This window comes from Gopherus flavomarginatus, chromosome 18 (assembly GCF_025201925.1).
Source record: "Gopherus flavomarginatus isolate rGopFla2 chromosome 18, rGopFla2.mat.asm, whole genome shotgun sequence".
NCBI lineage: Eukaryota > Metazoa > Chordata > Testudines > Testudinidae > Gopherus > Gopherus flavomarginatus.
The window spans coordinates 6,565,308-6,709,486 of record NC_066634.1 but is presented as its reverse complement, the minus strand read 5'-3'; the positions used below and the strand labels follow the sequence as shown (position 1 = coordinate 6,709,486).

The following is a 144,179-nucleotide window of genomic DNA, read 5'->3' as shown; positions in this document are numbered from 1 at the left end:
ACTTTGCATGGACACAAGCCTTACCACAGGGAACCTTATGGGATGGGGCTGGCAAATGGTTTCCAAAGGTAGCAGAAAGAGAAGCCACATGGATAGGAATTTGGGGTCCAGTTCTGGGCTCTTGGCGCACACTTTTGGATTTTATGACATAAACAGACCCCAACAGGGCTATTCCAGCTCATTGGATTTTTAGCCTCCCACTCCTCCAATGTGTCCATGAAGTTGTAGACTCATATCCATGCTAGAACTTATTATAGGTTAGATGCTGAATTGGGGAAGGGAGTTGAGAGTCCAAAAATTTGATGGTGGATGGCCGTACACATCACTGTGTGGCATTTTAGTGTCTATTCATGCAAGTGTGTCCTTGATTCCATGTGTGAGTGAATATATTTTTGCACTAGAGTGTCATGCATACCTGAGTACATTTTTGCATGACTGTATCTGCCTGCTGGGCTGGGGTGGTTTTCTGGTTAGTTCATTTGTCTTTTTGTGCATACATGTGTATGTGCGATTGTGTTCATGTTTGTGTGTGGGCGTGCCACACTCTGTGCTTTTATAGGCCATGTTGTACCAGATTATGATGGTGCAAGAGTAACTGAGATACATTTGATTTAAGCCTATATGACATTAGCCTCATCCGCTGGGATATTGCTGATACAGGGCTAGCAGCTTGGCTACAAAGTCAGCAGAGAGAGAAGCCATGTGGTTAGGAATTTGGGGTCCTGTTCTGCGCTCTGTGTATAGATTGCTGTGCCTTTACAGATCCACCAGCCTTCAACACAGGGCCACTTTGCTCTGCATCTGCAATAACGTTCTCCTCTACAAAACAGCAGCAATAAAAGCACTGACCCCTCTAACACCCCAAATACTTCACTGGGGTGTCAATTCCCCAGCAGCTCCCCCATTCCATCACTACTGGTTTCGACTGAACCCCACACTCGAAAAGGACACGTTTTACAGATGGAGGACTAAACCATGCTAGGAAATTTTGCTGGTACAGCTACACAGGCAAATACTCCTAACGTTGACACAGCTTGTACTGGCATCATAGTTATTCTGCTGGCCCAGTTTAGACCAGTTACTGAAGTGACTAATTCACATCTCCCTCACAGGGATCCCAACCTGGGTTGCCACTGTGATGCTGATGTCAAGCTACAAGCCTCTGACAGGCACTGCACTTCCACAGACTTCCACATGTATAAGCTCATTACCTAGGTGGCCATGCCAACAAAAGGGTAGTGGATCTGCAACAGCCCTTGTTAACCTGAGCTGAGATTTCCCGGGCACGTCAACCAAAATACACTGTTTTAGGTAAAATATAAAACAGATTTATTAACTCCAGAAAGATTTTAAGAGATATAAGTGGGAGGCAGAAAGGTCAGAGATAGTCAGTTTAAGAAAATGAAAACTAAACATGCATTCTAAAGCCTAAAATTTTAGTCTAAGGAAGTAATAATATATATGGAGATATACCTATCACACAGAACTGGAAGGGACCCTGAAGGGTTATGAAGTCCAACTCCCTGCCTTCACTAGCAGGACTAAGTACTGATTTGGGCCCAGATCCCTAAGTGGCCCCCTCAAGGGCTGAACTCACAATGCTGGATTTAGCAGGCTACTCAAACCACTGAGCTATCCTTCCCCAATGTCTTGCTCTGGCAGATGGGTCAAGCAGGTTACAGTTCCTCAATACACAGGCTGGGGTTGCCTTCCAGACTGGGACCACCCTTTCCCAGTTCAAAGTCTTTTTCCTTCAGATGTTCTTCCAGGTGTTGAGATGAGGGGGAAGGAAGGAGAGGGGAGGCCAAGTGATGATGCCACTGTCTCTGTTTTATACTTTCTTCCAGATGACTGGAAAGATCCTTCCTGTGACATGGGTTAATCTGTCCCCATGGCTTACGTGCCTCCACCAAGGAGTATCTGGGATAATGGATTGTGTGTGTGTTGATGAGCCATTAATGCCTGTCTGGATATTGATGGCCACCGATTTGTTGTAACTGAAACCGGCTGTGGGTGTTCCCAACCTCACCACATATTTCAGTAACATATATAGTAATACTTCATAACTTTACATGCAGTGTTAGCGCATACAATCCATCAGGTTATTATTGTGCAACAGATCAAGGCTTCAAATAATACCTCACAAGGCATATGTTGTATAAAACATCATCATCATATCATAGTGGTGAATATGGGAGTGCCAGGGTGTTACTCTGAAGTACAGAGGGTCACACTTGTATTAGTCAGACAAGGCTTGTTAGGGTCTGTGAGTGTGCATTTGTGGAGTTTGTGTGAATGATTATATAAATTTGCTTGTGTGTGTTTGTGCACTGTTGTTTGGGTATAGTTCCTGGGAATCTCTGGGTTTGCAACAACAGACTGATATCATCTTCTGATCTGTAACTGTACAAAATTTGTGGATTGCCCAGTCCTGGTCAGTATCTCTCCCTTTAGGTCTTTATTCAGCAAAGGAAGTAGCCACATGTACTTCATTGCCTGGCATAGCCAGCCAGGTCAAAGAGGCATGAAACTGAACTTCTGCTTAAACTTCAATGGGGTGCTAACTCCCTAAAGCTTCCCCCCTCCTCCCCAACAACTCATTCAATCACTGGAGATTAGACTCCAATCCATGTTAGAACTAGAGGCAAATTCAGTTTAGATCCTGAAATGGGGAAAAGTCCAAAATGTGATGGCATAAGGAAAAACCCATCTTAATAGCACATTGTAGAGCCCGTCTTTCCTGTATATGTAGATTTTACATTGATGTGTGAAGACGAAAACCAAATGCCAAAGAAACTTGCAGTTTTCATTGACCTAGTTTTCTACAAAATTTATAATAAAAGATGTTACTTAAAAAGCAATACAGACAAATAGAAAAATGACAGATCCTGTATTTACAGACATGTTTATTCATGAAAGGAACATCACTTTAATATTATCTAGATTGTGGATTTCAAATTAGAGTTCAGCAATGAAATCATGCATGTGTAAGTGTGTTAAAAATATTAATGTTTTATAATCTTTGCAGAAAGCTAAGAGGGGATCTGATTCTTCTCTGTAAATACATCAAAGGGATAAACACCAGGTTGGGAGAAGAGCTCTTTTCAAACACTCCAAAGGGACCAAGGCCATGTCTATGCCACAAAATTAAGTTGACCTAACTTACATTAGCATATATTAGCCATAGTAATTACATCATTTGTGTGGGTCCACACTTCACTTCTCATGTTGACGGTGTTTGTCCTCACCAGAGGTGCTTAGAATCATAGAATATTAGGGCTGGAAGAGACCTCAGGAGGTCATCTAGTCCAACCCCCTGCTCAAAGCAGGACCAATTCCCAACTAAATCATCCCAGCCAGGGCTTTATCAAGCTGGGCCTTAAAAACTTTGAAGGATGGAGATTCCACAACCTCCCTAGGTAACCCATTCTAGTGCTTCATCCTCCTCCTAGTGAAATAGTTTTTCCTAATATCTAACATAGACCTAAACCTCCCTCACAGCAACTTGAGACCATTACTCTTTGTTCTGTCATCTGCCACCCACTGAGAACAGCCGAGCTCCATCCTCTTTGGAACCTCCCTGCAAGTAGTTGAAGGCTGCTGTCAAATCCCCCTTCATTCTTCTCTTCTTCAGACTAAATAATCCCAGTTCCCTCAGCCTTTCTTCATAAGTCATGTGCTCCAGCCCCCTAATCATTTTTGTTACCCTCCACTGGACTCTGTCCAGTTTGTCCACATCCCTTCTCTAGTGGGGGGACCAAAACTCTTGCACTGATTGCACTGTCAGTGTGGGACATTGTGAGAAGGCTCCTGAAAGCCAGTAACAGTCCGCATAAGTAATGCAGTGTCTACATCGACACTGCGTCAACCTAACTGCATCAAGCTTGACTCTACATCACTCTTGGAGGAAGGGTTATTAAGTTGGTGTAGCCGTGCAGCTGCATCAGCAGAAGTAAAATTTAAGTGTAGACACTTCCATAGTTAGGTCAACGTAAGCTGCTTTGCATTGACCTAACTCTTCAGTGTAGACCAGGCATACGGAGTCTAGGGGCCTGTCTAAAAAGGAAAATTGGCTAGCAGAACTAAAGTGGAATAATTATTATGCTGGTGTAACTCCTCACATGGACACACTATTCCTGTATAAAGGACTTCATTCTGAAATAATTATTCTGCTTCACTTTTGTTCCAGAACAGAGGATCCACTTGGGCTGTTATTCCATCATAGAGTCCCATTGAGCCATAACCATTTTATATTACCACTATAGTTATAGAATCATAGGACTGGAAAGGACCTTGAGAGGTCATCTAGTCCAGTCCCCTGCCTCAAGCCAGCACTAAGCATTATCTAGATCATCCCTGACAGGTGTTTGTCCAACTTGCAATTAAAAATCTCCAGTGATGCAGATTCCACAACTTCCCTAGGCAATGTATTCCTGTGCTTAATAACCCTGATTGTTAGAAAGTTTTTCCTAAAGTCCAACCTAAACTGTCCTTGCTGCAATTTAAGCCCATTGCTTCTTGTCCTATCCTAAGAGGTTAATAACAATTTTTCTCCCTCCTCCTTATAACAACCTTTTATGTTCTGCAAGTCAATTTCCTTACCTAGGAAGGAGGCCTGTGTTTCTACTGTGGGAGTACATACGTCTCTGTGTGTGTTTGACTGTGTGTTTGTGTAGGAGCATATGGTTGTGTGTGGTATTTGGATATAGTTTCTGGGGATCTCTGGGGTGAGGATGGCAGCATGACATCAGCTTCCTACCAGTACTGCTGCAAAATCTGTGAGTAAACCAAGCCTAAAGAGTATGTTTTTCTAACTCCCTTGGGGCCTCTAATCACCAGAGGCAGTTGCCAAATACTCTTCTTAGCCTGGACAGGAATAATAGCTCTATCCACCCATCTCAAAGGAGTGTGAAACTGGACTGCTGATTAATCCACCTCAATGGGTGTTAACTCCCTCTCCTTCAGCTTCTTCAATCACTGGGGGATGGACTCAAATCCTTGTTAGAATTTGATGCAATTTAGAGACTGGAATGGGGAAGGGGGATTAAGACTCAATGTAATGCCACAAATACAAACCCATCTCAATAACACAATTTTGAAGCAAAGACTTTATTGTCTATTGAAGCTTTCAGGTAGCAACTCTCCTTTATATTTGTTTCTCAAGATGAAAGCCAACTACCAAAAAACCCAACTGTTTTCACTGGTTTATAGTTTATGAAAAAATGATAACTGACACTATTTCTTACTTAAAAAGAAACAAACTCAACATGCTACGTGACAGATCTTGTATTTATACACAATTTGTTTATTTATGATATAAATGTAACTTCAAAATCGTTATGATTTGAAATACAAGTTCAGAAATGAAACAATCAGAATATAGGTGTGTGAGTTTCAAAAGTATTTTCAAAGTTTGAAAATATTCCTTTTACCATCTCACTACTATCCCTACAGAAATATCAATGTATTAAGTATCAGAGGGTAGCCGTGTTAGTCTGGATCTGTAAAAGCAGCAAAGAATCCTGTGGCACCTTATAGACTAACATGCATCTGAGGAAGTGGGTATTCACCCACGAAAGCTCATGCCCCAAAACGTCTGTTAGTCTATAAGGTGCCACAGGATTCTTTGCTGCTTTTATCAATGTATTATTAAACCTTGCAGAAATATGACTGATTAATTCTCAGATGAGGTTGCTCCATACATATTATTATCTCCCTATTTTCCACGTGGAAAACTGTGCCCCAGAGCAGGAAAGTAACTTGCCCAAAGTCTCACAAAAAGCCAGTGATACAACTTGAGTTATAAGTTGGAGCTGTGACCCAATTCCTATTCTAGAAGCAGCAAAGAGTTCTGTGGCATCTTATAGACTAACAGACGTTTCGGAGCATGAGCTTCCATGGGTGAATACCCACTTTGTCAGATGCATGTCCTGTTTCGTATTCTGTACACCCCAAATTTCTCCTGGAACCAGAATAGAACTCAAGATTCCTAACTTCTTTTTCAACCAATTAAGCACCACTCTACACTCAGAGCCATAACTCTGGAAGTCTAGCTCCTAGCTGCCTCTATCTAACCAGTAGAGCCTATTCCCCTCCCAGAACCAGTGAAAGAACCTAAGCCCATGCCATAGAGTCCTCTTTGCTATGACCCACACTCCATCAACAGATACAGAATAGAACCCAAGAGTCCTAGCTCCTGGCCACCTCAATCTGAGCATTAGACCCCACTTCCTTCCCAGAGCTTCGATAGAGCCTAGGAGTCCTGATACCCATTCTTATTTCCAGTCTCCTGGTACCACCCCAATTAAACATCTCCAGAAACAGAATCCAAACCTAGCTTTGTTTTCTTGGTTAGCCACTCAGCGAGTGCCTGTTTCTGTGTCAGTATGTGGTTCATGGTGTTTAGCGTGTGAGCATGTTTATTTGCTTTTCTGATTTTCTGCATGGTTCTATGTTAGTCTACGTGAATTCTCTGTGTGTATCTTTTAGACTTGGCCCTGTAGGCCTCACTTGGTCTGAATGGGCACAGCAGCCAAGAACAAGAGAAGAGATAAATGGTGTAAAAACAAGTTCAAGCAATGATTGGGTCACAAGCTATGGGTAAGATCATGTGGAAGGAGATTTAGCAGACAGGGAGGAAACTTACAAAATACAGGAGGGAACTAATCAAATATTCTCTGTTTAGATTTAGATTGGACATTAGGAAAAACTTTCTAACTTTCAGGGTCCTTAAGCACTGGAATATATTGCTTATGAAGGTTGTGGAATCTCCATCATTGAAGACTTTTAAGAACAAGCACCTGTCATGGATGGTCTAGATAATTCTTAATCATGCCATGAGTGTAGGGGACTGAACTAGATGACTTTGTGATGTCCCTTCCTGTCCTGTGATTCTAGTTTCATGGGGTGAATTTTGCTCGAGGAACAATATCAAAACAGGGCAGCCTTTTCTTATTTAGGCACTCAAGAATGCACAATTGTGTGTTTGTATCTGAGTGCTTGGATGCTGTTGGTTGGATATAGTGTGTGTGAGTGCATCTCTGTGTATTGTGTGTTTCTACAAGTGGGACTACATAATTCTATCTTTGTTTCACTGTGTATTTGTGTATGAGTGCATGACTGTGTGTTGTTGTTTGTATACAGTTCCTGGGGATCTCTGGAGTGAGGATGGCAGCTGAACATCAGCTTCTTACCTTTACTGATACAAAATTTGAGAGCAAACCAGGCCTAATGAGTGTCTCTGTTCCAGCTCCCTTGGGTCTTTAATCACCTAAGGGAGTTGCCAAATGCTCTTTTTTGCCTGCAGGGGAACAATAGCTCTCTCTCTATCCAGCCTCATGAAAGGACTGTGAAACTGAACTGCTGATTAATCCACCTCAATAGGGTGTTAACTCCCATTCAGTCAGCTCCTTCAACCACTGGGGGATGGAATTAAATCCATGTTAGAACTGGATGCAATTTAGAGACTGGTATGCAGATGAGCAGTTTAACTTCAAAATGTGATTCCACAAATGCAAATAAATCTGTATAACAGAATTCTGAAGCCAAATACTTTGCTGTCTAAGGAAGGTTTCAGGTAGAAACCCTCCTTTATATTTGTTTCTCAAGGTGAATGCCAAATACCATGTAAACAAGCAGTTTACACTGAATTACTTTACTAAAAATGATAAATGACACTATTTTTACTTAGTAACACAGACAACATCCTACATGAAAGATCCTGTATTTATAGACAGATTGTTTATTTAGGACATAAGCATAATTTGTATCAGAGGGGTAGCCGTGTTAGTCTGGATCTATAAAAGCAGCAAAGAATCCTGTGGCACCTTATAGACTAACAGACGTTTTGGAGCATGAGCTTTCGTGGGTGAATACCCACTTCGTCAGAGGCATGCATGAATCTGACGAAGTGGGTATTCACCCACGAAAGCTCATGCTCCAAAATGTTTGTAAGCATAACTTGAAAATCGTTGTGATTTTATATACAAAATCAGCAATGAAACAATCCAAATATAGGTGTGTGTGCTTAAAAAGTAATAACAATCTCACTTCTATCCCTACAGAACTATTAACTGAGTATTAAACCTTTCACAAATATGACCTATTAATTCTCAGATGAGGTTGCTCTGAACATATTATTATTTCTCTGGTTTCTAGATGCAAATCTTTGGCCCAGAGGAGGAAAGTAACTTGCCCAAGCTCACACTAGCCAGTGGCATAGCTTGAATTATAACCATGGAGCTGTGATCCAAAGTCCTATCCATTACATCCCACGTTCCTCCCAGAACTAGGAATAGAACACAAGATTCTTAACTCCTAGCCATTTCAGTCTAACCCATTAAACATCACTCCACCTCAGAGCTGGTGATAGAACTTAGGAGCCCTTGTTCTCAGCCCCCTTCCATCTAACTAGTAGAGCCTAACCCCCTCCCAAAGCCAGTGATACAATACAAGTCCTGGTGCCCAGACTTCTCTGCTCTAGACCCCACTTCCTTTCCAAAGCTGGGATAGAACCTCAGAGTCATAATGCTTGCTCTTATTTTCAGTATCCTGGTATGACCCCAAATACACAGCTCTAGGAACAGAATCCATACCAAGCTGTGTTTTCTTCTTTAGCCACAGCGAGTGCCTGTTTCTGGGTCAGTGTGTGGTTCATGGTGTTTAGTGTGTAAGCATGTTTATTTGCTTTTCTGCTTGTATGCATGGTTTGTGTTAGTGTATCTGAGTGCTGTGTGCGTGTCTTTTAGACCTATCCCATGTAGGCCTCACTTGAACTGAATGGGCTCAGCAGTAAAGGACGAGGCAAGAGAGAAGCTATGTAAAAACAAGTTTAAGAAACAATTGGTTCAACAGCTATGGCAAAAATCATGTGGAACAAGACTTAGAAGACAGAGAGGAAACTAACAAATTACAAGGAGGGGACTAACCAAATATGTTCTGTTTAGGTTTAGATTGGACAGTAGGAAAAACATCCTAATTGTCAGGGTTTTGAAGCACTGGAATAAATTACTTAGAGATGTTGTAGAATCTCTGTCATTGGAGATTTTTAAACTCAGGTTAAACAGACACTGGTCAGGGATGGTCTAGATCAGGGTTTCTCAAACTAGGAATCATGACCCCTCAGGGGGATCATGAGGTTATTACATGAGGTCATGAGCTGTCAGCATCAACCCCAAACCCTGCATCACCTCCAGCATTTATAAGTGTTAAACATAAAAAAGGTGTTTTTAATTTATAAGGGGCTGTCACACACAGAGGCTTGTTGTGTGAAAGGGGTCACACTGTACAAAATTTTGAGACCCACTGGTCTAGATAATACTTAGTCTCACCTTGAGTGGAGGGAACTGTACTAGATTATATCTTGAAGTCCCCTCCAATCCTATAGTTCAATAATTCTAGTTTCACAGGGTGAAATTTGCTCCAGGAACAGTATGCAAACAGGACAGTCTTTTCTTATTCAGACACTCAACAGTACATGTTTGTGTGTTTGTATCTGAGTGTTTGGATGCTGTTTTGGATATTGAGTGTGTCATTGCCTCTCTGTGTATTGTGTGTTTGTATATGAGAGCCTTTGTACTCTTTGGACATTAATTGTGTGAGCCTGTGTTTGTGGGCTATGTGTTTCTTTGATTGACGATATAAGCGTGTTTGTGTTACTTTGTGTTTCTACATGTAAGGGTGCATGATTCTGTGTGTGTCTTCATATTTGTGTATGAGTGCACAGTTGTGTGTGGTTGTTTAGATATAGTTTCTTGGGACCTTTGGGGTGAGGATGGCAGCCTGACATCAGCTTGATATCTGTACTGGTATAAAATCTGTGAGTAGTCTATCCTTCTCTGTGTCAGCTCCCTGGGGTCTTTAATCACCAGAGGCAGTTGACAAATCCTCTTCAGTGCCTGCAGGGGAACAATCTCTCTCTAGCCAGATCAAAGGAGTGTGAAACTGAACTGATGAATAATCCACTTCAATGGGGTGTTAACTCCCTCTCAGCCAGCTCCTTCAGTCACTGGGGGATGGACTCAAATCCATGTTAGAACTGGATGCAATTTAGAGACTGGGTTGGGTAAAAGATGTTAAGATTCCAAAATGTGATGACACAGGGACCAATCCACCTGAACAGCAAAATTATGAGCCAAAGTCTTTCCTGTGTTGGAAGGTTTCATGTAGAAATACTTTTGAATATGTATGCATGAAGATGCTATCCAAATGCCAAATAACCAGCAGTTTTCACTGACTTCTTTTTCTAAAAAATGATAAATGACAGTATTTTTACTTTAAAAGATATACAGACAACATCCCACATTATAGATCTCATATTTATAAGAGTTTGTTTATTTATGATATAAACATAAATTGGAATCCTTGTGGATTTTAAATACAAGTTCAGCAATGAAACTACCTAATAAAACTATGTGTGTGTGTGTGTGTGGGGGGGAGCATGTGTGTATGTGTTAAAAATACTAACAATATTTTAAAATATTCATCTGAACATCTCACCCTACTAACCCCACATAAATATTATCAATTATAAAACTCTGCAGAAATCTAACCTATTCATTCCTTATGAGGTTGCTCTGTGCACATTATTATCAATTTATTTTCCAGATGGAAATCTGTCGCTCAGAGAAGGAATGCAACTTGCCCAAGGTCACACAAAGAATCAGTGGCATAACTTGAATTATAACCTTGGAGTCATGATCCAAGTAGAATTCTCTGTACCACACACTCCTCCCAGAACCTGAAACAGAGCCAAGGATTCCTAACTCCCAATCCTTTTACTCTAACCCATTAAACACCACTCCTCACCCAGAACCAAGAATAAAACTCAGGAGCCCTGGCTTCTAACCCTCCTCCATCTAAAAATTAGAGCCTACTCCCCTCCCACAGCCAGTGATACAATGCAAGCACTGGCTCCCAAACCCCTCTCAGCTAACACACAAGACCCCAGACCCCATCTAGAAATAGATATAGAACCCAGAAGTCATGGCCCTCAGGGCCTGTCATTCTAACCACAAGATCCCACTTCCCTCCCAGAGCTGTGATAGAAACAGGAGTTCTAATACTTGGTCTTATTTTCAGCCTTCTAGTAGCACCCCAATTACACAGCTCTAGTAACAGAATCCAAACTGAGCTTGTTTTTGCATTTAGCCACTCAGCGAGTGCACATTTCTGGGTCAGTGTGTGGTTCATGGTGTTTAGTGTGTAAGCATGCATATTTGCTTTTCTGCTTTCGTGCATGGTTGTGTGTCAGTGTATCTGAGAGCTGTGTGTTTGTGTGTCTTTTAGACCTGGCCCATGTAGGCCTCACTTGCTCTGAGTGGACCCAGCAGTAAAGGACAAGGCAAAGGATAAGCTGTGTAAAAACAAGTTCAAACAATAATTGGTTCAGCAGCTATGGCTAAGATCACGTGGAAGGAGACCTAGAAGACAGGGAGGAGATTAACAAAATACAAGGAGGGAGCTAACCAAATATGTTCTGTACTTGTGGCACATCAACAGAGCATGATACAAACAGGAACCGGGTCTAAAATAACCTAAGCTCTCCTAAAGCGCATGAAATGTCGGAGATTGGAAGACTCATGCACAGGGTCACATTTGTATATAGAACAACCAGTATTCTTTGAATTTATGCTATACCCCTCACCCATCCCCTACACATGAGTCTGATCAGTTCTGTGCAAGTGCTAATATACACCAATAAAGAAACTTGAGTGACAAGTCTGAATTAGAGCTGAGTTCTTGGGATCCACGAGGCTAAGAGCTCGAAAGAAATTCCCACAGTACCTATACACAAAGATCCACCTATTTAATTACAGATGTGATTTTAAATTACTTTAGATCCCACAAGGACCAACTCTGGGCCCAGTTCTGGTCAATATTTTCACCAACAATTTAGATAATGGCCTAGAGAGTACATTTATATAGTTATCGGGTGATACCAAGCTGGGAGGATTCACAAGAGTTTTGGAGAATAGGGTTAAAATTCTAAATAATCTAGAAAAACTTGAGAACTCCTCTGATGTAAATAGGATGAAATTCAATATGGACACATTCAAAGTACTCCGTTTAGGAAAGAACAATCAGTTCTACACCTAGAAAATGGGAAATGACTGCCTGGGAAGGAGTACTGCGGAAAAGGATCTGGGGGTCATAGTGGATCACAAGCTGAATATGAGTCAACGGTTTAACACAGTTGCAAAAAAAGGAAACATTATTCTGGGATATATTAGCAGAAGTGTTGTAAGCAAGAACTAGAAGTAATTCTTCAACTCTACTCCACACTGATTAGGCCTCAACTGAAGTATTGTGTCCAGTCCTGGATGCCACATTTCAGGAAAGATGTGGACAAATTGGAGAAAGTCCAGAGAACAGCATTAAAGGTCTAGAAAACACCCTGTGGGGGGAAGGCTGAAAAAATTGGGTTTCTTTAGTATGGAGAAGAGGAGACTGAGAGGGGACATGAAAAGAGTTTTCAAATACATAGAAGGTTGTTACCAGGAGGAGTCAAGTTAATTGTTTTTGTTAACCTCTGAGGATAGGACACAAATTAATGGGCTTAAATTGCAGCAAGTGTTGTTTAGATTCGACATTAGGAAAAACTTCCTAACTGTCAGGGTTGTTAACCACTGGAGTAAATTGCCTAGGTAGGTAGTGGAATCTCCATCATTGGAATTTTTAAAGAACAGGTTAGACAAACACCTGTCAGGGATGGTCTAGATAATACTTAGTCCTGCCTTGAGTTCAGAGAACTAGACTAGATGACCTCGTGAGATCCCTTCATGTCATATGATTCTGTGATTCTAGTTTCATGGGGTGAATTTTGCTCCAGAAACAGTATTGAAACAGGGCAGTCCTTTCTGATTTAGACACTCAAGAGTACATGTTTGTGTGTTTGTATCTGAGTGTTTGCATGCTGTTGGTTGGATACTGAGCATGTGAATGTCTCTTTGTGTATTATGTGTTTGTTCATGACAGCTCATGTATTCTTTGGACATTGATTGTGTGAGCCTCTGTTTGTGGGTGGTGTGTTTCTTTGATTGCATATATATATGAGTTTGCATTACTTTGTGTTTCTACATGAGAGAGTGCATGATTCTATGTGTGTTTGACTGCATATGTGTGTATAAGCACACAGTGGTGTGTGACTGTTTAGATATACAGTCCAAACTAACACGGCTACCCCTCTGATGTTTAGATATAGTTCCTGGGGATCTCTGGAGTGAGGATGGCAGCCTGACATCAGCTTCCTATCTGTACAGGTACAAAATTTGTGGGCAGACTAGCCTTCTCTAACTCCCCTGGGGTTGTTAATCACCAGAGGCAGTTGCCAACAGCACTTCATTGCCTGGAGGGGGACAATAGCTCTGTCTCTATGCAGTCTTATCAACATAGTGTGAAACTGATTAATCCACTTCAATGGGGTGTTAACTCACTCAGTCAATTCCTTCAGTAGCTGGAGGATGGACTCAAAAGAATTGGATGTAATTTAGAGACTGAGGTAGGCTAAAAAGGTTAAGATTCCAAAATTTGATGCCATGGGGATGAACCCATTTGAACAGCACAATTCTGAGCCAAAGTCTTTCCTGTTTCTGAATGTGTGTGTGTGTGAAGGCTAAAGTCAAATGCCAAATAACCAGCAGTTTTCACTTACTTACTTTTCTAAATAAAGATAAATGTCACTACTTTTACTTAAAAAGAAATAGAGACAAATTTCTATTTGACAGATCATAGAATCATAAAAGCAGCAAAGAGTCCTGTGGCACCTTATAGACTAACAGACGTTTTGGAGCATGAGCTTTCGTGGGTGAATACCCATTTCGTCAGATGCATGTAGTGGAAATCTCCAGGGGCAGGTATATATATGCAGGCAAGCTAGAGATAATGAGGTAGTTCAATCATAGATTCATAGATTCTAGGGTCAGAAGGGACCAATGTGATCATCTAGTCCGACCCCTTGCACAAAGCAGGCCACAGAACCCTACCCATCCATTTCTATAACAACCCCCTAATCTATGCCTGAGTTATTGAAGTCTTCAAATTGTGGTCTGAAGACCTCAAGATGCAGAGAATCCACCAGCAAGTGACCCATGCCCCACACTGCAGGGAGGATGAGGCCCTGTTCTAGCAGTTGAGGTGTGAAAACCAAGGGAGGAGAAACTGGTTCTGTAATTGGCAAGCCATTCACAGTCTTTGTTTAATCCTGAGCTTATGGTGTCAAATTTGCAGATGAACTGAAGCTCAGCAGTTTCTCTTTGAAGTCTGGTCCTGAAGTTTTTTTGCTGCAGGATGGCCACCTTAAGATCTGCTATAGTGTGGCCAGGGAGGTTGAAATGTTCTCCTACAGGTTTTTGTATATTGCCATTCCTAATATCTGATTTGTGTCCATTTATCCTTTTCCGTAGAGACTGTCCAGTTTGGCCGATGTACATAGCTGAGGGGCATTGCTGGCATATGATGGCGTATATTACATTGGTGGACGTGCAGGTGAATGAACCGGTGATGGTGTGGCTGATCTGGTTAGGTCCTGTGATGGTGTCGCTGGTATAGATATGTGGGCATAGAATCATAGAATATCAGGGTTGGAAGGGACCTCAAGAGGTCATCTAGTCCAACACCATGCTCAAAGCAGGACCAATTCCCAACTAAATCATCCCAGCCAGGGCTTTGTCAAGCCTAATCTTAAAAACCTATAAGGAAGGAGATTCCATCACCTCCCTAGCTAACCCATTCCAGTGCTTCACCACCCTCCTAGTGAAAATTTTTTTCCTAATATCCAACCTAAACCTCCTCTACTGCAACTTGAGACTATTACTCCTTGTTCTGTCATCAGGTACCACTGAGAACAGTCTAGATCCATCCTCTTTGGAACCCTCTTTCAGGTAGTTGAAAGCAGCTAGCAAATCCCCATCATTCTTCTTTTCTTCAGACTAAACAATCCTTGTTCCCTCAGCCTCTCCTCATAAGTCATGTGCTCCAGCCCCCTAATCATTTTTGTTGCCCTAAGCTGGACTCTTTCCAATTTTCCCACATCCTTCTTGTAGTGTGGGGCCCCAAACTGGACACAGTACTCCAGATGAGGCCTCACCAATGTCGAATAGAGGGGAAAGATCATGTCCCTTGATCTGCTGGCAATGCCCCTACTTATACAGTCCAAAATGCCGTTAGCAACAAGGGCACACTGTTGACTGATATCCAGCTCATGATCCTGTATTTATAACAGGTTGTTTATTTATGACATATACATAAATTGAAAATCCTTGTGAATTTTAAATACAAGCTCAATGAGTGAAACCATCCTAATAAAAGGATGTGTGTGCATGTTAAAAATAATAAAGTTATAAAATCTTGCTCTGAACATCTCACTCCACTAAGCCTATAGAAATATTACCAATTATTAAACTTTGCAGAAATCAGTCCTGCCTATTAATTCCATATGAGTTGTCTCTATACATATTATATTTTCCAGATGGAAAATTCTGGCCCAGAGAAGGAAAGTAACTTGCTTAGGGTCATAGAAAGAATGAGTGGCAGAACTGGAATCCTGGTTCCTACTCCTATGCTCTAACTCACTAGACCCCTCTTCCCTCAGCTAGGAATAGAACCCAGGAGTCCTGATTTCCAGCCCTCAATTTTCTAACCTGCTAAGCCCCACTCCTCCACCAGAGATGGCAATAGAGCCTAGTAGTGTTGATTCCCCACACTCCCACTTTAACCCTTAGCCCCACTGTCCTCCAAGAGCCAGAGGATAGAACCCAGGAGGCCTGATGCCCATTCCTGTGTTAGGTCTCCTAGTACCAGGCTAACTAAATACCATATTTCTGTTCCAGAAGCACCTAACCACTTTCAATAACAAAGAGCTCACTCCCACACCCCTTAGACTAACAAGCACATGATCATAGGCATTGCCAGACTGGACCAGACTCTAGGTACATATAGCCCAAAATCCTGTCTATGACAGGGACCGGCCCCTGGTGCTGCAGAGAAAGATGTAGGAGCCATCTATTAGCAGATGGAGGATAATCTACCTCTGACATTAACTCTCAGTTTGGTCTCTAATAGAAAGAGATCAACTTCAGCCCTAAAGTTATTGTCTGACCTCCTGTTCTTCATTGCTCTCATAATTTCCCACCACTGGAAAATTTAAATCAATAAATAGTGATTAAAAAGAGCTTAAAAATCAATAGCCATCAAAATTATACAAATTAAAAACCAATTCTACCAAGTCTAGTCATCATCCCTCTATTTTCCACATGGAAAACTGCTCCCAGAACCACTGATAGAACCTAAGCCCAAGCCATAGAGCTCCCTCTGCTGTAACCCACACTGCACCAAGAGATACGGAACAGAAGCCAGGAGTTCTACCTCCCAGCAGGGCTGCCCTGAGGATTCAGGGGGCCAGGGGCAAAGCAATTGTGGAGACCACTTCTATTAAAAAAAGTTGCAATACTATATTCTCATGGGGGACCCTAGGGGCCTGGGGCAAATTGCCCCACTTCTCTGGACAGCCCTGTCTCCCAGGCACCTCAATCTGACCACTAGACTCCACTTCCTTCCCAGAGCTTGGATAGATCCCAGGAGTCCTAATATCCATTCTTATTTCCAGTCTCCTGGTACCACCCCAATTACACAGCTCAAGAAACAGAATCCAAAGTGAGCTTTGTTTTCTTGGTTAGCCACTCAGCGAGTGCCTTTTTCTGTGTCAGTATGTGGTTCATGGTGTTTAGTGTGTGAGCAAGTTTATTTGCATTTCTGCATGGTTCTGTGTTAGTTTATGTGAATTCTCTGTGTGTATCTTTTAGACCTGGCCCATGTAGGCCTCACTTGGTCTGAATGGGCCCAGCAGCCAAGAACAAGGGAAGAGATAAGCGATGTAAAAACAAGTTCAAGCAATGATTGGGTCACAAGCTATGGGTAAGATCACGTGGAAGGAGATTTAGCAGAGAGGGAGGAAACTTACAAAATACAGGAGGGAACTAATCAAATATTCTCTGTTTAGATTTAGGTTGGACATTAGGAAAAACTTCCTAACTTTCAGGGTCCTTAAGCACTGGAATAAATTGCTTATGGAGGTTGTGGAATCTCCATCATTGAAGATATTTTAAGAACAGGTTAGACAAAAACCTGTCAGGGATGGTCTAGGTAATACTTAGTCCCACCTTGAGTGTAGGGGACTGGACTAGATGCCCTCGTGAGGTCCCTTCCAGTCCTGTGACTTTGTGATTCTAGTTTCATGGGGTGAATTTTGCTCGAGGAATAATATCAAAATAGAGCAGCCATTTCTTATTTAGACACTCAAAAGTATGTGTTTAGATGCTATTGGTTGGATGTAGGCTGTGTGAGTGCCTCTCTTTGTATTTTGTATTTGTATATGAGAGCCTGTGTACTCTTTGGACATTGACTGTGTGAGCCTGTGTTTGTGGGCTGTGTGTTTCTCTGACTGCATATATAAGTGAGTTATGTTACTCTGTGTTTCTACAAGTGGGACTGCATGATTTTATGTTTGTTTCACTGTGTATTTTGTATGAGCCCATGGCTGTTTTTTGCATATAGTTCCTGGGGATCTCTAGGGTGAGGATGGCAGCTGAACATCAGCTTCCTACCTGTACTGGCACAAAATCTGTGAGCAAACCAGGCCTAATGAGTGTCTCTGTTCCAGCTCTCCTGGGGTCTTGAATCACCAGAGGTAGTTGTCAAATGCTCTTCTTTGCCTGGAGGGGAACAATAGCTCTGTCTCTATCCAGCCTCATCAAAGGAGTGTGAAACTGAATTGCTGATTAATCCACTTCAATGAGGTGTTAACTCCCACTCAGTCAGCTCTTTCAGTTACTGGTGGATGGAATCAAATCCACCTTAGAACTGGATGCAATTTAGAGACTGTAAAAGCAGCAAAGAATCCTGTGGCACCTTATAGACTAACAGATGTCTATAAACGTCTGTTAGTCTATAAGGTGCCACAGGATTCTTTGCTGCTTTTACAGATCCAGACTAACACAGCTACCCCTCTGATTTAGAGACTGGTATGCTGATGAGGGGTTAGACTTCAAAATGTGATTCCACAAATGCAAATAAATCTGTATAACAGAATTTGAAGCCAAATACTTTGCTGTCTAGGGAAGGTTTCAGGTATAAACCTTCCTTTATATTTGTTTCTGAAGATGAATGCCAAATACCATGTAAACAAACAGTTTACACTGAATTACTTAACTGAAAAATGATAAATGATGCTATTTTTACTTAGAAACACTGAAAACATCCTACATGAACGATCCTGCATTTATAGACAGATTGTTTATTTAGGACATAAGCGCAGGTTGAAAATCATTGTGATTTTATACATAAGATCAACAATGAAACAATCCAAATATAGGTGTATGTGCTTAAAAATTAATAACAATCTCACCTCTATCCCTACAGAACTATTAACCAATTATAAAACCTTGCAGAAATATGATCTACTAATTCTCAGATGAGGTTGCTTGGTACATATTATTATTCCTCTATTTTCTAGATGAAAATCTGTAGCACAGAGACAGATGGTGTCTTGCCCAAGGTCACACAAAGAACCAGTGGCATAGCTTGAATTATAACCATGGAGTTGTGATCTAAAGTCCTATCTGCTACACCACACACTCCTCCCAGGAGCAGGAATAGAACCCAGGATTCCTAACTCCTACTCCTCTTCTCCTAACCTATTAAACACCACTCCTCACCCATAGAGCTCAGCAGCCTCAGCTCCCAGCCCCCCCATCAAACCCATGAAGATTATTCCCCACCAATACCCCTCTGCTCTAACCCAATTTGAAAACTTCCATGGATTGGGATTTCCAAATTTTGTTTTGGAAAATTTAAAATCAGATTTCAGTTGGACCATATCTGAATATTTCATTTCAGCAAGCTCAAAATATTTCCATTTCAGCTTTAGCAACTTCAGTTTCCTGCTATATAATATAATATAATATGAAAGTCCAGATCTTTTAACCTGTATATTATAAACAGAAATATAATATAAAAAGATTAAAAAAAAGTCATAACCAAATGTTTCAATCTAAACAAATTTTTCTGATAATGTTTCATCTGAAAATTACACAGAATCAATGTATTCCTTTGGAACATTCAGATTTTGTAGAATCAACCTTTCCCTAAGGAAAACTGTTCTGTCTGAAAAATGTGGACCAGCAGCAATCATGTGCTTGCTGTACACTCCCTTTCAAATAAATGAGAACCAGATACCTTGCACCCAAGACTCTTAGAAGATCTGGCCTGTAGGGTAAGTGCCCCCCAGTATTATCAGGGTGAGGATGTTAGATTTGAACATGGGAGACTGAGCATTAGCATGAATATTCATAATCACATTCAGGTCCTATAATAGGAGAAACCACCATGAACCCACTTCATTCCAAGCCCCTGCTCCTGAAGTTGGGGGCTGTGGCAGGAGGGGAGGCTCACCTTAGAGGATGAAGGGTCTGGAGGGCTCACCCTGCTCCCACAGGTGACACCTGTGTTCCCCCAAGCCGATGCTGTGTTCACCCAGAGCACAATTCCCTCCCAGTATATTGTAGCTAAGGTGAAAGTGCACTGGGCTGGGAACCAGGAGATCTGTTCCCATGTCTGCCGTACAGTGCACATCACAGCCCTTGTTACTGATTTGTTACCTGCACACTCTACCCACCTTTACCCCTCCGTGGGCTCAAGGCATAACCCGGTTAATTTAGGCACCCCCGCACTTTCCCACTTCCTAGGGCTCAGGGACTAATTTTCTGCAGGTTTGTGGGGCCTTTTACCAGTGAAAGAGCCTTGCACAGTAACATCCTTAACCTCTATTTATTAACATCTACCGAAACAGAATACACAGGGGAAGCAGACAATGCTCACCACTCCCAATAAGGCAGATGGACTTTTCCTGGGGGCCAGTCAGTGCCAGGTCATGGGGGGCTCCAGCTGCTGCATTGAGGGCTGGCAGGGTGCTGAGGTCTGGCAGCTCTGATCTTGGGCTGTGCCCTGGAGTTAGCATCCAAAGAACTTCCTTCCTTTTGGACCCTAATTTATATAGTGAAACTTGAGTCCTGCTTAGCTGTACCTTACCCAATGGTAAACTAAAATACTACAAAATCATGTTTTTCACCAATCCCAGCCCATTACAAAACAATTCTTTACACAATCGTAACCTGCCACCTTAGTTGATTTAAATCTTGCAAGATTAGTTATGAAACTGTCAGAAACAATCAAAGAACCAGACAGAGACCATCTCGATAAACAACAGAGAAGTGGGGGACTATAATGGCAAAGCAATAGAAGTACAGATTGAACAATGACAACTGCTGAACGCTGTCAAACAAACTTTTGATTAAAGATTCTAAGACCTGGTGATGGTGGGGACGAGTAGGATAGGAGCGCCACCTTAACAGCCCAGTGTTACATTGTTTTTTAATAATTTAGAGGGAATGTGAGGATGTGACTCTGTTTCATGGCTGCTGCTGCTAATTGCTGAAAAAAGGCCTCAGATCTTACAGATTAGAGCCCTGTCCTCAGCTAGTTACGAGCCCCCAACCCTCCCCAGTTCAGTTGCACAAATCCACTTCAGGCAGAGGTGGGATGAGAACCCAGCTCTAATGTGGCAGACCCGGAGCCTTTCACACGGAATGTGCCACATACAGGTGCCATTGTTAGCCTCCCTTTAATCACAATCACAATCCCCTCCCAGAGCTGGGGGGAGAAACGAGGAGCCCTGATCTCCAATATTCTTCAGCTCTCCAGCAAATCGCTGTGTATCCTGGGGCCAACTGCGTGTCACGTCCCTCTCTTGGGGTGGCTCCGCCTAAAAGCTCTGACTTGCTCCTGGAGCTCAAGTGGTAACGTTCAGCCCTGTGGGGCTGACAGACCAAAGCTCACACCGGGCTGATGATCCCTGAAGGTGCCTGTGGCAGTTTCTTCTTAGAACTGCCCTCCAAGTGTATTTCATTCTCCCAGGGAGCAAAAGTACCTTGATCCAGGCTGAAGCCTTCGAGCCTAGAACCGGCCAGTGGTGCCGCCATGTGCAACCCACCCAAGTTTGCCGCTTGGGGCTGGGGGCAGAGCTGTTCAGAGCCCCATGTCCTCTCACTGCCCTTTGCTTTGCCTTCCCTTAGGGATGGGTTGGCTGTTGAATACGCCTTCGCCATCAGCCTGCAGAAAGCCAGTTGTGAGAACCCATCTGGTCTGGAACAGGTGCTGCCCAGGAACAAGCTGTGGGACATGCAGGCGGCCATTAACCCAGAGGGTGTCCTGTACGACCCAGACGAAGGCCCATTGTGGCTGCCCGGATGAAGCACCTGGGCAGGGCGGGGGAACACGCCGAGTGGAGCCTGCACTAGGGCGACCAGAACACCCCATGCAGAAGCTCCTGGCCTGGCTCTACAACGAGAGAAGCTGCCTGATCTTCTTCACCATCCGCTCGCCCTGCGCGGGGACGTGCCTGCTGGTGAAGAGGCCCCACAACATCCTACGGATGGTGAGCGACACCTTCCGCCCCATCAACCACAACTACAAGGCCTTCGTCTTTGGGCAGATCTACTGGCAGGACCGGGACCTGAATCCCCAAAGCCTGCTGGAGGCCTGGCACCAGCTGCCCGACGTGCCCCTGCTGTGCTGTGACACTAACGGCTGCAGGGACTGTAGAGGGAACGACCCCAAACCTGACCCCAACGTCTGCCTGGATGAGATTCAAGCCATGAGGCAGCCGCTGCACCCACCTGGCAGGGAGCAGGAGGAAGATCAGGGCACAGAGGGGAGAGCAGAGGATGTAGAGGAGAGCAGGGGGCACTTTGGGGGGATGGGGAGATGGTAGGGCAGGGGGAACCATTGGAGGGCTGGGGGGATGGCGGGGCAGAGGGCGCCTTCATAACATTGGGAGGATGGCTGGACATTGAGCTTCATCAGACTAAATAGGAAAAGTGGGTTGGGGAGATCCACAGTGGGTGTGCAGGATGGGTGGGCATAGGGAGGAATCCATTTTGTAGGAGATGGTGGGGCAGGAGGTGTGGGGGACAGTGGGGCAGGAGGAATAGGGGACGGAGGGGACGGAGGGGTGGAGGCGCCCTTGGGGGCGGGGGTAACGGCAGGGCTGAGGGTGCCACTGGAGGGTTGGGGGCATGGCGGGCGAGGGGGATGGAGAGTCAGGATGCTCCATTGGGAGGTTGGGAGGGGTTACAGGGCAGGGGACATTGTTAGGGATAGGGGCAGCAGGCACTGTTGGAGGGTTCGGGGACATGGGGGCATACACGGGGTGAAGGGGGTGGGACATTTCTTCTCTCAAGGCCTGTGATTTTGCGGAGTCCCCCCATCCTGAATGATTAACACCAATAAAGTGTTAGAGCATCCTGGGGTCTCATGTCTCTGTACATGTGTCTGTTTCCCTCCTCTGTCTCCATGCGTCTGGACTTTACACAGCGTGGGAGGCCTCCCAGCCTTCCTAGCAGTGTCCCCTTCATCTGGCCATGTCTGGCCCTCACTTTTTGCCTGGGGATCCCCCTTAGCCCAGACCCCTGGCAGAGTCACCCCGCTGGAAGCGAGGCTGGGCAGCCTTTGCCAGACACCCAGCTCGCTATGGATGAACCTGGCCATCTGCTGGTCATGTGGAGTCGAGACATGAAAAACAAAATGGGCAGACCTGAGTTTGGGGCTCCAGCGCTGGGCACGCATCCACCTGCAGTGGGACATATATGAGCCCCATCACTCCACAGGGACTTGCAGCTCCCCAGATGAGGTTCCAGTCGGTGGTTGGAGGCTCTGAGGATGGGGGACAGGAACAGGAGAGCCAGTTAGACAGAAACCTGGGCCTGCCCTGTCTTGGTGAATTGTACATGCCTGTTTGTTTCATCCAGCTTCTCTCCTTGAGCCAGATTCACCAGCTTGTTAACCAGGCCAGGATCCACTGATGTGGACTGTAAAGGTCATGGTTAGTGTCAGGTGCCTGTTGCTAAAGCCTGAGCTTTATAAGTGAATTCAGAGAAGAAACTCAAAGCAGGACCGATCCCCAAATGGCCCTCTCAAGGATTGAACTCACAGCCCTGAGTTTAGCAGGCCAATTCTCAAACCACTGAGCTACTCCTTCCCCATCTGCCCATGCTCTCCTCTGCCCTCTCATGTGAACTAAACCTCATCACCTTGGAGCAGGTTAACAAGGGACACTGCCTGTGGGCTGGCTGCCAGCATGGCCAAAGCTAGGGACTGGACCAATAACTCTTGGCTCCCAGGCTGAGCCTTGTCACAGACTCCCCGGGTGTGTGTGTGGGGGGGTCCGGGGCAGGAGGCCAACCACACACCTACGCTGGGGCTTCCACAGGCAAAGTGTGTGACAAACAGCTGACGTGTGTGTCAGGGATTCACACCATAACTGACCCAGCATCAGAGTTGTGAAGCACAAAACCTGCTTTCAAGGGGGCTTTTCACTGCATGAATCACATGAAACCAGATCATGGCAGCGCCTAGAACCCCAGTCCTGCACCAGACCCCCCTGTGCTAGGTGCTGTACAAACCCAGAAGGAAAAGACACTCAGGCCCCACATAGATCAGCAGCAGGGTTTCAATCCCTCAGATCCCCAGCTTGTTCTCTGGGCTCCAGGAGCAACTACTAGCCCCTTCCTCAAGCAGCCACCACAGAAGGACGTGAGCAAAGCTGTCAGTGGGTTACTCAAGCATTCATTTGTCAGCAGTAGCTAGTTGGCACCCAGGAATCCTGGACTCTCTCCCCACCCCTGGTTCTGAGAGAGGAGTGTGGCTTAGTGGTTAGAAATCTGAGACTCCAACTTGAATTAGTCACTCTGACAGACAAGGTGGGGCAGTAACAGATCAGAGGGACTTCTTGGAGACCATAGATCTGGTCTGTGAACAATGGTGTCTGCAAATGTCACACACACACACACTCTCTCTCTCTCTCCATCACTGGCCAAAAATTAAAACCCAGGTTTTGTTTTATTAGAAGTCACTCAGCAACATAAGATATTCACCATCCCTGCCACTGCCCAAATACAAATGTGTTGCACACAACCCTAGCTCTGGTGTCACTGCCATGGTACCTCATCCAGATAGATTCCAGCCCCTGGTTATGTTTCAATTTTTGACACTTGTTCAGGGTACTGACCAGATACTGGCTCTTCCTCTGCAGAGAGTGGGAAGAATGATCCTGGGGCTGACGCCTGGGTCTGGGTGCCAGGACACCTGGGTTCCAGCCTTACCTCTGCCCCTGTCTTTGGCAGATCCCCTCCTGTCTGGGTGCCACGGTTTGCCCCTCTCTAAATTTGGATCTATAACATCTGTGAGGTTTATAAGGGAGTTAACAACCAACACAAATCTGAAGGCAACCACAGAAATGACATCCCACCAGTGTGTGCACAGAGCCAGTGACTGACATGACAAGGAAGTGTGTCTGCACAGCAACTGTACGGTTGCCAACTTTCTAAGAGCAGAGAACTGAACTCCTTCACCCACCCCCTGCCCTGCCCCATCTCCAAGCTCCTGCCCCCACTCACTCCATCTCCTTCACTCGCTCACCCCCACCCTCGCTCACTTGTACATTTTCACCAGGCTGGGGTAGGGGGTTGGGGTGTGGGAGAGGGTTTGGGGAGCAGGCTCTGGTGTGGGGGCAGTTGGCTGAGATGTGGGAGAGGGTACGGGCTCTGGCCTGGGGGTTCGGGCTCTGGGGTGGAGGCAGTAATGAGGGGGTTGGAGTGTGGGAGGGGCTCCGGGCTGGGGTAGCCAGTCAGGGTGCAGGAGGGGGTTCAGGGAGCAGGCTCTGGGTGGCGCAGACCTCAGGCAGCTCCCAGGAAGTTGTGACATCTTACTCCAGCTCCTAGGCAGTGGCACGGCTCAGGGGCTCCACGTGCTGCTCCTGTCCACAGGCGCTGCCTCCATAGATCCAGTGGTTGTGGTTCCTGGCCAGTGGGAGCTGCAGAGCCTCCATGGCCGCCTCTGTGCCTAGAGGCTGCACCCTGCAGGGACATGTCGGCTGGTTCTGGGAACTGCACGGAGCAGGGTAAGGAGCCTGCCTGCACCTCCAAGCAGACTTTTAATGGAGCCATCAGGGTTCCTATTCGACCAGGTGTCCCGGTGAAAAACCAGACTCCTGGCCTCGGGCAACACTGGCTGGAGGCATGATTCAGTCTCAGCTCATGTAGAGGGGCCCGTGCTAGGGCCTGTAAACATCACAGCAGTGCCAGTTGTGCGGTGGGTGCTCAGCCCAGCCGCCCAAGTAACACTGGTCTACAATTTTTGAGAAGTCGTCTGCTTCAGAGATAAAATGTGCTATTTATTATGTATTTTGATGTGCTGAATTCAAATATGACAATTAAAACCACTGATTGGCTACTGTTTCTAAGATATTTAAGTTTTTACATTTTATGTCTATGTATATTGTGTAGATACTAGAGTTTTAATCATAAATTGTAAACCTGGGTCTTTTCATGTGTTTATGGTTGCTTTACATGATAATATTTCACCTGTCCTGTTTATGTAACACTTTAAAAATCAGCAAAAGGGTTATATAAATAAAATTTATTATGAAACAAAAGGCAAAAAACTATTATGTACATAGTTTAGTCCTATTCAGTGTCTACTCAGCGCTTCTTGGCTTGTCTCTTGTATTCATTAAATGGAGCATCTCTTGTCACTGTCCAGCAATAGTCTGCAAGCATTGATGGGGTCCATTTGCCCTGGTAGCCTGCCAGGAGATTCCACTGCTGTAGTCTGGAGCCCAACAGCTCTGCCTTACTCTTGGGTCGTTCCAAATCCCTGACAAGGTCATTCAGTTCACCTTGTGTTATGAGGTGTGGTTCAGAGGAGGAGGATGGGAGAAAATGTGGGTCCTGTGACATTGATGGTTCAGGACCAGAAGTTTCATCCTCTTCCTCTTCCTCGTCTGACTCAAGTGAGAATGATTCTGGTGCATCAGGAACCGGCAGTCCTTCTCCGTGGGGTACTGGGCGTATAGCTGATGGAATGTTTGGATAATGCACAGTTCACTTTTTCGTCTTTGACACACCTTTCCCAACTGGAGGCACCATGCAGAAGTAACAATTGCTGGTATGACCTGTTGGCTCTCTCCAAATCATTGGCACTGCAAAAGGCATAGATTTCCTTTTCCTGTTCAACCACTGGCGAAGATTTGTTGCACAAGTGTTGCAGCATATGTGTGGGGCCCACCTCTTGTTCTGATCTCCAATTTTGCAGCCAAAAGAAAGGTGATAGGCTTTCTTAACCATAGTAGTTATACTGCGCTTTTGTGATGCAAAAGTCACTTCACCACAAACATAGCAGAAGTTATCTGCACTGTTCACACGAGTACGAGGCATCTCTGCTCACTTTGGCTAAACAGAAATGTGTCCCTTTGCAAAATCAAACACTGACAAATAAGAGAGCATGACACTGTATGATTTCTAGAGCTGATATAGGGCAATTTGTTCAGCAGAGTGATGTAAGCTTCGTTATGATTGCATCATCCATGACTTCTAGGAATAACATGATGCAATTCATATCATGTATGATGCAATACCAGCTTCAGATTGCATCATTCATTGTTTTGCCTAAAAAGCAAGTACTGTCCAAACCCAGTCATAGATTTATTCATAGATCCAGTCAGATGTATTTTAGTAATTTCTGGTTTAAATTGAGATCCCTTCCCTTTATAACTCACTTATCCTCCACCATTCCCAAGTCAAGGGTCGTATATACTGACCCAATAGCATATCTTGAAAACTAGAGCCAATCAACAATTGTAAGCATGATTTTCTTTCTCAGTGACCCAGAATTAGTAAAGTTGGACTACATTTATTTCAGAAGCATTTTGGCTGTAGAGCAATGTAATCGATCACTGTGATCAGGCATCCCCTGTCACCAGACACATCCCCCTCCTACTCTCCCCTGTGGCATCCCCCGCTTCCCCCAGCCCAGCTCATTCCCCATCCCCCCCTTCCAGAAGAAAAGACTTTCCTGGTTTTCTCAGGTTTTTCGTTTCCAACAAGGGTTTTAGGTGAGAATTTTCCGCTCACAGTGATGGGACCTCCCCCACTCCCAGGCCTGGCCCCATGTTTCATATAACAAGTCATGAATGGCAACAGAAGGCCCCTGGGTGGCGCAAGATGTCTCAAGTCCAGAGCAGGGAGGAAACTGAGGCAGGGGTTGGGTAGAGAGGGGTGGGTAGGTCTGTGTCAGACATCTGTGCACAATGTCTGTGTGTCTGTGCTGAACCTCCCAGGGGGGACAATGAAGCGGGCCCTTTGGGGCTCCCACCTTTTGGTGGAGCTCTGCCAGAGGGGTGTTTAAGCCAGAGGAGCATCTGAGGGGTCATCCCTGGTTGCAGGGGCTGGGCAGGGTGCCGTGTGTCTAAGCCGTGAGGGCAGGTGCTAGGTAGAGGGTCTGCACCCCAAGAGTGTGCCCAGGGACCCAAAGACTGAGCCCAATCCTGGACTTTGTTCAGACTCCCAGATCCAGCAGCTGGGTCCCGTCACAGCATTCTGGTGAGTGGTCAAGAGGGGGCATTCGTCTGCCACTCGCTGCCAGGCTAAGGAAGGGGGGCGCTCACCCTGGGCTGGGAGTGGCAGGGGGAGAAGCCAGGTCTCTGCTGACACAGGCTGGCACCAGCATAAATCAACTTCACTCCATTCAGTTACTTTTTAACCTGAGGCTAGTCTGAGTTCTGGAGAGCTCTGTCCGGTTGTGGAACTGGTCCCACAAGCCAGAGGGGTTTTACTGCCTGGCGCCCCGTGCTCAGTCCCCTACAGGGGTGGAGACCCAAAGCCTAGCACTAGCAAGGTGATGTTTGCAGAGCAGTGCAATGGTACAGGCAGTAAATCCAGGGCACCTAGCTCAGCCTGCACTCTGGAGAACCCTGTCTGCTTATGGGTCCAGTTCAAAGACAGCAGAATTGGCTCTCACCCAGTGAACGCCTGGGGAACTTGCAAGGGCTTTGCTGAGTAATTCCAACCCTCCCACCCCCCAATGGTCCTGGGCAGCGACCAGCTGAAGAGACAGGCCCAAGCATGGAGAATGGAGACGAAGGGGGTGAACTATTTCTCTCCGTCACGGCCTGGGCCAGGCTGGGCCAAGCATCCTGACCCCAGGATGTGTTGTGTGTCAGAAGGGAGTTTGACCGTGTCTGAGCGGCTGGCCAGGGGCCAATCCCAGACGCCGCCCTGCCAGGGGCGCTTGGCATCTCAACCAGGACTAGCGTGGGGAGAGCCAGCCAGTCGGCATGCATGGGCCGTGGCTCTGGAAGGAGGCCCAGCTGCTGGCCCATCCCCTCTGGAACGAGGGTTTCTCCATGTGAGACTGGCCTGGCCAGGGGCAGGGAGTTTCTGAGTGGGATCATGGGGCAAAGACAGACCCCTATTCCTGGAGGAGTTCTACTCTGGGGGGCCAAACACCCCCACAAGCCAGAAGGCCATGTTGAGGAGACCGAGGCAGAGGCAGGGAAGCTGCATTGGACTAGATGATCTCCTGAGGTCCCTTCCAACCCTAATAATCTATGATTCTATGATTCTATGTCCTGAACATGGGCAGAACTTGGGCTCACCGAAGGGGGAGCTCTCTGGGATAAAGGGGAGCAAAATCCCAGCTCTCTATTCACTGCTGATCAGGTAATCTCAGCCCGGGGTCTGGCCCATTGCGGGGAGGCAGAGGACCCTTCCCAGTTCTCGCAGGCCTGTGCCACGTCGACAGGCATAATATGGAATCGTTGTCAGACAAGGCTGTGGTGGGGCTGCCAGGATGTACCCTACTTTGCATGTTTCCTGGGGGAGAGGGGGTGCACAGAAGTCTGTTCGGTCTGCCTGTCCTGGGCCATAAATCCATCCGCACTGGGGAGAGAAGGGCCTCCAGGGTTGAGCACCTTGTGTCTGAATGACGGGCTCCGGGAATGTGGGAGATCCTGGACCTCTCGGCCAGAGAAGCACAGAGACAGCCTGGGATAACAAGAGCTGGGAGGGGTCTCAAGGGCTGGTCTAGACCCCAAACACGCTGGGTTGGGGGTCAGGACACCTGGGTTCTTTCCTCAGTTCTGCCACTGACCAGCTCTGGGCCCCTGGGCCAGTCCCTTCCCCGGTCTCTTCTTGCCACCAGCCTATTTCCTGTATCAAGGCAGTCCCAGCATCTTGCCCCCTGTCTCACGCAGTCCCAGCCTGTCTGCGGAGTCACCGACGCAGTGAACTGCCAGGGCTTGCAGGGATACCAGATGTTGTCAGACATCACCGGTATGGTGCTCTTCTCTGTCCAATGCTGATAACAGGCGGCTGCGTGCATGTGCTCCCTCTGTGTGCTGCCCCGGCTCTGTGCAGATTGCTGGCACAGCTGACTCCCAATGACCACAGACTCCGATAAGGTACGAAGGCACCCGGCCAGGTTTATTGTCAAACGAAGCACAGCCTCTAGCTCCCCGGATCAGATGTCTGCAGTTCTGCTAGTACATATGTGCTCCCTGACAATGGACACAGCTCAGTAAGTGGCGGGATTCTCTACTGCCCCCAAGGCCAGACAAAGACAACCCCTCAAGGGTGCATTCTTATACACAGGTACAAACAAGTCACACATCACTCCTGACGCATTGAGGTACAACCCCTCTGCACATTGGGGTGCCGCCTCTCTCCTGGTTATCAGTGTGGAATGTGCAAGTATCGGCATGTTCTGGTACCCCCCGGCACATGTTTATATCTTTAGTGTCCAGTGCCTTTTAGGTAGGTGTATTTTTTCAACATCAGCCCTTTCCTTGCCAGACTCTGAGCAGGGCCTGCCTCTTGCTCACAGCTTAACTTTGCTTTATGTTAGCAATGTCTTGACCATTACTTTAGTTCAGGCCTCAGGCCTCATACCGGGCCTCTGATATAAGGATTTATGTTTCAGGGCCTCATCTTACCACATTCCCCCACTTTTTGTCTTTTTATGGGGAGGATGTTTGCCTGTCGTCCCGGAAAAGCATAGTGCATGGACTAAAGATAACACAGTGGGCTAAACACTGTTATGTGGTTATCTTATCTTACCATCCACACACTCTTGCCCCATCTGTCTTTTTAGTCTGCAGTCCCTCGTATGACTGACAGATTTTATTATCCAATTATATTTTAGTCCCTTATGGTGGGCCTGGGAATGTTAGGCCCGGGACCATGACTGAGGAATGTAGTACACCAGACCCTCACTAGAACGTGAGTTTATATAGTGCTAATTCACATATAACACGGTCGCGGCCATGGATCCCAAATGTAATTACTTGAATTGCAATTCATTTTAACTTGGTCCCTGTTATAACACAGTCACCGTGTTAACGTGGTACCGCGCATGGATCCCAAATCCCGGTTCTAGCGAGGGTCTGTGGTATTATGATTGAGCCTTAGACGCTCCCAAATAATTAATATATATGAATAATATGGATAAGCCGTATATATTCATAGCATATATGGGCCTATACGTATAGTATATATGTTTACATATAACAGCACTTTATTTCCAAGCATAACAATTCTTTTCCAATCTGGTGGTGTAGTTTGGTCCTTGTGGTACTGCGGACAACAACCCCCTTTTATTAGGACAATGACAATTACCATCTGTATCATTCTCAGTAGTCGGCTGAGTGTTTTGAAATACTGGGATAGGGATTGTGATCATGTGTCCCACAGTGTTAGGTAGAGAAGAAGTAAAAGAGAAATTTGGAGTAGTGACACTACCAATGAGGCCTTTATATGTAAATATATTGTAATTAGTTACTCCACAGAACTGTCCATTCATGGTATAGATTACTGCTGGTTGTCACCCTGTGGTAAGGTTCACGTGGCAGGAAACAGAAGTGGGTAGCGTCTCTGTTCCATTGGTTGAACTGCTCTGTGATATACCAGTAGCTGACATAGATCCAGTTGTCTCTTATGGATGCTGTCTTCCAGATAACCTACTGAATGGACAGTAACCAATTTAGCAAGTATTGCTGTGTCAGGCTTTAGTACTGGTATCCAGACACTGATCAAGATTGTTTTGAATAACATGTGCTTCAGTTAGGTTGCAGTGTCACTGACCCAAATTATGACTGGTACTAACAGGCAATTTGTTTACCCAATTTGTAGTTACGGTGTAACTTAATTTCTTTACCAATGTATTTTTTTGTCTTACCTTCATATTGTTTGCTGCCATTCATTTGTTAATTATTACCTATGTGCTGGTTAAACAGTTTAGCAATGTTATGCACATTGCAAATGATATAGAGGAATAATACAGTAAAACAACAATAATACAGTAATACCACAATAATACAGTAATACAGCAATATTAGTTGCTTTTACACAGTAGCCAAATTCAAATGAACTGAAAGCGGTTTCTAGTTGATTGCCAACTTAATTGTTCATATATGGTAGACTGAAGTGTATGTGACCAGTCTCTTGTTTATAAAGCACTTCATTTTTCTGTTTGATGCTTGGTGGGTTTCTTCACTGTATACTGATATCATCTGGTGTTTTTGCAATGTGATATCTCCTGGTGCCTTTGTGGTGCGATATCTTCTGATGTCTTTGGTTTGTGAGATGCAACCTTAAACAGCTCAAGTTAGTTAACATAATAATTTTTTGTTGGTTTGTTTTTATACTTCTCTTCTTTTTAGTAACCCACGTTTAATACACCGATTAATTTTGTGTGTTTACAATGTAATAGGGACCAAGTCTTTTAAAACACAAGCTATACGTTTGCAGTTGTTGTGTAGACATTCATTTTCACTTGAAGTGCATTACTAATATTTTATAAAAACAACGAGGAGTCTTTGTGACACCTTAGAGACTAACACATTTATTTGGGCATAAGCTTTCGTGGGCTAAAACCCACTTCATTGGATGCATGGAGTGGAAAATACAGGAGCAGGTATAAATACACAGCACATGAAAAGATGGGAGCTGCCTTACCAAGTGTGGGGTCAATCTAATGAGATAATTCAATTAACAGTAAGATACCAAGGGAGGACAAATCACTTTTGTAGTGGTAATGAGAGTGGCACATTTCAAACAGTTGAAAGAAGGTGTGAGTAACAGTAGGGGGAAATTAGTATGGGGGAAATTAGGTTTTGTAATGACCCAACTACTCCCAGTCTTTATTCAGGCCTAATTTGATGGTGTCCAGTTTGCAAATTAATTCCAGTTCTGCAGTTTCACGTTAGAGTCTGTTTTTGAAGGTTTTTTTGCTGAAGAATTGCCACTTTTAGGTCTGTTATAGAGTGACCAGGGAGATTGAAGTGTTCCCTTACTAGCCACCATGGATGTAGATGCTCTCTACACGAACATAAATAGTATTCTATTAAATTCTAAATACATTTCTATTTCAGTCAATTGCTCAGACAAACAAGCTTGTTTACATTGGCAGGAGATAATGCTGCCCACTTCTTGTTTACAGTGTCACCTAAAAGTGAGAACAAGCATTCACATGACACTCTTGTAGCTGGTGTCACAAGATATTTACATGCCAGATGCGCTAAAGATTCATATGTCCCTTCATGCTTCAACCACCATTCCAGAGGACATGTGTCCATGCTGATGATGAGTTCGGCTTGATGACAACCCAAAGCAGAGCAGCCCGACGCATGTTTATTTTCATCATCTGAGTCAGCTGTCACCAGCAGAAGGTTGATTTTCTGTTTTGGTGATTCGGGTTCTGTAGTTTCCACATCAGAGTTGGGATGTTAGGTGGGATGGGATATGAGTTACTACAGAGAATTCTTTCCTGGATGCTGGCTGGTGACTCTTGCCCACATGCTCAGGGTTTAAATGATCGCCATATTTGGGGACGGGAAGGAATTTTCCTCCAGGGCAGATTGGCAGAGGCCTTGGAGGTTTTTCACCTTCCTCTGCAGCATGGGGCACGGGTCACTTGCTGGAGGATTTTCGGCAGCTTGAGGTCTTCAAACCACAATTTGAGGACTTCAGTAACTTAGACGTAGGTTAGGGTTTTGTTATAGAAGTGGATGGGTGAGATTCTGTGGCCTGCATTGTGCATGAGGACAGACTAGATGATCATAATGATCCTTTCTGACCTTAAAGTCTATGAGAGTGTTGCGCTTTTAAGACTTCTGAAAGCATGCTCCACACCCCTATCCTGATCAGATTTTGGATGGCACTTCAGATTCTTAAATCTTAGGTTGAGTGCTTTAGAAATCTCACATTGGTACCGTCTGCATTTTGTCAAATCTGCAGTGAAACTGTTCTTAAATGAACAACATGTGCTGGGTCATCATCCGAGACTGCTATTACATGAAATATATGACAGAATGTGGGTAAAACAGAGCACGGGACATACAATTCTCCCCCAAGAAGTTCAGTCACAAATTTAATTAACACATTTTTTTTAATGAGCATCATCAGTATGGAAGCATGTCCTCTGGAATGGTGGGTGAAGCATGAAGGTGCACATTCATGTTTAGCCTATTTGGCTGTAAATACCTTGCAACACCAGCTACAAAAGTGCCATGTGAATGCCTGTTCTCACTTTCAGATGACATTGTAAATAAGAAGTAGGCAGCAGTATCTCCCGTAAATGTAAACAAATTAGTTTGTCTGAGCGATTGGCTGAACAAGAAATAGGACTGAGTGGACTTGTAGGCTCTAAAGTTTTACATTGTTTTGTTTTTAAGTGCAGTTACGTAACAACCCCCCCATTTGTAAGTTACACTTTCATGATAAAGAGATTGCATGACAGTACTTATTTGAGGTGAACTGAAAAATCCTATTTCTTTGTTTGTCATTTTTACAGTGCAAATATTTGTAATAAAAATGATAATAGAAACTGAGCACTGTACACTTTGTATTCTGTGTTGAAATAGAAATCAATATATTTGAAAAAGTAAAAAAAATCCAAAAATATTTAATACGTTTGAATTGGTATTCTATTGTTTAACAGAGAGTTTAATCATGATTAATTTCTTTAATTGTTTTTTTTTTGAGTTAATCACGTGAGTTTTCTGTGCATTACCTCATCACAGTGCACATAACAAAATTCATTCCACACAAGTCTGGAAAAAATTAGAGGGAAAATTGCTGATAGCCCCAGTACTTCAAACCAGGTCCTACTCCACTTGACCTCACCACCCCTCTCCTTCCCACGCCTCCCCATTTATCCCCCATCCAGAATCCCCCCTCCCCTCACTGTGCCCTATCCCCACTGTGGTGGGTTATCACCCCCGGGGCACAGTCTGGGAGGCGCAGGAACCACTTTGGGCTTTGCTGGAGATACACTCAGCCTCCCCAGGCCCTGTTATCACCCAATACGACAGAACGTGGTGCCACAAGCCCAAGTTAACAGAGTGCTTTACCTAAGCCACTCCAGGACAAACAGCCAAGATTCCCAGCCTTGCACTTCTGCTGGAGTATAAACCCAGAATTGTACTGTCTTGCACTGAACAATGATCTGTACAATGTAGTATATTAATATAGTTTGCTCTATAGTTCCCTCAATGTGGGAAAGACATGCACAACAAACTTGTGTTAACCAAGCTGAGATTTTCTCCAGACACTTCATTCAAAACACATTGATAAAGAGAAAACATAAAACAAGTTTATTAACTACAGAAAAATAGATTTTAAGTGATAGCAAACAGATCAAAGCAGATTATCTAGCAAAAACCAAACCAAAACAAAAACGCCAATTAATCTTAACATACTAGATGAATAGGATTTGAATTAGCAGTTTCTCACCCTGACTAATGATATAAGCAGTCCACCAAGTTTTCATAACACAGGCTAGAAATCCATTTAGCCTGCGACCAGCACTTCCCCCAGTTCAGTCTTTGGTTCTCAGGTAGTTCCAGGAGTTCTTTTGTGTGGGGAGTGAGGCCGTGAAATGATGTCACATCCTGCCTTCTATAGATTTTCCATATGGCAGGAACCCTTTGTTCCAAAGTCAGTTCCCAGTCCGGTTTGTGGAAAAATACAGGCATCAAAATGGAGTTTAGTGTCATGTGGGCTGGTCAAAAACCCTTGTATGTCATAGCAGCCATTATCCATAGGCAGTCTGGAGTGTTTTCAGGAAGGCTCACCAGGTGCGGGATAAGCTTCTTCAAAGGCCGATTGTTTCCCCTAATGGACCGTTACCTTGACTAGGCCCTTCACAGCCAGCTGTCTAGACTGGAAGCATCTCGCCTAGTGGGTATCACCCAGGTGTGTCTACATGGATTATAAGGTGGTGTAGAGGAGTGGACTCACCCCTGCGGCACCTCCTGCTGGTGATTTCTGGGAATTAGCTCATTCCAACTCTGGAGTGCCCTCTGCAGGCCGGTGATCCTCCTGTTCTCCTCTGGCCCCCGTGTCCCTCCCTGGACCCCAGTGCCCCTTTAACTGGGGTGCTGCCCCTTGGCAGTATCCCACTGATCTGGGTCTCACCTCCCTGGGGAACCCCCAACTCACTATCCCCAACTTGCCTCAGTGTAAGGCTACTGCCAGTCACCAACTAGCCCCCGTTCTCTGGGGCGGACTGCAGTATCAGCCACTCATCACTGGCAAGGAGGGTTTGGACCTGCTGCCTTTGTCTACTCCTGGGCTTCCCTCTGCAACCCCCGTACCTGTTGGCCCAATGCTAGGCCGCAGCCTGGGCTTTCCAGGCTGGAGCTCCCCAGCTCCTTTGCCTTTCCCCAGCCCTGCTCCCCTCAGGTACTCTGCTCTAGTTCCTTGCAGTCAGGCCTGTCTTCCTCTACTGCCAGAGAGAGACCGTTGGGCTCCTGGCTCCCAGCCTCTTTATACAGGTCAGCTGTGGTCTGATTGGGGTGTAGCCCAGCTGCAGCCACTTCCCAATCAGCCCAGCTTAGCAGCTCCCCACCACAACCTTCCCCCAGGGCTGTTTTAAGCCCTTCAGGGCAGGAGCAGGTGTCCACCCCGCTATAGGTGGATAGACAGCTGGCTAGATCATCAGGCTCAACAGGTAGTCATCAATGGCTCCATGTCTAGTTGGCGCCGGTATCAAGTGGAGTGCCCCAAGGGTTGGTCCTGGTTTTGTTCAATATCTTTATTAATGATCTAAATATGGCATGGAGTGCACCCTCAGCAAGTTTGCAGATGACACTAAACTGGGAGGAGTGGTAGATATGCTGGAGGGTAGGGATAGGATACAGAGGGACCTAGACAAATTAGAGGATTGGGCCAAGAGAAATCTGATGAGGTTCGACAAGGACAAGTGCAGAGTCCTGCACTTGGGAAGGAAGAATCCCATGCACTCCTTCAGACTAGGGACTGAGTGACTAAGCAGCAGTTCTGCAGAATAGGACCTAGGGGGTGACAGTGGACAAGAAGCTGGATATGAGTCAACAGTAGGCCCTTGTTGCCAAGAAGGCTAATGGCATTTTGGGCTGTATAAATAGGGGCATTGCCAGCAGATTGAGGGACATGATCATTTCCCTCTATTCAACATAAGTGATGCTTCATCTGGAGTACTGTGTCCAGTTTTGGGCCCCACACTACAAGAAGGATGTGGGAAAACTGGAAAGCGTCCAGCAGAGGGCAACAAAAATGATTAGGGGGCTGGAGCACATGACTTCTGAGGAGAGGCTGAGGGAACTGGGATTATTTAGTCTGCAGAAGAGAAGAATGATAGCTTCTTTCAACTACCTGAAGGGGAGTTCCAAAGAGCATGGATCTAGACTGTTCTCAGTGGTAGCAGATGAGAGAACAAGAAGTAATGGTCTCAAGTTGCAGTGGGGGAATTTTAAGTTGGATATTAGGAAAAACTTTTTCACTAGGAGGGTGGTGAAGCACTGGAATGGGTTACCTAGGGAGGTGGTGGAATCGCCTTCCTTAGAGGTTTTTAAAGTCAAGCTTGACAAAGCACTGGCTGGGATGATTTAGTTGGGGTTAGTCCTGCTTTGAGCAGGGAGTTGGACTAGATGACCTCCTGAGGTCCCTTCCAACCCGGATATTCTATGATTCTATGTGACATACAGATAGATTGTCAATATTCAAAACTTTAGAAACAAAATTGATACATGCATACAAATAGGATAATCATATTCAGCAAATCATATCTTTTTCCATAGACACCTGACAAAACATATCTTGTGCAAGATGCAACATAATTATGTCCAAATTATATTATAATCATACCATTATGAAGAATATGGCGTGTAGTGTCACAGGGCACTGCAGAACCTTTTAGTCTTGTGTAATTTTTAGACTTTATACTTTCCTGATTTGGTTCTCTTGGAGAAGTAAAATCCAAGCCAAACCAAGTTATGTGATAAAAAGGTACTTTTTTACTTTGCAGGCTACATTTATAAGAAGCACAATAAATAATGGTCATCACTTTTTAATATTCCCTTTTAGAAAGGTACCTGCTGGAAAAAAAGAAGGCCCAAGTGGCTAAAGGCATAAATAAAAGACTTGAACAAAAATCAACGTGTGCTTTATTGATGCACATTTTAAACTCATGGCAAGACAGATATGTTCTGAATTACCGTGTGGTCTGAAGGGGCCTGTGGCCATGGGCCCTGACCAATTGGAGGGGGCTCCCACAAGCTGGAACTCCAACCTCCACCCTGCTCCTCCCCTGTGGTAGGGTGAAAATATTCCCTTTGCTCTCCCATGTGATGCTGGCCCCCCGAGTCCCTCTCCCCTCCCCATTGTACACCTGAGAAGAGTGAAACACCAAGAGGTCAAGTGAATTGCTTACAGTCACGCACAAAGTGAATCAAGTATCACTGCTAGTTAGAGAACTCAAGAGTCCCGACTCTCAGCCTTGAACACTGACCAATAAACTTGACTGTTTTAATACAGAACCTCATGTCTCACCTACAACAATAGTTGGCACATAGGCAGAGTTCTCTGGCATAATGCTGTGTTAGTCCGGCCTGCAAGGTCTCTTGGCTTGGGGAGTCTCCCTGCACTGGGCCCTCTCCTCGTGTCCCCCTGCGCTCTCCCCAGCGGCTCCCTGCACCCGGCTCTGGACTGCTCCAGCCCCAGGAGTGCTGCAGCTATCCTCCCAGCACAGATCTGCTTCCTGGCCTGCTTCTCTGGTTCTCCCTGGCTGGTGCAGCCCTGCTCCCAGTTCAGCCCAGCCCAGGCTCCTGCTCTATCCATAGCTCTACCCTGTTCCACCACTTCACCAGCTCACATGGAGGACAGGACCCCCCTGCCTCCTGACTCTCTCAGCAGCTTGCCTGCCCTGTCAATCAGGCTCACCTGGAGCATTGGCCTCTCCCCATTGCCCCTGGGGATAGTCACACTCAGGGTCCTGATTTCCTATCAACCCTTCTGCTTAGTACTTGGAGCTACTCAACCAAAAAGCGCACCGAGATTAGTAAGGGGCCAATAGTCCCCTTACATAAAGGGCAGAGCAACCCACAACCAGACCTGCTAGGAGCCAGTACTTCTCCCAGGGGGTCAGGGGGCTGGGCCTCTCACCCCAGAGCTGGGCCAGGCCTAGCAGGATCCAGCACTTTCCCATGGGGTCAGTGGGGCCAGGCCTGGGAGGCCCCATCACTGTGAACAGCTTATTGTCACCTAAAACCCTTTTTAGAAACCAAACACCGGAGACAACCCAGAAAAGTCTTTTCTTGGGGAAGGGGAAAAAGCTGGGATGGGGGAAGGGTGGCATGGGACGGGAGACAGAAGGGGGATAGGGGCTTTGGATGAAAGGGAGATGGGGCAGGTGACACATAGGAATGCCAACTGTCTAATCACACAAACCCAAACACTCATGCCCTGCTTCTTGCCCCACCCTTCCAAAGCCCCACCCAGCTCCGTCCATCCCTCCTCCCTCTGTTGCTCGCTCTCCCCCACCCCTACTCACTTTCACTGGGCTGAGGCAGGGGATTGGGGTGCAGGAGAGGGTGCTGGCTCTGGGAGGGACTTTGAGTGAAAGAGGGGGCTCAGAGCAGGGGCAGGGTGTTGGAGTGTGGGAGGGGGTTTGGGTGCAGGCTCTGGGAGTGATCTGAGTGCTGGCTCAGGGGGTTGGGGTGTGGGAGGAGGAGTAGGGTGCTTACCTCAGGTGGATCGCGGTCTGCAGTGCAGCAGGGCTAAGGCAGACTCCCTGCCTGCCCTGGCCCCATGTCACTCCTGGAAGCATCTGGCATGACCAGATGGCTGATAGACGGATTACTTTGACCCCATGCCAAGTATGCCACCACCTATTTGGACGATGTGGTAATCTATAGCCCTGACTAGGAGATGCACCTGGGGAAAGTAGAAGTGGTACTAGACATTCTTAGGCAGGCTGGCTTCACCGCTAGCCCATCCGAATATGCAACAGGGCTAGCGGAGGCCAGATCCCTCGGATATGTCATCAGAAGGAGCCTGGTGAAACCCCAATGGAACAAAGTGGAGGCAATACAAGAATGACCCCCCCCAATCTGCAAGAAGCAAGCCAGAATGTTCTTAGGGATAGTGGAGTACTATCACCGGTTCATCCCTCACTTTGTCACAAGGCCAGCGACCTCTGACGGACCTGATAAGAACTTGGGGCCCAGAAATAGTTAAGTGTTCACAGATCCAAGGACGGCCCTTTGCGGTCATCCAGTGCTCACAGCCCCAGATTTCAAGAAGGAATTCATTCTACAAACAGACGCCTCGGAGGTAGGGCTTGGGGCCGTCCTTTCACAGATGGTGGGGGATGAGGAGCACTTGATCTTTTACCTCAGCTGGAAGCTCCTGCCCAGGGAGCAACAGGATGCCATAGTAGAAAAGGAGTGCCTAGCGGTTAAATGGTCCATGGAGACGCTATGGTACTACCTATTTGGGCGGCGGTTCAACTTCGTGACAGACCACACCCCACTCCAATGGATGTACACAAACAAGGAGAGGAATGCATGAGTGATTAGATGGTTCCCATCTCTACAAACTTTCCACTTCCGGATCCAGCATAGAGCCAGAAACCAACACGGCAATGTGGATGAGCCTGTCACGACCACACTGTCTCTTGTCCCAAGTAGCCCAACCCAGTGTTGTTGAGTGGGGGTGGGGGGTGGGGGAGAGGGAGATGTGTGATACAGCAGGACCAGAGAGCTTTGTAATGATACCTTACAAGAGGCCTTTCGTATGAAGCATATTCCAGTTATGTTATATTCACACTCATTAGCATATTTTCATAAAATCATGTGGAGTGCAACGTCACACTGACCACTAAGAGTGATCATCTTCGAACGTGAAGCATGAGGATTTATAACCCTTCCAATAAGCCATGTTCATTGGGAAATGCCCAGTATGCATCAGAAGCAAAGCCATCGCACTATCATCTTCACCCCATGGAAACGGACAGGTCATTTATTGCCTTTTGCCCGGATACAGAACTCCCAAACGCAGTGTTGCAAAAGATGCTTTATTTGAATTTACTAAAATCAACAAGGGAAATGAGCACATTTAGATTTGGATTCAAGGCTAATTATGCCACCGGTATCTGTTGATCAGAAGCAATCTTTGTTGGGAGAGCAGAGGTATCCAGAGCAGGGCTTATTGCTCTCGTTTAATTTAGAATGTCATCGTTCTGTCTCCTCCCGGCTCTGGGGCTGTCACCTGAAAAGGACAGAGGGACAGACTTTCAGCGTCATGTCACTGGCTAGGCAGCGGGATGGCAGAAAAGGATCTAGGGGTTAGGGTGGATCACAAATTGAATATGAGTCGACATCATGGTGAGGTTGTGAAAAAGGCAAATATAATTCTGAGGTGTAATAATGGGAGCATCATATGTCAGACATGGGAAGTCATTGTCCTGCTGTAGTTGGCATTGGTGAGGTCTCAGCTGGAGGACAGTGTCCAGTTTCTGGTAATGAATTTGCAGAAAGGTGTTGGCAAATTGGAGAAAGTCCAGAGAAGAGCAACCAAAATGATCAGAGGTTTAGAAAACCTGACCTAGGAGGGGAGGTTGAAAAAATTGGGCAGGATGAGTCTTGAGAGGAGAAGGCTGAGGGGGGAACCTGATAACAATCTTCCAATATGCAAAAGGTTGCTAGAAAGAGGAAGGAGAACAATTGTTCTCCACAGCCACCGAGGGACAGACAAGGAGGAATTGGCTGAGTTTGCAACCAGGAAGATTTAGGTTACATACTAGGAAAAACTTGCTAGCTCTTTGGATAGTTCGGCTCTGGAGCAGGTTACCTAGGGGAGATTGTGGCACCCCCGTCATTGGAGGTTGGACAAACACCTGTCAGTAAAGGTTTAGGTATATTTGGTCCTGCCTCAGCATGGGGCATGGGGAGGGGGGCTCTTCAGGTCCCTTCCAGCCCTATATCACTACTATTCCATAGTTGGGTGGTTGGTGGATGTGTATGGGGATGGTTGGTTGGGTGACTGTGGATAGGGATGTATAAGTGGGTGAATGGATGGATGCGTATGGGAATGTATGGATGGGTGTGTACGGGGAAGGATGGATGGATGCATGTGGTGATAGATCGATGGACACAGAGTCGCCAGATTGGGGCCCTGTTGCCCTGGGCACTGCCGAGACACAGAGTCACTAAGATCAGGGGTGCCTTGCACCGGGTGCTGCAGATGGTCCCTGCCTGGAAGAGTTCCCAGTATAAATAGACAAAAGAAGAAGGATCATTCTGTGACATTGCACTTCACATGCTTTATGGAAATATGCTTATGAATATGACATAACTGGAATAACTACCCCTTGTATTGTGTCATTAGAAAGCTTGTCATCTACAAAGTGTGTTCATCCTATTTGTTTGCATGTATTATTTCTATAGCTGGAGTTAGGAGAATAAGATATAAACTTGCATCACTGATGTAAACATATTAAGTGGAGGCCATTAAGGGAGCTCCAGAAACAATCAGTTGTAAATGGCCTTAGTTACTTGAAAGCCTTCCTGTATACGTGTGGGCCAGCCCATGGGGAATGGAGACTAGGGATCTTACAGTAACATGTAACTATGTCACCTGATAATGAAATCTATCTTCAGTCTGGTACTTTTCCATTTAGAAAGAGGGATGGGGATTCAGAGAGACAAAAGATTCCTGCCTTGTGCCAAAGCTATAAAAGAGGGTGGAGGAGGACAAAAGAGGCTGCCAGTCATGAGAAAACCCCTGCTTACCACCAGAGATGCCTGCTGGAACTAACAAGGACTGTATCAGGGGACAGGATTGGGCCCAGACTAGGAAGGAGTCTAGTCTGTGAAAGAAGCTTATCTCTGAGAGCGAGACTTTACCTGGAATCAGCAGCAAAGAGTCCTGTGGCACCTTATAGACTAACAGACGTATTGGAGCATGAGCTTTCGTGGGTGAATACCCACTTCGTCGGATGCACGAAGTGGGTATTCACCCATGAAAGCTCATGCTCCAAAATGTCTGTTAGTCTATAAGGTGCCACAGGACTCCTTGCTGCTTTTACAGATCCAGACTAACACGGCTACCACTCTGATACCTGATACCTGTAATCAGTTTCTTAATGTATTAGGCTTAGACTTGCGTGTTTTTGCTTTATTTTGCTTGGTGACTTACTTTGTTCTGTCTGTTATTACTTGAAACCACTTAAATCCTACTTTTTAATACTTAATAAAATAACTTTTGTTCATTAATAAACCCAGAGTAAGTGATTAATACCTGGGGGAGCAAACAGCTCTGCGTATCTCTCTATCAGTGTTATAGAGGGTGGATAATTTATGAGTTTACCCTGTATAAGCTTTATACAGAGTAAACCAGATTGATTTGGGGTTTGGATCCCACTGGGAGCTAGGCATCTCGGTGCTGGAGATAGGTGACCTGCTGAGCAGTTTTCAGGTAAGTCTGCAGTTTTATGGGTGTGGTTTAGACTCTGGGTCTCTGTTTGCAGCAGGCTAGCATGTCAGGCTCAAGAAGGCAGGGTTCTGGAAGTCCCAAGCTGGCAGGAAAAACAGGCTCAGAGGTAATTTCAGCACATCAGGTGACAGTCCCAAGGGGATCTCTGTGACCGAACCCATCACACGCAGCCCTTGTCCAGATAGAGATGTGATAAACAGAGACCATCCCATTGCCCTATCCTACCTGTCTCAGGTAGGGCAGTAGGTCCACTGATGGTCCCGGTCATAGTTGTCTGTGGTAGAACACCAGAACTTCCCGCTGGCCTCCGCCAGGTTAGTGCAGGTGAGGAATTTAAAATTCTTGTAGATGAAGGGAAAGACACAGGGTTTGTCGTAGTCTGCAGACCAAACACACCAACAGCAGGTGAGTACCACGGCCAAAATCACAGATAGCACATAGGAAATGGAGGCAACATCAGACTGGAAGCAAACACTTTGTTAGATAGTTCCCCATACAGCTTAGGGATAATGGAGAGAGTGTGGCCCTGTGACAGGGGCACCAGGCAGAGCAACGAAAGACTTGGGTGCTATGCCTGGTTCTGCTGGGTGACCTTTAGCAAGGCATGACCCAACTCCATGCCTCAGTTTACCCAATTCTGCAGCATAAGGCTAATGATCCAAAGATGCCAAGGGGACAGGCAAACAATGTCTCTGCTGTTGGGGGTTATGTATGTAAACTGTGTTAGGTGGTTTGTGGGTCTGTGGGAAGTCCATTTAGCCAGTTTATACAGGCACAGGTGGTCAGACACAGCCACAACCCAGATATGTTTTCGGGTTACATCAGAGGTGAAAGTAAGTGGGTACAGGCCAGTACAGAGGACCGGTAAGAAAAGGAGACTGCCTGAGGGAGGGAGAAGCCTGCCCCCTGCATAAGAATAGTTTAAACTCAGCTGTTCTCTGAATGGTTCAGCCCTCGGGGTTAGGAGTGGTTTCTGGCATCCTTGTTAATTTCACTCACAGTAGCTGGGGGCAGTGGGGAGGGTGTGTTTGACCATGGTAGGGGCAGTCCTTGCCTGCCCCCGGGATGAGTGGATCTTGTCTCCAATACTAATATACACAACAAATACAAGCATTTGGCTGCACAGCTTAAATCCAGAGCTAATAAAAGCAGGTGGAAGGGGAAAACTCACTGTCACAATGGTTTCTCATCTCCTCTCTCCTCTTCCTCCAGCCAGGATGCAGACAAAGCTCTGCATTCCCCTTCCCACCCCCCACCCCCCTGCAAGTGTTCTCCTCTAGGCTCTAGCTTGCAGTAGGGACACTGGCTGAGATGCCTGCTGCTGCTGCCTGCATAAGAACAGTTTAAACTCAGCTGTTCACTGAGCAGTTCAGCCCTCAGGGTTAGCAGACGTTTCTGGCATCCTTGTTAATTTCACTCCCAGTTGTTGTTGGTGGGGAGGGCATGTGTGACCATGGCAGGAAGTTCTTTTCTGCCCCCAGGATGAGGGGTTCTCCTATACACAAAAAACACAATCAAAATCAGGAACCATTTCCAAGTTCAAATCTATCCCATTCCCTCCCCAGCAGAGGATCGTGGTTGTGATGTCCAAACTGCTTGCAGATCCTCTTTGAAATGTTACTGAACCACATAGGGAACAGCTGAGTTTAAACTGTTCTTACGTAGGAGGCAGGCTTCTCCCTCCCTCAGCCAGTCTCCCTGCTCCCTGCTGCAAGCTAGAGGGAAGCCCCTGCAGCTGCTGCTCAGTGCCAGGCAGGGAGAAAACATGGAGCCTAGTGTCCGCAGCCTGGCTGGAGGAGGAGGGAAGACACGGAGAAAAATGTGACAGTGAGTTTTCACTTTTTCAAGCTTATTCCAATAATAAAGTTTTATTACAGACAGTACTGGTAGTAGTCATAGTAGCTTTATTTTCTCTATCTATGTCATGCAATGGGAGGGATCCATGAAATACGTAGGAGAGGTGGGTTGCTTGCAATTGGACCATATGGGTAAGAAATGTAAATTACTTTCACCCCTGCCCAAACCCCAGGGCTCCCAGCTGCCTCTGCAGCTGGTAGCTCCGAGGGTGATTTAAATCCTAATTTAAAAGTCCTGGGATTTAAAGGCCCCAACTCTTCTGATAGAGGCCACACCTCTTCCGGTTGAGGCCCCTCCCTCTCTAAAGGACTCTGGAGTACCGGCAAGTCCTTTAAATTACTTTCACCCCTGGGTTACATCCTCTGTGGTTATTACATGCATTAGTCAAGGCCTCTAAATACTCGAGTGAGATCTGGGGCTTCTTTTCCTGGGGCCCCTTTTGCTGAGTCACTGAGATCAGGGCCCCATCACACCAGGTGCTGCCCAACCACAGAGTTACTGAAATCAGGGCTCCGTCACAACGGTTGCTTACCAGACACAGAATCACTGAGACTGGGGCCCCGTCATGCCGGGTGCTGTCCAGACACAGAATCACCGAGATCATAGAATCATAGAATATCAGGGTTGGAAGGGACCTCAAGAGGTCATATAGTCCAACCCTCTGCTCAGAGCAGGACCAATTCCCAACTAAATAATCCTAGCCAGGGCTTTGTCAAGCCTGACCTTAAAAAATTCTAAGGAAAGACATTCCACTACCTCCCTAGGTAACCCATTCCAGTGCTTCACCACCCTCCCAGTGAAATTTTTTTTCCTAATATCCAACCTAAACCTTCCCCACTACTACTTGAGACCATTACTCCTAATTCTGTCATCTGCTACCACTGAGAACTGTCTAGATACATCATCTTTGGAACCCCCTATCAGGCAGCTGAAAACAGCTATCAAATCCCCCCTCATTCTCCTCTTCTGCAGACTAAACAATCCCAGTTCCCTCAGCCTTTTCTCATAAGTTATGTGCTCCAGCCCCCTAATCATTTTTATTGCCCTCCCTTGGACTCTTTCCAATTTTTCCAAATCCTTCTTGTAGTGTGGGGCCCAAAACTGAACACAGCACTCCAGATGATACCCATGGCCGGCGCTTCCATTTAGGCGACCTAGGTGGTTGCCTAGGGCATCAGGATTTGGGAGGGTGGTATTTTGCCGCCCTCAGCGGCAATTCTGCGGCGGTGGGTCCTTCCACACTCTGGGTCGTCGTCGGCAATTCTGCGGAGGGTCCTTCACTCGCTCCGGGACCCGCCACCGAAGTGCCCCAAAGACCGGGAGCATGGAAGGACCCCCCTGCCGCAGAATTGCCGCCAACGACTGGGAGCGTGGAAGGACCTCCGCCTAGGGCGCCAAAAACCCTGGCGCCGCTCCTGATGAGACCTCACCAATGTCGAATAGAGGGGAATGATCATGTCCCTCGATCTGCCAGCCCCTACTTATACAGCCCAAAATGCCATTAGCCTTCTTGGCAACAAGGGCAAGCTGTTGACTTCTCATCCACTGTAACCCCTAGGTCCTTTTCTGCAGAACTGCTTCCTAGCCATTTGGTCCCTAGTCTGTAGCAGTGCATGGGATTCTTTCATCCTAAGTGCAGGACTCTGCACTTGTCCTTGTTGAACCTCATCAGATTTCTTTTGGCCCAGTCCTCTAATTTGTCTAGGTTCCTCTGTATCCTATCCCTACCCTCCAGCGTATCTACCACTCCTCCCAGTTTAGTGTCACCTGAAAACTTGCTGACGGTGCAATCCACATCATCCTCTAGATCATTAATGAAGATATTGAACAGAGCCGGTGACAGGACCGACGCTTGCGGCACTCCGCTTGATACTGGCTGCCAACTTGACATGGAGCCATTGATGACTACCCATTGAGCCCAACAATCTAGCCAGCTTTCTATCCACCTTATAGTCCATTCATCCAGCCCATACTTCTTTAACTTGCCCTGTTACATCAGGCGCTGCCCAGACACAGAGTCTCCGAGATTGGGTCTCTTTTGCACTGGGTGATGCCCACAAGCAGTCACTGGGATTGAAGCCCTATCACACTGGGAGCTGCCCAAACACAGATTCACTGAGATTGGGATTGTGCCAGGTGCTGCCAGGACAGACAGAGATGGACAGTCCCTGTCTCAAAATGCTGCCAATCTAAAGAGCCAAAAGAAGGAGCTCCACTGCTCTAGGGCAATTTGGGGGATGGTTTTAAGAACTGCTGAACAGCTGCTACCTATGAACGTCAGCTTGCTCAGTTTTTCTTAAAGGGTGGAGGGTGGGAACCAAATAACCAACCTACATGCTCTTAAGTAACTCACCCAAGGATCTATGACAGAGCCAGGAATTGAACCAGGCCTTGGTAAGCCAAAGGTTCAGCTGCCTCCGTCCTCTGTCCTACCTCGCTTGGAACAGTAAGTCCACTTCTTGTCCACGTCGTAATTCCTGGTGGTGCTGCACCACAATTTTCCCGAGCTCTCCCCGTCGCTGGTGCAGGTGAAGTACACTTGATTTTTATAGACGAAGGGGAACACACAGCTCTTTCCTACTGCGTTCCCACCGAGGACTAGGGAGGCAAAGGGAGGTGGTTATAGACACCGCCAACAAGCCCACCTGCTTACAGACTAATGGCTCCCGCATCCCACTATGACCCGGCCACCCATCACCAAAAGCCAACAAATCTCAAGTAGACTTTCATAGATCCCAAGACCAAAAGGGACTATTGTGATCATCTAGTCTGACCTGTAGAACACAGGCCAGTGAATTTTCTATGGTTCTCTCTGTGTTGAACCCAGTAACTTGGATTTCATGCAGGTATCTTCTAGAACAGCATCCAGCTGGATCTGAAGACATCATCATGGCTAAAGCATCTTCCAGAAAAGCCAACTCTGGCCTGGGACAGGAACCTGGATTTCCAAATTCCACTTAGGTCGGACCCTCCATCAGTTCTGGATCTGATTTTATGACTGCTCCTAGACCCTGGCCTTGAACCTTTCCTGAAGGAATCCTTAGAGGCTCATTCAGCTGCTTGGAGGGTTGTGTGGTAAGCCACTATCCCACCAACCAATCTGATAGACTCCCACTGCCCAACTCCCATTGGCATCAATATGTGACAACTCCTCATTGGCTCAGGGGCACAGCAGAGATGTGTTGAGACCATACAGCAGATCTGGAGGCCCCTGGACAACTCGGTAAATAGAGGAGGATGAAACTTTTCAGATGAAATGTTTTTGGCAAAAAGTAAAGATTCAGTGAAGCCAAAATGTGTTGTGAATTTGTGGGATTGTTTGTGTTGGAAAAATGACCAAAAATTCAGAAAAAGTCAATTCCTCAATTTCAAATAACTTCTGTTTTCAAAATCTCCTTCTATTTTATTAAAACCAAAAGTTAAAAAGTTAAAAAAGTGCTCAAAATTTAAATGAAATGTTTCATTCAATCCAAAGGGATTTTTTTCCTTAAATTTTCAGTTCAATGAAAATTTAAAACAAATCATTTTTGGGATCCACTCAAAACAATTTTGTTTCCTGATTTTTTAATTCACGAAAAGTATCAAAGAAAATTTCAATTCCAGGATCCACCCAAAATGTATTTTCCTTGATCTTACAAATGATGGAAAATTTTGAATGTTTGTTTCCAGAATCCTCACAAAACACATTGTCCCCTGATTCTTTTTTGATTAATTAAAAACTGTGAAATATTTCATTTTCTGGACAACCTGAGACAATTTTTTTTCTAATTTTTTGACTCTTTGAAAATTTCAGAAATTTCATTTTAGGAATGTCCTCTAAACCATTTTTCAATGCAATGACAATTTTAAAAAAAAATGAACTTTCATGATCTACCTGAAATGATTCCCTCCTCCATTTTTTGATTCAATGATAATTTCAAAAAATTCATTTTCATGGCAATCCACAACAAGCTCCTCCCTCCACCCTGATTTTTCATAATCACCAGCAAACCACAAATAAGTTATTTTCCCGACTGTATGAGAAAAGCCAGAGTTAGATCTGCCCCACAGGGAACATACAAAGAGAATGGATACATTACTGATATCTGGACAGTAGCTCCACAGCTTATCCTGGTTGTAGTTCTGGGTTGTAGCGCACCAGAAATTTCCCTTCTTGCTTCCAGAGTTGCTGCAGCTGTGATATAGCCGGGATTTGTAAACAAAAGGAAATATGCAGCGCTGACCATTTGAGTTCCCCCCATAGGCTGCAAAGGCAACAAGTAAATCAGAGTGAAGAGCAGGAATGACAAAGAGAGAGACAAAGAAAGCCAGGGTAGGAGTGTCTCATCTCACTGCTGCGGCGAAAGCCAAAGATAATTTTGTACAGTGGGTGAATGGTGTTGTGCCTAGGAGCATGGGATCACCCCAGGGGCCTATCCAGCCTGGCATCCTGTCTCTGACGGCCGCATAACAAGGAGGTGCCAGGTGTGTGCCAAGCGTGTGCTTGGGGTGGAATGCCGCATGGGGGGGGCGGTCTGCCAGTCACCAGGAGGGTGGCAGGCAGGCAGCCGAAGGCGGTCTGCCTGCGGAGGGTCCACCGGAGCCACGAGACCAGCAGACCCTCCGCAGGCATGCTGCAGAAGGCTGCCTATCTGCCACCCTCCCGGCGACTGGCAGAGCACCCCCCCCCCAGGCATGCCGCCATGCTTCGGGCAGCGAAATGTCTAGAGCCGCCCCTGCATTTGTAGCACGCAGCTCCTCCAGCGAGCTTATTTGGCCCGCAAGACCAGGTGACAGCACTCCCTGTGCTAGAGCTCCACATGGCGGCATGTCCTCCACAAACCCTTTCCCTCTGTGCTGACACGGAGCGCTCTGGTCGCGACCAGGACTCACCCTTGCTCAAGCAGAAGCGCCAGAGATGGTCTTTGTCGTAGTTGGGAGTGGTAGCACACCAGGGCCGTCCCATCTGGTCATTGACTGCTGTACAGCTGTGGTAGGTCTTGCCCTTATAGATGAAAGGGAAGACGCAAGGGGAGCTGTCCGAATTTCCCCCTGCCGCTGATGGAGAAAGAGGCAAGGGAGGAAAGGGTTAAAAACAGGGCAGAAGGCAAGACGCAGGGCAGGCGATTTGCTGGGAGAACTGGGTGCGAATTTTCCCAACAAAACAATTTTTTTAAGCGGAAAAAATGCCAATTCATGGGAATTGAAAGTGTTTGAGAATTTTGATGAATGTTGCTGGTTTTGATGCATTTCCCGACTTGAAAAAAATGTCGTGGGAAAAAAGCGTGGAAACGTTTCAACATGTTTGAAATGGAAAAAAAAACCTGGGTTCCCGGTTGGGAGCACTTTTTTGTTTTGAAATATAAGCAGAGTCTGAATGAGCTCTCCCCTGACATATAGTGGTGAGCTGTGGAAAAAGACTTCAGAAGCTGATCTCCTTTGTATGGACCCACCCACCCTGCCTAGGTGCTCAGCAAGATGGGATTGCTTGCCCAATGATAACTTTTGGCTGGTGTGGGATCCCCAGTCTCCTTGTTATTGGGGCAGGAGTAATAAAGGGTTGTTATCATTGTGTGAATCAAGGGCAGCAGAACTGTACCTGGCATATCCCAATGGTGGGACTCACTGTCAATGAATGGCACTCACTAGGCCAGGAACATGGGTTCCAAAGCCCAGTGAACAGAGGGAGGGTTGTGATAGGTGCTTGTGTGTGGTGATGTGGGCTGTGCCCAAGGCCCCCCAGATACTCTGACTCTTCCTCTCTCTACTGTGTAATAACACAGCTAATTTAAACTCAATTGAGGATCTTGTTGCATGCTGCAAAGCTAAAATCACTGATATCTAGGTCTAAGTATTAGGCCTGTTTTGAGACAGTGCCTCTGATGCAAGAGACTGGCCCATGTGCACTAGCAGTGAGGCTCTCCCACTAACAGCTGAATTCACTGAGAGCTGTAATAAGTGATGGACCCTTAGTGAGTGGCAGGCAGGGCAGCTGGTGGAGAGGGCCAGAGCAGAGGCCTGCAGAGAGGGGTGGTGAGTGAGTTCCTGAGCAGTGGAACAAGTAAGGTGCCTCTTTACCCACCCTCCCTTCACACAGGATGGGAGGTGAACTCTGCAGATGCACCTCTGACCTCTAGGTCTGCACTGACCAAGGACAACAACTGTGAATGGGGTGCAGAGAAGGGATGGGCAAGTTGAAGGAACTTTTGTTTGCTGGACTTAAGACCTGAGGGGGAAAGGACACTGCCCAACCTACTTGGGGTGGGTCTTTTGCTCATGGTTTGTGTTTATGAACCCTGTTTGTGGTGTTTTCCCAAATTAACACAGAGTTACTTCCCTCCTTTTATTAAAAGTTTTTGCTACACTCAGACTCCGTGCTTGCAAGGGGGGAAGTTTCACCTCTTAGGGGTGCCTGGGGGGTGCTGTGTAATTGTCCCATGTCACTGGGTGGGAGCTCAAGCTCATTCTGTGTTATATTGTTGAAAAGGAACCCCTAGATACTGAACCCTGGTTGCTGCCAGTTCTGACTGGCAGAAGGGTTACAGGAATTTAAGCTAATTAGAGTGAAAAAAAATTAAAAAAAGAATAAAAGGTTGAAATAGAAACAGAAGGTTTCAAAACTAAACTTTTTAACTGAGCTGAACTGAAAGAGAGTTTGGCTTTTCAGTTCATGATATTTTTGAGGTTTCATTTTTTTCCCCTCCAATCCCAGAGGGGGAAAATGTTGAATTCCCAAAAATATTTCTAGGCTAGGAAAAAGATCCAAGGTGTCGATTGGCAGCGCTGGGCAAAATTTTGGTTTGGTTCAATATGGGCACTGAGATGTTCCTTGCTCCTACAGGACCTATGTACAAATGAATGCTTCGTGTCCACTCACATTGTTTGACCGTTCAGATACCACAGCAATGGAGACACTAAAATCCCCCGGAGTAGAATAGAGCATTGCCCAGACACATAGTCACTGAGATCGGGCCCCGTCATGCCTAGACACAGAGCTAAAACCAGGAAAAGAACCCATGTGTCCTGATTCTCTCTCCTGTGCTCTCTCCACTTGGCCATGCTGCCTCTTGCCCCCATAGTCTGTGTACATGCCAGCTGCAAAGCAAACCCACCCCTTAAGCCTCTCCTGGCCCCACATACCCGCCGTGCCGCAGTACTTCCATTTACGGTCCGCTTCGTAGTGGCTTGTGGTGGCACACCAGGGCCGCTTGCTGTTATCCATGGTACAAGCTGTGTACCATCTGCCTTTGTAGCTGAATGGGAACATACAGGTCTCCTCCGAGTTCCCGCCAAGCACTGGGAGAGATGGAGTGGGGGAGAGAGATGGGATGTGGGAGACAGAAGAGACAGAGAGCATGCTGGGTAACGCAGCTCACACTCAAATTAGAATCACCACAAGTTGAGCCCATTTCCAGGTAAATAAAACCCCTCACCTCCCTGAGCTCCCCAGCAGCCCAACCAATGCCCCCAACAACCGTGGGGTAGTTCAGGGAATGGGGGACTGGGTTATGGGGCACTGGCAGAGCTGTGTGGGGCATGAGCACAAGGCTGGGCTAGCAGGGGCTGCAGGTCGGGAGTGAGGGGCACTGGCAGAGCTGGGGGTAAGCCCAGGACTGGGCTAGCAGGGGCTGCGGGTCAGGAGTGAAGGGCACCAGCAGGGATGGATGTATGGGGGGACACTGGGCGTGTCCGTGTCCCCTGCCCATGCCCCCTGGCCGAGAAGGCACCGTACTTGTGTCAGGACAGTAGCTCCAGCGCTGATCCGTGTCGTAGTTTGCCGTGGTGGCGCACCAGGGTAGGCGATTCTGCAACTTGGTGCAGGCATGGAAGGTGCAGCCCTTGTACACGAAGGGGAAGAAGCAGGGCTGGCCGCCTGAGTTCCCCCCATAGGCTGAGGGGAAACACAGATAGGGACTGTCAGGGGGTGGGGTGTCCTGGGGGCAGTGCAGACGGGTGCAGACCCCTCACCCCAGCCTGGACAGAGCCGGGGGGGAGGTAAGGCCCATCAGAGATGGGGATTCTGCTGCCACCCTGCAAGTGTCTGACCCATAGACAGACAGACAGATGGGTGGGGGTGTATTGGGCTAGACAGATAGACAGAGGAGGGTATATGGGGCTAGACAGACAGACCAACTGGGTGACCCTGTCCTGCCCGGCTCTGGAGAAGTTGCTGGGGCAGGTGGCAGGAAGACGGTGGCCAAGCACCTGGACATGGGCCAGACCCGCCAGCTCTGGGCATGTGGGATCATGAACAGGGAACATGACGCTCTTCCGTGCTGCCTGGTGCTCCCCTCCATCCCCATCCCATCCCCCGGCTTCTTCCCCATCCTCATCCTGTCCCTGGGCTGCCCCTGTCCCTGAACCGTGCCCCTGTTACCTCCTTTCCCCATCCCATCCCTCGGCTTCCCTCTCATTCCATCCCCCGGTTTTCCCACCCCTGGGCGCTCACCCTCCTCGGAGCAGAACCTGTAGGCCTTGTCCCGGTCATAGCTGGCAGTGGTGGCGCACCAGGGTCGGCTGCTGTGAACAGTTGTGCATTCTGTGTAGACCTTGCCCTTGTAGGTGAAGGGGAAGACGCACGGGGCAGGGTCCGCACCTGCTCATGAACAAGGGGCAGAGATCAGAAAAGGGGGCAATGGCTGCCAGGGGGCCCCTCAAAGCCTAGCAGGGGACCTTGTGGAAAGAGGACGTCGTGGTTTGAGCAGGGGGGCTGAGAGCCAGGACTCCCGGGTTCTCTCTCTGGCTCTGGGAGGTGAGGGGATCTGGTGGGGAGGGGTGTCTGTGGGCCAGGACTCCAGCTGTTCTCCTCCAACCTCCTGCCAGGCTGGCATGTCTCGCACCACTTCACAAAACACTCTGTGCTAGTCTACACAACAACAGCATGTCCCTCAGCACACATTGCACTATACAAGCACACTGCCACACTGCACCCACTATACCACAACCCCCATACCATGATACTAGTCAAAAACACACTGCTCCACAACACACAGTGTATTACACTCCACAACAAAACAGTCTCCTGAACAGCACCATATGGCTCCACAACACAACATGTTGCTCCACAACATGGTCCATTATACTTTACATCACACAGCTACACAATGACAGACTGCTCCTCGGCATACAGTCTTCTACACTGCACACCACCACACTGCTGAAGAGCCACACAATCTACTATACTACAACACAGTGCTCCACAACACAGACTCTATTGCACTACACAGCACACTACTGCATAATATGCATTCTACTACACAACATGCACTCCACTGCACAAGAACACACTGTTCGACAACACAACACACTGCTTCACAACATGGACTCTATTACACTACAACACACACTCTACTACACAACACAACATGCACTGTAATACACTACAGAATACACTCCTCCACAACACAACAACATACTGCTTCACATGCACTCTACTCCCCAACACATCACTTCAGAACATGCACTCCACAACAACACACTGCTCCACAACATCTACTTTACTACACAACACAGCACACTGCTCCACAACACAGCAGCATACTGCTCCACAGCACATACTCTACTACACACCAACACCCTGCTGCATAGCCACACACTCTACCACACTACACTCCAAGACACACCGACCCAAGACAGCCCCTGTCTCCCTTACCCTGGGTCCCCACGCAGAGCAGTGCCAGGGCCCAGGCCAGGATGCATGTGGCTGCGGGTGAAGCCATTGTCCTGTCCACACTGCCTCAGCCCCCAAACCCCAGCCCCATATATACAGCCTCCCTTGGGGGTTCCTCCTCTTGGCCACCCCCTAGAGGATTTCCTGCTCACCAGTTGGCTTGCCACCTCACCACCCTGCCTCGCCCATGGCATATCATCAGCCCTGTGCTTCCTGAAACCCGAGCTCCCTGGATGCCAGAACCTGCCCCACCCTGCCGGCTTAGGAGCATCCTACGCATCTCACTCCTTGGTCATGACTATTGTAGCCCAGGGGCTCAGCTTACCTCAGCTTTGCATTATATTCTGCTTGATTATATTCAGCAGTATATAGACAGGCTTGGCTCCTGTAAGACATTGGCTTCAGCAGCTAGCATGAGGCTTGAGGCCTTTTGCATAGATAAACTTAGGTAACTGATAAGTTTTGGGGAACTGGAAGAGTGTAAGGGGGAATAATATCAGCCAACCACAGAAACATGAACTGACACCAATTTCAGTAGATCCGACCAAAAGATTGCCACGAGGGGGGAGATTGCCACCCCAGCAACCTGGCCAGATGGGGGTCAGCTGCCCCTGAGCCACTTCCTCACCACCTTGAGGTGTACCTGGATCCATGGGGGTCCTCCATTTCCTCAGGGTAGAAGGCCAGTGGCAGTCTCAGCGACTCCTCAGTGCCTTGGTCAGCAGGTGGCTTCAGCAATCTGGCCGGTCCTTGGATCGGCGGGGTTCTGCTGTGCAGCACAGTTTCCCCTAGCATCCCCTGGGGCACTGGGGCCAGCACTGACTGCTGGGGAAAGTGCTCCCTACTGAGTCCCCACCCTCCTCCCTGCAGCACAATGCCTCATATTATAGACATTATGGAATGAAATTGGAGAGAGTCTGGTGGAGGGCAACAAAAATGATAAGGAGGCTGGGGCACATGACTTATGAGGAGAGGCTGAGGGAACTGGGGTTATTTAGTCTGCAGAAGAGAAGAATGAGGGGGGATTTGATAGCTGTTTTCAACTACCTGAAAGGGGGTTCCAGAGAGGACGGATCTAGACTGTTCTCAGTGGTAGCAGATGACAGACCAAGGAGCAATAGTCTCAAGTTGCAATGGGGGAGGTCTAGATTGGATATTCATAGAATCATAGAATATCAGGGTTGGAAGGAACCTCAGGAGATCATCTAGTTCAACCCCCTGCTCAAAGCAGGACCAATCCCCCACTAAATCATCCCAGCCAGGGCCTTGTCAAGCCTGACCTTAAAAGCCTTTAAGGAAGGAGATTCCACCACCTCCCTAGGTAACCCATTCCAGCGCTTCACCACCCTCCTAGTGAAAAAGTTTTTCCTAATATCCAACCTAAACCTCCCCCACTGCAACTTGAGACCATTACTCCTTGTTCTGTCATCTGCTACCACTGAGAACAGTCTAGATCCATCCTCTTTGGAACCCCCTTTCAGGTAGTTGAAAGCAGCTATCAAATCCCCCCTCATTCTTCTCTTCTGCAGACTGAACAATCCCAGTTCCCTCAGCCTCTCCTCATAAGTCAGGAGCTCCAGCCTCCTAATCATTTTTGTTGCCCTCCGCTCGACTCTTTCCAATTTTTCCACATCCGTCTTGTAGTGTGGGGCCCAAAACTGGACACAGTACTCCAGATGAGGCCTCACCAATGTCGAATAGAGGGGAATGATCACATCCCTCGATCTGCTGGCAATGCCCCTACTTATACAGCCTAAAATGCCATTAGCCTTCTTGGTAACAAGGGCACACTGTTGACTCATATCCAGCTTCTCGTCCACTGTAACGCCTAGGTTCTTTTCTGCAGAACTGCTTCCTAGCCATTCGGTCCCTAGTCTGTAACAGTGAATGGAATTCTTCCGTCCTAAGTGGAAACACTATTTCACTAGGAGGGTGGTGAAGCACTGGAATGGGTTACCTAGGGAGGTGATGGAATCTCCATCCTTAGAGGTTTTTAAGGTCAGGCTTGATAAAACCCTGGCTGGGATGATTTACTTAGGACTTGTCCTGCTTTGAGCAGGGGGTTGAACTAAATACCTCCTGAGGTCTCTTCCAACCTAATCTAATCTTCTATGATTCTATGAAATTAAATAATATATAAAACATTTAAAGAAGCACACAGTCACAATTCTTGTCAATAACGTCACACCCTCCTCCTGAACTTACTGTCAGAGACTTGGACACTGTCCATGGCAGAGGCAGTATACCTAAAATTCCTCTTTTCTGGACAGGGCATCTGCTACCAAGTTCTCCTTTCCTTTCATATGCATAATCTCCATGTCAAATTCCTGCAGGACCAGGCTCCAGAGTAGCAGTTTGGAGTCTGTGCCCTTAGTCCGGTGATGCCATACCAAAGGTGAATGGTGAGTTAGTATCCTGAACCTGCTGTTGAAGAGGTAAGGCCTTAGTTGTTTGACGGCCCACACAATGGTATAGCACTTGTAGCCCATGGGACTAACCTGCTTTCTTCATATATATATATATATATTTTTCTTATAGTTTAAGTATTTGGTTAATTGTAATAGGTTTATAGATTTATATTAAAGTAAGTTTGGCTGTAAGGCAAGAGACCTACAGGCCATATCCTCTATGTTAAGCTAAAGCAAAGTTAACATATCTATATTAAGACCTTTTACCCAGAAATTAAAGTTGACCTATATCTTGTTACCTAAACAGATAAGTACCAAAGCCTATGTCTAAGACCGTTTATCTAGACCAATTGACAATGAATAATGGCATAGGGGTTTTCTCAGTGTTGTACCCAGAGACTTAACAGGCATATCACAAGGAAACTTATGTGTGTACGTACATGTCATCAATATGCACCTACATACTAGCCTCTGGGGTAAGTGTACCCTAAGATTTTGTGGGTGAGGAATGACATTTGGGCATAGAAGGAAGGATTTCCGGCACTTGTGCCCTATAAAAGAGGTGACTCACCTCAATAGAGTACTCCTTTCTCACTTACTCTACCTTACTTTCACTCACTCTTTCTATTTTATTTTATTCTATCTAGCTACTATGACTACTACTGTTAGTAGGCTGTACTTGTTCTTAAACTTTAAGTTTCAAGGGAACTAGGCTAAGCTCGGTTTCCCTAAGTTTTATTCTTAGTTTGTTTATTAGGTTTTGATTTTAAGTTTAAGTTAGTCAAGTAAACTCTAAATTAGTTTTGATAGCTCCTAGCATTAGTTTCTTCTAAGCACTGCATCCCTCACTCAAGAATTGAGAAATCTGAACCGCAAGGCTGGTCCTGTGTCTCTTACCACCAGGTTATCAAGGAAGGGTGTGAATATCTTAACCAAAGATTTGTAAAATATAATACTGTATTCTCATATGTATCTTTTGAATAGCAGTAATGCAATTGTAACTTAGTGACTCTGAGTATTTTACCATTTACTTCCTGTTACTGATTTTAATAAAAAGTCTTTATGACGATATCTGTCTCAGTGTGAGCTTCCTGTCATACCCCCTTTGTAAATTCTGTGCAGCCTGATTTGGGACAAGAACTTTTATCTTCTGATCAAAGAGACTGGTGAACCTAAAACCCATACTATTAATAATTAAGCATTATTAATATTGAATAAAATAAAATAGATACATTAAATTAATATTATTAGAACACCCTAAATCAGGCTACACATTCCTCCTCTATGATAGAGTAATTCTGTTCAGCAGGGGACAGCTTCTTGCTTAGGATGGCAATGGGATGCTTCTTGCTATCTTCCCCTGTCTGCATCAGCACAGCACCCAGCCCTGTGTCTGATGCATCAGTACACTATTCAAAAGGCTTATCAAAGTCAGGGCCGGCCAGCACAGGCTCCACAGACAAGAGTGCTTTTACCTTGTCAAAGCCTTTCTGGCATGTCTGTGACCAAATTGCCTTATTAGGTTGATGCTTTTTCCACAAGTCTGTGATTGGGGCTACGTCGCTGAACCCCTCCACAAACCTCCTGTAATAGTTTGCCAAGCCTATGAAGGTTTGGACATGCCTTTTAGTTGGGGCATAGGCCATTTTATGATGGCTTCCACCTTAAGAGGGTCGGGGGATATTTTGCCCCCTCGACCCAGTGTCCCAGATAAGGACTTTGGTTTCCCCTATCTTGCACTTAGAGGGTTTCACAGTTAGCCCAGACTCTTTGAGCTTTGATAGCACAACTTCCAGGTTCTCCTTGTGGTCACCCCAGGTGTTGCTGAATACAGCAATGTCATCTCTGTATGCCCCAGTATAATTCTGCAAACCATTTAACACTCTGTTGACCAGTCTCTGGAAGTTGCACCAGCATTTACCAGACCAAAAGGTAAGAGTGTAAGTTCATAGAGCCCTATGTCAGTGATAAAAGCTGATTTTTGTTGTGCCTCCCCCTCCAGAGGGATCTGCCAGTAACCTTTGGTCAGATCAAAGGTACTGAGGTACTTGGCTTGGCTCAGCACATCCAGCACGTCATCAGTTCTTGACATGGGGTAGGTATCTGTTACAGTGACAGCACTGAGCTTCCTATAGTCTACACAAAATTTTACAGTGCCAACCCTTTGGGGGACCAAGACCACAGCTGAACAGGGCTGCCCAGGGAGGGGGCAAATCAGGCAATTTGCCCCAGGCCCCGGGCCTCTCAGGGGCCCCCACAGGAGTTTTTCAGGGCCTCTGGAGATGGGTCCTTCACTCGCTTCTAGGGCCCCGGAAAACTCTCTCGAGTCCCGGGCACCCGGAGCTTCTTCTGCTCCCAGTCTTCGCCGGTGAAGGGTCCTTTTGCCCACCCGCTGGCGAATTACTGCCGAAGCGGGACCCGCCGCCAAAGTGCAGCCAGGTCTTCGGCGGTAATTCGGCGGCGGGCGGCCCTTCCATTCTGGGACCCGCTGCCGAAGTGCCCTGAGGACTCGCGGCGGGGACTCCCACCGCCGAATTACCACCGAAGACCTGGCTGCACTTCAGTGGCGGATCCCGCTTCGGCGGTAATTCGCCGGCAGGGGGCCCCTCCACGGGTCTTCGGGGCACTTTGGCAGTGGGTTCCAGAACAGCAGGGCCTCCGTCACCGAAGACCCCAGGCCCCCAGAATGCTCTGGGTGGCCCTGCAGCTGAAGCCCACGCACTGTCAGATTCCTTAATCATCCCCAAGTTCAACATGCTTTATATCTTAGCCCAAATTTGCTCCTTCACTTTGCCGGTGGCCCTATAAGGCCTGGAAGGAGGAAGTGGAGCCCCTTTTGTGAGGATCCTATGGGACAGCAAGTGCGTCCTCCCTGGTTTGTTGGAAAATACCTCGCTATACTTCTGCAGCATTGACAACGCTTCCTCCCTTTTGACTGGTGTCAGCTCACTACAGATTTCTATGCTTTCTAGGGTTGACCCGTCTTGGCATTCAGCAATCAGATCAGTGAGTGGGTGTGCCTCAGTTTCCCCTTCGACACAACAGATCATGTTTACCCCGGCCACTCTGCTGTGATAGGCTTTGAATCTGTTTACGTGTACCAGTTGGGGTATCGCACCATCCAGGGGCTTTTTAACTGTATAAGTGTCCTCATTCGCCACTTCCACCACTGCAAAGGGCAATTCTCAGGAGTTTTGCATCTTGAACTTTTTTGCAGAGCTGAGTACCATAACCAAATCCCCTACATCAAAAGTGCATTTACAAGTATTTTTATCACACCACTCCTTTTGTTTGGCCTGACTGCTCTGGACGTTGTTTTGGACAATTTCCATCATGTCCTTCAACTCCCTCCTGAACTTCTGGACAAACTCAGTCACTGGTTTTTCCCTCCATGTGTTGCATCCTTACTTGGTATCCCTGATGAGATCGAGAGGTCCCTTCACTTTCCTCCCATACATAAGTTCAAATGGGGAAAATCCTGTGGACTACTGGGATACCTCCTTGTAAGCACACAGCAGGAATGGCAATAACTCATCCCAACTCTGGCCCCTTTTCTTGGCATACAACCCAAGCATGGACTTTAGGGTTCCACTGAAACTTTCCACCAGCCCATTGGCTTGGGAGTGGTAGGGGGCCATCTTAAGTTGTTTCACTCCACACACCTTCCATAGCTCATTGAACAACTGCGACATAAAGTTTGCCCCCTGATCAGACAAAATCTCCTTAGGGAGGACCACTCTGCTGAACATGGTGAGCAGAGCTCTTCTCACTGTCTCAGCTTCTATATTAGACAGCGCGATTGCCTGGGGATACTGAGTGGAGAAGTCTACTACCACTAAGATATACTTGTTCCCCACTCAGAGTGGGGCTCAGCATGAGACCCACTATATCCATTGCCACCCTTTGGAACGCCTCCTGGATGACAGGCAGGGAATGCAGTGGAGCCTTCTGGGGTCCTGGCGGTTTCTTCCTCTTCTAACACGCTACACAAGTCCTACAATGATCCCTCACATCGTTCTGTATCCCAAGCCAGTAGAAATTATTCCTCAGCCTGTCATACGTCCACTGTACCTCCAAGTGACCAGCAAAGGGATTATCATGTGCTATTAGAGTCAGGACAAGGTGTGGGTTCTAGATTTGAGTCAGACACACACTGTGGATGAGGTGGACCTTCTAGACAGGAGCCAAAAGGACATAGAGGCTGGGGGTTCTAGACTGAAGCCAGGTGCAGACTCAAGAGGGTCATGGGTTCTAGACTGGAGGCTGTTACACACTCCAGGAGGATGGGGTTCTAGATTGGAGCCTGGCACATATGTGTGGGTTCCATACTGGTACTCAGCAGGGGCAGATTTTCCGCTGGAAAGTACACTGCGCTCTGCAGGGACAGGCAGAAATGCAGTACTTCCTTTGCCAAAACAGCTGGTGTTTCTTACTTGCTAGGATCCAGGACTGATGGAGGTTTGGCGTAGGTCTGGGACAGAGAAATGGAACTGAGAACCGCATGCCAGCAACATCTCCATCCCCTGCAGTCTCCTGGGGACATTAGGATGAAGCTGTGGTTTGCGTTGGTCCCCCGCAAAAGGTTGCTGTTTGGTACCTGAAAGTCTGCTTCCCAGGTGAGAGGAAACTGAGGCAGGCCTCGGGCGTGCATTGGGGTGGCCTGTGCTAAGACCAAGCAGCTTCTGTCCAGCGTCTGAGGGCTCAGCAGGGATCAGGCCCTGAGCGGGCACAATATTGTTGTAATGCAGGGTTAATGCTGGGCAGGTGTAGGTGCTGGGATGGGTAAGAGCATAGGTAGGGCCAGCCTGGGTCATAGCTGGGCCTGGGATCCCAGCCACTCCCATCTTTTGGGGGTTCCCGGTGCTGCCCAGCCAGCGAAAGCCCCATAAAACGGGACTGAAGGCACAGTTGGGGGCTGGAGAATGTCTGAGATTACTCAGCCATCTGGGTTTGGGAAGGACCCACTGAGTGTCCGACACACCTGGGGAGATCGCCAGTCTGCATGCTCCTTCTGCTCCCAAGTGTTGCCCCTCCAGGATAAAGAGGCTGAGCTAGTTGTGCCCTTTGGCAGCTATGCTGGTTCCTGTGGGTCACTCGCCCTGGAAAGGGGTTTCATAGCCCAGCCTGGCTGAGTGGGACTCTCCCTCCCATGCCCCGAGCTGCCAACAGCCCTGGTCCAGCTCCCCCTGCTAGCGCGACTATGGTTTGAGAAATAATCGGCCCTTGCAAGCATGATGGTAGCGCAAGAGTCATGGGGCTGGAAACCTCCAGCCACCGAGGGAGCAGCCTCTGGTGACCTCGTCACCCCCTTTCTCTGGGGATGAAGGGACCTCCCTGCCCCTGATCTCAGCCGTGAGCCACCAGGAGAATGTGGCCAGGACCCGGGTTAGAAGGAGAGAGCAGGGCGGAGCAGGAGTCTCCAGCGGGCAGGATGGAGGTAGACCAGGACAGCGAGGGTGTCTATGGGCTGGGTGCTCCTGGCCTGGATGCCCGCCCCATGAGAGAGCCATGACCCATGAGGGTCCTTTTCCCTGACTGGTGGGAACAGGGCCACTGCCACTCGCCAGGGCTCCAGGATGCTCAAGTCCTTGGGGAGCCAGATGCCCACGGGCCAGTAGGGGGAATCAGGACTGGGGCGGCTCCCTGGAGGGATGGGGCTATGCTCTGTTACCGTTGCTCCATGTTGCTCTTGCTCTGGCTGTGCCCAATGCCTGGGCAGGATGCAGGGGGCCCTTGTCCTGGCAATGGACCCCGCGCTGAGGGCAGGACACTGGCTGGGTTCTCTGCCAGACCGTCACCCTGCAGGAGCTCCCAGTGCTGTTCCTGACAACGACAGCCTAGTGAGGATAGGCTGGACGTGTGGCCGAGGGGAGGCCGTTTGGGGTCAGGGCTTGGGAGGGAGGCACTGAGTCCCTCACAATCAGGGGAGCCATCGGGCTGCGTGTATCATCTGTGCCCAACCAGCAACCCCACCCCAGGGAGGCTGTGTGTGGGAGCTGGACCCCGCTGGGAACAACGGGACAGGGCTTGGTCATGTCACTCATTGGCTGGGCTGTGGCCTCTCCATGTGGGGTGCTCACCCTGGCAAAGGGGTTCATGGCCCAGCCTGGCTGGGTGACACCCCACCCCAACTCCCCACGTGTGGCCAGGCACAGGGCGTCTCTGCTGATCAAGTTCCCCCTGCTGTTGCAAATGCGGCTTGGGAAATAAACGGCTCCTTGTGGTGGTGACGGTGGCGCAAGAACTGTGCAGCCGGGAGCCCTCACTCCTAAGCCTCACAGATACCAGTTACCTCAGCCATGGGCACAATCTCGGCTTGAGAAATAAACGGCCCTTGTGGCTTTGGTGGCACAAGAGCTGCAGGGCCACCAGCCTGAGCCCTCGAGGGAGCAACCGCTGGCAGCCTTATCTCCAGTAGGGAGCGGGCCAACGCCTCCCTCCCGAGCCCCTCATCTTTTCTGTGGGGGAAGGGACTTCTCTGCCTGTGGCTAGGGCTGGATTAGCCTTTTGCTAGTATGGCACCAAACCTGTTTGTGAGACCCCCGTGGGGAACTGGAGAAGGACATAGCCTTGGACCTCCACCCTGACTGCACCCCTGCCCCTGGGAATCCCCACCCCGACTGCATCCCCTGCCCCTGGGCATCTCCACTCTGACTGCACCTCCTGGCCTTGGACTTCTGTCTCAGATGCACCTCCTTCCCTAGGACCCCCCCCCCAATTCCATCCCCTTGTCTGGAGACAACTCTCCACCCTGACTGTGCCCCTGCCCCAGGAACTCTATCCCCACACATACTCTGACCCCTGCCTGGGATGCCCACCTCAACTGCAGCCACTTCCCCAGGACCTCCCTGCCCCAAGACCCTCTTCCCCAACATGGCCTCACCCTCAGGTGTCATCCACAGGGCTCAGGGAGCAGCTCCCCCAATCCAGATCCATAACCCTCTCCCCTGCCCTCGCACTGCACGGTTTGATCACCTCCCTGTGCACCAGTGGAGGGGGCACTGGGTCTTGCAACAAAGATGGGGAGCAGCGGCTTGTGTGGCTGGAGCAGCCACCGCTGGGCGATGCCCAAACAGCAGCTGGTGCCGTTAGCCCCATGGATGGATGGAGCAGTGGCCAGTGGGGCTGACCCCGAGCCCCCTGGAGCAGCAGCACCCAGAGTCCCCACAGAGGCCCACCAGAGCAGCAGCCCCAGGGGTCCCCCAGGTAAGTTTTAGTCATGGGTATTTATAACAAAGGTCATAGACAGGTCACGGAACATGAATTTCTGTCAATTCCCCATGACCTGTGCAGGACTTTTACTAAAAGCACTGACAAAATGGCTGATGTTGGTGTGGTGGGTCCTGCACTTTTCTTGCAGCGGGCTAGGACATCATTCCTTGTCCCTGCTCTTGGGGCGCTGAGGACCCCACTAGTGGCCCAGGAAGGTGGTAGAGAAGGAAAACAAGGAAGTGATCTGGGTCTGATCCCCAGCCCCTCTCAACCTCTGCAGGTTTCTAACACTCTTTCCCCCAGTTAGGGTGACCCTCGGTCCTTGATGCTGGGGGAGGGAGTCTCTCTGCTGTACTGGGACAGGGTCTCTCTTCCTCCAGTTCTCTGGTCTTTCAAATCTCAGCAACACATCTCGAAACTCCAGTCCTGTCTCCTTCCTCAAATTCCCCATGACTGCCTGAAGCAGAGGGGAAAGGGGGGTTATTAGGTTCCTGACAGGGCCTTAATTTGCTACAGACGCTTCAATTGGCCTACAGGGAACCACACCTTAATTAGGCTGCTGTGTGACATTAGGTTCCTGACTGGGTCTTATTTGGCTACAGGTGCTTCAATTAGCCTGCAGTAGCCTTCCCTAGTCTCCAGGGAGCCAGGCCTTCATTAGACTCTATCTCCCCTCTAGCACTCTCCCACTGCTCTCTGGCCCTGCTATATCACACATCTCCCTCTCCCCCCCACCCCCCCCACTCAACAACACTGGGTTGGGTTACTCGGGACGAGAGACAGTGTGGTCGTGACAGGCCCCTCCGCGTTGCCGTGTTGGCTTCTGGCTCTATGCTGTATCCGGAAGTGGAAAAGTTGTAGAGACAGGAACCACCTAGTCACTCGAGCATTCCTCTCCTTGTTTGTGTGCATCCATTGGAGCGGGGCGAGGTCCGTCACAAGGGTGAACTGCTGCCCAAGCAGGTAGTACCATAGTGTCTCCATGGCCCATTTAACCGCTAGGCACTCCTTTTCTACTACAGTGTCCCGTTGCTCCCTGGGTACGAGCTTCCAGCTGAGGTAAAGGATGGGTGCTCCTCATCGTCCACCATCTTTGGAAGGATGGCCCCAAGTCCTACCTCTGAGCTGTCTGTCTGTAGAATTAATTTTTGGTGGAGAATTGCGAAAGGGGGAAGACGTACTGTGATTGTTGAAAACACTGCTAAAATGTATACCATACGTATGAAGTGACCAATCATTCAGGTGTGCACATCCCCGTCATAGAAATGCCGAGCAATAGGGGGAGGATTAAAGTGCTCGCTGTGACCCGTCTGTTGGAAAAAACTATACTAAACCAAATTCTGAAGGATATAGGAGTTTGGGCAGTGTAGTATTTTTTTAATAAGTAATATTGTGGTGATTTCACAATTTTTAAAAAAATGTTTAAAAAAAGGAACCAGGAGGTGTGGGGGCTGGTTGAGGAACCCATTCTTGTTGCTCACTTCGTAGTGGAACAAAGCCTGTGTCCATAAAAAGGAACAGTTCAGCGAGGAAAGCAGGATCGGGCCCAGACAAGCAGGCAAGCAACAAATGAAAAAAAATAGAGAACAGGTTAAAAGCCTGAGGGCATAGCGGCAAAAATAGAAAAAAAAGTAAGTTCAGGCACGGGGATTTCAAATCCCTGGAACAATACTTGAAATGGTAAAAATCTAGGTTTATAAAAATGGCTTTTTAAAAAAATAACAAGTAATTAAAAAAGAAAAAAGGTAAGACGTTTCATAGATTCATAGATTCAAGGGTCAGAAGGGACCAATGTGATCATCTAGTCCGACCCCCTGCACAAAGCAGGCCACAGAACCCTACCCATCCACTTCTATAACAAACCCCTAACCTATGCCTGAGTTATTGAAGTCTTCAAATTGTGGTTTGAAGACCTCAAGCTGCAGAGAATCCACCAGTAAGTGACCCATGCCCCACGCTGCAGGGGAAGGCGAAAAACCTCCAGGGCCTCTGCCAATCTGCCCTGGAGGAAAATTCCCTCCCGACCCCAAATATGGCCATCAGCTAAACCTTGAGCATGTGGGCAAGACTCACCAGCCAGCACTCAGAAAAGAATTCTCTGCAGTAACTCAGATCCCATCCCATCCAACATCCCATCACCGACCACTGGGCATACTTATCTGCTGATAATCAAAGATCAATTGCCAAAATTAGGCTCTCCCATCATACCATCCCTTCCATAAACTTATCAAGCTTAATCTAAAAGCCAGTTATGTCTTTTGCCCCCACTACTCTCCTTGGAAGGCTGTTCCAGAACTTCACTCCTCTAATGGTTAGAAACCTTCGTCTAATTTCAAGTCTAAACTTCCTAGTGTCCAGTTTATACCCATTCGTTTTTGTAACTACATTGGTACTAAGTTTAAATAATACCTCTCCCTCCCTAATATTAATCCCTCTGATATATTTATAAAGAGCAAGCATATCCCCCCTCAGCCTTCTTTTGGCTAGACTAAACAAGCCAAGCTCTTTGAGTCTCCTTTCATATGACAGGTTTTCCATTCCTTGGATCATCCTAGTAGCCCATCTCTGAACCTGTTCCAGTTTGAATTCATCCTTCTTAAACATGGGAGACCAGAACTGCACACAGTATTCCAGGTGGGGTCTCTCCAGCACCTTATATAACGGTACTAACACCTCCTTATCTTTGCTGGAAATACCTCGCCTGATGCATCCTAAAACCGCATTAGCTTTTTTAACGGCCATATCACATTGGCGGCTCATAGTCATCCTGTGATCTACCAATACCCCAAGGTCCTTCTCCTCCTCTGTTACTTCCAACTGATGCATCCCCAATCTATATCTAAAGTTCTTATTATTAATCCCTAAGTGCATGACCTTGCAATTTTCACTATTAAATTTCATCCTATTACTATTACTCCAGTTTACAAGGTCATCCAGATCTTCCTGTATGATATCCCGGTCCTTCTCCGTGTTAGCAATACCCCCCAGCTTTGTGTCATCTGCGAACTTTATTAGCACAGTCCTGCTTTTTGTGCCAAGGTCGGTAATAAAAAGGTTAAATAAGATTGGTCCTAGAACCGATCCTTGAGGAACTCCACTAGTAACCTCCTTCCAGCCTGACAGTTCACCCTTCAGTACAACCCGTTGTAGTCTCCCCTTTAACCAGTTCCTTATTCACCTTTCAATTCTCATATTGATCCTCATCTTTTCCAATTTGACTAATAATTCCGCATGTGGAACCGTGTCAAATGCCTTACTGAAATCGAGGTAAATTAGGTCTACCGCATTCCTTTGTCTAAATAGTCTGTCACCTTCTCAAAGAAGGAGATCAGGTTGGTTTGGCACGATCTACCTTTAGTAAACCCATGTTGTACTTTGTCCCAATTACCATTGACCTCAATGTCCTTAACTACTTTCTCCTTCAAAATTTTTTCCAAGACCTTACATACTACAGATGTCAAACTAACAGGCCTATAGTTACTCGGATCACTCTTTCTCCCTTTCTTAAAGATAGCAACTATGTTAGCAATTCTCCAGTCGTACGGTACAACCCTTGAGTTTACTGATTCATTAAAAATTCTCGCTAACAGGCTTGCAATTTCATGTGCCAGTTCCTTTAATATTCTCGGATGAAGATTGTCCGGGCCCTCCGATTTTGTCCCATTAAGCTGTTCAAGTATGGTTTCTACCTCAGATGTGGTAATATCCACCTGCATATCCTCATTCCCATTTGTCATCCTTCCATTACCCCTAAGCTCCCCATTAGCCTTATTAAAGACTGAGGCAAAGTACTTATTTAGATATTGGGCCATGCCTAGGTTATCCTTAACCTCCTTTCCATCCTCAGTCTCTAGAGGTCCCATTTCTTTTTTCTTTGTTTTCTTCTTATTTATATGGCTATAGAACCTTGTACTATTGGTTTTAATTCCCTTTGCAAGGTTCAACTCTACTTGGCTTTTAGCCTTTCTCACTTTATCCCTACATGTTCTGACCTCACTAAGATAGCTTTCCTTGCTAATCCCACCCTTCTTCCACTCCTTGTAGGCTTTCTGCTTTTTCTTAATCACCTCTCTGAGATGCTTGCTCATCCAGTTTGGTCTACAACTCCTGCCTATGGTTTTTTTCCCCTTTCTTGGGATGCAGGCTTCCAATAGTTTCTGCAGCTGTGACTTAAAGTAATTCCAGGCCTCTTCCGCATTTAGAGCCACAAGTTCTTCAGTCCAATCCACTTCCCTAACTAATTTCCTTAATTCTTTAAAGTTAGCCCTTTTGAAATAAAAAACCCTAGTCCCAGATCTATTTTTGTTTATCCGTCCATCTAGTTTGAATTAGCTCATGATCACTCGAACCAAGGTTGTCCCCTACAACCATTTCTTCTATGAGGTCCTCACTGCTCACCAAAACCAAATCTAAAATGGCATCCCCTCTTGTCGGTTCTTCAAATACGTGGTGAAGGAATCCATCAGCTATCACATCCAGAAAAATCTGATCCCTACTATTCTTGCTAGCACTTGTCCTCCAGTCTATATCTGGGAAGTTAAAGTCTCGCATGATCACACATTTCCCATTAGTGTTTACTTCCTTAAAAACATTAAAGAGGTCTCTATCCATATCCAAATCAGATCCCGGCGGTCTGTAGCACACCCCAAGCACTATCTCAGGGGAGGTTCTAGTAGCTTTCTTTCCCAGTGTGATTTTTGCCCAGACAGACTCTGTCTTGTCCATTCCATCACTTCTTATTTCTTTACAGTTAACCTCCTCATTGATGTACAATGCTACTCCACTACCTTTGCCTTTATTTCTATCTTTCCTAAACAGCACATAGCCTTCAATACCTGTACTCCAGTCATGACTACTATTCCACCACGTTTCTGTTATCCCTATAATATCTGGTTTCACTTCCTGCACCAGTAGCTCTAGTTCCTCCATTTTGTTCCCTAGGCTCCTCGCATTAGTGTACAGACATCTTAATTTTTGCCTTTTGGCTTCACTCACATTCTGTACCCTGTTAGGCATGGACATTCTACCACCATCATCACCTGTTAGTCTGTTATCTACACTACCCTTCCTTCTTATGCCAATTCTTCTGTCCATGGCTGTATCCCCTCTTACTTTGTTTACTTCCCTCTCAAGGTTAAATTCCGGTGTGGAGATCTCCCGAACATCTCCCAACCATCTCCCCCAAATTTCTAGTTTAAAGCTCTCTTAATCAGGTCGGCGAGCCTCCATCCTAGAAGTCTATTTCCCTCCTTGCTCAGGTGAAGTCCATCCTGAGAGAACAGTCTTCTGTCCGTAAATGCTTCCCAATGGCCGTACATCCCAAAGCCCTCCTTATAGCACCACTGCCTGAGCCATCTGTTGCTTGCCATAATCTTGTCACACCTTTGTCGCCCTTCTCTAGGAACCGGCAGAATCTCACTGAAGATCACCTGAGCCTCGATTTCCTTAAGCGTCTTCCCCAGTCTAGTATTGTCTCTTTTGATACATTCCAGAGACTATCTAGCCGTATCATGCGTTCCCACAAGAAGGACAATCAACGGATTCCTTCCCACTCCTGCTAGTATCCTTTTCAGCCTCAGGTCCACATCCTGTATCTTAGCACCCAGCATACAGCACACCCTTCTGTTCTCCCGATCAGGTCTAGTCACAGGCCTGTCTATTCTTCTCAGTAAGGAGTCCCCAATCACGTAGACCTGCCTTTTCCTGGTGACAGTGTGATTCTCCAGTCTATCTCCCGCACCCACCGGCTGCAAGTCCTCTGGATTCCTATTCCCCCTTGCAATCCTCCTGGGGCTCATATTTGGTGTTGCCTCCATTGACTCCTCCCCTCCTCTTGCAGGACTAGCAGCTCTTCTCTTTTTCCTTGCCCTCTCTCCTTCAGCGACCACCTGCTGTGCCCCTTCTTCATTTTCCAACTCTGAAAACCTGTTCCTGAGTTCTATTTCTCCTTCACTGGCCCGTCTTTTCCTCTGCCTGGTTCTCCTAGTCACATGCTTCCACCGTCCACTTTCCTCCCCCAGCAGTCTCTCCTCTGAATTCTTTGGTCCTGCTTCCATCTGCACATCTGAGCTTATCCCTTCAGCCCGCTCGTGTCTGTGCTCCATCGTCTGCTCAAACCTCCTTCTGAACTCAACCAGAGTTTGCACCTGCATCTCCAGTCCTCGGATCTTCTCTTCCACCAGCTCTATCAGGCGGCACTTCATGTAGACAAAGCTCTTTTCAGGAGCCCCCTCCAGGATCATGTACATGCCGCAGCTTCCACATCCAGTCATCCTCATTGTGTCTTTCACTGCTGCCTCTGTATCAGTCATGGTCTTCCCACCTGACGCCTGGTAGTCAACACAACACAAGCCCCCAGCAGGCACCAGACCACCACCCTATCCCTTGACTTGCTTGTCGGTTCCTCTGTCTTAGTCTCCCCTGCAACCTCCCCCTGGAAACTCCCACCGAAACTCCCCTGTTTACAGCTCTGTTTGCTGGCTCCTGTACTGCTGCCTGACTGGCTGGCTACTTATATAGGATCCCTAAACAGGTAAGCCCCGCCCCCTAATCAGGGCTCCGCTGCTCTCCCAGCACACTGCCCCTAGCAGCCTACACACACACACACACACACACACACACACACTAAACAATACAATCCACAAACTACACACTACAATCCACAAACTACAAAAACCTGCTCCTCCAACAGAACTCCCACTGAAACTCCCCTGTTTACAGCTCTGTTTGCTAGCCCCTGTGCTGCTACAAAGGCTGGAGGGAATTAAGCAGTTAAACGCTGTAAAAATGTCACAAAAAAGTTATAAAAAAAGTCTTGGTTTCTTTGCAGTCATTCTGAAGGGAAAATGGGCATTTTTCCAAAGGAATGTCTGTAAATTAGCCAGGCAAAAAACCAGTCTAATTTAAATCATTTAACTATGACCTATTTAGTCAAATTCATGAAAAAAAACATAAGGGGTTTCTATTGGAACATAACTGCCCCCAAATGTATACACATGTAATCTATGTACAGCTGTGTAAAAATTAAACCAATGTAGAAAATATTTTAAAAAATATGTGTGTATAAATAGATTGTGTAAATATGTGGAGTGTTTAGGACCTGAACCAACACTCCTGGTTTGTAAAACTTTTGTCTTGTAGGTTTAAAATAAATTGGTTTTGTTTTAAATAGTACCACTAAAATCCATTTAAATCTTCATTCAAAGCTGTAAAACCAAGAAAGACTTTTTGCCAGACACAAGTAACTAGTGTTGTCTGACTTTTGTATTTAGCATTTGTCTGAGAAAAACTTTTAGTTCTCGCATTTTGGTTGTGTGCAGCAGAGTCAGATACTTTATTTTCTCTTTACAGTTGTATAGAGGGAGAGAGTGCGCTAGAACATAGGTGTGCCTCAGTCCCAGGCAGGTCTCTCCACAAGTAAACAATTACAGCAAGCATTTATACCTTTTGTTACAGACAATAATAAGCAACAGCTGCATTTTGTTTATACATAGGTCATATACATATCTTGTTTTTCTCAATTCTAAAGAGATGCCAGTCTACATTCCTCATTATCGACACAAGGTCGCAACAACTTCTCACATAGTTCTTTCCCGCTCGCCTCACGCAATCGTCGCTTCTACAAATCTCGAGTTAGTAGGGTTACAGCGAGCCTGACTCTTGCTAACAGAGACTGTCTTGTATTAAGATCCCCTACAAATCCCTGTCAGTTCTTTCTCTGCCTTCACACATTTAACCCTTAAGGTACCTTAATGTTTTATAAATTCAATACCTCTTTAAAAGACCAAAGTCGTGGCTCCAGCAAGGCAGTCAAAATCAGGAGAATGGGAAAAGATTCTGTATTTGTTTTTTGGCAACGAAATAGCAGATAAGAGCTGAAGTAAAAGAAAAAAAAAAGACAGTGCCCCACATTGAGCCTTAAGGTGGCTCTGTGTAATCAAAGTGTCACTTTAATAAGGGTACGTAAAAACTCTGTAAGCACCAAAAAAACCCAGTTACACCGTAGGTAAAAATTGATATGGGTAATGTTATAGAAGTACATATATGAAAGGAATGTGCATTTTCCCCAGAATATGAGCAGGGTATATTGTAGAAGGGGTAAAAAAAATGCAAAAACATACCATACTACTTAATTAAAATCCTTTTAGGGCTCCAAAGGGAGCCACAATAGGTTGCGTTTTCTTTTTCAGATCACTGTGTGTTTTGGAAGCAGGAGTTAAAAGTGGAAAGTAATCAAAACCCTGGTGGAAGTTGATTGTGTCCCTTTTAAGACTAAGCTGTTGATGGCTTTGGAGCCAAAAGCAAACCAAAAAGCATCTGTGTTAATGCAAATTACCTAACTAGTGAAGGGGAAAAAAACCCTGCCCATAAATGGCAGCACAGAGGAGTCAAACCAAAGGACAAGAAGGGAGACAGGTAAATCGGAGGAAGGTCAGGGCCCTGGTAGAAATGCCGGCTCTACCGACGCCCACTCTTTAAGAGTTCTGCTAGAAGAATTCAATTTTCTTAGACCACCCATTTACAAATATGCTAAAATAACTCACCCATTGTAAAAACTGCTAAAAAACAAAACAAAATAAAAATAGGGAAAAGAGCAGGACTCCGCTTTCACCCTGCTGAAACAGAAGGCTCTCATAGCCCCAGCCCTGCTTTTCCCTGATAAATCTCAGCCTTTTGTTATTCATTTGGCGGCCAATAACATGGCCTTGGCTGCCACACTATTACAAAATATTAAAAAAGGAAACCGACATGAATGTCCAGAAGTCACTCTGGAGCAAAGAATTGCCTTGGTAAAGACACCCCCACTGAAAAAATTAAATACTGTGGGCCAAAAAAAGCACGTCTGGTTTACTGATGGGAATGCAATGGTAGCAAAAGGGAAAAAATGTGTAAAATATGCTGCCATTAACTTAGCCCTGGTCTACACTATCAGGTTAGCTCGAACTTAACTGCGTTAGGTCAATTTTATAAGCAATGCATCTACACAACCAAACCCGTTCCGTTGACCTAAAGGGCTCTTAAAATAGGCTGCCGTACTCCTCCCTGGCCAGGAGAGTAGCGCTAAAATCAAACATTCTGAGTTGAATTAGGGGTAGTGCAGACGCAATTCAATGGTATTGGCCTCCAGGAGCTATCATAGAATCATAGAATATCAGGGTTGGAAGGGACTGTTGGCTCATATCCAGCTTCTCCTCCACTGTAACCCCTAGGTCCTTTTCTGCAGAACTGCTTCCTAGCCATTCAGTCCCTAGTCTGTAACAGTGAATGGGATTCTTCTGTCCTAAGTGCAGGACTCTGCACTTGTCCTTGTTGAACCTCAGCAGGTTTCTTTTGGCCCAGTCCTCTAATTTGTCTAGGTCCCTCTGTATCCTATCCCTACCCTCCAGCATATCTACCACTCCTCCAAGCTATCCCTGAGTGCTCCAATGTGACCACTCTGAGCAGCATTTTCAACTCTGATGCACTAGCCAGGTACACAGGAAAAGCCTCGGGAACTTTTGAATTTCATTTCCTGCTTGGTCAGCATGGTGAGCTCAGCAGCACAGGTGAACATACAGTCCCAGAATCTCAAACGAGCTCCAGTATGGACCAAAAGGGAGACACTGGATCTGATTGTTGTATGGGAAGAAGAATCTGTGCAGGCCGAACTCCGATCCAGAAGAAATGCTAATATATATGACAAAATCGCACAAGGCATGGTGGTCAGAGGCTACACCAGGGACACGCAGCAGTGTCGCGTGAAAGTTAAGGAGCGTGAAAGACAAAGGAGGCAAACTGTTGCTCCGGGTCATAGTCCCAGACTATGATCAGCAGCATAGCATTCTAGGAGGAACCCTACCACTACCCCACTACTCACTGTGGACACCTGCAAGGGGGAGTCTCACACAACGGGGAGCAGGATTTTGTGGATGAGGAAGAGGAGGAGGAGAATGCACAGCAGGTAAGCAGAGAATCCATTCTCCCCGGTAGCCAGGACTTTTTCATCATCCTGGAGCCAATACCCTCCCAAGGCGGGTTCCTGGACCCTGAAACCAGAGAAGGCACCTCTGGAGAGTGCACATTTGTAACTACAGTACAGGGTTTAAAAGCAATTGTGTTTAATGTTTTATTTCCCCTGAAGAATTAGGATGCATTCGCGGCCAGTACAGCTACTAGCCGGGGGCTAAGATACAGGATGTGGACTTGAGCCTGAATACGATCTTAGCGGAAGCAGGAAAGAATCCGTTGATTATCCTTCATGTGGGAACGAACGATACAGCTAGTTACTCACTGGACTGTATCAAGGAGGACTATTTCAGACTGGGGAAGAGGCTTAAAGACATCGAGGCTCAGGTGATCTTCAGTGGGATTCTGCCGGTTCCTAGAGCGGGGCGACGAAGGAGTGACCAGATTATGGCGATCAACAGATGGCTCAGGGAGTGGTGTTATAAGGAGGGCTTTGGGATGTACGGTCACTGGGACGCATTTACGGATAGACAACTGTTTGCTCAGGATGGACTTCATCTCAGCAAGGAGGGAAATAGGATTCTAGGATGGAGGCTCGCCGACCTCATCAAGAGGGCTTTAAACTAGAAAGTTGGGGGAGATGGTTGGGAAATGTTCGGGAGACCTCCACGCCAGAACATAACCTGGAGAGGGAAGTAAACAAAGTGAGCGGGGATACCCTTGCGGCCCCAAGATTTGATCCAAGGAGGAATAGTGGAGTAGAAACCAGAGTAACGGGTGATGCTGGTGGCAGACAGTTTGTGCACGACGGGGGAAAGAATGTCACTGACGCCTAACGCCGAAAATTAAAAGGTTTGTACACTAATGCGAGGAGCCTAGGTAACAAGATGGAGGAACTGGAGTTACTCGTGCAGGAAGTGAAGCCGGATATTATAGGGATTACCGAAACCTGGTGGAATAGTACTCATGACTGGAGCACGGGTATTGAAGGCTATGTGCTGTTCAGAAAAGACAGGAAGAAAGGCAAAGGTGGGGGAGTAGCCTTGTACATCAATGATGAAATTAAATGTAGCGAAATAAGAAGCGATGGAATGGATAAGACGGAGTCCGTCTGGGCAAAAATCACGCTGGGTAAAAAAGCAACTAGAGCTTCCCCTGAGATAGTGCTTGGGGTGTGCTACAGACCGCCGGGATCGGATTGGGATATGGATAGAGACCTCTTTAATGTCTTTAATGAAGTAAACACAAAGGGGAAATGTGTGATTATGGGGGACTTCAACTTCCCGGATATAGACTGGAGGACGAGTACTTGCACAAATAATAGGGGTCAGATTTTTCTGGATGTGATAGCGGATGGATTTCTTCATCAAGTAGTTGAAGCACCTACGAGAGGGGATGCCATTTTAGACTTGGTGTTGGTGAGCAGTGAGGACCTCGTAGAAGAAATGGTGGTAGGGGACAACCTTGGTATGAGTGATCATGAGCTGATTCAGTTCAAACTAGATGGAAGGATAAACAAATGTAGATCTGCGATTAGGGTTTTCGACTTCTCGAGGGCTAATTTTAAAGAGTTAAGGAAATTAGTTAGGGAAGTGGATTGGACGGAGGAATTAGTGGATTTAAATGTGGAGGAGGCCTGGAATTACTTTAAGTCACAGCTGCGGAGACTGTCGGAAGCCTGCATCCCGAGAAAGGGGAAAAGAACCATGGGCAGGAGTTGCAGGCCAAACTGGATGAGCAAGCAACTCAGAGAGGGGATTAGACAAAAGCAGAAAGCTTACAGGGAGTGGAAGGAAGGCAGGATCAGTAAAGAAAGCTACCTTGCTGAGGTCAGAACATGTAGGGATAAAGTGAGGAAGGCTAAAAGCCACATTGAACTGGAACTTGCAAAGGGAATCAAAACCAATAGTAAAAGGTTCTACAGCCACATAAATAAGAAGAAAACAAAGAAAGAAGAAGTGGGGCCGCTATACACTGAGGATGGAATGGAGGTCAAGGATAACCTAGGCATGGCCCAACATCTAAACAAGTACTTTGCCTCGGTTTTTAATAAGACTAGTGAGGAACCTTGCGATGATGGAGGGATGATAAACGGGAATGTGGATATGGAAGTGGATATTACTGCAACTGAGGTAGAGGCCGTACTTGAACAGCTCGATGGGTCGAAGTCGGAGGGCCCGGACAATCTCCACCCGAGGATATTAAAGGAACTGGCGCGTGAAATTGCGAGCCCGTTAGCGAGAATTTTTAAGCAATCGATAATCTCGGGTGTTGTGCCGTATGACTGGCGGATTGCTAATGTAGTTCCTATTTTTAAGAAAGGGAAAAAGAGTGATCCGGGTAATTATAGGCCTGTTAGCTTGACGTCTGTAGTATGTAAGGTCTTGGAAAAAATTTTAAGGGAGAAAGTAGTTAAGGACATAGAGGTCAATGGTAATTGGGACGAATTGCAACACGGATTTACTAAAGGTAGATCGTGCCAAACCAATCTGATCTCCTTCTTTGAGAAGGTGACGGATTACTTAGATAAAGGAAATGCGGTAGATATAATTTACCTAGATTTCAGTAAGGCGTTCGACACGGTTCCGCACGGGGAGCTGTTAGTTAAATTGGAAAAGCTGGGAGTGAATATGAAAGTTGTAAGGTGGATAAGGAACTGGTTAAAGGGGAGACTCCAGAGAGTCGTATTGAAAGGTGAACTGTCGGACTGGAAGGAGGTCACCAGTGGAGTCCCTCAAGGATCGGTTTTGGGACCGATCTTATTTAACCTTTTTATTACTGACCTTGGCACAAAGAGCGGGAATGTGCTAATAAAATTCGCGGATGACACGAAGCTGGGGGGTATTGCTAACACGGAGAAGGACAGGGATACTATTCAAGAAGATCTGAACCACCTTGTAAACTGGAGTAATAGAAATAGGATGAAATACAATAGTGAAAAGTGCAACGTCATGCATTTAGGAATTAATAATAAGAATTTTGGATATACGTTGGGGGCGCATCAGTTGGAAGCGACGGAGGAAGAGAAGGACCTTGGGGTACTGGTTGATAGCAGGATGACTATGAGTCGCCAATGTGATACGGCTGTTAAAAAAGCAAATGCGATTTTGGGATGCATCAGGCGGGGTATTTCCTGCAAGGATAAGGAGGTGTTAGTACCGTTGTATACGGCGTTGGTGAGACCCCATCTGGAATACTGTGTGCAGTTCTGGTGTCCCATGTTCAAGAAGGATGAATTCAAACTGGAACAGGTTCAGAGACGGGCTACGAGGATGATCCGAGGAATGGAAAAACTGCCTTATGAAAGGAGACTCAAAGAGCTTGGCTTGTTTAGCCTGGCCAAAAGAAGGCTGAGGGGGGATATGCTCGCCCTATATAAATATATCAAGGGGGTTAACGTTAGGGAGGGAGAGGAATTATTTAAGTTTAGTACTAATGTAGCCACGAGGACGAATGGGTATAAACTGGATATTAGGAAGTTTAGGCTTGAAATTAGATGAAGGTTTCTGACCATTAGGGGAGTGAAGTTCTGGAATAGCCTTCCGAGGGAAGTAGTAGGGGCAAAAGAATTTTCTGGCTTTAAGACAAAGCTTGATAAGTATATGGAGGGGATGTTATGATAGGATCGTTAATTTGGGCAATTGATCTTGAATTACCACCAGACAGGTCTGCTCAATGGTCTGCGGGGTGATGTTGCATGCGATGGGTACTGAGTTGCTGCGGAGAACTCCTTCTTGGGTGCTGGCTGGTGACTCTTGCCCACATGCTCAGGGTTTAGCTGATCGCCATATTTGGGGTCGGGAAGGAATTTTCCTCCAGGGCGGATTGGCAGGTGCCCTGGAGGTTTTTCGCCTTCCCCTGCAGCGTGGGGCACGGGTCGCTTGCTGGTGGTGTCTCTGCAGCTTGAGGTCTTCAAACCATTTTTGAGGATTTCAATAACTCGGTCCTGGGATAGGGGTTGTACAAAATTGGATGGGTGGGGTTCTGTGGCCTGCCTTGTGCAGGAGGTCAGACTAGATGATCAGATTGGTCCCTTCTGACCTATGAGTCTATGAGTCTATGAGTCTACTGAAAAAGTCTGTTAACATGTCTGGGGATGGAGTGGGAATCATCCAGGGACATCGGCATGAAGCTCTCCTGTAGATACTCTGAAAGCCTGTGCAGAAGGTTTCTGGGAGGGCTGCCTTATTTCGCCCTCCACAGTAGGACACTTTACCACACCAAGCCACAAGTACTCCTGTTCTTTTTCTGGACTCATTGCAGCACAAAGCATGGCAGCGAATGGTCCTGGGTTTTGGTCACATTCAAGCAACATTCGGTCTTTATATTTCTGTGCTAGCCTTAGGAGAGTGATATCATTCATAGTCACCTGGTTGAAATAGGGGAATTTCTGTAAGGGAACAGTAAAAGGACCCCATTCATGATGGGCTGTTTGTGCTTGGCTAAAAGAGATCATCCCAGAGAATAGCTATGCAGTGGGATGGGGGGAGACGTGTGCTGCACATCCACTTGAATACTGCAGCCCCTCTTTTTAAATGGCAAACCCAACCAGCATTGCTTGCTAATGGAAAGGAGGGCGCTGCAGTTTGAAACCATTCCCACATGTTATGAAGGCAGAAGAAGCCAACCCTGTGTACCCTTTGGCTTACCATGGCTGCCTGGAAACCGAATTCTGTTGCCCAGCTGTGTATGATGTGTCCAGGGCCAGCGCTTCCACTGAGGTGAACTAGGCAATCGCCTAGGGTGCCAAGATTTTAGAGGTGCGGCATTTTGCCGGGGGGGGGGGACGGCAGGTGGCTCCGGTGGACCTGCCTCAGTCGTGCCTGCGGAGGGTCCGTTGGTCCACGGCTCTGGTGGAGCTGCTGCAGGCATGCCTGCGGACGGTTCGCTGGTCCCGCGCAGCTCCGGTGGACCTCCCGCAGGCACGGCTGCGGCAGCTCCACCGGAGCCACGGGAGTGGTGCGCGTGGCGGCGAAATGGCCGTGCGCCTAGGACACGAAAAACTCTAGCGCTGGTCCTGGATGTGTCACCACACCAGCAGGCTCTCAATATAAAAGGCAAAATTGTGACCTTGTACTTAAAGCACATATGCTGTCTGCTGTCAATTGCTTGATTCACTGTGAAAGAGTCTCCCTTTTGTTCTCAGAAATGTATCATCTTAAATTTTACTCTCCCTTTTTATCTCCTCACAGGTGCAAATGTTTCTCTGCTCCCCCTATCATCTCCATCCCTGAGGTTATCACAGATTAGAAGGCAAAAAAAAAAAGCACTCACGATGACATGTTTTCTGAACTCATGCAGTCCTCCCGTACTGACAGAGCACAGCTGAATGCATGGAGGCATTCAGCGTCAGAGGCCAGGAAAGCTTTAGGTGAGCGTGATGAGAAGAGCCAGGAGGCGATGATGAGGCTAATGGGGGAGCAAACGGACATGATGAGGTGTCTGGTGGAGCTTCAGGAAAGGCAACAAGAGCACAGACCCTCGCTGCATCCACTGTATAACCTCCAACCCTCCTCCCCAAGTTCCATAGCCTTCTCACCCAGATGCCCAAGAATGTGGGGGGTGGGGGAGGCTCCAGGCACCCAGCCACTCCACTCCAGAGGATGACCCAAGCAACAGAAGGCTGTCATTCAAACAGCTTTGATTTGTAGAGTGGCTACAATAAGCAATGTGGCCTTGTCCTTCCCTCCTTCCCCCACCTCACTCGGACTACCTTGTCAGTTATCTCACTTTTTTTTAATTAATAAAGAAAGAATGTATGGTTTCAAAACAATAGTGACTTTATTTCCTTTGCCAGCTGTGATCGAAGGGGGGAGGGTGATTGGTTTACAGGGAATTAAAATCAACAAAGGGAGCAGGTTTGCATCAAGGGAAAATACACACAACTGTCACACCAAAGTCTGGCCAGTCATGAAGCTGATTTTCAAAGCCTTTCTGATGTGCAGCACACCTAGCTGTGCTCTTCTAATCACCCTGGTGTCTGGCTGCTCAAAATCGGCCACCAGACGATTTGCCACAACCTCCCACCCTGCCGTAAACGTCTCCCCCTTATTCTCACAGATATATGGAGCACACAGCAAGCAGCAATAACAATGGGAATATTGCTTTTGCTGAGGTCTAATGTAGTCAGCAAACAGCATCAGCGAGCTTTTAAACATCCAAAGGTACATGCTATCACCATTCTGCACTTGCTTAGCCCACAGTTGAACTGCTCCTTACTACTGTCCAGGCTGCCTGTGTACGGCTTCATGAGCTATGGGATCAAGGGGTAGGCGGGGTCCTCAAGGATAACTATTGGCATTTCAACATCTCCAGTGGTAATTTTCTGGTCTGGGAGGAAAGTCCCCTCTTGCAGCTGTTTGAACAGCCCAGAGTTTCTAAATATGCGAACGTTATCCATCTTTCCTGGCCATCCCATGTTGATGTCGGTGAAATGTCCCTTGTGATCCACCAGTGCTTGCAGCACCATTGAGAAGTACCCCTTGTGGTTTATGTACTGGTTGGCAAGGTGGTCAGGTGCCAAGATAGGGATATGCGTTCCGTCTATCACCCCATTACAGTTAGGGAACCCCATTGCAGCAATGCCATCCACTATGACCTGCACATTTCCCAGAATCACTGCCCTTGTTAGCAGAAGGTCAGTGATTGCATTGACTACTTGGATCACAGCAGCCCCCACAGTAGATTTGCCCACTCCAAATTGATTCCTGACTGACTGGTAACAGTCAAGTGTTGCAAGCTTCCACAGGGCTATCACCACTTGTTTCTCAACTGTCAGGGCAGGTGTCATCTTGGTATTCCTACACTTCAGGGCAGGGGAAAGCAACTCACAGAGTTCCAGGAAAGTGGTCTTATTCATGCGAAAGTTTCGCAGCCACTGGGAATCATCCCATACCTGCAACACTATGTGGTCCCACCAGTCTGTGCTTGTTTGCCTGGCCCAGAACTGGCGTTCCACTGTATCAACCTGCCCCAATGCTGCCATGATGTCCCAGTTGCCACATCCTGTGCTTTCAGTATCGGCTGTGTCCATGTCCTCCTCACAGTTGTCCTCGTGTCCTAGCCTGGTTCTGCACATATTGCAGGAGAATGTGCGAGGTGTTTACAATGCTCACAACAGCAGCGGCGAGCTGAGGGGGCTCCATGCTTCCCATGCTATGGCATCTGCATGGGTAACCCAGGAAAAAAGGCGCAAAACGATTGTCTGTCATTGCTTTCACGGGGGAGGGAGGGAAGGAGGGAGAGAGAGAAGACTGATGACATGTACCCAAAACCACCCATGACAATGTTTTTGCCTCAGGCATTGGGAGCTTAACCCAGAATTCCAACGGGCAGCTGTGACTGAGGGAACAGTGGGATAGCTACCCACAGATCACTGCTCCGTGAGTCGATGCTAGCCACAGTATTGAGGACACACTCAGCTGACTTAATGTGCTTAGTGGAGACATACACAATTGACTGTATAAAATCTCTTTCTAAAGATTTACTTCTATAAAATCGACCTAATATCATAGTGTAGACATACCCTTAGAAAAGAAGTCATTCAGGGACATTTAGACTATGGATTGGCTCAGCATGCCGAGCTCTTTGCAATTCATCAGGTTTTAAGGCAATACGAAAATTCCCCATGGCCCGTGTATATTTATGCTGACAGTAATTTTTGTGTAAAGAGAATACAATTTTGGATACATGATTGGTATAGGAATGGGTAAAAAGCAGCAAATAAAAATAATATTGCATATTCAGAAAAATGAAAATAAATTTACCAGTGGGTAGCAAAGAACCCTAAACAGTTAAAGGTGAGACATGTAAAGGCACACAGTAAAGGAACGGGTATGGCGGCCACCTAGAATAATCAGGTAGATACAATAGCCCGACGGCATGACGTAGCAGTTGTAACTAGAAACCAGAAAAGAAATGTCTGTGCTGACACATCTGAGCCAACAAATGGCACTACAGATCACCCTGAGTTCCAGGAAAAATAGAAAGACAAGAGTTACTTAATGTAGCCCGTCAGTTTATGCATAAAAAAAATAAAAGGAACTTTAAAAAGGCTAAAGCAAGTAGCAAAATAAAACTGTATAAAAATAATGTTAAAACATGGGTGCAAAATTGTGTGTGTTGCGCTCAGAACAAGGCTCGTACTCCACACTGGCAACTCATAATGCACCAATGAAGGCTTGGTCCATGACACAGGGTTTAAATTGATGTGATTAATGAATTGCCAGGAAATAAAAAAGAATTCCAGTATTTATTAGCGATAATTGATTCCTTTTCAGAATGGGTGGAGGCATTTCCTACTAAAAATAATAGCACTAGGGTAGTGGCCAAAAAGTTTTTTAATGTAAATATGGCACCCCCGAAATAATAAATTCTGACAATGGGGGAGCCTTTGTAAAAAAAAATCTTTATAACAATAATGGAAGCCTTAAACATTAAAGAAAAGCTCCATATACCAGACCGGTCTCAGTCCTCAGGCCAAGTGAAGCACAAGAACCGCACCGTTAAGCAAGCACTCCAAAAAATAATGAATCACACACACACACACACAAACTGGCTGGATAAACTGCCTCTGATTTTGACTGCCATCCACAGCAGTAATACACTAAGGACGAAAATTAACCCTTTTAAATTCTGTTTGAACATTCAATGCGCCTAATAATTGATCCTAGTTACCTGGTACGGGATCAAAAAAAAGCCCTAATATAATCCAGCATAATTATTTTCAATGGCTCAAACAATTACAACAAAATAAAACCACCCTCCAGGATAAGGTTAATCAAGCCATCAAACACATAAACAACAACATTCAAAAACAAAAGCCCAGAAAGGCTGTCATAAACAGATAGCTAAGGGTTAATGTCTCTTTCACCTGGAAAGGGGTAACAAACAACACCTGACCAGAGGACCAATCAGGAAACAAGACTTTTTCAAATCTGGGTGGAGGGAAGTTTTGGGTGTGAGTCCGTTGTTCTTGGTCTGTTCTCTTTCTGGGCTCTGAGAGTGACCACAGGAATCTCCAGGCTTTCTAATCTTCTGTTTCCAAGTTGTAAGTACAAGGATAGTAAGACAATAGGTTTATATTGTTTTTTTGTATTTACATGTATGTAGTTGCTGGAATGTGTTAAATTGTATTCTTTTTGGATAAGGCTGTTTATTCATTTTTTCTTTTAAGCAATTGACCCTGTATATTGTCACCTTGATACAGAGACCATTTTTATGTCTTTTTCTTTCTTTTTATATAAAGCTTTCTTTTTAAGACCTGTTGGATTTTTTTTTTAGTGGGGGCTCCAGGGGATTGAGTCTGCAGCTCACCAGGGAATTGGTGGGAGGAAGAAGTCAAGGGGAAAATCTCTTTGTGTTAGATTTACTAAGCCTGACTTTGCATACCCTCTGGGTGAGGGGAGAGAGAGATTTGATTTCTCGGTACTTGTGTTTCAAGGACTTGAAGCAGGGAGTATCCTAGGGTCCCCAGCGCGGGGAAATCTGGGAGGAGGTAAAGAGGGGGAAGGGAAGTGGGTTATTTCCCTTTGTGGTGAGACTCAGGGCATCTGAGTCTTGGGGTCCCCCAGGGAAGGTTTTGGGGAGACTAGAGTGAGCCAGACACTGGAATTTTTCTGGCTGGTGGCAGCGATATCAGATCCAAGCTGGTAATTAAGTTTGGAGGTTTCATGCTAGCTTCTCATGTTCTGAACTCTAAGGTTCAGATCTGAGTAGGAGAGTTATGACAAAGGCAGCCCTGTGGAATCACAGAATCATAGACTAACATAACTAATGATGTTTAAATTCTTTGCAGAAAAGAACATCCTGAGCACGAGGCGCTGCTTAACCACCACAATTTTAATCCACAAAAAATGACACTCCAATGTGAGGTTTGGATTTACCTCCTTCTGGGAACTTTTACTGCTCAAATAATTAGAGCAATCATGGGAGAAGATGCAGCCCTCCTTATAAACCAATATTTAAAAAATAAGTCCCTCTCCACCAACCAGTCATGAATTCCTACCTGTGATCCAGTGATCCTCATAAAATGGTGTAATAAAAATACCAGCTACCTCTTAAAATCCTTAAAAAATACCAATCTGTATGCCTGGGAAAGGGAAGTTGGACTTAAGGTTCACCTTATAAACATCACAAAAATACCAAACCACTGGGAAATAGGGATTAAAATAAAAAGTCCCTTTGGGGATACCACCTAAAGTTCCAGCTACTCACAATTACCAGATCAGTAAAATAAGCATGTTAAAACAAGAACAATACTAACAGTTATTGTAAAGTATTGTCCAATATCCTGTAGTAAATTAAAACCTAAATGTTCACCCTACTCCTTTCCGATTATAACGGCCTAAATAAAAACACATCAAGATGCCAATGGCCAAGCAAAACAAAATGTAGTAAACACCATATCAGGAGGAGTTTTAAATTTAAAACAAAAATTATAAACATTATAAACCTAAAGGTAATTAAGAATAAGTTAAGTTTCTTGTCACAAGCAGGCAAATAATACTGTGAATTTGGTATAAATAGGTCTGGGAAACCTAAAAGCACTATAAAATATGTGGCAGTGGCTAAACACTACCTCCTGGCTGCTGTATAAACAACAAATACAATCAGAAAATAAAACTGCCTTGGTCATAAAATGTACTAAAATACAAATTCTTAGTTTAGCATCACTTACACACAAAATATTTTGGGCAATATCTGGGAATGTTCAGGTATTAACGCATCTTTTAAAACAACAAAAAAGGTTCTTGTTTAACACCCACAAATATGAACGAATGCAATATGTTTCCATCATGGTTAAGCCTAATTTGTTATTAGGTGAAATTATTGTGAAAATTGCTCACCAACAGTCTGTGGAGACAGAGATATGGAAAGTGAGCCGCTCCCAAAATTAGCCATGGGATCCTTTTGGCTACTCTGGGTTATGGGTCGGTGGGCTAAAAAAGAGGAGAAATTGTTAAATACAGGAGGTTGTACAAAATAAAGCCCTCAGAAATAGACATGCTTGTCCCTGCCTGTCACCGCAGAACCACGTAGCAAAGACTCATCATTGGGAACATGGGTATGGGACGAACTAAAAAATGCGACACGTGTTTTGTACAATGGACAATGTGTATGTGTCACATTCTGAGAAACAGCATTTTGAGAGAATGCAAGTATTAGGCAACCCCTGGTAAATGAATGTAGAGGTAATGCCCATGTATTATATACTAGCAATCACACATACCATTTACCAAAAATACAAAAAGCACAGACCACCATACTTGCCAGCCCGGTTAATTTCTCTGTTACCCTTGGCCTAAATTGCCACAATCTAACTAATCACTTGTTATCAAAAACAAAGGTAACTCAGTTTTTACAACAAACACAACAAAAAATATAAAAAAGCATATCATTCAAATCTTGCATGCAAATAAAAACATGTTAAAAATTGCTAAGCCTAAAAAAAAACTAACAGCCTATCACTGGTAGGATGTTTTTACAGGATGGTCCCCAACCTATAAGGGCATATTGTCTATTATGTTTCACCCACTACTAGTTGTATTAATATTGTCCTGTATTTGCTTGCTAGGAATGTGTTCTATGTGCTATTAAACAAACAAACTAAACATGTTTGTTAAATTGCAACCACAAGCTCAAATAGTCTCTCATTATACTGCTATAAAATAGTTATATAAAATATCACCCCCTCAAGAATTGTTCTTGCGGAGTCAAAAGGGGGACATGTAGTAGTAGGATTTTATATTTGTATTTTATATAATTTAAAATAAAAAATAAAAAGTAATAATGTGGCATGTATTAAATGTATCGGTGTATGATTTAATCATGTCCTGACAGCCACGGTTTTTTAAATAGGAGAAAGGAATAGCCTAATGGGCCATTGGTAGAAATACATCAGCCAGAATCTGTGTCTGTGCTGATTTCAAGGCGGTGATAGACCTTTGAGGGTCACCAATTTGTTATAAGCTTAGCATTTTAAAATAAGTTAAAAAATGCAATAATTGTTTCTCTTTTGCATTGCAATTTAATGATCCTGTTCAAAATGTTCTGCGTAAATTAATTTTGTTTTGTGTGTGAATAAGAAATGTGTGTGTTGAAAGATAAACGTAAAGGCCATTGCTGATCCAGATGATCTAGGGAGGAACCGGACACGGACGCAAGGGTGCCAAAAGGCTGCAACACGCCCCTATTAAAATGTCAGAGGAGGGCAAATTAACAACGCTAAAAATAAAACAGGCACCTATCAATGGGGACAAAATAGCTGTAATCAAAACCAGCATAAAATAACTCCCTGAGGAACTTAATGAGAAAACCAAAATAAAGAATTTAAAGAAAAACAATTAAAAAAAACAAGCACTCGTCAAACAATTAATCACAACATAATGGTGCAAAATTCATTAGTCCCAATAAAAAAAATCACTATATAAACAGGGGGCCTTGCCATGAAACTTTGGGTTCGTCCTGCCGAGAATTCCCCGGAGCATCATGTCACAACTGACGGAACCTGGCTCCTCCCTACCCGTGATCAACCTAGCTGGCCGCTAGATTGATCCGAACTCTGCACTGGTAACTATGACATCAACTTGCGGGATTGTGTGTGTGTGTGTTATAATTAAATGCATACATACGCTAATTGTTGTATCTTCAGTGAACGCGGCTGTCATAAACATACAGTTAAGGGTTAATTCCTCTTTTACGTGTAAAGGGTTAAGAAGTTCACCTACCCTAGCTGACACATGACCAGAGGAACCAATGAGGGGGACAAGATCTTTCAAAAGAGGAAGGAGGGAAATTGTTCTTTTGTCTGTTCTGTAAGTTTGTGCCGGAGTGAAGGATCCAGGAATCAGCCATCTAACATTTCTTAAAAGTAGTAAGTGTTTACAGAAGGAATGTATTAGATTATGTTTATTTTCTTTTGTGACTTCTTTCTGCATAGAGGTAAAATCAAATTGGGGTTCTTTTGTGTAACTAAGGTTGTCATGGTATAATTCCCCAATCTGAACCTTAGAGTCCAAAAGATGGGGTACCAGCATGAATTCCTCTAAGCTTAATTACCAGCTTAGATCTGATAAGCAGCCACCACCCAAAAATATAGTGTTTTGGGGCACTCTGGTCCCCCCAAAAACCTTCCCTGGGGACCCCAAGACCCAAATTCCTTGGGTCTCACAACAAAGGGGAATAAACCATTTCCCCTCCTTTCTTCCTCCCAGATCTTTCCCACCCTGGGTACACTAGGAGATCACCGTGATTCAAACTCCTTGAATCACAACACAGAGAAATCAGGTTTTTTCTCCCCCTTCTCTCCCCTTCCCAGGCTTTCCCTCCCTGGGCTATCCTGGAGAGATAGACAGATTCAAGCTCTGTGAATCTAAACAAAGGGATTCCACCTTTTCCCCCCTCCCTTCTTTCTCCCTATCTCCCACCAATTCCCTGGTAAGTACAGACTCAATTCCCTTGAGCCTCAACAAGGGGAAAAAATCAAACAGGTCTTAAAAAGCAAAACTTTTAATAAAAAGAAAGAAAAAAAGTAAAAGTTGTCTCTGTAATTTAGATGGTAAAAGTTACAGGTTCTTTCAGTTTATAGACACTAGAGAGAAGCCTCCCCCCAGCAAAAATACAATTTAAAATACTTCCAGCAAAATACAGTTGCAAATACAGAAAACAATCAAAAGACTATAACCGCCTTTTCTACTTAATACTCACTATTCTGAATATATAAGAGACTGTAGCAGGGAGATTGGCAAGAAACCTGGCTGCATGTCTAGTCCCTTTCAGGACCCAGAGAGAACTAAGCAAAACCCCCCCCCAAAAACAAACAAAAGCTTCCCTCCACCCAGATTTGAAAGTATCTTGTTTCCTGATTGGTCCTCTGGTCAGGTGTCTCAGGTTCCCTGTTTGTTAACCCTTTACAGGTAAAAGAGACATTAACCCTTAACTATCTGTTTATGACAAAGGTTTTGCCCAGAGGGACGTCCTCTGTGTTTTGAATCTGTTGTCTGTGAGAGTTGCTTCCATGATAATCTCACAGAGGTATTCCTTTCATCCCTTTTCTTTAATTAAAAGTTTTTTAAGAACCTGATTACTTTTTTCCTTGTTTTAAGATCCAAGGGTTTGTTTGGATCTGGACTCACCAGGAATTGGTGGGAGGTGAATCAGTCCTAATCCTGCCAGGAAAAGGGGGATGAAGATGGGGGAAATATTTTGCGGGGGAAGACAGAGTTTCCAAATGACTCTCCCATAAACGGTTGTTTAAACTATTTAGTGGTGGCAGCTACTAGATCTAAGCTGGTAAATAAGCTTAGAGGGGTTATTCATGCAGGTCCCCACATCTGTACCCTAAAGTTCAGAGTGGGGGTGACATCCTTAACAGTGGCTTATTGCCTTTTCCCCTAAAAAAAATTCTGTTTGCTTCTTATAAGCATAACACACTGACCCCATGGGAGCAGTGCTGGCTCCTACCTTTTTTGTTTTGGTTTGGGTTTTACTTCTGCAAAAGAACGGAATCAGGAAAGTATGAGATCTAAACATTATACAAAATTAAAGGTGCTACAGTGCCTTGTGACACTACACGCCATATTCTTCATAGTGGTATGATTATGATATAATTCGGACATAATTTTGTTGCATCTTGAACAAGATATGTCTTGTCAGGTGTCTATGGAAAAAGATATGATTTGCTGAATATGATTATCCTATTTGTATGCATGTATCAATTGTGTTCCTAAAGTTATGAATATTGACTATCTATCTGTAGACATGTAGACACACCTGGGTGAAACCCACTTGGCGAGATGCTTCCAGTCTAGATAGCCTGCTGTGAAGGGCCTATTCAAGGTAACAGTCCATTGGGGAAACTATCGGCCTTTGAAGAAGCTTATCCCGCACCTGGTGAGCCTTCCTGGAAATGCTCCAGACAGCCTATGGATAATGGTTGCTATGACATGCAAGGGTATTTCACCAGCCCATATAACACTAAACTCCATTTTGTTACCTGTATTTTCCCACAAACTGGGCTGGGAACTGAGTTTGGAACAAAGGGTTCCTGCCATATGGAAAATCTATAGAAGGCAGGATGTGACTGTGACAGCACCTCCCATAAGGCTTTAGGGGAATATGACATAACTGGAATATGTTTTGTGCTGCCTGTGCCATGTAACGTATCTCTGTAAAGGTTATGGTCTACTGTATCTATTCATCTTACTTGTACACATATATCATTTTCTACTTGAAGTTAAGAATATTGGCTGTATACTTGCTTGGTTTCTAAGTAAGCTTTGTGAGGCATTTGGTCAGCTTCTTTAGGAAGGAATTTGCAAGGTTAAGTACCTGATCAGGAAGCACTTGGGGAACAGTGCATCTTGGACTGCTCCAATCCACATAAGAAGTCGTCCTGGAGACATACAAGATGCCATGTGGACAATGGCTTCTGCCTGTAAAGACTGAGTAATTCAGGGACATGTGACTTGCCCAGGTGACTCCAGAACTCCATCTTGGAACTGGACTTTGCATAGGAGTGAGGAGGGGGGGTCTCCATCCACAAGAGAAAGTCTATTTAAACCCATGGGAGACCCCTCCATTTTGTCTTCAGCTGGCTAAAGAGAGTGCCTCTCCACCCTCCAGGATATTTGAAAGAAACTGGAACAAAGGACAGTAACTACAGGGGGTGTGAGTGATTGCTGGACCCAGGCTAAAAGGAGATTAGCCCGTAAAAGGGAGCATTCTGGAACTGGTGAGGCTTTTATCTGTATTTAGTTTTATTAGACATAGATTTGCGCATTTTATTTTATTTTGCTTGGTAACTTACTTTGTTCTGTCTGTTACTACTTGGAACCACTTAAATTCTACTTTCTGTATTTAATAAAATGACTTTTTACGTATTAATTAACTCAGAGTATGTATTAATACCTGGGGGAGCAAACAACTGTGCATATCTCTCTATCAGTGTTATAGAGGGTGTGCCCGCAAGGGGGGCCGAGATACCGGCGAAAGAATGACGCTAAGCCCGAGAATAATAAGCAAGGCTTTACTGAGAGAAGGACTTACACTCCAAGCTGCATGGGGAGTCCCTGAGGCGTACGGAGGGGCTGCGGGGGACTCTGGCCATCCGGGACAGCTGGCCAGGCAGGACTCCATCAAGGGGAGTACTTTGCAATGTTATATCCCCTGTGCTTATCTCAGAGTTATATGGGGTCAACAGCTGCCTGCATTCATTAAGTTAATAAATTGTATATATTATCTAAACTAACTTATTTACAGACAAAAACATGCTGAACTGTACTAAACCATATCTTAGCAAGGTCCATCAGGCAAAGTTCACTGAACAGCCTGAATCTTCCGCCTGCATTCAGTCACATACTCGGTCCGCCACTTCACTCCTCGCCAGTCCGCCAGTCTTCCGCAACCTTACACCTACAGCCTCTGATTGCAGGCATCCCAAATCGCAGGCCACATGTCGTACCCCCAAAGGGGTCTGTCATGCACCTTCCAGCCAGCCACCTGCCAGACGGCCATCCACTGTGTCATGCCTTTGTAGACTGCCCAGCTATCCGTATATATATACAGGGGCCCTGGATTCTTGGTGATGGTCATGAATGCTGCCCGCAGCTCGGCCCACTGGCTGGATAGACCAGGGCTAGTCTCAATATTTCCTCAAGGCAGGAATTATACATGGCTGCCTGCCATCAGCATTCTGCCCCCCTATATGAAGCCGACTCATCAGTGAACCACACGGCTTCTCTCTGTTGCTAAGTCAGGGAGGCATATGGAGGAGCCTCTACACAGTGGGGCTGGGGCACCTCGACTGGGGGGACATAGGCATGCTGGTCTACGGAGGGCAACTCCTCAAAGGTGAGAGCATCCAGGAGTCGCGCGTGCGCATCGGTGATGCTTGCTTGGGTCGTCTGCATACGGATCTGCAGATAGTGCTTCCACTTCCAATGGGTCTGGGTCTGGGCTACTCCAGTCCGCGTGAGCAGGCTCTCATCCCAGACCCAACCCATAATTGGAAGTGGAGTATGCACCTTCACTGGCTCCGCACCTGTTATGGGCTCAGTTTCCTGGAGAGCCCACGCCACTGCGAGTAGCTGCCATTCAAGAGGCGTGTACAGCTCAGCTGAGCCTTGCAAGGATCGCGACTAATAGCCTATGGGCTCCTTTCAAGACGAGGCTTGTAGCCATAGCCCCCATGAGGCCATTACCTCAAGATCAAAGGGGGTGCCTCCTTTGCCTGGGCTTTGTACTGCATGCTGACTGAACGCTTCTTTAGCCTGTTGAAATGCGGTATTCTGTTTGGCTCCCTAACTGAAATTGGCTTTCTTCCGAATTACTGCTGGTATGGGCTGCAAGATGCACCCTAGATGGAGAATGAATGTGCGCCAGTATCCGAGGAGGCCCAAGAAGGTTTGGGCTTGGCTTACACTAGTGGGCTCTGGGAAGTGGGTGATTGTTTCAATGGCCTTCTTTGGGATTTTACTTCGAGGCCCCGACCAAACGATACTCAGAAAGATCACCTCCTGGCTGGGCCTCTGGACTTTACCAGGGTTGATGGCCCATCCCCTATCCGTCAGCACTTGCAAAACGTTGTCGTTGGCCTTGGCAAGTGCCGTTTCATGGGGCCCACTCAGTAGGACATCATCAATATCGTGTTCTAGAACCACCTCCTCTGGCAGAGTCACCCATTCCAGGTCTCGGCTAACCAACTGATGACAGATGGGAGGGCTATGTTTATAACCCTGAGGTAGTATGGTAAACGTGTACTGCCGGTCATCTCATGTAAAGGCAAATTGGTCCTGGCTCTGCGGGGCAATGACGAGGAAAAAGAAGGCATTTGCCAAGTCCGCCACCACATGCCACTGCCCTATTCGTGTCACGAGACGCTCCATGATGGAGATCATGTTGGGAGCCGCCACCGTTAGGGTTGGGGTGACCCTGTTCAGATTGCGGTGGTCAACTGTCATGCTCCAGGTTCCGTCCTTTTTGCAGACTGGCTAAATTGGGCTGTTAAGCACGCTCATGGTGGGGTGAATGATGTCTGCCTGGAGCAATCCTTTAACAGTGGCAGTTATTTCCTCGTGCCCACCAGGTATCCGAGACTGTTTGGTATTGACTACCGTGGTAGGGGTTGGAAGCACTACGGGGTCCCACCGCAGATGCCTGTGGAGCATGGTCACAGCTGCTCGGACATACAGCAGGTGCCCAAAGGAAAAGGGTCCCCACTGAGTGTCTATGGTCTGCCCTCGAAGGAGGTCTATGCCCAATATGTATTCATGGATGGGGGCGATTAAGACGGTGACTCACATGGGAGGGGGCCTTCCTGATGGCCAGCCTTAACTGCATCAGTGTAGCCTGAACATCCACCCCTCCGAGGCCACTCACCAATACCGACTGGCCCCGACGCGGCGGGGTGCCATGCAATATGGTCACCTCCACTCAGGTGTCCACAAGGGCCAGCACTCGTTGTTGCCCCCCGCTAGGTCAGTAGATCTCTACTGGGACATAAGAGCAGTGATCCCCCACTACAAACCGTCTTACCTCCAAGGTTGGGGGCAAAGGGGACCCACCATCCCATCAGTATTGGATGGGTAGCTTCCACTCCACATAGTCTACCGGCGGGGCAGACGGCTGGGATCTCTGGGGGGTGGCAGTCGCCTTGTTTTGGGACCCCTCTTTAGTCAGGCCTCCCCCTTTTTCCTTGGTGCGCTGTTCCAGCTTGAGCTGTAACCAGCATCTCAACAGCTCAGCGTTGGTTTTCCCATCTACTTCCCCTAAGGGGACCCCTGCCTTCAGCAAGTCTTTGAACATAGTTTTGTGGCTAACCCTCTCCTTTTGCTTCACATTCACCTGCTGCGGCTTGGTGGTTTTCATCTTACCTTCAATTTCTGTTAATTGCAGCATAAGCTGCACTGCATCCCCCACAGTCCCTATGGCCCCCCCAACCATCGGGAGGATCATTGCCCTCAGGTCGAGGGGGAGACATTCCGCAATAGCAGGGTACGGATGATGCGAGTCAGGGCCATAGCATCAGGCCCTTCGAAGTCCTCAGCAAATATGCCGGTGAGCATTCCCAGTTGTCGGAGCCGGCTATCCCCCTCTGGGATAGAAGTCCACTGCTCTAGCTCATCATCCATGTCTGCAGGCGAACTCCAGATAGTTCTGATAGCCATGGTTAACCATGACATAACAGCATGTGAGAACTGCATCCCCAGGTGGGCACCGGTGGTTCGCAAGCTGGCGGGATTGGTTGCCCCCACCGCATGGCCGGAGCTTGAGAAGGAGCCAGGGGTCATCCCAGTTAGGTTGGAGGAACTGATATCCAAGCTCCAGCTGGAAGCTTAGAGTGTAAGTCCTTCTCTCGGTAAAGCCTTGCTTATTATTCTCAGGTTGAGTGTTATTCTTTTGCCGGTATCTCAGCCCCCCTTGCGGGCACAGAGGGCGAACAATTTATGAGGTTACCCTGTTTATACAGGGTAAAATGGATTTATTTGGGTTTAGACCCCATTGTGAGTTGGGCATCTGAGTGCTAAAGACAAGCACACATCTGTGAGCTGTTTTCAGGTAAATCTGAAGCTTGGGGCAAGTAATTCAGACCCTGGGTCTTTGTTGGAGCAGATGGGATTGTCTGGCTCAGCAAGACAGGGTGCTGGAGTCCTGAGCTGGCAGGGAAAACAGGGATAGAAGTAGTCTTGGCATGTCGGGTGGCAGCTCCCAAGGGGATTTCTGTTATCCAAGCCATCACAGCAGCAAAGAGTCCTGTGGCACCTTATAGACTAATAGACTTTTTGGAGCATGAGCTTTCGTGGGTGAATACCCACTTCGTCGGATGCATGGCTAGATGGACTAGTATTCACCCATGAAAGCTCATGCTCCAAAACGTCTGTTAGTCTATAAGGTGCCACAGGACTCTTTGCTGCTTTTACAGATTCAAACTAACACGGCTACCCCCCCCCCCCCCCCCGATACTTAACCGCCACAGTGACATCATCTCAGGGCATTTCTCCCCACACAAGAGCACTCCTGGAACACCTGAGGACCAAAGACTGAAATGGTAGATGTGCTGGTCTCAGCCAAAAGGGATTTCTAGACTATGTATGAAAACTTGGTGAGGACTGCTTGTATCATTAGTCAGGATGAGAAACTGCTAATTCAAATCCTATTCATCTAGTATGTTAAGCTTAATTGGCTTTTTTGTTCTTTTGCTAGATAATCTGCTTTGATCTGTTTGCTATCACTTACAATCACTTAAAATTGATTTTTGTGTAGTTAATAAACGTGTTTTATGTTTTCTCTTTATCAATGTGTTTTGAATGAAGTGTCTAGGGAAAATCTCATCTTAGTTAACACAAGCTTGTTGTGCATATTTTTCCCACATTGAGGGAATTGTAGAGCAAACTATATTAATATACTACATTGTACAAATCTTTGTTCAGTGCAAGACAGTACAATTCTGGGTTTGTACTCCAGCAGCGGTGCAAGGCTGGGAATCTTGGCTGTTTGTCCTGGAGTGGCTTAGATAAAGCACTCAGTTAACTTGGGCTCATGGCACCACCTGCTGTCATGTTGGGTGATAACAGGGCCTGGGGAGGCTGAGTGTATCTCCAGCAAAGCCCAAGTGGTTCCTGCCCCTCCCAGACTGCACCCCAGGGGCGATAACCCACCACCGTGGAGATAGGGCACAGTGAGGGGAGGGGGGATTCCGGATGGGGGATAAATGGGGAGGCGTGGGTAGGAGAGGGTGGTGAGGTCAAGTGGAGTAGGACCTGGGTTGAAGTACTGGGGCTATAAGCAATTTTCCCTCTAATTTTTTCCAGACTTGTGTGGAATTAATTTTGTTATGTGCACTGTAATGAGGTAATGTGCAGAAAACTCATGTGATTAACTCAAAAAAAGCAATTAAAAATTGATCATGATTAAACTCACTGTTAAACAATAAAATAGCAATTCAAATTCATTAAATATTTTTGGATGTTTTTCTACCTTTTCAAACATATTGATTTCTATTTCAACACAGAATACAAAGTGTACAGGGCTCACTTTCTATTATTATTTTTATTACAAATATTTGCACTGTAAAAATGATAAACAAAGAAATAGGATTTTTCAGTTCCCCTCAAACAAGTACTACAGTGCAATCGCTTTATCATGAAAGTATAACTTAGAAATGTAGGGGGAGGTTGTTACATAACTGCACTTAAAAACAAAATAATGTAAAACTTTAGAGCCTACAAGTCCGCTCAGTCCTACTTCTTGTTCAGCCAATTGCTCAGACAAACAAATTTGTTTACATTTACGGGAGATACTGCTGCCTGCTTCTTATTTACAATGTCATCTGAAAGTGAGGACTGTGTTTGCATGGGACTTTTGTAGACAGTGTTGTAAGGTATTTACATTCAAATATGCTAAACATTCATGTGCCCCTTCATGCTTCACCCACCATTCCAGAGGACATGTTTCCATGCTGATGATGCTCATTAAAAAAGAAGTGTTAATTAAATTTGTGACTGAACTTCTTGGGGGAGAATTGTATGTATCCTGTTCTGTTTTACCCACATGCCGCCATATATTTCATGTTATAGCAGTCTTGGATGATGACCCACCACATGTTATTTAAGAACACTTTCACTGCAGATTTGACAAAACAGAGACTGTACCAATGTGAGATTTCTAAAAATAGCTGCAGCACTCAACCCAAGGTTTAAGAATCTGACGTGCCATCCAAAATCTGATCAGGACAGGGGTGTGGAGCATGCTTTAAGAAGTCTTTAAAAGAGCTCTCCAACCCCCTACCCAGAATAGCTGGGACCCCACAGAGCCACACAGACCCCTGTGGGTCATCCAGCCCAGTTCCCACTTGCCATGGGGCCAGGGTTGTGTCAGAGCTCTCCCACAGCCTGCCCTGCCACTGGGCCATACCCTGGGGGTGTCCGCTGATCTGAGAAAGCTGTGCAACTCCCCCCAAATGGACCTGTAGCTGCCTCCTCTAGTGCCTTGGGGTTTACTCCCCTCCCCTGGGGTCAGTGACGGGGACATCGGGCCTTGTGAGCGATGGCAAAAAAGATGACTGCCCCCCAGCCACCTCCCATCCCCCACCCCATCTTCCCCGCCCCTCGCCACCTCCCATGCCCCGCTCCATCTTCTCCGCCCCTCGCCACCTCCCAGCCCCACCCCATCTTCCCTGCCCCTCGCCACCTCCCATCCCCCACCCCATCTTCCCCTCCCCTCCCCACCTCCCGTCCCCCACCCCATCTTCCCCTCCCCTCACCACCTCCCATCCCCCACCCATCTGTCCTGGCCTCACCACCTGCCATCCCCTAGCCTTGTCTGCCCCACCCCTCATCATGTCCCATCCCACATCTGCCCAGCCCTCTCCACTTTCCATTCCCCTAGCCCCATCTGCCCCATCCATAGCCACTTCCCATCCCCCACCCCCATCTGCCTCAGTCCTCATCACATCCCATCCTGTCTCCTGTCTGCCCCAGCCCTCCTGGCTCAGCCCCATGGAGTTTCCTTTCAAGGCAATATTGAATGAAGTAGCTGATTCCCACCTAGTGCCACCTCCCCTGGGCTGGGCGCGGGGACAGCAGGAGTGGGCACCGCCCCTCTGCAGCATGTGTGGGGGGCAATGGGGCTATAAGAAGGGGGCTGGGAGCGGAGAGCCCCTCACTAGGGATTCACCATGAGCATCTGTCAGTAAGTAATGGCACCTGCTGCTCCTGCCCCATGGAAACTCAAGTGAGTCTCCCCGCCTCCACCTCCTGCCCCTTTTCCCCCACCTTCACCCTGCCTCATGGAGCCTCAGGACAGCACTCTCTTCCCCCTACTTCCTTCCTGCCCCATGGATCCCAGGGAGGTGCCCTGTGCCCCCATCTCACATGCACACTGAGCGGGGCTCAGTCCCTCCAGCTGGGGGCAGTTGTGTCTCATACTCTCCTCTGCTCTGGGCACATCACATGGACGACTGACCGTTGCCATCCGGCCAGGTGCATGGATCCAATTCTAAGGCCTAGAGCCACCTCCCCTGCCTTTGCCTCCCCCCTCCCTCAGCTGGAGGGGCCCACGCCCCAGGAATAGCTGAGCTCTCGGGGGTAGGGGGCATTGCAGGCACTACCAATGCCCCTGTCTCTCCCAGATGCTTGACTGGCTGCCCCATAGAACTCTCTGGACACCACGCCATGAGTGACTCCTTCCTGGGGCAGCTCCAGCACAGGGGAAAGGGGCCCCAGCTTCATTCCCATTCCCTGCTCTAGAGGTTGGAGGCTGAAGTGGGCGGGGGGGCTGGCCTCAGCTTAGAGGATGAAGGGTCTGCAGGGCTAACTCTGCCCCCAGAGGTGACACCTGTGCTCCCTCAAGCCCATGTTGTGTCATCCCGGAGCAAGATTCCCTCCCAGTACATCATAGCTAAGGTGAAGGTGCACTGGGCTGGGAGCCGGGAGCTCTGCTCCCATGTCTACTGTACAGTGCACATCACAGCCCTTGTTACTGAGCAGGGCCCTGTACTCCAGGCTGGTGGCCAGCTGTTAGCTCCCACCCCTCTCCAATTCAGCTGCACAAGGCCACTTCAGGCAGAGGTGGGATGAGAACCCAGCTCTGTAACGTGGCAGACACAGAGCCCTTCACAGCGAATGTGCCACATATATGTACCATTGTTAGACTCTCTTTAACCACAGTCACAGTCCCCTCTCAGAGCTAGGGGGAGAAATGAGGAGCCCCAATTTCCAGTGTTCAGCTCTCCAGCAAATCGCTGTGTGTCCCGGGGCCAACTATGTGTCACACCCCTCCCTTGGGGTGGCTCCATGTAAAAGCTCCGGCTTGCTCCAGTGGTAACGCTCATCCTGGTGGAGTTGATGGATCAAAGCTTACACTGGGCTGATGATCCCTGAGGCAGTTTCTGATCTTCTTAGAACCACCCTCCAAGTGTATTTCATTCTCCCAGGGAGCAAACATTCCCTGACCCAGGCTGGAGCCCTTAGAGCCTAGAACCTGTCAGTGACGGCACCATGTGCAACCCAGCCCAAGTGTCCTGCACTGCAGCTGTTTGCCACTGAGGGTCGAGGGCAGGGTGGTCTGGAGACCCGCGTGCCCTCCCTGCCCTTTGCTTTGCCTTCCTTTAGGTATAGGGTGAGGGCTCGATACTTCTTCGCTGTCAGCCTGAGCAGAACCTATTGCCATACCCATCTGATCTGGAACAGGAGCTGCCAGAGGACAAGCTGAAGAGCATGCTGTGATGAATGGAGGGTAGCTCCCTTTGATGGACACCCAGCCAGATGGTTAGCTGCAAAATCCCTCTTGGTAGCTGTTCTCTACTTGCTTTACCCGTAAAGGTTAAAAAGTCCCCCAGTAAAGAAAAAAAAAGTGGGCACTTGACCACAAGAGCCAGTGGGAAGGTAGAACATTTTAAAATGGGGAAAGAAACTTTCCCTTTGTCTGTTCTCTGAGCGGCAGGACAGAGCAGCAATGCTGTAAGCTGGGATGCTGTGTAAGGTTTGAATCAGATATTAAAAAATATCTTCCATACCTAGAAGAAATTATTTGGATAGGGAATGTTTAGTTAGACACAATCAGGTTTATTTCTTTATTTAGGCCTGTGAATCTCCTCTGTGCTAACCCCAGATGAGTTTGTTTGCTTGTAACCTTTAAGCTGAACCCCCAAGAAAGCTATTTTGGGTGCTTAATTTTTGGAATTGCTCTTTTAAAATCTAGCAAAAGCCCAAGTTCCAGATGTATTTTTTTCCTTTTTGTTTTTAATAACATTTACCTTTTTTAAGAAGAGGATTGGATTTTTGGTGTCCTAAGAGGTTTGTGCAAATGCTGTTTGATTAGCTGGTGGCAACAGCTAATTTCCCTTGTTTTCTTTCTCAGCTCTTCCCCGGTGTGTGTGTGTGTGTGCGAGAGAGAGAGAGAGAGAGAAAGGACTTGAGGGTACCCCATAGGGAGGAATTCCTAAGTGCTCCTTCCTGTGGCCAAGGGGTTTTCTTGCATTTGGGTGGTGGCAGCGTTTACCAAGCCAAGGTCAGAGAAAAGCTGTAACCTTGAGAGTTTAATACAAGCCTGGAGTGGCCAGTATAAATTTTTAGACTCCTTGCGGGCCCCCACCTTCTGCACTCCAGAGTGATGGAGTGGGGATTCAGCCCTGACACATGCACCATGCCATTACGCAAACTAGCCAAACAAGTGGTCTGTATGACTCAGCCTATGGGCACATCATGGCTGCTGCAGTGAACTACCTGAATGAAATGGCAACACACCGAGAGGAGCCTGCTCTTCAGTGACCGGAACCGGAAGAGCCCCATGCACAAGCTCCTGGACCAGACCTACAAAAACATCAGCTGCCTGATCTTCACCCTCAACTCACCCTGCACGGAGATGTGCCTGCCAGTGAACTGGCCCTACAACATCCTACGGATGGTGAGCAACACCTTCCGCCCCATGGACCACAACTACAAGGTCTTCATCTTCTGGCAGATCTACCGGCAGGACCGGGACCTGGATCCCCAAAGCCTGCTGGAGGCCTGGCACTGGCTGCCCGACGTGCCCCTGCTGCGCTGCGACACCAACGGCTGCAGGGACTGCAGAGGGATTGACCCCAAAACTGACACAAATGTCTGCCTGGATGAGATTCAAGCCATGAGGCAGCTGCTGCACCCACCTGGAAGGGGGAAGGAGGGGAAGCAGGGGGCAGAGGGGAGAGCAGAGGATGTAGGAGAGAGCAGGGGGCACCTTCAGAGGGTTGGAGAGATGGCAGGGCAGGGGGCACCCTCGGAAGATTTGGAGGGATTGGGGGATGAAGGGGGTGGAGAGGGTGGGACATTTCTTCTCTCATGGCCTGTGATTTTGCAGAGTCCCCCCCACCCTGAATGATTAACACCAATAAACTGTTGGAGCCTCCTGGGGCCTCGTGTCTCTGTCTATGTGTCTGTCTCCCTCCTCTCTGTCCATGTGTCTGGACTTTACACAGTGTGGGAGGCCTCCCAGCCTCCCTGGCAGTGCCCCCTTCATCGGGCCAGGCCTGGCCCCCACTTTTTGCCTGGGGCTCCCCCTAAGCCCAGACCCCTGGCAGAGTCACCCCCTTGGGAGTGAGGCTGGGCAGCCTTTGCCAGACACCCAGCTCCCTATGGATGAACCTGGCCATCTGCTGCCACCTGCTGGTGAGGTGGAGGTAGACACATGAAAAACACACTGGGCCGGCCCCAGTTTGCATGTTTCCTGCCAGCCCCACACTGGCTGGATCAGATGGGGGGAAGCTCAGTGGGGGCTGAGAGGGGTCAGGGCAGATCTGCCCTGTGTGCTCTGGGCGGGTTCACGAGATTGGCCGGCACGCGCCACACCAGGAGAACTGCTGGGCAAAGCGCCCTGGCTCCAGCGCTGGGCGCATGTCCACCTGCAGCGGGACGTGTAGGTGCCCCATCACTCCACGGGGACCTGCAGCTCCCCGGACTGACAGGACGAGGTTCCAGTCAGCGGCTGGAGGCTCTGAGGTGCTGCACTGGGGATGGGGGACAGGAACAGGGGGCAGGAGAGCCGGTTAGACAGAAACCTGGGCCTGCCCTGGCTTGGTGAGTCGTACATGCCTGTTCGTTTCATCCAGCTTCTCCCTTCGAGCCAGATTCACCTGCTTGCTAATCAGGCAGGGATCCACTGACGTGAACAGGTGGGTGGTAAAGGCCACGGCTAGGGTCAGGTGTCTGTCGCTAAAGCCCGAGCTTCATAAACCTGTTTCTTCTCCTCTGAATTATCTTCTGTTCCATGAAGGCGGCTCTAATCAAACACAAGAGAAACCCGATAAAGCTTTAAAATCTGGGCAATGCGCAGGGAAGGGATTGTAGCAATCAGAACGAATTCTATTTACTGGAAAATTACAAGGATCGTTCAATTGCACAATCAGGAAGTGACAGGGAAAGACTTGTGTGTCCCTCCCACCTTCCCATTGCCCACAATACTGCCCCAAACTCGCCTTCCACGGCGAGACACCCAAGAACAATCCATCCGCAGCTCCACTGAACCTGCAGGGAAGGCAGAACCAGCAGTGACCTCTACTGGGTCCGGGCACGAGAATGGTGTCAGTGCATGCGGTGTGTGGCTGTGGGACGGGCTGTTGTAATGGACTGCCATGCAAACGCCTGTTCTCACTTTTAGGTGACTTTGTCAACAAGAAGCCGGCAGCATTATCTCCTGCAAATGTAAACAAATTCGTTTCTCTGAGCGATTGGCCGAACAAGAAGTAGGACTAAGTGAACTTTAGGCTCTAAAGTTTTACATTGTTTTATTTTTTAATGCAGTTATTTTTTGTACATAATTCTACATTTGTATGTTCAACTTTCATGAGAAAGAGACTGCACTACAGTACTTGTCTGAGGTGAATTAAAAATACTATTTCCTTTGGTTTTTACAGAGCAAATATTTGTAATAAAAATAAATATAAAGTGAGCACTGTACACTTTGTATTCTGTGTTGTCATTGAAATCAGTATATGTAGAAAACATCCAAAAATATTTAAATAAATGGCATTCTATTATTGTTTAACTGTGTGATTAACTGTGTGATTCATTGTGATTAATTTTTTTAATCATGCCATTAATTGCGATTAATTTTTTTAATCACTTGATAGCCCTCCTGGCAACCCTAAATTTGTACAGCTTGTTATTTTGGATCTTGCTCCTCAAACTGTGGGCCCTGAGAGCCTGACCCTGAGATCCCTCGTATCCCTGCAGGCCCCAGCAGTGAACTGAGTCGGTGACTCCCGAGACAGGCTGGGACTGCGTGAGGCAGGAGACAAGATGCTGGGACTGCCTTGATACAGGAAATCATAGAATCATAGAATATCAAGGTTGGAAGTATATTAATATAGTTTGCTCTATAGTTCCCACAATGTGGGAAAGACATGCACAACAAACTTGTGCTAACCAAGATGAGATTTTCCCCAGACACTTCATTCAAAACACATTGATAAAGAGAAAACATAAAACAAATTTAATAACTACAGAAAAATAGATTTTAAGTGATAGCAAACAGATCAAGGCAGATTATCTAGCAAAAACCAAAACAAAACAAAAAACGCCAATTAAGCTTAACATACTAGATGAATAGGATTTGAATTAGCAGTTTCTCATCCTGACTAATGATACAAGCAGTCCACCAAGTTTTCATACACAGGCTAGAAATCCGTTTAGCCTGAGACCAGCATTTCACTCAGTTCAGTCTTTGGTTCTCAGGTATTTCCAGGAGTTCTTTTGTGTGGGGAGTGAGGCCCTGAGATGATGTCACATCCTGCCTTCTATAGATTTTCCATATGGCAGGAAACCTTTGTTCCAACGTCAGTTCCCAGGCTGGCAGCGTACGACCGGCTCTGGAGGGAAGAGGAGTTTCCCAGGCCAGCTCCTTGTGGGTGGTTGATGCTCCGGTTTCAGGGCTCTCAGTCTACTGGGTGTGCATGGGGCAGCCCCTGAGGAGCGAGTGACTCATTTCCCTGGAGGTGGATGGGAAACAGGTCACAGGGTACTGAGACCCAAGTGCTGAAGTGACGCTGGCCCAGCCCAAGGTGGTGGCCCAGAACCGTGTGGTGTCCAAGACCTACCTAACCCTGACGGGCATGTGCAGACCCCTGATTAAGGTACCTGTGGTGCGGATATATCTAAAATGGGGGGCCAAGGCAGGCCCCAAAGATGTGGGGGTGCATCATCAGTTGCCAGCCAAGGTGCTGATGGCAAGTGACCAACTTCATATCAGCCTTGCTCTGGTGCTTGTGTGAGACGTGTGGGGTCTGGCTGGTGGAGAGGTTTAACAGGACCCTAAAGATGATGCTGAAAACCTTTATGAACCAGCACCCGCAGGTATTTACCCCACCTGTTGTTCGCATACAGGGAAATGCCCCAGGAATCCACAGGAGTTTACCCTTTGAGTTGCTGTGTGGGAAGAGAGTGAGGGGATCCCTGGACTTGGTGAGGGATGAGTGGAAGGAAAAGACCTCTTCCAATGGAGAATCAGCGGTGAAGTATGTACTGACTTTCTGGGGAAAGCTCGCTAAGCTCATAGGCTTGGCCTGGGAGAACGTCGCCAGAGCCCAAGGGAAGAAGGAGGTCTGGTATGACTGCACGGAGTGGGCCTGCGCCTACGCCACTGGAGACCAGGTGATGGTTCTTGTTCTTATGAGAAAGAAAAAACTACAAGCTGCCTGGGATGGGCCCTTTAAGATCATCAGACAGGTAAATGAGGTGAACTATGTAGTGAAACTGTCCAACTGGGCTCACAGCCATTGAGTGTACCATGTCAACATGATAAAACCATACTGGGACAGGGAGAAGTTGGTACTGGCCGTGCGTGGCCAGTGGGAGGAGAGCGAGTACGAGGAATTTGAGAGCACCATTGGCTTCAAACTGCCCAACCACCGCTCTGCCAAGAGGTCCTGGAAGGTCTGCATTGAGCACCACACCTTCTTCAGGTGAGGAGGAAGGTCCCTGTAAAGAACTACCAAGGACAGGGCAGGGCTCTCAGAGAGGAGGCTGGGAGTGCTGTCTGTCCGTGCCCTCCTTCTGATTTTCACTGGGGGAGACATTCTTCATTAATGCCCCACAGGGGATCTACCTGGTGGGAGGGTAGGGGTCTGTCTCCTTAGTGCTCCCCCTCAGCTGCCTTTGCCCTATTGATACCTCTCTCCTCTCTGCCCCATGTGAGGAGGGGTTGTTTCTGGGCCTCCAAACACTCTCTGCCTGGCCTGCTTCCATGGCTTTCCCTACCTGATATCCCTGGGAGCTGCCCCACTACACAAACTGCACTCTGGCTGGGCTTTGCCCAACCAAACCTTGGTATATTCCAGCCGAAGCCAATCAGGGAGAGCCCTGTGCCCTGCAGAGCGGGGTCCCAATTGCTCTGCTTCGTACAAGGGAAATCCAAGCAGACTGCTATGAGGAACACACTGTGACCATAACGCTGCCATCACTAAGGGTTTTGACGAGAGAAAAGCCGCCTGGAGATGAGTATCTCCATTCCAGCTCTGTGGGGACCTGATCTTCTGCATTGCCTGATGTGTGGTGGTCTTGTTTAGCTACCTATATTCTATCACCACAGCAACTCTATACAGTTGGGAAGCATTAGCACGTCTAGTTCATAGATGGGGAAACCAGGGCACACACAGAGGTAAAGTGACTTGACCAAGGTCACGCATTGAGTCTAACAGCGGCAGGAATAGAACCCTGATGTCCTGAATTGCAGTCTGGTCCCCCACCAACACGGCCATCTTTCCCTTGCATTAATGGAGAGATTTCCAGGGTCTAATAAATAAAAGAATCTGCCGATGGGCTCAGTTTCTCTGTGGCAGTAAGTTACATCCTGCGCTGGTTGGGACAGCTGCATCCAGGCCAGGTATTTGCTGTTTGCTCTGCTCTGCCATGGCAATGCTTTCACTCACGCTGGAGTCTTCTGGTTTTTTACATGCCAGCCTGTGCCTGGCTGGTGCTCTGCATGGTTTCCAGAGCTCGAATTCTAAACTGAGACAATGCATCCTACAGACTGCTCTTTGCAACCATTGTGCCTCATTGCAGGAGTTTTGCCATTGGCTTCAGTGGGGCCAGGATTCCTCACCCTCTGCCCCTCGCAAGCCTTCTAGCTCCAGACTAGTAACTGCAGGAGGCCTTGCTTTTCAAAAGGCCACCAATTTTGAAGGCCCAACTTGAGATCCTTGAGGCCTGATTTTCAGAGCAGCTGCAGATCAAGCTGGGGTCCATGACTCAGCACCTCCAATAACCAGACTCTAGGGCCAGATTTGCAGCTCTTCACTGCGTTTGCGCCTGAGATTGTGAGTACAAAAATTATGGGCCCCAGTCAATTTCACTTGGGCATGCCCATCCCTGATTGTGCCTGCAAATCAGGTGTTGGCAGAGAAAGTGCACCCACAGGAACCCCAAGGCCTGGTCAAACCTGGCCCCAAGGCTCTCAAGTTGGGCTCCCAGAATTCATGGCCACTCTTGGCCACTGATACTTGCACAGACAGTGCAGGGAGTGTAGGGAGGAGTTTGCTTGAAGGATGGCATGTGGATTAGGGAAGAGAGCCCATGTCTTGAGATCCCAGTACTGGTTTTCCCAGGTCTCATGCTGCACAGATCTTTGCTTTTATCTCCATCTGACATGCTTTCAGAGCTGACAAGCTGGCATTTAATACATCAAGACACACGGCGCCATCCTTTGCCCTGCTACATTCCCTGTGCCAGCCCTCAAGAGGCCAGCACAGCAGCTTTAGAGCTTTGCTTATTTAGAAGGACCCCCCTCCAAAAAATGCCCCCACACAGCACACAGTCTCCGCACTGCTCTGGATTGCTTCTAGTAGAAACAGTTCTGTTCACTGGCAGTTCTGGGAGGAAAAAGATTAATTTGGGGTCAAACTGAAAATGAATTTTTCCAAAATTTTTGGCTAATTGGAAAAAAACCAAAACCATTTGAGGTGAAGGAACCTTTCTGATCCCCCTGCACTGGAATGTTTGGTTCCGTTTTGAGCATTTTTTAACATTTAAAAAAAATTTCTAAATAATATGAAAGGAAATTTTTAAATGAAAAGTTGCAAGAAAAATAGGGAAATGTTTTGATTTTTTTCCCCAGAATTTTTCCTTTGTTTTTGTTTCAATGCGAAGGACGTAACAAAAGCAACACCAATTCGCAAAATGTTTGTGTCACCAAAAAAATGTCCCCTAGCTGTAGTCCCTGTATCTCTCCTACCCACTGCTGCTCCCCACCCATACCCAGAGTAGTACCCCTCATTTATACACACCTGCATCCCATGTTATCATCTGATTTAGGCACATGCCTTCTCGGCTTTCACTCCCCCCTGCCATTCAGTCCCTCACCTTCTGCATCATGAGGATTCTCTGGACCTTTCAGTCTTTAAACCACAAGTTGAGGACTTCAGTAGCTCAGACACAGGTCAGGGGGTTGTTACAGGAGTGGGTGGGTGAGATTCTGTGGCCTGCATTGTGCAGGAGATCAAACTAGAAGATCATAATGGTCCATTCTGACCTTAAACTCTATGAGTCTATCCTCTGGTGGGTCTCTTCCCTGAGACAGGAGATGTCCTCCTGCTGGAATCAATTCCCTTCTCAGACCAGCTAACCCCTGCCCAGCAGGCTGAGATCAGAGAGGTGCTGCATTCACACTGGCAGCTGTTCTCCAACCGGCCTGGGCTCACTAACCTGGCTGACCACCAGGTGGAGACAGGAACCCACCCTCCTGTCAGATGTTCCCTTTCAGAGTCAAGGGGAAAACAGCCCAGGACCTGGAGAGAGAGGTTGGGGACATACTGGCTTTAGGGGTAATCCAGCTGTCCATGGGTGAGGCCCAGGGGCTGGTCCCCAAGAAGGACAGGTTGATCCGGTTCTGTGTGGACTATCAGAAGCTCAGTGCCAACACCCTGTCCAATGCCTACCCTATGCCTAGGACTGAAAAGATCCTAGACAAGCTGGGTGGGGTGGGGCTCATTACCTCACTACCATGGATCTCACCAAGGGCTACTGGCAAGTGCCTTTGGATCCAGAGGCCAGGCTGAAATCTGCTTTTATCACCGCTCTGGGGCTCTATGATTTCCTGGTCCTACCTTTTGGCATCAAGGGGGTACCTGCCACCTTCCAGCACCTGGTGGACAAGTTACTGAGGGGGATGGAGGACTTTGCTCTAGCATATACTGACGATGTCTGGGTCTTTAGCTAGACCTGGGAAAAACATGTGTCCCAGGTGAAGAGCGTGCTGGGTTGCCTCCAGGATGCAGGACTGACGATAAAATTAGGAAAGTACAAAGTGGGGATGGCAGAGGTCTTGTACCTGGACCACAAGGTGGAGAGCGGCTGCCTAAAGCCAGAGCCGGCCAAGATGGAGGCAATCAGAAATTGGCCCACTTACCAAACTGAAAACTCAGGTCCAGGCTTTCCTTGGGATGGCAGGGCACTACTGGAGGTTTGTGCCCCACTTTAGCTCTATGTCAGCTCCCATCACTGAGCTATGCAGGAAGGGGAAGCCAGACAAGCTGGTCTGGACTGGGCAGTGGTTCTCCTGATCCCAAAGGACCAAGCCCCAGATCAATCTACAAGTTAGATCTTACCCACAAATCACGCTGTTGTCAATCCTTTAGAATCTAAAATCTAACGGTTTATTCATAAAAAGAAAGAAATATAGATGAGACCTAAAAATCAGTTAAATGGAATCAATTACATACAGTAATAGCAAAGGTCTTGGTTCAGGCTTGTAGCAGTGATGGAATAAACTGCAGGTTCAAACCAAGTTTCTGGAGTACTCCCCCGCTGGGATGGGTCATCAGTCCTTTGTTCAGAGCTTTTGTTTGTAGCAAAATTCCTCCAGAGGCAAGAAGCAGGACTGAAGAACAGATGGAGGGGTTTTCTGGGCCTTTTATATTCTCTGCCCATAGAAGGGCCCCTCTTTGTTCTGACTGTGGAAAATCACAGCAGCAAGGTGGCACTTGGAGTCACATGGGCAAGTCCATGCAGTTCTTTACAGGCCGACACCATTGTTTACAGGTTAGCTTGAAAGTTCCCAGGAAAGCTCAGATGTCGACTGGCGTCTCCCAAAGTCCATTGTCAGTTAAGTGTTTCTTGACTGGGCACTTACTGAAAATAGTCTTTTCTCAAGAAACTGACCAAATGCTTCACTGAGGCTACTTAGAATCAAAACACGTTGAGATACAAGTGCATAGCCAAAATTCGTAACTTCAACTGCAAAAATGATACAGACATACAGACAGCATAATCATACCCAGCAAATCATAACCTTTCCATAGACACCTCACACGACAATCTTTGTACAATATTTGCTGCAAATATATAACAGTGGTTGCAACAATGATCTATGTGGTGTGACAAAGTTCCGAGCCTGTATTGTTGGGTCCCACGCTTCTGGGTGGATTCAGTGGTCTCAGAAACTCGCTAAGACCCCAATGCCACCTCCCTTTCTCAATTTAGCAGTAAGAATCACAGCCTGTTGAGTTACTTTCATCACCAGCTAGTATGGGAGATGGGAAGGGAGATTACCCCATAGTCTCTGTTCTGTAGAGCTCAGTGGGCGCAGTTCGGCCTCCTGCCTGAACCGAGTCCTGCTTCCCCTCTCAAGAGGATTGCTGTAGAGTATGGGGGGAGAGGGGAACCCAGGCCCACCCTCTACTCCGGATTCCAGCCCAGGGTAGAAGCTGTTGGTATCTTTCTCTTCACCACTGACGCTGCTTTGATTCCCTGGGCCACTTCCCCGTGGTCCTCTTTTCCCAGCTTCACCCTTACCTTCAGCAACACTTCCTCCCCTCTAGCTCCTTTCACCTGGGCTCTCCCGAGAGAACTGGAAAGGAGACCTTTTAAGCAATATGAGTGGGACCTTCATTGGTTCCAGGTGTCTCCATTAGCCTAACGGCCTTAACTGACACTTTGCCAGTTAATTGGGGTCAGGTGTCTTGTCTGGCCTGGAGTAGCCTTCGTTTGGCTATCCAGGGAAAAGGGACCTGCTCATTCTGAGGCTGATCTACTTGCCTTCTGCTCTTTTGAGGCCATCCTGCTGGGTGGTTGCTCCCCTGGCCACTGCTCTGGGGAGGACCCTGCTGGTGGAACCCTCAGAGTTTAGAGCGAGGCCCTACTTTTCGCATCATTTTTGGGGCCTCCCCTGGTTGAGTTGCTGCTGAAGAGCCTGTTACTGCTGCTGGAACTGAGGAGGGAATGGAGGAGGCCCTGCGTTGTGGAGGGGGTTTGTAACATCCTTCTTTCTGTGGTGGTAGGTGCTATAGTAGTGGGGAGCTGGGGGAGTGGCGTGGAGCCCTTCCCCTGGTCACTCCGTTCCCTTAGTGCCACCACCGCCCCCTCCACCTTCCCAGTTACCATCTGGCTCTGCTCTCCACTCCCTAGCCCAGCAGTTTGCTCTGTCCTTTTCCCCATCTTGAGACAGTAGCAGCAGCGAGCAGGCACTTATTTTTTGGGCGCCCATAGGTGCGCGTTTCCTCTTCCCTCCCTTGGACTTGCCTTCCCTCCTCTGCTGCATTTGGCTGGTGGGCTCCCTTTCCCCTCTGCCCTGTCCTTCCAGCTGCTTGCCCCCTTTCCTTCTGCTGCCTGCCCCACCCTCCCCCTTCTAGCCACCCTGTTTGCTCCGTTTTGCCCTGCCCTGCTCTTTGAGGGGCTTCTTTCTTTGTAGGCCCTGGGTTAGCTTGTTTGCCTCACCCTAGTCCCGTGGTGCAGGTGCTGATGCCAGCCTCACTTCCCTTTCTTCTGTTTGGTTGGTTTTGAGCCCACCCTGTTTTTTTGCCCCTTACCTGTGGCATATTCATTCCTCCCACCCTCCATTCCAGTCCCTTGCTGTCCCACCCCCTCTCCCCCCGCTTGTCCTCTTTGCCTGCATGCCCACGTTCCATTTTTGGTGCTTGAGATTCCCCTTCCCTCGTTAGTTGTTCCCTTCGCTGATGCACACCCCTCCCTTCCTTTCCTTAGTGCAGCCGAGGGAGCCGTTTTTTTTTCATCCCGTGCCAGGAGTTGTGTTCCTTGTTTTGCTGTGTCCCTTTCTGTTGGCGCCTTCCTGCCTTGCTTTCAGCCTAGCAGAGGGGTGTGGTAGCCGTTCCCTCCTTCTCTCCATTCCCTCTGTTTCCTGCCCTAAGTGGTTCTCCCTATCCCTCTCTTGCTGTTGTGGGTGATTCGGGGGGTGGGACTTCCCTGGTTGCCCCTGCAGTCCCCCTTTAGTCTCCCTTCCTTTGGCTGCCTCAACCGCTGCTGCCGGGCTGACTGCCATCGCTGCCACTGAGGCACTGGTGGCAGCGGCCAGGGCCGGATTAACCTTTTGTGGGCCTGGCGCCAAACATATTTGTGGGCCCCCATGGAGGCAGTGGAGCATGGCATGGGGAGGTCAGTCCCCGGAGTGAGGGGCCAGCCAGAGGCAACAGGACATGGCGTAGCAGGGGAAGCCCCGCTCCACCCAGTATGAGGGCACTATTTACAAACTAGCAGTTGCCAGACACACAGTGGCCTGCCTGGCCCTGTGCTGCCAGCATGCACCAGGCCCTTCCCCTCAGGGGCAGGCCCATGCCACACCACACAGCCTCCCCTGTCCAACACCGCCCAATTCCCTATAGCCAGAGGCCCCCCGGACCCACTATTCCCAGCGTCCCCCCAGATTCACCCACAAATGCACAGCACCCAGCACACCACCAGCTCTACCCACAGCCCCCCCACAGCTGCCCAGCACCCCTCACAGAACCTCCACGACCTAGTGCCCCAACAGACATAGATCTTCCTTGCCCCCTCACAGCCCAGCACCCCCCAGACTCCCCGGAGACTCCTTCCCCCAAGCCCTGCCTCCCAGCCGCACTCACTGGGAGGTGACTGTGTCTGCCGGGCTGAGCCGGCAGCACAGCCATGGCTGGTCCCAGAGCCAGGAATCGCTCCAGTCCCTCAGGAGTGGTGCGATCAGCCAGGCCAACACTTGCCCTGGCCGGGGTCCCTCAAGACGAACTTGCCCAACCAAGCCCTTCACACTGTTGCCCCACCCACACACCTGGCTGAGACTGGCCAGGCTTCTGCACCAGTCCCAGGTGGCTCAGCTCCAGGGAGACAAGTGAGGCCCCACAGGTGGTGGGAAGTAGAGACTGCCTGGAGCCAGAGGTGCACTGGGGGCCGGCCAGGGGGCAGTGAGAAGCCGGAGGGTGAGACCAGGAGGTGGAGAGGAGCCCTCGGCCAGCTGGCAGGCAGGCCGAGAGGAGCAAGTGGTGGGCTGGGGGAGCCAGCAGGGTCTCGGGGCACAGTGCAAGTGGAGCAGGCCAGGGCCCCTTCTGAGCATGGGCCCAGCTCCATGGAGCCACTGGAGCTATTGTAAACCTGGGACCGGTGGCAGCAGGCACAGATAGGGACTCCCAAGTCTCTGCTGCTGCTGCTACGATCCCTGCTTCTGAGACCGCTCCCTTGGCCAGTGGGAAGGGCCGGGGGATGAAGAAGGGCAAGGGCCCTGCCTGGAAGGCGAAACCTCAGCAGGCGGCAGTTTTTGTTTTTCCCTCTCCTGGCCCATCCGGGGCTGTAGTTCTCCCTCCGCCGAAGTCCCCTGTGCTGGGGTCAAGCTGTGGGGCCAGTATGGGACCCAACTGGAGGATGGTCAGGAGTCTCTGCCCCCTGCCCCCATGTACCGCGAGACAAGCTGCGCTCTTTCTTATTGGATAACCATGGTTCCACAAATAGGGTGCAGCTCGCTCTCCAGCACTGGGGGGACTTTCATCTTGCTTTCCGGGCCGTGAGGGCCATTTTAGGGGAGGGCAAAGGGACTGGGAGGCAGGACACTGCGGCCTACCAGCAGACCTGCTGCTTCCGTGACTCCCTGATGGCTTTCGGGGTTGATCATGGTTTGCTGCGGGGACCAACAGGGATTGCTAGCGTGCCTGCCCATGAGAATTTTCCCCAGCCCTCCTTATGCCGATGACCATCTTTGCCACTTTGAACACCCAGGCTGTGGGGTGGGTCTCCACAGGTGTCAGGTGCTCTCCGTCCTTTGGGAAGGGGGGTGCTTGGTAATTTTCCTGCAGGAAACTCACATGGATCTGGCCGCCGAAGCTAGCTGGCAGCTGGAGTGGGGGGACAGGGTGTATTACAGCCACCTTTCTGCTTGTCAGGCCAGGATGGCGACCCTGTTCTCCCCTGACCTACAGCCCGAGGTGCTGAGGACAGCCGAGGTCGTGCCGGCCATCTGCTGCACCTCTGGGCCCGGCTGAAGGGGCTGATGTTGAACTTAGTCAATGTGTATGTCCCAACATCAGGCCCGGAGCGGGTGTGTTTTTTCCAGCAGGCGTCCACCTTCCTCGGCTCTCTAGATCCTCATGAGTGTCTGGTCCTGGAAGGAGATTTTAAGGCTACCCTCGAGGAGTGGGACTGCATGGGAACTGAGCAGTGCCAAGCTGCTGTGGAGGTCCTCCAGGAGATTATAGATCATCACTCCCTGGTGGATGTCTGGTGCAATTAGCACCTGGATGATGACTCCACCTTTACGTACATCTGGGAAGAGGTTGATCAGTCCTGCCACTACTGGTTGGATCACATTTACTTATCTAGTCACCATCTTTCGTGGGCCCACTCCTCCAGCGTCTGGCTGGCCCCATTCTTGGACCACCATCTGGTGGTCGTGAAGGCCTCTCTTATACTAGAGAGGCCAGGGCCGGCCTATTGGCACTTTAATAACAGCTTGCTGGAGGATGTGGGCTTTGAGGCATCCTTCCGGGAGTTTTGCATCTTCCTCTGGAGGAGGGAGGACAGGGCCTGACATGCTTGTGCAGGCCCTGCACAGACTCCTTTATGGTGCAGGTAGCTTGGTGTGGAACACGGGCATGTAAAGATAGTCCCATCGCATGGTTCAGAAACAAACCGGCTGAAAATCGCGTAGCTGGCTCAGGGTACAAAGTGGTGGGGGTTTTGAAGGCTCACGGGGCAGGGGCCTGATGAAGAGATCCAGAGGGCTCTGGGTAAGGGGTGGGCTGGGAATACCCTCTCACAGGACACGCTTGAGGAAAAAATAAGAAGTGGGCAGTAAGGCTGCCTCCACCTCCCGAAGTACGTGCCAGAGGGTGCCAAGGGCAGACAGCCCCAAGCACCTTCTGAGTGCATAGGGATCCACCCAGTCCCCCTGGTCATAGTCCAGGAGGTCTCTGATCCTGGTAGATGTGTGAGCCAGGGATGCAGCTAGTCCTGTCAGCGTATGCCGATGCCATACTCCTCGTGGTGCAGGACCCGGGGGACCTGGTGTGGGTGGAGGCCTGCCAAGCTGTGTACTCAGCAGCCTCCTCCGTCTGGGTCAACTGGCTCAAAAGCTCTGGCCTGATGGTCGAGGCTGGGTGGCAGGTGAGCTCTCTACCACCCACACTTCAGGCCATTCGGTGGGGTGCAGGTCCACTGCTCTGTCTTGGCATTTATCTTTCTGCCACGCATCCTTCTGTGCTGGAGAACTGGCACAATTTGGAGGACAGGGTGGTTGAGTGGAGGTGAGCAGGACTGCTCCGGTGCCTCTCCCTTTGGGGGTGGGCACTGGTGCTTAATCAGCGAGTCCTGTCCATGCTCTGGCACTGGCTCAACGCCCTGAGCCCAGCTCCAGCGATCCTGGCCCAGCTCCAGAAGTTGGTTCTGGAGTTCTTTTGGCCAGGGCTGTATGGGGTCTCTGTGGGAGCTTTGCATCTTCCTCTGGAGGAGGGAGGACAGGGCCTGATATGCTTGTGCAGGCCCTGCAGAGACTCCTTTATGGTGCAAGTAGCTTGGCGTGGAGCACGTTGGTGGACACCTTCCTCTGCTGCCCCCGAGGGCTCCAATATGACGGCAGCTCTTTTATCTCCATCCGAGAGGTCTTCCGCGAGACCTCTCTGAGCTGCCGGTCTTCTACCAGGACCTTCTCCAGACCTGGTCGCTGGTCTCGGTGACCAGGTCCATGGCGGCCACTGGTGGGGCAGATTTCCTCATGGAGCCCCTGCTACACAATCCCCATCTTTGTGTGCAGGTGGCGTAGTCGCCCTCAGTGTGCCAAAGGTTGGTCCTGGTAAAAGCTACCAGGATCAGAGACCTCCTGGACTACGACCAGGGGGACTGGGTGGATCCCTATGCACTCAGAAGGTGCTTGGGGCTGTCTGCCCTTGGCACCCTCTGGCACGTACTTCGGGAGGTGGAGGCAGCCTTACTGCCCACTTCTTATTTTTTCCTCAAGCGTGTCCTGTGAGAGAGTATTCCCAGCCCACCCCTTACCCAGAGCCCTCTGGATCTCTTCATCAGGCCCCTGCCCCGTGAGCCTTCAAAACCCCCACCACTTTGTACCCTGAGCCAGCTACGCTATTTTCAGCCGGTTTGTTTCTGAACCATGCAATGGGACTATCTTTACACGCCCGTATTCCACACTCTTCATTTCCCCACCTTTACATTTCGCCCTGATACTAAGTGGCAGGACCTTTTACCAGCTGCAGAGGGTGGAGGCCCTGGTGGGCCAGCCTGTATTCCATCCTGGTTCCACGGCCTGCTGGGGACATTAGATGGCAGCTCCTTCATGGAGCCGTGAGCATGGGCGTGTACCTGGCACGGTTCACCCCTCTTCCTGATGCCTGCCCTTTTTGCGGTGTGAGGGAGACTCTGGCGCATGTCTATCTGCAGTGCGCCAGGTTGCAGCCCCTCTTCTGGCTCCTTCAGAACCTCTTGTTGAGGTTCTGGCTGCACTTTTCCCAGCACCTTTTTCTATATGCTCACCCTATCCATGGTTCCATGAAGTTGTGGGACCACCTCATCAACCTTCTCCTAGCCATGGCCATTTATAACAGTAGGGAGAGGAGGTAGGCTGGGGGAGGGGGCTGCGACTGTGGGGCCTGTTTTTGTTCTTTTATCCCTTCACGCATCCGGGCAGAGTTCCTTTGGTTGGTGTCCGCTGGCTCCTTGGATGCTTTTGAGGAGCAGTGAGCGCTGTCTGGCATCCTCTGCTCACTGTTCCCTTCCAGTTCCCTAGTTATAGTCCAATATACTAATATACACAACAAATACAAGCATTTGTCTGCACAGCTTAAATCCAGAGCTAATAAAAGCAGGTGGAAGTGGAAAACTCACTCACATTGGTTTCTCATCTCCTCCCTCCCCCTCCTCCAGCCTGGCTGCAGACAAGGCTCTGCGTTCCTCCCCATTCCCCTCCCCTGCCCCCAGCAGGGGTTTTCCTCTAGGCTCTAGCTTGCAGTAGACTGGCTGATATGCCTGCTGCTGCCTGCAAACGAACAGTTTAAACTCAGCTGTTCCCTGTGCAGTTCAGTGCCCAGAGTTAGGAGCCGTTTCTGGCATCCTTGTTAATTTCACTCCCGGTTGTTGTTGGGTGTGTGTGACCATGGCAGGGGCAGTTCTTTTCTGCCCCCGGGGTGAGAGGATCTCCTAAATACAATCAAAATCAGGAACCATTTCCAAGTTCAAATCTATCCCATTCCCTCCCCAGCAGAGGATCATGGTTGTGATGTCCAAACTGCTTGCAGATCTTCTTTGAAATGTTACTGTTTAAAAAAAAACACAACCCAAAAAACATGGAGAACATGGTGGAAAGATGTGTCATGATGATTAGGGTTTATTCTGGGCAAATCAATTTTGCTAAAGCAACTAAAGATTCACAGGGAAAGCAAATAGCCCCCATAGACAAAACCACAAAGGGATTGGAGGGGAAAACTGAATATTCAGGAAAATTATTGTGCCTCCTTTGAAAGAAATAGTAGTTTTCATTCCAATCCACCCTCTTTATATATTGATTTAAACACCTGAAATGTCCTTAGGACATGGGGTGCAATCTCAGATCTCTTTTTCTTTTGTCCTGCCTGCAGAGTGCAGAGGCTGAAATTGACAAAACTTTCTCTAAATATCTTGTATATTTCATGAAGGCTATTCCAGTTGTCCTTCATTCACCCCTGAGTTTCCCCCCGCCCCCGCCCTGGCTGGCTGTGGTTTTTGCCTTGGTTACTTACTTCTTGGCAGACCCAGCCCAGCAGGCAGCAGTCCACAGGGGCCGGTTGCTGGGGTTGCTGCTGGTCGGTGGCAGGCTGCAGCTGCATTGTTTGTGACACATTCATACATATACACATACACATACACACAGTCAGAAGTGAAAGTGAGCCAGTACGCCGTGCTGGACCGCATCGACTTCCACGGCGGGGACTGAAAGGGCTCTGGGCTGCCCAAGGCTGCGGGCAGCCCAGAGCCCTTTGAATCTCGGTCACGGCTCTGGTGGCCAGGCTGGGGCCAGGATTAAAGGGCTTCGGGCTTCCCTCAGCACCAGGAGCTCTGGGCCCTTTAAATCCCTGCCCCAGGCCCGCAAAGCTCGGGGTTCCCCCTGGCGGCCAGAGCCCCGAGCCCTTTAATTTGCCCCTGAGCCCTGGGGGGCTTCCAGCCACCTCTGCAGCTGGGAGCCCCTAGTTGATTTAAAGGCCCCGGGGCTCTCAGCCACAGCTGGTTCCCCAGGGCCATTAAATCTTGAGAGGCCAGGCCTCTTCTGGGTGAAGCCATGCCTCTTCCAGATGAGGCCACGCCCCCCCTCACGACTCTGGCAGCACTAGTAAATCCTGTAAGTTACTTTCACCCCTGGTCTCTGGTGATTTTGCCAAGGGGTAAAGAACATTGCTACTTTACCCATACAAGGTCTGGCAAATGTTTGGAACCCAATTAATATAAAGACAATGTAGATAATAATGTTGTACATAGCATAGGAATCTTGGCATTTAGCCGTGAAAGTAATCTGGTAGTGTGCCTCAGTTTCCATTTTCCATACAGCACATTCGGTCTGGAATGTCTTTTCCCCTGTGAAAAGTTTCAATACTGTTTACAGGCATTAACTGTGAAACATCAGTAAAACAAGACCTTTTAATGTAAAGCGTGTTTTTATGTATTTCTTTTAACATGTTCAAGGGTTTTTCCAGAAGATTAGGCACATTGTACATTTTTACAGTTCTTGGTAATAGCAACACATTCGTTTAAAAAATTACTATTAGCAATAACAACAAATCCATTGCAAGTATCCATCTACCATCATGTTTGTCATGCCACACCTTTGGCTCAATACCATTGGGGTTTGGGCCTTTTAGGGTTACCCTGTGGCTTTCCTTTGCAAAATTAAGTTCTCTTTCCTCCTTATCCTGAAGGATCAAACCCTGACTTCTCTGGCTTAAGAGAATTCCCTTGCTGATTGGGTGTGCTCTCTTTGCTAACAGCTGTTAACAAGAATTTCTTCCCTCTGCAGCCAGGTCATTTGCATTAACACAGACAGGAGCCTGTTTACCATTTTTCAGATCATTAACTGCTACCAATTCCAAGGCTGGGCTTTGTCTTAAAGAGATACCATCCATTTTTACTAGCAAGCTAGACTCAAAGTTGTGTTGTCTTTCCCTTACCAACCTCTGCTTCCACATGGAATCAGTCATATCCAAAGTGTCTAGAGATGAGTGTTTACCTGCCATCCTCTGCATTCTCCAGAGATTAACTGCACAGCTGTTCTGCTCTACAGACTCAGCTACCTGGTCTTCCCTCTAAACCTGAGACGCAGACTGTTCACTTACAGAATCAGCATGGAGCCATTCCTCTCTCAACAACATTGTCTTCCCAACAAACTGGTCAAGCCCAGCCACTTGGCTATAGGGCTGTTCAATTTTCTTAACAGCTTTTACTCCATCTGAGACCTCCTATCCACACTGGATTTCTCAAAAGGAAAGTCAGTGGATCCATTCACAACAGAAAATTTCTGGCTGTTAGGAAATGAAATTTCCTTGATTAATTCCCTTCCACATCCTTCAGCTACAGCAAACTGCTTGCACAGATTACCATGAGGATTCCTTTCTCTGGGAGCTTCTCGAAGGCCTTCGCTACACTTGCAGATGTACAGCACTGTGAATTAAACCCACCTTCCTACAGCGCAGTGGGGAAAGCACTGCGGTCTGTCCACACTGACAGCTGCCAGCGCACTGTTGTGGCCACATTTGCAGCTGCATTGGGAGCAGTGCATTATGGGCAGCTATCCCAGCATTCATGTGGCTGCAACATGCTTTTCAAATGGGGGAGTTGGAGTGTGACAGAGAGCACGGGGGGGGGAGGGGAGAGAGTGGGTTTTTGGAGCATAGGCGGCAGGTTTGTATAATTTTTGGTGGTGCCCAATATGGTGCTGTCCCCCCACACCCCGCTCCCGCCCTGTAAGCCGATATAAAATGAAGCTACAACGCATCAGAACCACAAGATTACAAGTGTCAATTAAAAGTGGAAAGTCAGAAGCAGCACTTGCCTGCTTCAATATACGGTATTATATTTTGTTGCACCTGTTGTGACAAAGTGGAAATGTTCTTCATGTTTTCTCTGAATACCGTGTGGGTGCCTCAGTTTCCCCTGCAAGGTGCCAACTGAAGGTGTTGGGGACAAAAAGATCAGCTGGCCTCCTTGTCCAGAAGAGACACAAAGGCTAGAGGAGGGAGTGTCAGTTTGGAGCTGGCTGGGGAAATGGGGAGAGGTCCAGAACTTGGGTCTGAGCTCCCCACTCCCCAAGATGAACCTGGTTGAGGGGTCCTGTTTTCTGTACCTACAAGCTCTGTTTTAGACTGTGATCCTGTTGTCTAATAAACCTTCTGTTTTACCGGCTGGCTGAGAGTCACATCTGACTGCAGAGCTGAGGTGCAGGGACCTCTGGTTGCCCCAGGATCTGCCTGGGCAGACTCACTGCGGAGAGCACATGGTGTGGAAGGGCATGCTGAATGCTCCAAGGTCAGACCAAGGAAGGTGTAAGCTTCTTACCCTGGAAACAGTATGCTCAGAGAGAGGAGGCTCCCCCAGAGTCCTGACTGGCTTTCTATGGAGTAGTTCCAGAGCATCCCAGCACCCCCTTCCACACCATGCGCTTCCCAAAAGTCCGCACAGGCACTGACACTCCCTCCTCTGGCCTTTGTCTCTTTTCTAGGCATTAGGAGGCCACTTGATCTCTTTATTCTCCAACACCTTTAGTTGGCACCTTGCAGGAGAGCAGCCCAGGCCATCAGTTGCCCGGAGACAGGATTTCGGCCATTCTCTGTGCAGAAGGCATCACACTGGCCCTCTAGGGCTCTACAACAATCACACCTCCTTATCCCACCATCTACATCCTTGAGAAATGCATAGGGGAAACTGAGGCACCCACACAGTATTCAGAGAAAACATTAAGAACATTCCCACTTTGTAACACCTGTATACGACTAGTTACATACTTTAAAGGGTGTAAAATAATCAAGTATTGTGCTAAACACGATACTCCAAACTGACCACCAAATTTAAGTTGCACGTTTTTCCCCTGAGGTGAGGGCTCTGGGGTGGGGCTGGGGATGAGGGGTTCACAGTGCAGGAGGGTGCTCAGGGTTGGGTTGCTGGGGGCGCAGGCTCTGGGGTGGGGCAGGTCTGGGGATAAGGAACTTGGGGTGCAGACAGGCTGCCCCAGGGCTAGGGCCAGAGAGGACTCCCCTCCCCTTACTGGCAGCAGCAAGCTCCAGGCGAGGGACCCCTCCTCTCCACCCTTCCCCCCCCTTGGCAGCACACTCACTCTGCACCACGGTCACTGCACATGCTCCTAGGGACTCTCTCAGGTCCAGAAAGCCCACTCACCTCCCCTACGGTGGGTACCAGGTGGTGGGAGGTTTGCCATCATGTGTGGCCTCCCCTGCTGCTGCCCCTCACCCTCGCCTCACTGGGGATGGGGGATGGGACTACCCCTTGCCCAGCATTGGGCGGGAGTGGGGCTGCAGGTGGAGGGGGTGGATCACAGGGTTAAACCTCACTGAAGCCTCAGCAGCTGCTCAGGTCAGTGAGGTCCACTCCAGATGTCCATCTCCTGGCCGGAACCCCCCTTGGCGTCTCCTCCAGGTGGGTGCCGGGGGACAGGAGAAAGAGCTCCCAAGCACGTGTGTGCCTCCTCTCCCACTCTCCAAGAGGCTGCCAGCCGCTGATCTCTATAGCCTTAGACAGAAGCAGCAGCAGGCAGCACAAGCAAGGGAGAGAGGCACTGGCTGTTTTTTTTTTTTTCAGGCAGGGGAGGTCCAAGGCTCGGGGGGCACGCTCTGAGGTGTTGGGGGGGCAGGGCCCGCTCCAGGCAGGGCCAGGGGAGAAACCCAGCTCCAAATATTGGTGGAGCACAGCCCTCAGCCCTGAATATTCCTGGTGCTCGAGCACCTTGAGCCCATATAACCTGCCGCCCCTATGACGCCCACTCACTGAGGCCAGCCGGGGATCAGACCCCTTGCCATTCACAGGCACGGAAATGATCAGTTAAGGCACCTAAAGATTCATGACAGGACCTGAGCTGAAAACTCGGATTGTGTGTTATTGTCACGTTAGAAATAAGAGGTGAAAACCTGACCAGAGCTTTGCCACTGATGTCAATGGAGCAGGACTTCATCCGATCTCACAAAGAACACGGAGCCATTTCCACTGGGCATTCTGGATCATTTCCCTCCAATGTGTCGACCGTGAACATAAAGCTAGTCAGGCCAGGCCAGACCCAAGGTCTGCCTAGTTCAGTATCTCCGGCAATGGAAGCATGACAAGCTTCAGAGAAAGTACTGGAGAAATGTGGGATAATCTGTCTCCCAGGATGTTCTGTTCCTGACCACTAAGAGTGATCATCTTCAACCCTGAAGCATGAGGATTTATAACCCTTCCAATAAGCCATATTTGTTGGGAAATGCCCAGTATTCACCAGAAGCAAAAGCCACCACGCTGTCATCCTCAACCCAGGGAAATGGACAGGTCATTTATTGCCTTCTGCCCAGATGCAGAACTTGCAGATGCTGTGTTTTAGAAGATGCTTTATTTGAATTTACTAAAATCAGTTAGAAAGGTGATTATGCCACCGGTATCTGTTGATCAGAAGCAATCTTTGTTAGGAGAGCAGAGGTGTCTAGAGCAGGGCTCATTCCTTTAATTTAATTTTGAATGTCATCATTCTGTCTCCTCCTGGCTCTGGGGCTGTCACCTGAAAAGGACAGAAGAACAGACCTTCAGCACCACTTCATTAGCTAAGCAGTGGGACGGCAGAAAAGGATCTAGGGGTTAGGGTGGATCTCAAAATGAATAGGACTTGACATCATGGTGAGGTTGTGAAAAAGGCAAATAACATTCTGAGGTGTATTAATGGGAACATCGTATGTCAGACATAGGAGGTCATTGTCCTGCTGTAGTTGGCACTGGTGAGGTCTCAGCTGGAGGACAGTGTCCAGTTTCGGGTACTGCACTTGAAGAAAGATGTGGGCAAATTGGAGAAAGTCCAGAGAAGAGCAACCAAAATGATCAGAGGTTTAGAAAACCTGACCTAGTAGGGGAGGTTGAAAAAACTGGGAAGGTTGAATCTTGAGAAGAGAAGGCTGAGGGGGGAACCTGATAACAGTCTTCCAATATGCAAAAGGTTGCTAGAAAGAGGATGGAGAACAATTGTTCTCCACAGCCACCGAGGGACAGGCAAGGAGGAATTGGCTGAGTTTGCAGCTAGGGAGATTTAGGTGAGATACTAGGAAAAACTTGCTAGCTCTGCAGATAATTCTGCTCTGGAGCAGAATATCTAGGGGAGGTTGTGGCATCCCTGTCATTGGAGGTTGGACAAACACCTGTCAGGGATGGTTTAGGTATATTTGGTCCCGCCTCAGCATGGGACAAGCGGGGGAAGGGCAGGGCTGGGTTCTTTAGTCCCTTCCAGCCCTATATCTCTATGATTCCATTGTTGGGTGGTTGGTGGATGTGCATGGGATGGTTGGATGGGTGACTGTGGATAGGGATGTATGAATGGGTGGATGGATGCGTATGGGAATGTATGGATGGATGAGTATGGGGAAGGATGGATGGATGCACATGGTGATAGATGGCTGGACACAGAGTCACCAGCTTGGGGACCTTGTGTGCTGTGCGCTGCCAGACATAGAGTCATGTAGATTGGGGGCCCCTTGCACTGGGTGCTGCAGACGGTCCCTGCCTGGAAGAGTTCTCAGTGTAAATAGACAAAAGAAGAAGGATCATCCTGTGATGTTGCACTCCACATGCTTTATGGAAATATGCTTATGAATATGACATAACTGGAATATGCTTTATGCTAAATACCCTTTGTATGGTGTCATTAGAAAGCTTGTCATCTACTAAGTGTGTTCATCCTTTGCATGTATTATTTCTATAACTGGAGTTAGGAGAACAGGATATAAACTTGTATCACTGATGTAAACATGTTAAGTGGAGGCCATGAAGGGAGTTCCAGAAACAATCAGTTGTAAATGGCCGTAGTTACTTTAAAGCCTTCCTGTGTACGTGTGGGCCAGCCCATGGGGAATGGAGACTAGGGGTTTTACAGTGATATGTAACCATATCACCTGATAATAAAATCCATCTTCAATCTGGTACTTTCCCATTTAGATGGACGGGTGGGGACCTAGAGAGGTAAAAGATTCCCACCTTGTGCCAAAGCTATAGAAGGGGGTGGAGGAGGACAAAAGAAGCTGCCAGCCATGAGAAACCCCCTGCTTACCACCCGAGATGCCTGCTGGAACTAACAAGGACTGTACCAGGGGACAGGATTGAGCCCAGACTAGGAAGGAGTCTGATCTGTGAAAGAAGCTTATTGGAACATCTCTGAGGGTGAGATTTACCTGTATTCAGTTTCTTAATGTATTAGAGTTAGACTTGAGCGTTTTTCCTTTATTTTGCTTGGTGACTTACCTTTTTCTGTCTGTTATTACTTGAAACCACCTAAATCCTACTTTTTATACTTAATAAAATCATTTTTTTCATTAATAAACCCAGAATAAGTGATTAATACCTGGGTGAGCAAACAGCTGGGCATCTCTCTCTATCAGTGTTATAGAGGGTGAACAATTTACTAATTTACCCTGTGTAAGCTTTATACAGAGTAAAACGGATTTATTTGGGGTTTGGATCCCATTGGAAGCTAGGTGTCTGGGTGCTGGAGAGAAGTACCTGCTGAGTTAAGTCTGCAGCTTTGGGGATGTGGCTCAGACCCTGAGTCTGTGTTGCAGCATCTAGCGTGTCTGGCTCAACAAGTCAGGGTTCTGGAAGTCCCAAGCTGGCAGGGAAAAAGGGCTCAGAGATAATTTCAGCACATCAGGTGACAGTCCCAAGGGGATCTCTGTGATCGAACCCATCCCACGCGCCCCTTGTCCAGATAGAGATATGATAAACAGAGACCATCCCATTGCCCTGTCCTACCTGTCTCAGGCAGGGCAGTAGCTCCACTGATGGTCCCGGTCATAGTTGTCTGTGGTGGAACACCAGAACTTCCCACTCTCCTCTGCCAGGTTGGTGCAGGTGAGGAATTTAAACTTCTTGTAGATGAAGGGGAAGACACAGGGCGTGTCGAGGTCTGCAGACCAAACACAGCAACAGAAACAAACACTTTGTTAAATGGTACCCCATGCAGCTTAGGGCTAGGGGACAGAGTGCCAGGCTGAGCAACGAGAGACCTGGATGCTATGCCTGGCTCTGCTGGGTGACCTTTAGCAAGGCACAGCCCAGTTCCATGCCTCAGTTTCCTCACTTCTGCATCCTGGGGCTAATGAGCCAAAGATGCCAAGGGGACAGGCAAAAAAACTCCAACTGCACAGTATGCATGTATGTAAAATGTGTTAGGTGGTTTGTGGGTTGGAGGAAGTCCATTTAGCCAGTTTATACACGCACAGGTGGTTAGACACAGCTATAACCCAGATGTGTTTTCGGGGTACATCCTCTGTGCTCATTACGTGCATTAGTCAAAGCCTCTAGATACTAGCCTCAGAGCCACTGAGATTGGGGCTTCATCGCACCAGGTGCTGCCCAGACACAGAGTCACCAAGATCGGGGTTGTGCCAGGCACTGCCAAGACAGACAGAGACGGACAATCCCTGTCTCAAAGTGCTGTCAATCTAACAGCTAATAGAAGGAGCCACTCCACTCTAGGGCGATTTGGGGGATGGTTTTGGGAACTGCTGAACAGCTGCTACCCATGAACTTCAGCTTGCTCAGCATTTCCTGTGGGGCTGGGGGTGGGGACCAAAAACCCAACAAATCACTTCCTAACTGACTTACTAAGAAGTCTATGAAAGAGCCAGGAATTGACCCAGATCTCGATGAGCCAAACACCTTAACCGCAGGGCTCAGCTTCCTCTGTCCCCTGCCCTACCTGGCATATAACAGTAAGTCCACTTCTTGTCCACGTCGTAATTCCTGGTGGTGCTGCACCACAGTTTTTCCGAGCTCCCCCCGTCGCTGATGCAGGTGTAGTGCATTTGTTTGTTGTAGAGGAAGGGGAACGCACAGCTCTTCCCTGGAGCGTTCCCACCCAGGACTGGGGAGGCAAAGGGAGGTGGTTATAGACACCATCAACACGTCCACCTGCCTATGGACTAACGGCTCCTGCATCCCACTATGACCCGGCCACCATCACCAACAGCCAAGAAATCTCAGACAGGTTTTCATAGATCCCAAGGCCAGAAGGGACCATTGTGATCATTTAGTCCAGGGGTTCTCCAACTGGGGGTCAGGACCCCTCAGGGGTTTGAGAGGTTATCAGCCTCGACCCCAAACCCCACTTTGCCTCCAGCATTTATAATGGTGTTAAATATATAAAAAGGTGTTTTAAATTTATAAGGGGGAATTATATTCAGAGGCTTGCTATGTGAAAGGGTCATCAGTAAAAAAGTTTGAGAGCCACTGGTTTAGTCTGACGTCCTGTAGAACACAGACCAGTGAATGTCCCCCGATTTTCTCTGTGTTGAACCCAATAACTTGGGTTTCACTCAAGTATCTTCCAGAATGGCATCCGGTCTGGATTTGAAGACATCATCGTGGCTAAAGCATCTTCCAGGAAAGCCAACACTGGGCTGGGACAGGAACCTGGATTTCCAAATCCCACTGAGGTCAGACCCTCCATTGGTTCTGGATCAGATTCTGTGGCTGCTCCTAGACCCTGGCATCGAACCTTTCCTGAAAGAATCCTTAGAGGTTCCTTCAGCTGCTGGGAGGGATGTGTTGTGAGCCACTATCCCACCCACCAATCAGATAGACTCCCACTGCCCAACTCCCATTGGTATCAAAGTGTCACAACTCTTCATTGGCTCAGGGGCACAGCAGAGAGGGGATGAGATAATATAGGTGATCTGGAGGCCCCCAGGTAACTTGGTAAATAGAGGTGGATGAAACTTTTCAGATGAAATGTTTTTGGCAAAAAGTACAGATTCAGTGAAGCCAAAATGTTTAGTGAGGGACTGTTCATGTTGAAAAAATGACCAAAAATTCAGAAAGGGTCAATTCTTCAATTTGAAACATCTGCTTTCAAAATCTCCTTCTATTTTATTAAAACCAAAATTTAGAAAGTTTAAAAAATGTTCAAAATTGAAATGAAATGGTCCATTAAACCCAAAGGGATTTTTTTCCTTACATTTTCAGTTCAATGAAAATTTTAAAAAATTCATTTTTGGGATCCACCCAAAACAATTTTATTTTCTGATTTTTTAATTAACAAAAAGTGTTGAAGAAAATTTCAGTACCAGGATCCACCCAAAATGTTTTTTTCCACGATCTTCCAAATGATGGAAAATTTTGAACAAATTTGTTTCCGGGATCCTCCCAAAACACATTGTCCCCCAATTTTTTTGATTAATTAAAAACTGTGAAATATTTCATTTTCTGGACAACCCAAGATAAATGTTTTTCTAGTTTTTTTAACTCTCTGAAAATTTCAGAAATTTCATTTTAGGAATACACTCAAAACCATTTTTTCTGACTCTGCAATGCAATGACATTTTTTTAAAAAAAGTGAACTTTCATGATCTACCTGAAATGATCTCCCCCTCCCAATTTTTTGATTCATTGACAATTTCTACAAATTCATTTTCATGGCAATCCATGACAAGCTCCTGCCTCAGCCTGATTTTTCAGAATCACCAGCAAACCAGATCTGCCCCAGAGGGAATATACAAAGAGACTGGATACATTACTGATATCTGGACAGTAGTGCCACAGCTTATCCTGGTTGTAGTTGTGGGTTGTGGCACACCAGAAATTTCCCTTCTTGTCTCCAGCGTTTGTGCAGCTGTGAAATAGCTCGGTTTTGTAGGTGAAAGGAAACATGCAGTGTTGGCCATTGGAGTTCCCCCCATAGACTGCAAAGGCAACAAGTAAATCAGAGTGAACAGCAGGAATGCCAAAGAGAATGACCATCATGGCCATTTTCTTAGCAAAAAAAGCAAAGCCAGGGTGTCTCATTTCACTGCTGTGGTGAAACCAAGATAATTTTTTATAGTGGGTGAATGGCGTTGCACATAGAAGCATCGGATCACCCCAGGGGCCTATCTAGCCTGGCAATGGCATCCCATCTCTGATGGCCGCATCACAAGGAGGTGCCAGGCAATTTGGCTGCACCGGGGAAACCATTTGTAGCACACAGCCCCTCCAGTGAGCTCATTTGGCCCGCAAGACTGGGTGACAACTCTAACTGTGCTAGAGTGTCATGTACTGGCACGTCCTCCACAAACCCTTTCCCTCTGTGCCAACACAGAGCGCCCTGGTCATGGCCGGGACTCACCTTTGCTAAAGCAGAAGCGCCAGAGATGGTCTTTATCGTAGTTGGGAGTGGTAGCACACCAGGGCCGTCCCATCTTATCATTGATGGCCGTACAGCGGTGGTAGGTCTTGTCCTTATAGATAAAAGGGAAGACGCAAGGGGAGCTGTCCAAATTTCCCCCTACAGCTGGTGGAGAAAGAGGCAAGGGAGGAAAAGGTTAAAACAGGGCAGAAGGCAGGACGCAGGGCAGGTGATTTTCTGGGAGAACTGGGTGCAAACTTTCCCAACAAAACAATTTTTTTAAGTGGAAAAAATGCCAATTCATGGGAATCAAAAGATTTGGGCCTTTTGAAGAATGTTGCTGGTTTTGATGCATTTCCCGACTTGAAAAAAATGTAAAGGGAAAAAAGCCTGGAAACGTTTTGACATAAAAAATCTGGGTTCCCTGTTGGGAGCACTTTTTTGTTTTGTAATGTAAGCAGAGTCTGAATGAGCTCTCCCCTGATGTCTAGTGGTGAGCTGTGGAAGAGGACTTCAGAAGCTGATCTCGTTTGCAAGGACACATCCACCCTGCCTAGGTGCTCAACATGATGCAATTGCTTTCCCAAATGGTCACTTTTGCCTGGTGTGGGATCCCCAGTCTCCTTGTTATTGGGGCAAGAGTAATAAAGGGTTACTATCCTTTGTTTGAACCGAGGGCAGCAGAACATACCCCAATAGAGGGACTCACCCTCAACTGAACAGCACTCACTAGGCAGGGGACATGGGTTCCAAAGCCCAGTGAACTGAGAGAGTGTGGGGGATAAGTGTTTGTGTGCACTGTGCTAAAGGGATGCAGATAGTCTTTGACCTCTCCTTTCTCCACGGTATAACAAAAGAGCTAATTTAGACTCAGTTGAGAGTTTTGTTACATGTTGCAGAGCTGAAGTCACTGATACCTAGATCTAAGTATTAGACCTGCTTTGAAACAGTGCAGCTGATGCAAGAGACTGACCCATGTGCACCAGCACTGAGGCTCCCCCACTAACAGCTGAAATCACTGAGAGCTATGTTAAGTAGTGGGCCCTGAAGACATCTTAGTGACTGGTCGGCAGTGCAGCTGGTGGAGAGGACTAGAGCAGAGCCCCGCAGAGAGGGGTGGTGAGTGAGTGCCTGAGCAGTGGAGCAACTAAGGTGCCTCCTTACCCACCCTCTTTCTGCCCAGGGTGGGAGATGAACTCTGCAGATGAGCATTTGAACTCTAGGTCTGCACTGGCCAAGGACAGCACAGTGACTGGGGTGCAGAGAAGGGATGGGCAAGTTAAAGGGACTTTTGGTTGCTGGACTTAAGATCCTGAGAGGAAAATGACACAGCCCAACTTAGTTGGGGGTGAGTCTTTTGCTCATGATTTATGGTTATAAACCTTGTTTGTGGTGTTTTCCCAAATTAACGGAGAGTTACTTCCCTCCTTTTATTAAAAGTTTCTTTTCTCCACTCAGACTCTATGCTTGCAAGAGTGGAAGTTCTGCCTCCTAGGGGCACCCAAGGGGTGGCATGTAATTGTCCCAGGTCACTAGGTGGGGGCTCGAGCCGGTTCTGTGTTGTATTGTTGAAAAGGAATCTCTAGATACTGAACCTGGCCCTTGTTGCTGCCAACTCTGACTGGCAGAAGGGTTACAGAAATTTAAGCTAACTAGAGTAAAAAAATGTTAAAAAAGAAAAAAAGGTTGAAATGGAAACAATTTCAAAACTAAACTTTCCAACTGAGCCAACCTGAAAGAGAGTTTGGCTTTTCAGTTCATGAATATTTTCAAAGTTTAATTTTTTCCCCTCCAATCCCAGAGGGGAAAAATGTTGAATTCCCAAAAATATTTCTAGGCTAGAAAAAAGATCTAAGGTGTTGATCGGCAGCACTGGGCAAAATTTTGGTTTGGTTCAAAGTGGATACTGGAATGTTCCTTGCTCCTACAGGGCTTATACACAAATGAATGCTTCATGTCCACTCATTTTGATTGACCATTCAAATACCACAGTAATGGTGACACTAACCCAACCCCCCACTCCGCCCCGCAGAGTAGTATAGAGCATTTCCCCGACACACAGTCACTGAGTATCAGGAAGTGTGAGGGAGTCAGGGCCCTGCACCCCCCACTTCCTGTGATTCACCATGACTCTCAGCCAGCCAGTAAAACAGGTTTATTCAGGAGCAGAATTTGGGGGAAGGGGGCATTTTGTGCGCTCCCCACAGAGCACGCGGGAGCTTCCGGTTCCACTCCCATCGTGCCGCCGAAGGACCCTCTGCTGAAATGCCACAGGTGACAGTGGCAGTCATTGTGCTGCTCAATTGCTTGCCGCTGTCTTCCGCTGCAAGTCGGCAGAAGGTCCTTCTTCGGCGGCGCAACGGGAGTGGAACCAGAAGTTCCCATGCGCCCCGTGAGGAGCGCACAAAATGCCGCTCCCCAAATCCTGGCGCCCCAGGCGAACGCCTACGGGCAGCTAATGGAAGAGCTGGCCCTGGATTTATTAGACAACAGGAACACGGTCCAAAACAGAGCTTGTAGGTACAGACAACAGGACCCCCTCAGTCAGGTCCAGCCCTGGGGCTCCCTCCGTTTCCCCAGCCAGCTCCAAACTGAAACCCCCCTCCAACCGTCTCACCCAGCCTCCCCCTAGCTCTTCCTCCAGCCTTTGTCCAGTTTCCTGGGCAAAGGTGTCACCTGGCCCCAATCCCGCTCCTGGGCTCAGGTTACACGCTCAGGTATTGTCCCTCAAGTGAAGTCACACCCTGATATCCCCATCACCAATGCAGATAGTCCCAGTAAAACTCCTACACAACATTACCAGGTCAATCTGCTCTACTCCCTACTCCATCACTGAGATCCGGCCCCATCATGCCGGATGCTGCCTAGACACAGAGGCAAAACCAGGAATAGAACCCATGTGTCCTGATTCCCTCTCCTGGGCTCTCTCAATTGGGCCATGGCCCCCATAGTCTGTGTACATGCCAGCTGCAAAGCAAACCCACCCCTTAAGCCTCTCCTGGCCCCACGTACCTGCCATGCCGCAGTACCTCCATTTATGGTCCGCTTCATAGTTGCTTGTGGTGGCACACCAGGGCCGCTGCCCATTGTCCATGGTGCAAGCCATGTACTTCCTGCCTTTATAGCTGAATGGGAACGTACAGGGCTCCTCCGAGTTCCCGCCAAGTACTGGGAGAGATGGGACGGGGGAGAGAGATGGGATGTAGGAGACAGAAGAGACAGAGAGCATGCTGTGTAACGTGGCTCACACTCAAACCAGAATCAGAATCATAGACTATCAGGGTTGGAAGGGACCTCAGGAGGTCATCTAAGTCCAACCCCCTGCTCAAAGCAGGACCAATTCCCAACAAGATCATCCTAGCCAGGGCTTTGTCAAGCTTGACATAAAAACCTCTAAGGAAGGAGATTCCACCACCTCCCTAGGTAACCAATTCCAGTGCTTTACCATCCTCCTAGTGAAAAAGTTTTTCCTAATATCCAACCTAAACCTCTCCCACTGCAACTTGAGATCACTGCTCCTTGTTCTGTCATCTGCTACCACTGAAAATAGTCTAGATCTATCTTCTTTGGAACCCCGTTTCAGGTAGTTGAAAGCAGCTATCAAATCCCCCCTCATTCTTCTCTTCTGCAGACTAAACAATCCCAGTTCCCTCAGCCTCTCCTCATAAGTCATGTGTTCCAGCCCTCTAATCATTTTTGTTGCCCTCCGTTGGACTCTCCGATTTTTCCACATCCTTCTTGTGTGGGGCCCAAAACCGGACACAGTACTTCAGATGAGGCCTCACCAATGTCGAATAGAGGGGAATGATCACGTCCCTCAATCTGCTGGCAATGCCCCTACTTATAGAGCCCTAAATGTCTGGCAACAAGGGCACACTGTTGAGTCACAACCAGCTTCTCGTTTACTGTAACCTCCTAGGTCCTTTTCTGTAGAATTGCTTCCTAGCCATTCGGTCCCTAGTCTGTAGCAGTGCATGGGATTCTTCCATCCTAATGCTGGACTCTGCGCTTGTCCTTGTCGAATCTCATCAGATTTCTTTTGGCCCAAACCTCTACTTTGTCTAGTTCCCTCTGTATCCTATCCCTACCCTCCAGTGTATCTACCACTCCTTCCAGTTTAGTGTCATCTGCAAACTTGCTGAGGGTGCTGTCCAAGCCATCCTCCAGATCATTAATGAAGATATTGAACAAAACCGGCTCCAGGACAAGCCCTTGGGGCACTTTGCTTGATACCGGCTGCTAACTAGACATGGAGCCGTTGATCACTACCCGTTGAGCCTGACGATCTAGCCAGCTTTCTATCCACCTTATAGTCCAAGTTTAGCCCATTTTCAGTTAAATAAAACCCCTCACCTGCCCCCCAGCAGCCTGATCACTGCCCCACAACCACCCCAAGGTAGTGCAGGGAACGGGGGACAGGGTTATGGTGCACTGGCAGAGGTATATGGGAGGGGGACTCAAGGCTGAGGTAGCACGGGTTGCAGGTCAGGAGTGAAGGACACTGGCAGGGCTGGGTGCGTGGGGGGGATGTTGGGTGTGACCGGGTCTCATGCCCCCTCTCCAGAGAGCCCCCGGAGGAATCATACTTGTGTCGGGGCAGTAGCTCCAGCGCCCATCCGTGTCATAGTTTGCTGTAGTGGAGCACCAGGGCTGGGCCCCGTGACTCTGCTCTGTGGTGCAGGCATGGTACGTGTCGCCCCCATACACGAAGGGGAAGAAGCAGGGCTCACCGCCCGTATTCCCGCTGTAGGCTGGGGGGAGAGAGACAGGAACTGTCAGGGGGTGGGGTGCCCTGGGGCATCACAGACGGGTGTGGACCCCTCACCCCACCCTGGGCAGAGCCTGGAGGAAGGTAAGGCCCACCAGAGATGGGGACCCTCTTGCCACCCTGCAAGTGTCTGACCCATAGACAGACAGACAGACAGGAGGGGGTGTATTAGGCTAGACAGACAGAGTAACTGGGTGGCTCTGCTCTGCCCAGTTCTGGAGACATCGCTGGGGCAAGTGTCAGAAAGACAGTGGCTAAGCGCCTGGACATGGGTCAGACCTGCTAGTTCTGGACATGTGGGATCACAAGCGGGGAACATGATGCTCCTCCGTGCTGCTCGATGCTGCCCCCCGTCCCTGGGCTGCCCTCCGTCCCTGAACCATGCCCCGGCTACCCCCATCCGCATCCCATCCCCCGGCTGCCTCTATCCCATCCTTGTCCCCTGGCTTCCCTCCCATCCCATCCCCTGGCTGTCCCCCCGTCCTGTCCCTCTCCTACCCTTGGGAGCTCACCCTCCTCGGAGCAGAACCTGAAGGCCTTGTCCTGGTCGTAGTTGGCAGTGGTGGCGCACCAGGGCCGGTCACTGTCCTCGGCTGTGCATTCCGTGTAGACCTTGCCCTGGTAGGTGAAGGGGAAGACGCAGAGGGCAGGGTCCGCGCCTGGCCATGAACAAGGGGCAGAGATCAGAAAAGGGGGCGATAGCCTAGCAGGGAGAGCCCTGGGCCAGGGGTCATCAGGACGCCTGGGTTCTAGCCACAGCTCAGGGAGGCAAGGCAGGGGTCTAGTGGTTAGAGTGCGAGGAGTGGTGGTGGTGTCTGGGAGCCAGGACTCCTGGGTTCTCTCCCTGGCTCAGGGAGGGCAGGGGGCCTGGTTGGGGGGGCGGGGGGCGAGCTGTGTGCCAGGACTCCTGCTGTCCATCTCAGACCTCCTGCCAGGCTGGTATGTCTCTCATCGCTTCACAAAACACTCTGTGCCACTCTACACAATGATAGCGTGTTCCTCAGCACACACTGCACTACACAAGCCACAACCCCCACACCACGATACTAGTCAACAACACACTGCTTCATAACACACAGTGTATTACACTTCACAACAAAACAGTCCCCTGAACAGCACCATGTTGCTCCACAACACGGTCTATTACACTTTACACCACACACCTACATAACGACAGACTGCTCCTCAGCACACACTCTCCTATACTACACAGTGACACACTGCTGCAGAGACACACAATCTACTACATTGCTCCACAATACAGATTCTATTACACTACACAACACACTACTCATAACATGAACACTACTCCACTGCACTGCACTACAACACACTGGTCCACGACACAGACTCTACTACACTACACAACACAGTGCTCCACAACATGCACTCTACTACACTACACAACATGCACTCTACTACACTATGCAACACCACACTGCTCCACAACACAAGAAGATACTGCTCCACAACATGCACTCTACTCCACACCACTTCAGAACATGCCCGCTACAACACACTGCTCCACAACATGCATTCTACTACACTACACAACAACACACTGCTCCACAACACACACTCTAGTACACAACACAACATGCACTCTACTACACTACACAACAACACACTGCTCCACAACACAACATACTGCTCCACAACATGCACTCTACTGCACTACACACCACACCACTTCAGAATATGCCCACCACAACACACGGCTCCACAACATGCATTCTACTACACAACATTACACACTGCTCCACAACACACACTCTACTACACATCAGTACCCTGCTGCATAGCCACACACCCTACCACACTACACACCAACACACACCGACCCAAGACAGCCCCTACCTCCCTTACCCTGGGTCCCCTCGCAGAGCAGTGCCAGGGCCCATGCCAGGATGCACGTGGCTGTGGGTGAAACCATTGTCCCGTCCACACTGCCCTGGCACCGGAGCCCCAGCCCCATATATACAGCCTCCCTTGGGGCTCCTCCCCTTGGATCCCCTGCTCACTAGATGGACTAGGAGAGGGGCTAAAGGGCAAAATCAGGGCTGGGGGGTGGGGAGGAGTTAAGACAGGGGGTGAGGCGCTGGCAGAGGGTGACAGAGGGCAAAACCCAGCACAGGCAGGGGCTCAGGGGGTAACAGTTACCTAGTGGGACTGAGACACCCGTGTTTGCAAAAATAGGTTGTTGCGGGGGGCAGAGGTTTTTTTATTTGAGCAAAGTGGCTTTATGTACCGCCACATGAACTGAGCATGCTCAGTAACATCTGCTCAAGCCTCTGCCCTTCACCCTGCCCTTATTAGCCTTAAAATTCTGCTGACAGCTATTTACAGGGGTTAAAAAGTGGCAAAGGGAGCGAATCGGAGCAGGGGGGTGGCCAGGGTCTGAGCAGGGGGTGGAAATGGACTGATTGTGGGGGGGTCAAGCAGCTGGAGGCAGGATTAGGAGAGGGGCTAAAGGGCAAAATCAGGGCTGGGGGAGGAGACGGAGTTAAGCTTGGGGGGAGGCGCTGGCAGAGGGTGGCAGAGGGCAAAACCCAGCACAGGCAGGGGCACAGGGGGTAGCAGTTACCCCAGTGAGGGGGGGAGAGGGACTTTTTTATTTCCCCTCCCACAGATAGTACCTCTCAGCATGGGCTTCTCAGGGCTGGGTTCTTAAAGGCACAGGCATCCCAATGCCTAGTCACTGCTCCTGGTAATCCACCTCGACGAGGGGATTAGCTCCGAACCGAGCACTGGGAGCCGAGCCTATCCACACTAGCGCTTTAAAGTGCTCAAACTTGCTGTGCTCGTGCTGTGTGTGTATGATTTTTCACACCCCTGAGCCAGCAAGTTAGAGCGCTTTAACTTGCCAGTGTAGATAATCCTCGAGACTTAAGTCAGTGAAATATTTTACACATATCCCCTCAGAAACAAAGAATCCCTTATCATTGTATCTGACTGCATAGAGTTTCCTAGCTGTTTCCCAAGTTGTCTTATCTTCTGCTGTGATTCCCTGAATTCCCTGAATTTTTAATTCTGACTTTTTGTTCTTATTTTTAGAGCAGATGTTTATTCTGTTGGAACATCTGACTTCCAGTCTGACTGAATTTCTGGCCTAGTGTCAAAACTTTGTTTTGATTCAATCCACCAATGGGGATTGCATTTTTGCAACGGTTATTTTGCCTGTCAGTCCAGCCCTTAGTGTTTTTCCGAATGCCATTGCTTGTGTATACAACTTGATTCTCAAATATTCAATAAAGGCAGTATGCTGCCTCCGATAACGTCTTTCTCCCTGGAAAAAAAATCTAGTGTAATTTTTGCTGAAAATTAGAACTGCTGTCGTAGGTCAGACCAATAGTCTGCCTAATCTAGTATCCTGTCTTGTGACAGCAGCCAGTGCCAGGAGCTTCTAAGGGAATGATCAGACCAGGCAATAACTCAATGAACCATCCCATTGTCCACTCTCAGCATCTGGCAGTCAAAGGATGGTTTAGGGACATACAGAGCATGGGCCTGCATCACTGATTATCTTGGCTAATAGCCGATGTATTTATCCTGAGACACTGATCTAATTCTTTGTTCAAACCATTCATAGTTTTGCCTTTCAAAATATAATGACCACACAACTACAACCCCAAGATACCTTGACAACTGCAAGAATTCTAAAATCATGAGTTATACACCCTGAAGTCAAGAAATTTTAATAAATACATGATTTCTTTTTTAATGTGCCTCTTCGTTCCTTAGCCTGTAGGGTGCAGTAAGGCTAGTTCCATGCCTTGAGCCTAAACCCTTGAATGAATCTTAGTCTGCCCTCATACTGTTCCTGTTACCTCTCCCGAACATTTCAGATACCTAAGGCCATATCTACACTTTAAGCATTTGTTAACTTAAGTTATGTCAGCATAGACTCACTACAGTTACTATGTCACTTGCGTGCATGCCTCTTGGACTCCTTATCTCAGCAGTCAGGGTACTCATCAGAAGCACTTGTATAGATTCATAGTGAGCTGCACCATGAATAGATATCCCACTGCCCACCCACTGTATTTTGGGAAGCTTTGGTTTGGCAGTGGATGCTGGGTACCAAACAGGTCAGACAGGGGTTGTTGTCACCATGGGATCCAAGTTCCCATAATGCATTGTTAACCATACACTAATTTTATATGTATCTGATGCATAAACGTATACGTAATGTTTACGCCTTTTTTTCTAAACCCACAAACCTGCCTGGCCTTCCTCACTGTCTGCCATCTCACACAGAATCATGGAGCTTGCATGGCTCTGCACTATTGTCATGAACTTTTCAACCCAAAGGTGCATGCTCCTGTGCTATTTACACATGGGGTGTGACATTATACTCTATATTCTGTATGAAAATATGCTTATGATACGAATATGACATAGCTAATATATACTTTATGCAAGATGGCTGATGTGGGGTATCATTGCAAGACTTAAGACCTATTGACTATGTTTAACCAATCTCTATGCATGTAACGTTTGTATCTGAGGCTAGAAATATTGACCATGTCTCTGTATTTCAAATGTGATCTGTTGGATGAGGCCAGACAATGTTAGTGGCTTATTGAAGGAATGCACAAAGACATAAAGATTACCCCAGAAACTGTGTGCAATAGAAACTTCTCAACGATATACAATCTATACAATGTGCTATCCAATGGGGACTACTTGACAGAGATTAGATACCTCAACACAGTGGGTGCTGTTTGACGCAGGTCACAGCAAAAGAGCCTTCCAGAAAGTGGGGTGAAGAAAAAAAAGGCGGACAATGACAAAGTGAGGGGACCTCACTCTACCTACAAGAACAACCTGGAAACACCTGAGGTACAAAGACTGAACAGTGAGAGGTGATTGTCCCAGCATCTGGATGATGGGAAGACAAACACTTCAGTTCGAAAAGGAATGCCCAAAGGAATGCTAGAAAAGGGACTCTGGCAGCTCCAGTCAGAAACGTTGACCAGGCTGGTAAAAATTCCAGTCGGCGGCACAGCAGGGCTAAGGCAGACTCCAAGCCTTCTGTGGCTCTGCGCACCCCTCAGAAGTAATGCCATGTCCCCCCTCCAACTCGTAGGCTCACAGGCAGCCAGGTCATTCTGTGCGCTGCATTTTCCCTTCCGCAGTCACTGACTTCAAAGTTCCCATTGGCCAGGAATTATGACCAATGGGAGCTGCAGTGGAGGTGCTTGTGGATGGGGCAGCATGCAGAGCCGTCTGGATGCACCTCCGAGTAGAAGCTGGAGAGGGGTTGCTGCTGCTTCCAGAAGGCGCCTGAGGTAAGCGCCACCCAGAGCCTGCACCCCTCACACCCTCTCATGCCCAATCCCCAGCCCCAGCCCTGATCCTCCTCCTGTCCTCCAAACCCCTTGCCTCCAGCCCAGAGCACCCTCCTGCACACCAAGCCCCATCTCCAGCCCCCCTGAGCCCCTCCCCCAGATATCTCACCCTCTGCCCCAGCTAGGAGACCCCTCCTGCACCCTGAACCCCTCATTTTTGGCACAACTCTGGAACCCAAATCCCTAGGCCAGAACCCGTACCCCCTCCTGCACATCAACCCCCTGAGCCAGCCCTGTGAAAAGAGTAAGTGAGGGTGGGGGAGTGTGAGCCACAGGGGGAAGGGAAATGTAGGGAGAAGTGGGAGAGGCCTTGGCAAAGGGGCCCAGCAGGGGTGAGGTCTCAGAGCAGGGGCAGAGCAGGGCAAGGGTGTTTCGTTTTGTGTGAGTGGAAAGTCAGCAACCCTAGTCCCATCACCTTCACAGCATACCTAGCGCCTTTACAAGCAAGGAGAGAGCAATCTCTCACTCCCTCTCACTGCCTGCTTTTCCCCCTTTTTACCTCCTTCCTGGACCTATTTGTGAGCCCTGGAGAAGGGCTTAGACCTTCTGCCCAGCCCCACCCACACAGTAGACACAGGTCTGCCTCCTCAGCTCCAGTCTGCTCTGCCTGATTGGAGGGGCTGTGAGCAGAGTGCTGACTTGGAGTTTTTTACCTAGCACTCCGTTGCACCTCCATATGAAGGCACTATAACGATGTATTTCTCAGTTACATGACAAAAGAGCGTGAAATATAAATATTAGCAAAAAAGCCCAATTTTTATCTTTATTTCTCAAGTATGTTAACCAATGTATCCTACAAACAACAACCCATAAATGTTCATTGAGCAATGACTTGCAATTTAAAATTTTTATTTAACATCTATGCCTAGTCAAATATTGAAATCACACCCACCCACCCATTAGCAAAGGCAGGATGACCCATACTGTATTCAGATCTCATGTATATGCCTTATAATGAATCCATGACTTTGAAAATATCTGATCATTGCTTAAGTGCAGCAGGCGATGTCGTCATCATCACATCTCCATCTTCTCTGGTTATCAGAGGGGACACTTTTCCGTTCTGCCAAAGGAAGAAAGGTGGTTGTTGTGCACACCATGAAACAACCCTACAACTCTTTGAACAGTATCATGACAATCCATGGGGTGGACATCAAGGAATAGTCAAAACAACAATGGCCATGAGCAGGGCCGATGAAAGGAAGTTTCGAGCCCTATGCGAAACTTCCACCATGCACCTCCCTCCCAGCCCTGTGGCAGCTCCCCGGCCCCCCCCTGCCCTGACGCACCCCACCCAAGGCAGCTCCCCCTCTCTGCCCTGAGGTGCCCCCCTCGTGGCAGCTCCTCACCCCTGGGGAGCTGTGCGGCACCTCCCCACCCCAGCTCACATCTGCTCTGCCTCCTCCCCAAGCACGTCGCCCCCGCTCTAACTCTCCTGCCTCCCAGGCTTGTGGCACCAAACAGCTGTTTGGCGCCGCAAGCCTGGGAGGCAGGAGAATTAGAGCAGGGGCGGCATGTTCGGGGAGGAGGCGGAGCAGAGGTGAGCTGGGGTGGGGAGCCCTGTGGCAGCTCTCCCCCCTGCCCTGAGGCACCCCAATGGCAGCTTCCCACCCCCCCGGCCCGGGCAGCCCTGCGGCACCTCCCCACCCCAGCTCACCTCTGCTCTGCATCCTACCCAAGCTCACTGCCCCCGCTCTAATTCTCCTCCCATGCTTGTGGGCCAAACAGCTGATTGGCGTCCCAAGCCTGGGAGGTCGGAGAAGTGGAGCAGTGACCGCACGCTCGGGGAGGAACCGCTGTAAAAAAAATTGGGGGCACCGCTTTTTGGCGCCACCAAATCTTGGCACCGTAGGCAACCGCCTAGTTCGCCTTAATGGTAGCACTGGCCCAGGCCATGAGTGGAAGATACTATTAGCCTGGGATAACAAAAGACATCACCAATTGAGTCTGCACTGGAATAAAACTAAATCCTGTAATATTCACTTTACATTGTAAAGAACAGTAATTAGAGATTTGCTGCAAAATGTACTATCCCTTCCCTTGCAACAACACTTTCATATAAGAAATTTAATGTCATCCTATTATTCTGTGTACACTACATAGGTTTTGCGATGTCTGCATTGCCAGGAAGTGGGAAGTGAAATAAATCTCACTACCACCTTGAAAAGCATAAAGGTGAGTTTTGGACTCTGACACATCTATAAACTTTCTTCAGATTTTCCTTTTCCCTTCCTTCCAGTGTCAAAGCATTAGGAATGTTTTTAGTGCGGACGGCTTATACATTATATCAATGAGGCCTTTAATTCCCAACGAATGCAATGCATGGGAATGGCACAACAGAATGCAACACTGATCTGTACTGCTCCTTGCGCTACCATATTTCCACAGATTTATTATTATATCATTTTTCTCACTAGTTTTCCTGTATTTTTTTTTACTTCATTTGGTTTATTTCTTTATGTTCTGAATTGTTATGATAGTGTGGTTTCTTACAAGCCAACATATCAGTAACTGCTACCAGTAGCGCACTCCTATCAGGAGGAAAGCGTCCGTGACAATGAACACATCACAGTGTCTGGTTCCTGCCGCCAAGGGCTGGGAAAAGCAGTGGAGGGGGGCTGTGGGTCGGGATTGAGGAGCACTGGTGGAGTTCAGGGAGCAGGATGTGATGGGGAGGAGAGCAGGGCTGGGTCAGCAGGAGGGGTGTGGGACGAGTCTGAGAGACGCTATAACAGCTGGGGTGTGGGGGAGCAGGACTAAGATAGCAGGGGCTGTGCAGGGCCGGCCTTAGGGAAAATGAATCTGTATTTTTGGTGCCCCTCTCATCACTCCTGGCCCCCACAGGCTCCTTGGGCTCCCCTCCCCCCCATCACCTCTGGGCTCTGCTGCCTCCCCCAGTGTTTAATTTGTATTGAAAGAGCTGCCAGAGCTCAGCCCGGGCGCAAATTAAGCACTGGCAGGGTGGCCTGATACTGGTGGGTGCTGGCCAGGTGCCCAGCTCTGAAAGCAATGCCACATCCAGCAGCAGCGCAGACGTAAGGTGGCCTGGTGCATGATGTATTGCCATCCTTACGTCTGCGCTGCTGCTGTGGCTTGTGATGCCTGGCACTCGGCACACGGCTCAAGGTGGGATTCGTGCTGTCACATGGTGGGGGCTGCATCCTGCCAGAGCACTCAGCCCTCCTGCAGCCCTCTGGCTCACTGGGGCACCATTTCAGATTTTGAGGGGGAGGGGGAGGAAACTTTAACCGTGATTCCAGGGACTACTTAGGCACCTGAAGATGCTAGGGCAGCGATCGGCAACCTGCGGCCTGTCAGGGCAAGCTGCTAGCTGGCCGCCAGACCATTTGTTTACATTTGCACGGCCAGTGGGAACTGGGGGTGGCCGTGCAAATGTAAACAAACAGTCTGGGGGCCCGCCAAGGGCTTGCACTGGCGGACCATGTGTGACTCATATGTTCCCGGCCACTGCTCTAGATTTTTTGCAGATAATTTAGGAATCAGGTAACAGGAGCACTTTAGCTAATTGTTGTAAAAAGAAAGAAAAACTGTCTACAGACTCCAATTAAAGTCACGTTTAACGTTTATATGTAAATTTAGAACAATGAGGAGACAATACAGCAAGGTATTCCCAATCCCAAGCCTTGAGGTATCAGTTCCGGAGCTTTAACACAGATATCAGAAACATAACTTTGAATCTTTCCTGGATCACGTCCTTTCACAGCCTCCAAGACAGAAATCAGGTCCCTGGTGCGGTTGGCACCATTCCACGGCAAACGTGAGGAACACGAGCACTGGCTAGGAAAGTTCACATGCCCCAGTATCATGATTGCCTGAGTATATTTACTTTCCACCAAGCAAACAGGCTGCAGGGAATGGCTGGCTGGCGGCTGGTGCTCAGGAGGAAAGTGTCCGTGACAATGAACTCATCACAGTGTACGGTTCCTACCCTTCATTTTCCATTTTCTTTTTTGTTTCATTTAATTTTTCCTGGGACTTTATACATGTTTATTACCACCACAACATAAACAGGTGAAAATCGGAGCAAAAACTATTAATCATTTTACTGGGTAAATATCAGGGTTTATTTTGATGGACAGAAGGACAGTGGAAAAAAAAAGCATGCAGTGAATAGATGAATGGAATTCAATGTGTTTTGCTGCAGAACTAAAACAGAACTCAAATCTCTTTGCCACCTCGGAGTTGAAGAAAACAATACATCCCTAATCCCCAAATAAACCTTTTCATTTGAATAAATAGTTTACTGTTGTAGACTTAGAACGATTAGCTTGTAAATACGTAACCTTTGTGGCAGGTGAAGCCAGCAGCAACAAGGGCCCGGTTCAGTATCTAGGGGTTCCTTTTCAACTGCGTAGAAAAAACTTTCAATAAAAGGAGGGGCTCATAAACAAAAAACACGATCAAAAGACCCATCCCCAAGTAAGTTTCCACTTCTCTCAGGGTCTTACGTCCAGTAACCCAAAGTTCCCTTTAATGTGTCCATCCTTTTGTGGGAGTTATCTCTATCCCAGACTTTTCAGGTTCGTTGTCTGACTGCAAAGAGACAGGCAACCCAGCAAAATCCAAATACCAAGTTCTTTATTAATGCATGCACACAAACAACAAAGAACAGCCCGTTCTCCACACAGAACCAGCCCCCACTTCTGCAGATTTAAACTGTGTATTATTAGCTTCTCCGTCGCGTCATCACTTACGTCGTGTCATCACTTACATCGCGTCATCACTGTACCTTCCCAGTTATACTTTCCCAGTATACAAAACAAAGAACAACTGTTATTTCTTCATTATCTTCATAGTTAGTACAAAAAAGTACGTTACTTCAAAAAGCTTCTTCAAGCATTTTTCCCAGCCTCCGCAAGCACTGTCTTATCTAACAAGGTCATACAGTCAGCAACCAGGCAAGCGCCTGACTGTTTCAGCTAATATAGATTTTTTTCTTCAGTAGGCCTTGCTGTGTTATTGCTAAGCAAAACAGGCCATCAAGGCAAACTCATCACCTTCTCTGTACCCTACTCACAGTTGCTGTCCTTGGCCAGTGCAGCCCCACAGTTCAGAGGTTCATCCGCAGAGTTCACCTCCCACCCTGCGTGGAAGGCAGGGGCAGGGGGTAAGGAGGCACCTTACGCACTCCATTGCCCAGGCACTCGCTCATCGCCTCAATGGCCAAGTCTCTGTGAGACTCTGCTCTGGTCTTCTCCACCAGTTTCTCTGCTGGCTGCTTGCCACACTGCTCCACCAAGATGTCTTCACACACACACACACCCCACCGTTAACTCAACTCTCAGTGATTTCAGCTGCTAGTGGGGGAGCCTCATGGCTGGTGCACACTGGTCTGTCTCTTGCAATAGAGACACTGTCTCAAAGCAGGTCTAATACTTAGATCTAGGTATCAGTGACTTCAGCTCTGCAGTATGTAACAAGACTCTCAATTGAGACTAAATTAGCTCTGTTGTTGTACATTGAAGAGAGGACAGGTCAAATAGTATTTAGCCCTGTAGCAAAGCGAGACTCACCGGCATGGGGCCTCCTGCTGGTCATCTTGGGAATTAGCTCTTGTCCAGCCCAGAGCGCCCTCTGCAGGCTGGTGTCTCACCTGCCGCTGGCCCCGTGTCTGTCCCGGACTCTGGGGTCCTTTACTTCGGGGTTCTGTCCCAGCAGTATCCCCTCGTTCTGAGTCTCCTTTCCCAGGGGAACCCCCAACCCTCTAAACCCACCTTGCCTCAGTGCCTGCTGCCAGTCATCATCTAGCCCCTGCTCACTGGGGCAGACTGCAGTCTTTGATGGCCACCTATCATTGGCAAGAGAATTAAGACCTGCTGCCTTTGCCTATTCCCAGGCTGTATCTCTGCAGCCCTAGTACCTCTGTTGGCCTTCAACAAGGCCCTCAGCCTGGGATTTTACCAGGCTGGAGCTCCCCAGCTCCCTTGTCCTATTCCCCAGCACTGCTCCAGTTTAGGTACCTTCCTCTCAGGCAGCTAGCCCTTCCCCCTCCAGGGCTGGAGAGAGACTCCTCCACCTACTGCCCTCCAGACCTCTTATCAGGGCCAACTACCCACTCAGCTGTTCTCACGGCTTTTTCCAGCCATGATGGCTTGCAGTCTTAATGCAGCATCTTCTGCTAAGCACCCAGGGGATGACGATGGCTAGCAGTCATACTGCAACGTCCGCTGCCAGCCTAAGATGTAAAGGATAGATGGAGTGGATCAAAACAAGAAATAGAGCAGATTTGTTTTGTATTCATTTGCTCTCTCTTTCCTCCGTGAAATAAACAGCCTGCTAAACCGAGGGCTTTGAGTTCGATCCTTGAGGGGGCCATTCTGAGTGATGGTTGTTTGTGTTTCTCCTTGATGCAAAGCCTCCGCCTTTGTGGATTTTAATTCCCTGTAGGCCATGTCGTCAGTTGCCCCTCTCTCTGTCAGAGCAAAGGCAGACAATTGTTTTGCGCCTTTTTTCAGTGCAGGCACCATTCCATAGCAAGCATGGAGCCCACTCTGCTCAACGCAGCAGTCATGAGCATTGTAAACACCTCGCACATTATCGTGCAGTTTATGCTGAACCAGAACCTGGAAAACCAGGCGAGGAGGAGGAGACGGCAGTGCGGCGATGAGAGCGATGAGGACATGGACACAGAATTCTGTCAAACCGTGGGCTCCAGCGCTTTGGAGATCATGCTGTTACTGGGGTAGGTTCCTGCCGTGGAACACCAATTCTGGGCTCGGGAAACAAGCACAAATTGGTGGGACCACATAGTGTTGCAGGTGTGGTACAATTCCCAGTGGCTGCGAAACTTTCGCATGTGTAAGGGGACTGTTGCCCACTTACTAACATTCAGTGGGGGTGTTTTGGTTGGCTAGCTCCCAGCACTAAAAGGGGAGGGCTGATAGATCGGAAATGAATGTGGCACTGTGTCTCTCCACTCTACGCCAATTAAAACAATTGCCACTTACAGAAACATTGGGAAAGCTGTCACATCCCCAAGGGTTTCATTAAAGGTCCGTTTCGCAGTTGTGTGATACCTCGTTGCTGTAGCGATCAGACCAAATGTCTCGAGAAAACTCTCCGCACACTGCAATGCACAGCGCAATATGATCTTTTATTGATGCCCAGTGCGATTTAGCTGAGCCATTAAAAGTTGCATTGGGGCTGCTAACTTGGCCCCCCTCTGGAGACAAACGCTCACACGGCAGCTCTCCTTCGGCAATGATTATGGCCAGACAGGATTGCTTCTGAAACCCTCTCCAAGTCATGGATGTGATTACTACAGAGTGATATTCATGGTGGATGGACTGCGAGTCAATTTGATAGCCAGTGGGCTCAGCACACCAGCAGTCAAGCCGTTGCCAAGTCAGGCCTGGTCTACACATGGATTTGGTGCTGGTAGAAACTTCTTGGTTAGGGGTGTGATTTTCAAACCAGTGCGACAGCTAGAGTGGACACAGTTAGAACCAGTATAAAAGTGTCTTCTACTGGTATAATTGATTTCCCTTCTATGCAAGAATAGCTACACTGCTATGACACACCTTTTTAGCAATAGAACTAAGGCCTGGTCTATGGTTGAAAATTAGACTGATCTACCTCCACCACTCAGGGCTGTGAAGAGTTGTGCCCTGAGCACTGTAGTTACATCAACCTTGACGTTCCCTTGAAGCCCTGCTCCTTCACTGCCTCTTCCTCCAAAATCCTGACCCCGCTCACTCCTCTCTGCCCCCTCCCCTCCCATTGCTTACCCTTGTGATCAGTAAAAAATAGGAGGGCCCCTCTGGCCCCCCCGTTCCAGTGCCCTGATTAACAACATTTGATGGGGAAACCCAGTGTTATGGCACTAAAGTGGCCCAGCTACAGAGCCAGTGCAGCAACTGTAGTGTAGACGTGGTCTCAAAAATCCACACAGGGTCCCTGCACTGCACTGCACTGCACTGCGTATACTGGGACAGTGAAAACAGTCCCACTTTTGTGTGTAGACGAGGCCTGGGGCTTGAACGCCATCTTCTCGACCAATTGCTTTGTCTCTGAAGTAGGTGTCCAGGGATCATAGTAATGAACTTGGTATAAAACCTAGATAGATACATTCCCAAATGCTTCTTTACCTCATGTCCACATATACCCCTCGTCAGACCTAGAATGCAAATTATTACACAAGCAAACAAACTTTCCTTGGGTTTTCATGGAAAGAAGGCAGGGTTGGGAGATTGAGTGCTTTTGGGTGTTTTCAATGGTGGTGAAGGGACACATTTA

The 144,179-nt window shown here is 48.0% G+C and overlaps 2 protein-coding genes across 2 annotated transcripts; both read right to left on the bottom strand.

Moving 5' to 3' along the window:
- Positions 1-42,928: 42,928 nt before the first annotated feature.
- Positions 42,929-92,935, bottom strand: LOC127036938 (uncharacterized). Its single transcript, XM_050928224.1, has 9 exons — positions 92,747-92,935; positions 91,309-91,471; positions 52,984-53,130; positions 52,267-52,425; positions 51,671-51,830; positions 49,428-49,570; positions 48,635-48,799; positions 46,989-47,153; positions 42,929-43,077 (listed from the first exon to the last, which is right to left on the bottom strand). Exons 1-9 carry the CDS (start codon positions 92,933-92,935, stop codon positions 42,929-42,931), a joined length of 1,440 nt encoding a protein of 479 aa, XP_050784181.1.
- Positions 92,936-120,088: 27,153 nt separating this feature from the next.
- On the bottom strand, positions 120,089-132,505 carry LOC127036937 (epididymal sperm-binding protein 1-like). Its single transcript, XM_050928223.1, has 9 exons — positions 132,439-132,505; positions 131,085-131,231; positions 130,391-130,555; positions 128,817-128,972; positions 125,805-125,969; positions 125,218-125,382; positions 123,402-123,566; positions 122,453-122,606; positions 120,089-120,221 (listed from the first exon to the last, which is right to left on the bottom strand). The coding sequence occupies exons 1-8, from the start codon at positions 132,503-132,505 to the stop codon at positions 122,458-122,460; spliced, it is 1,179 nt and encodes a 392-aa protein (XP_050784180.1). The 3' UTR covers positions 120,089-120,221; positions 122,453-122,457.
- Between the last annotated feature and the right edge of the window lie 11,674 nt (positions 132,506-144,179).

Bases quoted from the DNA above. Each gene is read 5' to 3' on its own strand.
- LOC127036937 (XM_050928223.1), bottom strand. From the start codon at position 132,505: ATGGTTTCACCCACAGCCACGTGCATCCTGGCATGGGCCCTGGCACTG. The intron at 125,383-125,804 runs GTGAGTCCCGGC...TTGCCTTTGCAG, and splicing joins GCGCTTCTGCTTTAGCAAAG to TCTATGGGGGGAACTCCAAT. The intron at 122,607-123,401 runs GTAGGGCAGGGG...TTTGGTCTGCAG, and splicing joins GACTTACTGTTATATGCCAG to ACCTCGACACGCCCTGTGTC.
- LOC127036938 (XM_050928224.1), bottom strand. From the start codon at position 92,935: ATGGCTATCAGAACTATCTGGAGTTCGCCTGCAGACATGGATGATGAG. The intron at 53,131-91,308 runs GTAAAGTCCAGA...GTTCATGAGCAG, and splicing joins GGGATGGGCCATCAACCCTG to GTGCGGACCCTGCCCCGTGC. The intron at 51,831-52,266 runs GTACGGTGCCTT...CATCTCTCCCAG, and splicing joins GAGCTACTGTCCTGACACAA to TGCTTGGCGGGAACTCGGAG.